This window comes from Melospiza melodia, chromosome 5 (genome assembly GCF_035770615.1).
Source record: "Melospiza melodia melodia isolate bMelMel2 chromosome 5, bMelMel2.pri, whole genome shotgun sequence".
Classification (NCBI taxonomy): domain Eukaryota; kingdom Metazoa; phylum Chordata; class Aves; order Passeriformes; family Passerellidae; genus Melospiza; species Melospiza melodia.
Genome location: NC_086198.1, coordinates 7,616,789 through 7,760,967, shown reverse-complemented (window position 1 = coordinate 7,760,967; position 144,179 = coordinate 7,616,789). Strand labels below are relative to the sequence as shown.

Sequence of the window (144,179 nt, the reverse complement as noted above, 5' to 3'; positions counted from 1 at the left end):
TGACAGTCTCGGCTCCAAGGGTCCCATCTTCTTAGCCTTTCTTCTGTTGCCCTTCTCCTCAACGCCTTTCATTGCAATGAACTTTTCCTCAAGTTATAAATATAATAAACAAACATAGAACTGGCACTAACAGATGTCTCTCTTGTGGCTTTGTGAAAAGTTGGGGTTTGAGCTGTAGGTACCAGTGACTGCAGAAGACCTGCTCTTTCCCCACCTGGCACACACCAGTAGGACAGCAGGCTGGTGCACAGCAAACGTCAGTCCTTGGCACCTCACTCAAAAAAGCTTCTCTGGAGCAATTACAAAGTTTCCATGAAAAAGTTTTTCTCCTTATTCATAAGAAAGTAATTTGATTAATTCTTTTTCCCTTTGTATGTTTAAAGAATATACAGTAACTCAATCAGACAATTAAGTTTCGTTAAAAGTATTTTAAAGCAGTAAAACAACTCTGTAACTTGTTGTTGCCCTGGCACAATTAAGAGCAGGCCCAATTATTTCAAACCTTAAACAAATGCAAAACACATTTAGAGTTGGGAAGCCTGTACTATCAATGGTGTCTGCAAAAATTATAGCTAAATGTTTTTGATTATATTAGTTTAGCATTTTAGTGAAGTCATTCAATGGGCAAGTCCACACACAGTATTTCCTTTTAGGAAGCTAACAGATTCTGTTTCCAATTCAAATGAGGTTTCCAGCCTATGCAGCACCGACTCCAGCCATCTCTGTAGAGACTGTGTGTGCTTTATCTTTGTGTGATTTGTTGTATGACACTGAGCAACAGCGGACATAGAGACCCCAACAGCACAAACCATTCCTCAGGGTCACTTCTCTATATTCACACAGAGGTTCAGAGCATAAAACTGTCCCTTCAGAAGCAAGTTTTTGTAGATGTGAGCTCAATTCAACCCAAGAGTTAGATGGAACTTTGTAATCCAGTATTAAGAGATGTTCAGGGAGCAAGAAATTTGAGAGAAATTACTAATATCCAGTATGTTTCACCTTTTCTCAAAATCTGGGCCTTTCATTTGTCCCCAGTGTGTACCCTGTCAAAGTAGCCAGGGGCCAATTTTCCCTCTAATACATATTATCCCTTTTAATCAAGAACTAATGCTCATCTATTGACTCTCTACTGAAAGACTAATAAAGTTCTGTGGCAGCAGACTTATTCCTGGTTTAAACATCTCTAAACTTCCTTTTTCAGTCAGGAACTTGTAAACTGCATCTTCCTAAGAGGAAGAAAAGATTATCATAATTCAGACTTAGAGAACCAGTGCTGATTAAACCACAATGAAGTCCCACTGGAGATAAGATTGTTGTAGGCTCAATCTTGTCATTTAGTCAAGAAAAAAGCTAGGACTTAGTCTCTAAATCTTATAATATGAAACTAAATGCAGTTTGTTAAGGTGCCTTAAATAAAGTTAGTTTTCTGAGGAAAAAAAAAGTTTGTAACTTGCTCATTAAAGAGATCTCTTGAAAAAGTCAGTAACATGTCAGATGGTTCTGCTACTTAGAATATTAAAATGCTTTTTGTTCATGATTCTGCACTGTAGAGAAGTTAATTTTGTAAGAAAATTGCATATCCTTGTTTTATTAATATAAGAACTAGGAATGCAGTTTCCAAAAGCAATGAAGACTTATTTAAATTTGGGTGATATTTAGCTTTTCTTGATTTAAATTTTATTTCCATATTCTTTTGTTTTGACAGTAGAAATCTTCCCATATACTGTAATAAACAGGAAACAGATCTCCGGAGATTTGCAAACCAGTAAAGCCAATTCTAAAATATTCTTTCAACAAGAATTTTCCTATTGATTGAAAGAGAAATATTTTGCTGCAGTATACTTGAGGTGAAGGAGTTCACATTAATCCCTGGTGACTCTTGAAAGTTACTCGATTTCCTTGCCGCTGCTCTGCCTGATTCCTGCCCTGTCCAAGGTGGGGAGGGAAGCCTGGGAGCTCAGCTGCGTGTCACTGAGCACGGCCACAGCCTGGCTCTGAGTGAGGGCTTTCCAGTGCCCTGCCCTGTGCTGGCCAGCAGACTGCTACGGCTGAAGATGCCAGATCCACCTGTACTTCATACCAGAGCAGCTGTTAGGGAAAAAAAAAAAAAAAAAAAAAAAAAAAAAAAAAAAAAAAAAAAGGGGCTTCATTTAAGTTTATAAATGCAACAAAGCAAAATGCGAGGGAGATCAGAATGTTACGGGATTAAATTTCCCCACAGAACACGACAATGAAGAGAGAGCTGTCCTGGATGGAAATCTATATTTACTTGATGCATCCAGACAATGGGAATCCTCTTTCCACTACCTGGCCAATTGGCTGACATAAGTAGTGCTTAGATTAGCTCTCAGGGAACATTAGAGAACAAGGTCTTTCTTTTATGTTATTTATTATCTATGTTGGCTGGTCTTCAATATTTTCATCATCTTCATAGTGATTGTGTTTCCTTCCACTGTCTCTCATCATCCTTGGGGACTCTTAAACATTTATGTCTGCACTCAACAGCAGAAATTGAAGATTTTGTACGTGACTTCAAGCTAAATCCTAGGGTAATGTATTATTAGGGAAACCATGACATTCTGGCGGATCTGCCAATTTTATTTGCAAAGAGAGCTATGGAAAAATTTTACTTGCTTCAGTCAAGAAGCAGATGTGCACGATAACGTAATAAAGTGTAAGACAAGTATTTAACAAATAATATAATTGTTTGTACTTCTGGCTTCTGTAGATTGTAGTTGGCATATCAGCATTTGGACTCTTGAATTAAAGGGGAGACTGGTAGTCTTATCTCAAAGATACCACAATTATTTTCCCTCTAGCATTCTAAAATTTCAAAAGAGAAATGATAAGGCCAAACCAGAATTATCAGAGAAACCTGATTTTTAGTATGTAGGTACTCAACACTTTTTTGAGACTATCAGACTGTTTTGAGGACAAGGATTTGGGTTACCCATTAGTGATGTTTCTAAAAATATTTGGCATCACCTATTATCTCACCCATGAGCAATTGAGGAGCCAGAACAGCCTTTGCTGGTGGTTTATTTTTTTCAGAAATGACTTTAAGAATAGGTGGTTAACTTGGAGCTGTTATCAGCCTATTAAGAAATATGGGATTTTTCACCAGTGAAATATGATTATTACACAACTATGATATATTTTTCACCATGCTTATTCATTTACAAAACACGCTTTATTCAGCACAGTTGAAATCCAACTTGTAATTTCTTGTGTTACATGACTGAATTTAGTGCTCCATTAAAATACTAAGTGACAAAAATATTGTCATTGTCTTCCAATAAAACTTTTTATAACTAACCCAATAATGTTACTGATTCCCTTAGATCCTCTAATGACACTAGCTACTGCAAACAAAGAGTAAAAAAAAACAGTAAAGCTCCACAGTAATCATTGAATCAATTCAAAGGGCTTAATTTTATTGCAAATTAATCACAGACAACTTAAAAAAAGTATTTGTGCATTTGTGCACTAGACCTTCTATGGTCTAGTGAGGGTTCTACCGACAGATTGGTCTGATTTCAGACAAGTCAGGGGTAGTCTGAGAGCTATGGGATCACAGCCACTCACCTTATTTTTTCTGCCATTGTGAGTCAAAAATGGCTTCAATAATTTTAACCCTGATACAGTGCATTCAGGGGGAATGATCCTATTAGATTTAGTGGAATCACAATATGTTTTGGAAGTTAAAGAAAAAAGTCCCCTGTTTCTTTTGACAAATCATAACATAAGTAAAAAAAATTAGTTAAGTTTTAGTGTTGTGTGAAAGAGGAAATACAGGAGATTGACCAAAATTTTATTTTTCTACTTTTTTTTTTATTTGTAAACATTTCTGTCACAGAAAAGATGCTGTGTTCCAGGTTCTCTGGAGTCTGAATAATATTTTAAAAGGAGCCTAAGTGTTTCAGGAGTACCAGAGTCACTAGAAGTTAAAAAACCACTTCTAAATCTGTACAAAAACTCATTAGTGCTTACACAATGTATTTAATGTAACAACAAAACAATACTATGTACAAAAAAAAAAAAAAAGTGCCCTGATGTGATCATTGTAAAGGCAAAAAATTTAGTATTGCAGGATTAGATATTTTAAAAATCTTGTAAGTCTAAATACGTGGCTGTTTATGAATGAAAGAAAATGATTCTGATTTTCAGGTAATCAAATTGTGTCTCTCACAGAAAGCACTTTCTCAGGGTCCTCTAAAATATCTTCTACTTTTATCCTTTAACACATTTGCATTATGAAGTTTATTTAAAGGCAGTCATGTAGAAGTAGAATGATCATTCAATGAATTTTTTTATTACCTCGTCTTTACTGGAAATTCTTTAAAATTAATTTTCTCAAATTTTGTACTATTTTCCTTTCTACCACTTCTTCATCTCCATTTTCAGAAGGCTACATCACTTGAATATTTTCCAAAACCTTTCAGTTCATATTTTTGACAGCTTGTGAAAAACAATGCTTTGAATACTTTACATTGGTTTGGTTATTTCATTATTTTAATTTCAAATATGGCCTGTGACTCATGGCCATAGGTTTAGAAGGATTATCATCCAAGTTCTTCTTTCTTTTCCTTGTCAGCAAAACTTAGTTAATTTGTTGTGAGGTGAGCGTCCTCCACTACCAGCTCTTGAGAATATTTCTGACGAGTAGTTTGCATTGGTAGTTTTGCAGTCTTAATTATTGTACTTACATAGCTAAACTTCGTCATTAAGTACTGTATAATATTTACTTAGAATTTTATGCCATATACAGAAGATCATTTAAAAATGGTTGTCTCAAAATAGCATTTAGAGAAGAAAAAAATCTCAAATAAGTTGCTATATCTCTTGTCTCTTCCAGCTTTGCACTGGATCCACATTGTAGAAGCAGGGTTCTAGTTTTCCACAGACTTATCTTACTACAGATACAACACTGTATCAGAACAATAAACTGTTTGTGTTTTATGATAAGATAAAGACCTTTTCCTGAGGTTTTGTTTTGGGATAAAAATATTTTGCAGAACTGATAACTCAGTGTGAGCCATTTTGTTATTTTCCTTCACCTGAACCCAGCTGTAGTGAACTATTCAGATTTATTCAATAACCTAGTTAACTCTCAGCTTCCTTGAAATAGGAAACTTGTGCTTGCGCTTGGATCAGTTTCTCCAGCCAAGTGTAGGGAAGCAGGAGTTTTCCTACTCTTAGCCTAGGAACCACATTTTTACAAGCCAATCAACATTTGGCATGGAGAGTAGGGAGAAAGTTGGTAAGATTATTTTCAGACCTGTTAATCCTGTGTGCATGTTGTGATCTATACTCGTGCTGGGCTCAGCACAGAAGATCAAGAGCGCAATGTTATTGTACTTTTTTTCTTCTGCATAAATTACATTTCTTCTCCTCTAATGTCCATTAACCTAGACTGTAAAGAGTAAACATTTTTCTGTATGGGGAAGTGCTTCCCTGGGTAGGCATGATTTGGATACTGCTATGCAATACCAATGCACGAAGTCCAGAAACACTAACTTTGTGATGGTTAGAAATAATCTACACAAAGAAATACTGCTGTAGACACTTAACTTCCAAAACAAAACCAAAACCCCAGGGAAAATTTAGTGGGTTTTTTAAAACTGAAGAACTTATATGCGTACAATCCACAATTTTCTTTTCTTTTTTTTTCATTCAGCTGTAACATTGTATGAGATTAAATATATTTCTTGAGTATGAAATATCAGAAAAAATTTATAACTTGTTATTTTCTATGCTGGCTGAAAAGCTGCTCAAACAGGATTTTCTCTGATTTCTCTCCAGTTAAAATAGAATGCAAATAGCTGAAAGATCTTAATATATGTAAACAACAACAGTAAGGGTACTATTAAAAATATCTGGGTGAAATTTTAGCTTTAAAACTCTGTTTTTAATTTTCCTTTCACGCTACTGGCAAAAATGAAAGCTTTTGTCTTTATAGGAACAAATAAACAAGAATGTATTTAAAATATGAATACATATCTCTTTACAGATTTTGACTTATATTTTTGCCTGTTTCCTACTTCAAGACAACTGCTGCCTGATAATTCACCATCTCAGTCCTTGCTTTATGCATTTCATGTAATTGCTTTCTTACTTTAAAACCTAACAAGGAATGAAGCTTATTTGAGCTGCATAACAGTGAAAATATCCTCCTGATGCTCTCCAGATCTCCTTGGAGAAGGAGGTGAACCCACTCTGCCCCTGCTGACAGCACCTAGGACAGGGAAATCTGTGCCCTGTCTTTAGGAAGCCAGTGACACCTAATGAAGTCTGCTGTGATTGTTTGCCATCTTTTCAGTTCACACCACCATGCTTACCATTGTCTAAAAAAGATTATCAAAATTTTCACTTTATAAATCTCCAATTTCACAGCTAAGCTAGTTAAGAAAGAGATTTTGTGAATGGAGTAGTAGAAGGTGAACATGCATGACTTACCATAAATAGGTTTGTTCTACCAATTCTCAAGCTTATACAAGGGGTTGTCCTGGTGTTTAGAACTTATTGTACAGTGGAAAAATTGCTTCTGAATTTTGAGCATTCAGACTCCTTTATTCTTCTGTAAAACTAAAAAGAAATATTCCCTAGTCCTAAATTATTTCAGTTTTGTTAGAAGTACTATTAACCCTCTGCAATCTCAAACCTGCAAAAATGAAAGCTGTTCAGGTCAGTTTTGAGGAAAAAGGAAAGCTAAGATTGCTAGAAGGACAAAACAATCAATTACAAACAGCTTTACTCTGACCTTTTATAGAGGTCTGCAAAAATGTTAAAAATTATGAGATAGCAATAGATTCTCATACTTTGAAAGCTTTACAGTAATTTCTGTATCTAAAGGAACAAGAAGCTTCAACAATTTTAAAATTTATTTTGCAATTAGAAATTTAGACCATAGAGACATACAGAAATAACACAGTTTATCTGTTTACTAATAACAACACTGTTGTTAATAATTTTTTATTGTGGAACTTTTATATTCTTTTCTGTCTTGAGCAATAGTGTTAGTGATGACTTAAAATTCGTGTAATAGAAAAGAATAAACTTCCCTATCATAGTTGAAAATACTGCTTCTGGCATCAATCTGTGGGCCTGAGTTCTTCTGGGAAAAGATAATATTTATTGCTGAAGCAATTTGCTAAATATAACAGTCAAATTTTTCCTGTTTATGTTTTGTGAGGATATGACAGGTAGCACAGAGACCCACGTTCTGCAAAAGAGGGAATTCAGATCTCAACTGCTAAATACTAAATACTTCAAGGCTGTGCCTTTTCAGTCACCTGCTGTGTACCAACATAGCAAAAGGAGAGATAAAACAGTTTGTGGAAAAAGTCTTTTTAGTCCTTTCTTATTACTTTTAAGTTGTGTGTGTTGTGTATCATGAAGGAAATCTTCAGAATTCAAATATATGTGAATATGGTTGACACCATTATTTTTCATTGATAGATTTTAAAACGTGACTCTGGTTACTGACATTTTGAACAATAATATGCAGTTATTTTTAAGTGTTTTTGCATAGGTATCAATGAAAAGGAAGAAGTTTTCAAGTTCAGTAATACAAAAGTAATAAAAGTTAAAAAATAAAGTGTAATATTTGTGCTCTCTCTTTTGGACACACATGATATAGTTGAACATTTTGCTATAATGCTGACAATGTTCACAGAAAGTTTTGAAATTTTTTTCTAGAGATAAGTTTAGATAGATAATCAGTTTAGGCAATCTGTGGCAAGAATAGGAAATGAATTCTTAGAAACCTTCAAAGTTAGCTTCACATCATCCAGACTGATGAGCTCACCAGTCAGTTCAGTAGTGCATGCCACTTGAGGGGCACATGATTGTAAATAAAAGCATTCAGTGTTTGAAGAGATTTTTACTGATGATTGGTAAAGTTAAAATCAAAGTTTCTTTTAGTGGTCATTCCACTGTGATCCCTTTTTTTTTGTCTTCCAGGTTATCTTGTCTTGAAAATAAGTTCCTTGCAGCAGAGCTGCAAACTTTTCATTTTGCTCCACGGAAAACTTAAAATATGGGTCAAACTACTAATGCCATGTTACACTCTTCTTTCCATGTTCTGGACTGTAATCCCACTCACTGGCCACGTGCACCAATTTTGTAAATTCAGTATTATATTTAAATCCCAGTGAGATTGCTCAAGCTATGCAAACATAAATCTTTCTAAGACTGGGGACTGAGGCTGTGTAGTCCCAGGGCAGAAAAAGTTTTTAGCTTTTCTTCTAAAGGGCCAAGCTCACTGTCAGACATAACAAATAAATAATACAGTGGAAATATCATTATCTGAATTGCAAGCCTATTTTTGCAAAAGTATCATGTTCCCTGGTGGTTGAAACATTATTCCAGGCTAGACCAATCTTGAGTTCGTATTTCAACATTACATGTCATAGCATAGACAAATACTATGTAACTCATCCAAGAATCAGGAATCCAGGAACTCTTATTTACCATTGAAACCAGCAGACCTTTTTTTATTTTTCAAGTAAATAATTATGATTATATAATTTCCTCCCCATTAACATTGTGAATATAGCATTAAAACAGGAAAGCTCTACTTAATGTCAAATACCTCCTTTCATTTTCATGATATGCTCTGACCTAAAGACATTGATAATTCCAACTTCACTGTATTCAGTTTTTCATGGTACCTGAAGCTGAATACCATGCATGTTCTTACGCTTACATGCACAGGTTCCCTCCACAGAGACATTTGAGATCAGCCCAGCAGTGACACCATTTCCAGGTAAATGAGAACTGAAAAATCCTGTAGCTCTCAGAGTCTCTTTTAAGTGTTTAAAATCCTGGACTGTAAGAAATTCTGTCAGGGGACTGAAAGAGTATCATGTGTTGTTGAAGAGGACTATTCCTCCCCTGTAAGACAGGATCTGCTGCACTGTTGTCATCAACAGGTTTTTCTGAAACTTATTATGACAAAAATAGAGGAACCCACTCCACCTCTGTGGAATATACTTCACAATCTTCACCACCAGAGAGTCTTCTTTCATATCTAACCAAACTCTTTCATTTGTTTTTAAATGTTAATAATTATATTCTATTTTCACACTCAACTTCTTCCCCTTTTCCAGTCATGCCAAGCCTCTGAATTTTTTTACGCAGAAACAAGGCTTCAGCAGCTAACAATAAAGCATGGTGAAATGCTAGGTGATTCAGCTCTCTGGAATCTTAAAACTGCATATCAAAAATGTTTTATCTCTCATTCTTTGATGCCCTTTTTGGACAGAACTGAAAATATGGGTATGAGGGTTCAATCTGCTTAATTTCCTCATCACAATAACCACTGGTATTCCTTTTTTGTACTTAATTTCTAAATACTTTATTTCCTAATCAAAATATTACTTCAAATTTTTCTTATACAAAATTATTCTGAATCACATTAACTTTTTTGTTCTGTTTTGTCTACAGGTATCAGCTGGACATTCCTCTCAAGTTCCCTGTTGATGTTCCTGCTCCCCAGCTACCTGACAATGAGCTCCTTGTTACCAGTCATTTAGTCAAGGAGAAAGGGAACATGGAAAGGAAATGGGTTTTGTGCTGTGACTCTGGAACCACAAACCCAAGTCTTCAGGGATGTGATGTCAAAACCAGAAATAAAGCCTCACCCCCACCATTCCTAATTGTGCCAACCCATTCCTCTTTCTGGGAAATGTTACCCAGAGAAGCCCCATGTGTTTTATTTTCCTGTCCTGAGAGCAGTTCTGCAGATACATCCACAGATCACCTTTCTCTGCTCTCCATCACCAAACTGAGAGATGGCAGCCCAGAATCTCTTTGTCACACACCATCTGATTTTTCAGCTGGAAGTCACCAGCCCTGTCCAGTCGAGGTGGAGGCCTGAGTTGCCACAAAAGAAAAGACTGGCTCAACATCTGGATTTCTCAGGTACATACTGTGATTCACCCTCTCTTTCATGACTGGTCTACTCCAGCTGATATTTCTGTCCTGGTTACATTTCTGATGCAAATATTCCTGTCAGTCCTTACCCACTTCCTTCCATCACAGACTTCTCCCTCTTCACTTTCCATGATATTTATTCTAGATAGAGACTACTGTTTAATTGCTCCTTCTGAGACCTGGCTGCTGTTGATTTTTACCTTGTTTCCTCATGGTTGAAACAATGAAATTAGAGATCAGATCTAAATGGTAACACAGAATGTGTTGTATTCACCACTTGGATGGAAGGGACTGCTCAGTGAGCAGAATGTTGGTGAAGTGACTCCACCAGCCCTTTCTGCTTTCAGATATGTCCTGCTTCCTTCCCGCAGAAGTTACCTTCCACTCCTTGTGAACTGGTGAAGTTAATGAATTCTGTTCTGAAATAGGCTTGTTAATGGAAACATGATTACTGTCAGAACAGTAAAACAAATATAAAATTCAACTCTGTGAAATGTACAATGAAAAACCAAGAAGGGGAGAGTACAAAACATACTGAAGTCTTCAGAGTAGTGACTTTTTGACTATTTTTGTCAAAATTTGACTATTGCTTAGTCAATAGGCAGGGGCAGCATTACCTGAGACAGTTCTGCTATTAGCAGTTTGAAATCCTCTGCACCCTTTGAACTAGCTTGGAAGGAAAAGTTATACCAAGTCGTGTTTCATTATAGTGTTTTTGTGAATATGTAATCAACAAGAAAAAATCTAGTTTAGGGATCTAGTGAGACTTAGCAAGCAGAAGGTCTCTTAGCAACAGAACCCCATAAGTAATGTGAAGCAGCTGTGGTAATTTTAGAAAATGGCTCAAACTGTTGAAAAGCCATTAGGAAGCTGATATATAGAGAATAAAAGGAAACACTCAAATTTAAAAAGATTTCCCAATATGGAGTGTTACGTTATTTTATAACCAAATCTTAGTCATCCGAAGTTTACACGCCACAAAGTTCTATTTATGACCACGTGGCTGGACTTTCTACAAGTAGCTGGAATTCCAGCACATATCTGACATTCCCCCTGAAAAAAGAAATGGCCAATGGCAAAGCACATATTCTTCAGTGGTAAAGGTGCTATCGCTATATTTTAGTGAGACTGATGCCACTTATGATTTGATTTATTATTTGTGCTTGGAATGAGATCCTAAATAATTGGAATCAATTTCTTTAATCATGTAACTTTCAGTCTCTACTGGAAATAATGAAAGCCACTTGCTCTTGGTAAGGCTTTGCACATGGCTGATTGTCAGACATTAGCTAACAAGCTTTCTAGCTTATTTGACTGCTTCTTTAATTGGAAATATCCAGTAGCTTGACGAATGACATATTTTAAAAACTGTAACTGGAGCAAAAAATTAGAGGTGTCAGGAATAACAGATTTTATTGGTTTACTCTTCAGGCTGCTGCTGATTGATGAAAAAATAATGATATTTTATTTCTTATATTTATTATTATACTGTGGTCTCATAGCAGCCTAAAACTTCAGGCAACTGCTCTCAGTCAGTAAGTCAGCTGTCTCCTACTGGATTCAAATAGGCTGAAGTACTATTTTGAATAAAGGCCAAAGGTTATAAAAGTACAGAATATTAATTAGGCAGTCTTCATGAGACAGAAAAAGCTATACAAGCTGAGTTGGATGGGCTTTCAGATATTCATCAGTCCTAGATAAAGGTGGAGGAAGCTGCATAATTAATCTGTGTGTGCAATGTGAAAAACTGCTGTGTGCAGCGTGGGGACACGAGGCTCGTAGTTTTTGAGCCAACCCTTGCCTTCAGCTCTGGCTGCACAACAGGAGAGCAGTGTTCAGTCCCACTCACTTGTGTGAGCTCCCATTTGCTTACACTGAAAATAATTGTACTTGGAGATTTGATCACAGCTCAACCTACTCACAGTATTGGGGGCAACTTCTACTTGTCAAGCCTTGTCTTCTTCCTACAGAGGGATGATTTTTGGAAAAGCTGTCTTAATGGACATCAGAGGCATGATATATACTAGTATGCTATGGTATTGAATGATAACTATTAGGAAATCATATATCTAATCAGCTTTATTACAATAAAGTTTTGAAGAAAATAATTGAAAAATATGATCAGATGATAAAAATAGCATAAACAGAGTTTCCAGCTCTGATATCTACCCAGTCAGGAGCCCAAAGATTAGCATTAGTTATAAAAAATGCAAAAGTAAACAGGTTTCACAAGTATATCAATTCTTGAAAATTCACTAAGTTGTTTTAACTATTCTCCAGCAAACAACAGGGGAAAGCTCCACTTTTTGGGTATCATATTCACGTCTGCCTTTTTAGATTTTCTCTTTTATGGCCAGTGATGTTAAGTTGAGAAAGGACAGGTGTAAACAAGTGATGAGACACAGAAGAGACCATACAAAGATTTTAAAATCTCATCGTTTAAGCCATTTCTAATTGGACAGACTCATACAGTCTCTTTTATCTGTTATACGATAATAAGTTTAGTAATGCTAAAAAAAAAAAATCAAGATTACCAGAAAAATAAACTAAATCAAGCAAAAGTTATGGGATTATAGGGAAACTTTGTATTTAGTGGCTTTGACTCAAAGTTGGAAGGAAATTGATAACACTGGCAAAGCTTCACTTTTGGTTCTAAGCCAGTTTAGAAACCAAAAGAAGTCAAGTAAACTAAAAAGAAAATATTTGTTTAGGAATGTCCATAAAACTCAAGCTATCAGGTTTCACATACCTGATGAAAGGGACATCTTCATCTCTATTTATTAATTAAGTTAATCACTAAAAAAAGAGTAGTAAACGTTTTATAACCTGCATATTGAACAATATCCAGTAAACAATTATCTAAATCACTCTTATAAAAGCTAATTTCTTATAAAATCAACACATTTTGGATGAAATTTTCTGCAAATGCAAATTGTATAATTATGTAAATGAAATACAGGGCCCATCACCTGTGGTAATGTGATGACCACAGGGAAGAGACAAAATTCATGTTCAGCTACTCTTAGTTTAAAAGTTAATTCAAATTTCCAAATTTACTGTCAAGAAGAACTTGATGATTGTTCTTGAACTCAATCAAAACTCAGTGTTGCCATTTGATGTAGTAGATAAGGCTTTCTTCAAAGTAAGATCAATTGGTTTGTTTTTAGTGGCCTGCTATACATCTGGCAGTGAATAATGTAAAAATATATTTGTTTATATTGCTACAAATACATCTGCATTTGTTTACATTGTTAATAATGTTAAATCTACTGCTCACTATCAAATAGCAGTGCAGTCACTTTACAATAAAGCCAGGTAGGCAAAAGCAATCTGTTCCACCATTTAGAAGCTTCCTGAAATATTTACCTTCTCTTATCACTGTCTTTGCTAGGCTGTATCTGTTGCCACCTAATTTCTATGTCTCTCATACAACTAATAATTTCTTTAAAAAAATTTATTCTAATTTTTTCCTGTGTTTTTCTTTAAAATTCACTTTCATTCTACCACCCTTTGCTCTTTCTCTTTCAATACCATACAGATGGAATTCCCAGACTACAAAAGCAGACTACCTTGGATTTTGCTTGTGTCTTGTGCTTGTGTCAGTTTTATTTTATATTGAGTTTAGTAATCCATCGTTTCTCTTACCAATATAAGTAATTATCATGAAGCTCCAAAAACTCCTGCATGTGTTAAGGCCAAGTGTGTTAAGCATTCATGTTTTTTGAGAAGTCAGGCTCTTTGGAACATATTCAGCAAAACACTTAGAGTTCTCAAGAAGACAATCTGCAAGTGCCTTGAAGCCCACTTCTGCGACATACAATACTAAATCTTAGCAACCATACTTAAACTGATATCCTTTCACAGACAGGAAACCATCGCAGGATGAAACTGTCATACTTGGCTGCTAATTAACTAACTTTTGGAGTAGTGTAATTTGAGAGTAATAATAGAATAAGAGGTCTCTTTCAGTACTCCTGAGTGATGTATTGACTTGAAACTGTGCCACTGGCCTAACTGCATGCTTTGGAAATGTATTCAGAACAGTCTTGTTGAGTACCAATACTGTGTTTGCAACACACTAATGAATTATTTATTAATAACAAAGCTACAAAGTGCTCAGCTGAGAAACCAGAGTCCACATTCATCCATGAATTCAAACTTCATAGGAGTTTTGTGATAATATCCTTACCATTTATAAGTGATCTTATTCTCTATTATACCATTCTTTTCTATGTAGTATTTTACATATCAGATATTCTGTCTTTAGATGTCTGATTTAAGAGTCCAGCCTCTCTTGTACTCAGTGGACAAAATTATTCTCTTTCCAAATTTAACTGTGGATCAATAAATTAGGGTTCTGATTTGAATGACTATCTGGGAAAATACTATGCCCATCTGTAAATAAAATAGAGGTTTATTAGCCATTTTTAGTTACTGGTATGAATACCAACCTTAATTTTTACTCTGGTTTTATTTGTTATGTATATTATATAAAATATTCAGAATATTTAAGTGGTATTTGCTTTCCATTAATGGGCCTGCAGGACCACGCTACAAGCCTCTAGGGACAGGAGGTTGCGTGTTTTTCCCAATACCAGCAAGGAAATGCCTGGATGAAGGATGGACTGAATCTCCTTAATGCCATCTTAACATTTAAACTGATTTCTCAGTTTTGACTGCTCAGAGTAAGACTTTCAAGATGGCTTTTCTTTAACTAAAATTGAAAATACATCATTACTAAGAATACTTTAAAGAATTTATCCAGCTGACTTTTAACTCTGTTTTATTATGCTGCTGATATGTCTTCATTTGTGAATGAGGAAAATCATGAGATCTATAAATCAAATGGGAGAGAGGATAAGCGGTCCAAACTGACAATTTGATTAATATGAATTAGTACAAGTTTAGTTTAGTACTTCATTAGTTCATGTCAGCAATGATAAAAACCATTAATGATGATACTGGAAGGCTAAACTTTTAAAGTTCTAACTCAAGTACTGTGCATGCTACAAAATAGCTTTGTTGACTCAAAACTTAGCTGTAGTGGATGTTTAGTTGGGTTGGAGATCTATAAGTCACCTAATGTTTTCAGACATCTTCATGATATTATCATTCTTAGTTTTTAATGAAAAAAAATTATCAGTTTTGTTAAGCCGGTCCCAGGTAGATGTGTTATAATCCTGTCTCTGGGTCTTTGAAAGAGAATGAATTGCCTCAGTGACTGCTGGGGGAATTATTCAGGGGAATGACAGAAAAATTTCAGCATGTGAAATTTTTCCCAGGTTTTCTTGGTCCCAGGTTCATAGTTCTTATGAAGAGAAAATTCTTATCACCAGATCCTGATAGAATCACATTTAGGGAGAAACATAAGGAGCAATCAATCAAATAATTTCATTTTATGTTATGAAGGAGTCTATGTGTCAAGACTAAAATGGATTTGTTGGCACAGTGGCAACAATTACAGAATAGTGTGTAGGAGGTAAGAAGCTTCTTTACTGCTTTCACATAATAAAATACATAGGGTGATAGTTTGAGGATCCAAGATAATTTGTAAAATAATTCAACTCTATACTGCTAGTCCAGTAGGATGATAAGAGTATAGAAGACAATGGCAAACTTTGTGCATGAGAGAAATACAGGTGAGGTTAGCATGATAGGAGTTGGATTTCCATGTTCACGATGTGAGTATCCATCATCTTTTCACTGTGACTGTGCTGGGTCTGAATGTTGGAGAGAGTTTCAAATGTAGTCACCAGTCAAAGAGACAGCTCAGGGATTAAATGAGATGAAAAATAAAAAAGTCATTAATAAAAATTGCGTTGGAAAGAAGCCACATTCTTTGGGGGAAGAGAGCTCCCCATATAATGGAATTGTTATAATTTCTTGGTTTCCATCTATTAGAAGCTTTGGGAGGACACCTTGTCAATCTCTTCACAGTCCCACCACGGCCACTGGTGGTCACTGATAAGAACAGCCAAAGTGAGACTTCATTTCCTAAGGAGATAAAACAATGATGATTTATCCTTTTTTCCCAGGACCCAGTTCCTGTAATTGGTGCTGTGTGGAGTGACCACTAGCATCTTGGCAGGGTTCTGCTTGAGCCTCCAGTTCTCTGCAGGGTCACAGGGATGATTCCTGTATGGCTGTCTGGTGAGGGCTGAAGCAGTCCTCCACAAAATACAGGAGTATGTACACACATGCCTGTACCTTTAAGTTTGTCTAATATGGAAGCTGAAATCAATGCATTTGAAGGTTTATCTCAAAGCTCTTGAGTCACTCAGTAAATTTTAAATTGTTGTGAATAAAGTGAATGTGAACAACAGTATGAATGAAGTATAAAAAAAATCTAATCTTTTTGGCATCAAAGATGGAATCTCCTGATTTCAGTGGGCTGATCTATAATTCTGATCTGGTTATAAGGTAATTATCCCATGTTTGTGGAGAAGACTTCAGCTCAAAATCTGAAGAACTAAACCTTAGAGTTTACTGCTTATTTTCCTCCTTGCAGGTTTATTTTATGAGTGAGTTGTTTGCATTTTTTTGAAAAATCCTTTTTCTCATGCGCTACTGTAGTAACTATCTAAAGTAAATCTATCTTATATATGGAGTCACAGTGTTTTGTTGTTGGTGTGGTTTATTTCTTTAATCAGTGCTATATTACATTATTTGATATACAAAAATAAACTAAAGATTTTTCTTTCAGAAACCAACTTCAGTATGCTTAGAGATAAATAAAGGGCTTGGGCTTTTATGATGTAGAAGTAAAAATTAATAGCTAAGTGGTATGTTATACTTTGTCTAAAAAGCTCATTTAATTTTATGGCACGGGGTTTGCATCTGTTTTCTTTTTCCCAATGATATTTTACAAAGTTTTGTGCCACAGCTTTCAAAGTCACTTATATAACACAAAAAGCACTTTAAAAACATGTAAAGAGCTATTGTGGCAAAAGAATAAAGAATTTCCTCATGTTCTCTAGTAAGTATCCTGTTAAGTATCCTGTATATTATTGAGAGTTCCTTCATCATGGAGGGTGGTCCACTGGTAATGTACAAAAAAAGGATAGTGTACAAAAATTAAATTATTATTTGACCCCACATCATTATATGCCACATTACTAATTAAAGCACACTTTAACAATGTACTCTTAATGTGCCGTCTGTTACTTGCATGACTCACTCATCTTTCACAAAGAATAAGTGATTTGTATTAGAGGAGAGTCGCTAAGGATGTTTTTGGGGCTAGCAATTGCTGTCATTGCTATGTTAAATCACAGGCCCTAGCCTGGGATAGAAAGAGACAGGCTTATCTCGAGCCAGGAAAACAGCACCACAGGACTGATAGCTCTGACTTAGGGCCTTGTTTAAAAAGTTATGACTCAGTGCAAGCAGCCAAGGATCCTTAGCCTTCCTCAGTTCACTCCAAAGCAGCCATTAAGAGCCCTAATGTTCAGGTTGCGTGCCTCACTCTGATTATTTTTGGGAAGTTGATCACAGCAAGCCCTTTTTTTCCTAATAAGCATTCATCTTCATTTACTGGATGAAGGGAGCTCTTAGTGAAAGCTTTATACATGGTGCAGGATAATGGTAACTTCTGCCAAGCTCTGTAACTGTGTGCGTGGACTGTGAGCTTCTCTTTTCTTTCTTTGAGTTGTAAAGCAAAAAGCACATATCATAATAGCTCCCCCAGATAAAAGTACAAGCAAATTATAGATATGGATAATAATTTGTGAGGGGATGAAGCTTTTTGGTCTAAATCGCAATTGGTGATGCTAAAAGTATATCATACAAATGCATAGAATATATAAGAGTATCTTGTGCAACAATAGCAAAATTTTAGAAAATGAATTAATTTTTTTTTTAATGGGAACTCTTTTCCTTACTGCCTCGTTCTTAGACTTGTTCTGCAGCATGCACGAGGATAATGCTGGGAAAACTTTTGATGCACTGCAAAAGTGACCTTTAATAACTTGTTTATGCTTAAGAACATAGTTATTTAAAACTCTAGGAGAGCTAGTAGTCCTTGGGAGTTATGAGAATGAGGTTTATTTTCCTCAGGAAGTCTTAATTTCCAGTACAATAGTATGGCAAGATATCTGAATTTAATGGCTTTCTAGCCTGGGACTGAATGTTGGCTACCTGAGCATTTTGAGATTAAAACTCATAGATAAGAAGATAAAATTCAAATTTTCAAGGGGGCAAAAGTTTTTCTGAAGTTATTGACTCCCTTCAATGCCAAAGTGATATTTTAACAGACAGATGGTAAATGCAGCAGAGATAGAAGATAAACAAGGTTAGTACACCACTTTGCACATATAATACAAGCTGATACCTACTTATTTACATGTGAGAATATGCAGCTATTCTAAAAGCAGATGGATTGTTTGGGTGATTATAGTGTAAAACACATAGAAATCTATGAATTCAACACTAAAATTCTTAAACTCTGCCCCTTGAAAGTATGAGCCATCAAATGGCTCCTACACTTTTAAATAACAGGATATGATATGTCAGACAAGACGGTACTGTTTAAAGGCCAGAAATCTGAGGCATTAGGCATAGTAATACATGCAAGTCTGATTGTGAAAATATTAAAACATAAAATGTTTAGGCAAAAAATGAAAATACCCAAGGCAACTGAAGCACTGCAGAAGCTACAATTGAAATTAATGTTTCTATCATATAATTTACTTGTAAAAATATTTTCTATTTCATAGAAAGTAAGCTCTCTGAGTACTGTCTTATGGGAATTAAAAATATAATAACATGCAAAAGAATGACAATATAATCTCTTCACTCTCATGACCCACCAGCAAACAAACACACTCAGTTTGAGTAGTCCAAACTGGTAAAAGTATGAAAACAGTTTTTTCAACATAAGGACAGTAGCTAAAATTTTTAAAGGGGAAAAAAAATCTTTGTTTCATTCTAAAGACATTTGTTTGGCTTACATTTTTCCCCAACTCAAAGAAGTCTGTCTTTATTTTTCTGCCTTTTATTTTCTCCTCCCTCTTTCCCATTTTCCCCAAAATAATAGGCTCACAAGAGGAAACATAAAAAGGTTCTAATGAAAGGGGAAATTACCACTGTTAAAAGTGATTTTTCACTTCCATGTCTGTTGCATAGTTTATGTATTCTCTTATAAAAATAGAAGGAGGAGATAAGACGCTTTCACAAGACAGCTAATTATTTCCTCTAAAAAAAGAACAACCAGTGAACCAAAGATCCTTGTGAATTTGGACTATCTGGAATACGTAAATTCCTAGCTCTGCAGTCAGTATAGACCTCCTTTTGCACATCTTTAATGCATTTATATATTTTGCTCTTCTCTTTTGATTTCCATCATAGGTCTTTATCTTTCACTTTTCCCTGGAGGTGTCCATACTGATGTAATAAAGTGGATTAAGGGGGCATTTCAGCATAACTTTCCAGAGGCTCTGCAAGGGGTCTCAGAACAGCACAGGCTGGGTTCCTTTCAAGTAAAAGAAATTCTGGAAGATGCCCTAGCCTCAAAGAGATAGGCAGAGAAGGACATCAGGCAGAGAAGGACATCAGCTCTGAGCCTCAGAAAGTAATAGGAAATCCTGAAATGCATATATTCATATATTACTTGCATTAAACCCTCAGTAACAACTCTTGTACTCTACAGATTTGCTCCAACAGTGCCGTGTTTCTTGCTTAAAAGGGAACAATAACACCTATCTAGGTAGTATGTACTAAATTCAGCTCTCCTCTCTCTCCTCAGCACTATGATCTAAAGTTGTCCTCTGAAGCAGAGAACAGAACTGGTGTTTAAGGCAGTCTTGGTGTTTTTACAGACTTCCCTCCCACCAGCATATTTCCTTTGACAAAAAAAAAAAATGCGGGATGTTTGGCAGGTGTGCAATTTGAAGACAACATGCTTCCTGCTATGTGATGACTATCTTAGTATCTTTTGCTGTCTATCACATAAGTCCATGTTGGCTCAGTGCAAAGCCAGAGAAAAAACCTCAACCCAATCCTGGTGCTAAGAGACGTTTCAGCCTGTACCTTGTGCTGTGGTGTGCCAACAGCTGTTGGTATTTTACCTTTTAGCCAGAGTGACTCTGCTCTAGTGCACTTCCATTTATGCAGTAATGCAGGTGATGGCAGAGGTTATGTTAACAGAAAGTAACCATAAAAAGCAAGGAATTCCAAAATGAATTTGTAGCATTTTTACTTGTATATCTATACATGTGTTTCATCTTATTTGGTACTTTTTCCACTATATCTTTCAGAAAGCTATAAGATCAAAAGACCAAACTGTTACAAGCTTGTTGGCAAAGAACATATAATTTCTGGCCACAAGCCAGAATGTCAACTTCAGCAAAAACTGAGGGGAGGGAAAGAGAAAGAAGAAAGAAAATAGGGCTAGAAGACATCTTCATTAATTTTAGAAAGTCTCCTTTAGGAGGAACCCATGATGGATAAAAGGAAAAAACATACAGCAATAACGCCCAGGGAACAATAACATCTATAGAAGCTATGTGCACTGTAGGGCAAACAGTGACAGAAATGAAACAAAAGCTTCAGGTCAGTGTTCAGTCTGAAATACGAAGGCAATCATGGTCACTTTTCAGCACGTTCTTCAGCTGGATACTAAGAAGTTTAGATGAACTGGAAGACATGACTTTGGATGATGGAGAGCTAAACTCCTCAGCCCGCTGATAACAACGTACAAGTGTCAGACATGCATGACCCATGCTTGGTACTTTTATTACGTTGGACATCGGTCAATTCTGACTCATAAATGCCAAGATGACAAAGCAGATGAAATTCAGTGAAGTAATAAATCATTACAGTGCTGAAATGCAGCTGTGGTGAGGCTGGAAGCAAAGTCTTGCATACATTTAGCAACATCAAGTGCCAACAACTCCTCCTAGACTGTGAGCAGCTGAATTGGAGGCAGTTGAAGGGGGCAAGAAGGCAGTTGTCTGAAAAAGGAAATATGTGAAATGGAATAGTTTGATTTAAAAGTCAATGTTTAGTACTGGTTACACCTGAAAAGAATGGCGTGGGCAGTATCTACTGCTGAAAACTGAGAGGGGAAAAAGCAAAAGACAAACCCATATAAGTGCAGCCAAGGTAATTTTGAAGCAAGAATCAAGAAATCATTAGATTGGGGTTTATTATACAATATCAAAGTTGGGCTTAATTGGAGGAATTGTCCTCAATGAGAATGACCATCAAAACTACACCCCAAAGACCTGACAGAAGTTTAAAAGGTATAGCTAATTTAGTAGATAAGTTGATGTGTGCTTGAAACTCTGTAAGAAGATAACCCTGACTCTTGCTGGTTTGTTACTATTTTGGGTAAACTACAAGTACAAAGCATTATAAATAAGCAGATTCTAGCATTTTTGAGCTGCAGAGACTTATTTTTTGCAACATTATTCAGTAAGACACTGACCAACAGATTCTTCCAGGCTCTTTGGTTCTCAGTTATTATGGAAAAGCATTCTAATGTGGGTGTTTTAGACTTCAGCTTGCTACCCCTCCCTCTTGTCTTGTCCTGAATTTTCTTCATGCCTACTTTCTTTGTCTGCTTTCCTGGTAGAAGTCACTGTTTACAACAACCACATTATGAACTGCTTGAACAATCTTAAAAATGTGGCAGAATGGGTGTCTTCCAGAGCACAGATCACAGAATAAGCAGGTTCTAGCATCAGATGTTGAGAGAGCTTGCTGCTGGAGTTCTCCGATATAAGGTTGTTCAGTGAAATGAGGTTGTCATTCACCCCATCAAAAAAGATACGTGTGGGTATATGCAAGTTTTGGGGAACTCCCTGTGGGGTTCTGTTTTAACCTATTCTGATAGAGATGCAGGAAAGAAATGAGCTACATAGTGTATATAACAGATGTTTAATTGCATCTGGGGAAACATTCATTATGAATATCATTCACACCCTACTTTACCTGCTCCTCTGGTGAACACCTGTGTGTTAGTAGTGCATGTGGTGGTAATGTGAGAAACTCCCACTACCAGCCTTTTAAATTTTACTATTCCCTCTTTTTAAAAATGTGCTAAATTAGATACAGAAACAAAGAAACACACCTAAATAAACAAAGGAACATAAGGAACTTGAGCAATACCACACTGCCAGAAAGAGCAGGTGGAAATGTAAGTTTAAGGGCCATTAAAACACTGTGAAATTTTTCAGTGTGTCACAATTACAGGAACACCTGGGTCAAATAAATTAGGACTAATCCATTGGGGGTGTTCTTTACAGTCTACTCTGGTCTCAGAATGGCTTGACCCTAACCTGTAATTCTCAACCAAAAAAGAAAAAAATACAAGGAAAATCTTGCCAATTCAGGTGGCTGTTGTCAAGGTAATCCAATAATTTTTAATAGAATACAAAGATGGCAGGGAGAGAGTACAGATAAGGAAAAGTCTCCATGGGTCTTAAAGAGGAAATTCAATATGCATATATGTTTGGCTAGAGTGTGAGGCTTGATAAAGGCCCTACCTCTGATTTCTATCTAATTTCAATCATAATGAATGCATCACTGATGTATATCTAACGAAAAGTTTGTATAGGATACCTACTTTATGAAAATTACTTTAAAACTAGATTAAGCTTCTTGATTTCCAAAGGAATAGAAAACATTCTGGTTCAAGAATGCATTTGGATCCTATGTTCCATAGGAACATCCATTACCTTCGCTCCTTGGAAAGGAAAAGGAATCAGTAGATATAAACTGTCCCAGAGGACAGGGAAAACTGAAGACTTTCTATACTATGTGTATACGTACTACACATACCTCGTACACCAGTCTCACCTTCAGGAACATTGCAACCTCCAATTTCCTTGCCAAGAACTAATGGACCATTTTGGGTTGCTTACCTTCATTCTATCCACCATGGCAGAACAGCAGGCTTCCCTTTACCGAAAAAAAAGAGTCGGAGAAAGGTCAGAAACTGTTTTCCACTCCTCAAAATTCTGCTGAAGATACTGTTTTCCTCTTTAGAGAAGTGATGGTTAGTTAAGAGAACAGACAATTGCCTTTGTACATTCTTTTTCCATGTCAAGAGTTCTTGCCAAGAAATCTGTTGCAGGATAATTTTTCAAGGGCACAAAGCTTGATTTAATTGAAGGCTTAACATAGTTAAAAAGCAGCCCCAAATCTCACAGTGGCTGTATATGTATTAAGTGTACTCTAATGTTCTACTGTATTAAGTAATAAGAATTTCAACAACAATAGAATAAATGCAATAACTATTATTCTAACATGCACGCACATGACCCTTACCTAAAATGATAATAAAAAAAAAGTAAAATAGTTTCAAATCTGTGAATTCTGAAAGCAGAAGCATATTAACAGCTAAGCAAGAAATGATGTTTTCTTTGTTCAATGGTACACAATAGTCTCAACAAACAAATAGATTAATGCCTGGAAATATGCTGAGCTTCATTTATAAAGTTTTAATATATATAAGGAAATTCAAAGAACATAAATTAAACCTTTTTAATAACTTTACCAGCACTTAAAACAAAGGACCTTTTAAAACAAGAGTTTCTCCTTTTTTACAAGGGTTCTCCTCCCTGTTAGATTTAGGCAGCAATATATCTGATTCTGAAAACGGATCATCTAAAATTTATTATCCTAATCTACATGGAAGGAGTCCTAATAACACAAATAAACTGAATTATAGTACTTTGAGACATTGATAAATGGTAGTTGAAATGAAAGAAAGAGAAGACTGTACCAAGCGAAACAGTATAATCATGTTCTTTACTTCAAGCTAAAAAACTGAGCTGTTCTCAGCAGGATGTGATTGTTATCTCTTTAGAAAGACCAGAAAATCAGTTGCACTAAAATGTGGGCAAGGTCGAAAGATGACCCCTCACTTGAACAGAAGCAGAACTCAAATTCAAATAATCCTCATTCCCAAACAGATTCCTTTGAAGGCTGGTGTTTATGAAGGGATGGAGAGTTGAAGATGATCTTAGGGATCACAAACTGAATCTGTAAAGGATGCAAATGGTACATCAGGAATCTAAACTCTGCACTTATCTACTGTGAAGCCTTTCAGAAGTTTATATAATTACAGGCAGAAGTCCACCAGTTTTTACTGGAAATCTAAAGAAACATCAAAGTCTCGATCTAAAAAACCACCCATGTTATTCCTCCTCCTGTAGCTGTCTTAAATGTGGTGTTGCTAAGCTTTTCTTGCCATATACTTGATTCTTCAAGTATATGTGTCTAGATGATATTTGACAAGGTTTTGCACCAGTTTAAATTTTTATACAGTGTTATAACTACAAAAATGTAGACAAATAATATATTTACCTATGCTCAGCACCTACAACAAATTAATCTGAACTAGAATACAAATACTTGTAGAGTACACAAGACTATACGTTAGCTTTATTAGCTTTACTTCAAGGTTAAAGGAAAATATTTTCATGGTGCAGAATTTTCATGTGATCTACACATAGAAGGTATTGTGACATTATAATTTGAAAAAATGTTAGAATAATGAACTACACATAAAAAGGCAATTTTACCTAAAATGAGATACTAGTGCATTGGATATGATGTAATGTTGGAATTTTCACAGAAATGTTCTATCCCCAGGGAAATGGCCAAAGTGCTAAGAAGCATTTGGACAGCACTCTCAGGCACATGGTGTGCTTTATGGGGCAATCCCCTGAAGGGCCAGGAGCTGGATTTGATGATCCTAACAAGTTCTTTGTAACTCAGGACATGCTTGGATTCTATGATTGTAAATTAGGCAGAACTTACCTCTTAACTCTGGTGCATGAATCAATTCACAGGTGCTTTTATACATCCATAATAAATAGGGTTTTTTAGACAAAACCAAAAATTAAGCCAGCCAAGAATACTTGTGAAGTGGGTACATTTAATCTGAAGGAATTTCCTCACAAAAATCTGACTTGAAATACTTGGCATGGTGTTCTGTCTCAGCATATGCTGCAGCCCAGATGGCCACGATACACAGAGTGCCACCATACAAGTTCAGAAGGCTCTAAGGATTCACCCAAACAGGGTAACACCACACCACATCACAAGGAAGGCTTCGGGCATCTGCCCGTACAGAGTAACACCATTCCACTTCAGAAGGCTGCAAGCATCTGCCCTTACTGTTTTTCAGCCCAGACTTTTATACCCTCTCATTGATGCACTGCACCTGTGTGTCCCTTTGGAGGCTGGTCAGTGCCCTGGGCCCTCCATGGCTCATTGCTGTCAGTGCTGCTCACCTGCTGCTCACAGCTGCACCCACTGGGGATGAGTTACAGCCCCATCCCAATGACCACAGACTGTGTGCCTAGTGTTCCAGAAAGAAATCCCTAAAGATAAACGAATTTGCTGTTTTTTCTAATAGCTTTCCTTGTAGAGGCTGAATCTAGAAAGAAAAGGAAATTCTGACTAACCTCACTCAGCAACAGGAACATTTTCTACAAGTGCCAGTGTTAGTAAATAGCTATCAAGGCCCTCTTGTTCAAAACATGCCTTTTGTTTTAGCTATGGACAGAGATGCTTAGCTATGTGTGAGAGCTCAGGTACATGTAAATTGTTTCCATTAATGGAAAAAGAAACTTAGGGTTCTTGGAAAGACATCAAAGTTTAAGCCACTTAGAGCTGGAATTGTAGAACAAAACATCTTGATGTTCTGTTAACAGACAGCTCTTGGCAATAGCACATCCTTTGGTCTCAGTGTTTCCAGTGGAGAGACCTCCACATTGACTGTGGTGGAATGGTCAGATGGCAGAAAAAAGATAAAGGCAAGAACAGAAAAGACACTGCAGATTTTTATTTCCAGTGCATATATTTAATCAGCAAACTATCTTGCAAACTCAGGCCCCAACTCTTTAGTTGCTACTGATATCACCTTAGTGAGGCTCTAATACCTCTGGGCAAACCGTGCTGATTTACTTTAGCTGACAGAACTCACCAGCACTTCTATTTCTGCAAATTGTGCTGATAAAGTTCATGTTTTTCTTTATGTTCACTGAGTATTTAATTCTTGTGGTGGGAGAGGGGAAATTTGAAGAGGTTCTGACAAGGGCTAAATGATGAAATGAAATTTCTTTTTCTGTGCAGAGTTCTATACTTTTTTGGGCTGGCCAGACCAGGTGAGATATCAAATGATGCAGTCCTCTGTTGGATTGCCTGCTTACAAAAAGTGCAAAGTGTGGAAATACAAGCAAAAGAAGTTCCATATGAAATGATGGTACAAGTCCCACCAAATTGAAAATCTCAAGGAATATGGATTGAAAGTTTAATATCTGAGTCTAAACAATTTGATCTTTTAATATCTTTTCAGTCATTTCAACAAAAAGCCTGCTATGAAATTGTAGGACACAAATGTCAGGAGCTGTGTGCCCCTGATACATAACTAGAGCATTTCTGGTGGATAGGATAAAGAATGAAAATGCAGAAGATGGGAGTTCGGTTTAAGGCCAAAGGGCCAACTTTATCATGAGAATAAGAGACTGAGGAGAGCATGTCAGGTAAGGTCCTATTTAGTGAGAGGGACAGGGAGAGGAACGAGGGACTGAAAAACAGTTTCTAAGAGAAGTGAGGAAAGGAAGAGTATGAGAAATTTGAAGCCAAGATAAGGAAATTCACATAGAACCTGAAGAAAACCCAGTTGAAGGAAAGAATCAATGTTAATTTAAATTAGAAAGCCATGATGAGAATATTGTTATGTTTTGTCACAATCACCAAAAACCTGATCAAATCAACATAACAGCACTGGACAGTGGTATAGGAGTTGGTATTGATTTTGCCTGCCTTGAAAAACAATTTTTCTTACCTAACCTACTGTGTTTTCAAAGAAAGCCTTTCTAGGACTATTTTACAGCAAAGCACAGAGTATTTTCTTTTACTATAATGGTAATGATAGTGCTTGAGAATGGGCCACAGTTTATTGATTATGAGTTTAAATAATTTGCATTGAAATGCAGACTTGTGCAGTTCCTTGTTGTCAAATCAGGTGGCTTCTGTTAAATACTGTGAAGACAGCTCTGAAGTCTGTCAAGTTATAACTGTTACATGATAAATGCACACATAGAATATGATTGCTTACCCAATGTTTAATGGATAATAAAAATGTTTGTATTCCCAGAAGCTATTAAAATAATGAAAATTAATGGATATTGGCAGATATTTAAAGATTGTCTACGAAAACCAAAATGCTAATTAAACCAGATTCATGTTATGTATGCATATATTTATGAATTTATTTATTATTTTGGCTGTTTAGTTTTATATTTGCAAAGGCTGTGGTTTTAGTTTAAATAAGGACTAAATGTTCCTGCAGCTTTTTTAGCCAGGTCTTTAGGTATGAAGTTATCTACGGGAATAAGTCATTGAAGTAATTGTAACTTTTAACTTCAAAGGGATAGAATGAGCAGGATGAAGAGAACTAAAGGAATGTGTTCTGTTATAAAGGAGATTTTATCTCCCCTCCTGCTCCTCTTCCATTCCACCATGGCCATTCCTAATCTACATTTTCCAAACTGTGCAGTAGCCCCTTGCAGGAACTTGCAGGCACAAAGGAGCAGGAGTGGAACCACATTTCACCAAAGGAATCCTTCTGAATGAAGAGCTGCAAAAAATTATAATAGTTTGCATCCATGCTGGCTGTGGCAAGGGTAAGCAGACCTGAAATTCAGACAGAAAGATTCATTCTCAACAACTAGCTAGTTAGTTTTGAGGAGTTAATCACAAAAAAGAGATTATGCAGGGAAATTTAGGGCATCCCAGCTCTGGAGGGTCTTTAGGTACAAGCCAAACAAACATTTTCAAAAATAGCACAGCTAGAGCTGATCATATCCTCGGGCAAGAAATAGACCAGATGACTTTTCAAGTCCCCTTCCTGGTCTATTTTTCTGTGGCTATAGCTGCTCTGACACCTCTTGTACAGGGATTATCTGTTATAGTACTGGCTGTTAAGCAGTAATACCCAATATTCCATCACTGAAGAGGCTGATCATTCCTTATTCTGGCCAATGGAACAAGACCAGAAACTATTTTTCTGTTTCACCTCTATACAAGGATGTCACTAACAGCAATAATTTCCAGCATAATGTCATGTGTCTGCCAAGGGATGGAAGTGTGAGTCTCTGCCTATTTCTTATATTGATGTATTTTCACACAGTCGTTTCCCTCCAAACCGAGATAGTAAAAACTCCCATAGCTACGAGTAATAATGTTTGTTCTGAAAGGCAGGCAATAAACCTTTAACAAACAATGTCACTGTAACCCCTAAATAGTAATTGTACTGCCTAAGGCATCTGATAAAGGATTCTAGTGTTCTTGCTATATTGTGTCAGGCAGATACATCAATCAAACTCCATAATGGTCTAAATTGGAAAATAGGGTAGTGGGAATAAACAGTTCCAAAAAGTGGTGAAACTTTGTGACAAGCAGCCTTAACAGACCAATCTTGATTCTAAACATAGAAGCAATTTTAGGGCTTCTCTGGAGGCAGAGGACAATTATTGCCTAAACAAATAAACTAGTGTCTCAGTACCTCCGGCACTCTCTAAAGTTAGTTTGAAAGAGTTTTGAGCTCTGAATAGCAAAGCTTCAGGGACATTGTAGCTTGACTCATTAACTTTCATTGAACTGTATGTGGACATCCTTTCAGATAATCCATATAGTGGAATAGAATGAGAAAACCGGAATGTGCTATGATTTTAGCACCAATTCTTCTGCCAACAAAAATAACTAGATCTGAAAGTAGATTAAATATATATGTCAGGCTCTGAATTTGACTCCAGATAAAGACTGTGCACTTAAGGTTCTTAGGTTCAATAAAAGACCTGAACTTCAGATTCTATTGGGAATGTTTATTTTAATCTTTATGGCAGAAATGCATTTATCTGAGCATTTATATTCTACTGTGCTGAGGGCCTCTTTACCTTGTAGATGAACATAGAATCCAGAGCCAACACGCTCATTCTTGCATTCACACTTGCACCATGTATTGAATGGAATCATACTCCATTCAGGAAAAAGTTCCCCAAGAGTTTTTCTTCCATGGAAGTGGTTATTCAGACTCCTAGAAAAATTTTAAATGTCACAGGGATTTAGATTTCTCTGAAATAGCTTAGCCTCTGTTACAACTTGAAGTTGAATTTTTTGCGCGAAGTACTCACACCCTCTTCCAAGACCAACTGAAGTGTTTTTCTGTAAGGATAAATCAAGATACACAGACTGTCTTCCCTGCTATGTGAACAGTATCTAATACTGTACTACCATCTTGTGAAGTATTATTACAGCAGGGCAAAAAAAGCTTCCTCTTTCTTGAAAATGATGGAGCTAAGGAATGTATCCTGAATTTAGAAGTCAGTTTTGGTGTGGATTTTGCTAAGGCTATTCCTACATGTGATGTATGCTGATTCTTCTGATCAGTCAGGTAATTGATCAGGCATGAAGGAGATTAACATTTCCACCCAGTTGTGATCACTCAAACCTTTTAAGCAGCAGCGCAGAGCAAGCAGACTGGGAAGCCCATGGCAAAACCATCCTCAGCTCCAGACTGATAAAGCATTTGGCACTTGAGAGGTACTGGGTAATAGTATGTAAGTCAAGCACAATATTTTGGCCTAAAAATACTTAATGGGATTAAGTTGCATTAACTTTTTTCTTTTTCAAAAATTATGCTATTTGAGTGATTTTGACGAAGATTAAAAGCAAAAACAAGAACTTTACCTCCAGCATTGTTATGCATATTTATGATTTATTGCAGATATATATCAGAACTATGTAAAGTACATGTTTTTCTATGGTTGAGTCCTGTAATTTCTTTTATATTCTCCTGTTCTTGAATATTTTGCAGTATCTGCTAAATGGACTGACAAATTACATATATGCACTCATTGTATTTCTCTGAATCTTCTTTGCCACCCATTTTTCTTTAAATCTCTATTGTAAATTCTGAAACAAGTCCAAACAATTCCTGTTGAGTCCTGAATAGAATCAGATTGATAATTCTGGTTTTTGCTTATTTTTAAACTAGTTTTCTGATGTTTGATCTTACACATTTGGTGTGGATCTGTCCATTGTAGGCAATTTATTGTGGATTATTCACTCAGTTGAGCAGAGAACCCCCATTTCACAAAAGAGCTGGCTCATGGTGGACAAGGAGAGCCCTGTAAGAGTTGGGAACATCTCCTTTGAGGAAGCACAGACACTTCCCTTCCTCCACTACAATGGCTTGTGCCATGTTCAAGCCCCCTGCCTTCACTTTAAGCACAAAAACCCCTTGGAACATTACTAGTGCTCCAACTGAAGAGAGCCCCCCATTCCTGTGTCCTCCCATTCATCTGTGTGCTAAGAAGTCTGAAATTTCTCTTGAACCTTGAGTCAAAAAGGGAGCAGAAAATGCTATTTTCACTCCTTAAGAGACGGCAGTTCAAGGATGGAGGTGTTAATTGAAGACAGGCAGTGTGGGAAGCAGTGCAACCACTGAAGAAAGCTCTGAAGGACTGTGCTCTGGGGTGGGAAAGTGGCTCCTTGTTCTGCCTCATCCCAGCTTTCACCATATGAACTTTTCAAGACACCTGACTTGAGTCTCTGAGATTGTCATTGCTGAAGTGGCAAGTGCCCACACATCCCTGAAGCTGATGGGAGTTTGTCCTTGAAGGTACAAGCTTCAGGGAATGTTAGTTTTCCTACATTAGGAAGAGGGAAAAATATCACCTAGGCTCATCTTATATGTAGCAGCTGTTTATATACTTCCTAAAATCAAGTACCCGAGGACCAATATATTTCAGTTTGGATAGCCCTCCACAATATCATTAAGGAACATTTTATTATTTTTCAGTTTTCCCCTCTTCGTTCCTCTTTCAATGCTTTCCCCCTTTTTTGTCCACTTCCAAGGGGTGCAGTCTCCCACAAGGCTGTGTGTTCTTCCACACTACAGCCAAGGGCTGCCTAATAAAGCAACCTCTCCTTCTCTTGTCTTGCTCAGAAAGCCTGTGCTGCAGAGGAAGAGGGCAACACTAAGATTATAGACTACAGCTGCCTGAGGTATTATGGTAGTATTTCATTACTGAAGTATTTTAATTGTGAGCCAAAATATTTCAGATTTTGTTTACTTTTGAGGTTGAAATTTTCCACTGTTTAATTTCCCTAAATAGCTTTAATGCTATGCAGTCTGAGAATGGTCCTAGATATCTCACACTGGACATCCAAAATTAATATAGGTGCTTTTCCTAGTTTGCCACTTTACTGGTCTTAACAACAGACATAATAATAGAACATCATCAAGAAAACTTAAGTAAAGTGTGGTACTAGAGTAAAAATAATTTGAATAATGTTTGTAAAAATAGAAATATGTTCCAAAAATATTGCTGAAGAATCTTAATTCTGGAACTAAAGAGGATTTTGGTTGGAATTTTGTAGGTATTCAATTCAATAAATTTTAATTTGTTGCAACAGATATTAGGATTTTGTAATGCTGCAGTAAGAGCATCACAAATAGAAAGCAACTATTGCTAGAAAGTACTTTTCTACTAAATAAAAAAGTACTACTGCTGAAAATGTTTTACAGCATCTTTATTCAGGACTTGTCTTTTTAGTAAACATAAACAAAGTTTTCTACACACTTCTTGTTCAGAATGAAATTGCTCTTCATGTATACAATGCTACAGTATTTGCTAACAACTATTGTGATCTTAGCAAGTTTATATCTGGATCTGACTGTTTCAAAGGTAGTGGTGGGGAGGAATAAGCAATCAGCCAAACCTTTCAGCCTGTTTTAGTGCTGTCAGGTCAAATGAATGAACACACTGCTCTTCCTTAGGATACTGCTCTGCCCACGCTGATGCACTCTCAGGTTTGGATTGCAGTGACAATGAGGTTTTGGGCAATGTCATACCTACTCATGTACACAAGTGACATAACCCAATCCAGATACCCCTGGTGACTCAGAAACTTTGGAGTCTGATGATGAAATAACTCTCAGTTTTGTAAACATCGTTTTCCACAGTGGCACATGCTTCTCTGTTAGCATGGCATATTAATGATACATATTCTTTGGTCAGGGCTGCTTTTAATGTGTCTGCAAGGGATTTTTACTGTATGTGTTTACAGTGCTTTCTCCTTGTCAATTAGAGGAGACACTGCAGCTTAGTAGGCACATGCACAGATTTTTATAGGATGTCAGAACAAAATGATTTTTTATTGACGAAGGGTCAAACAAGTTGTGCTTTTTGTTATGTCACACTAAATAATATGAGGAGCACGTTAAAAAAGCTCACTAGAAGGCAAAGACTAGGAGAAATGATTTAAAGCTACATTATCCTGTTTCTAATTCCTTTTCTTTCTTCCTGCGGAAATGTAATTGCAAGAGCCTGGGAGAAAGGATTGGAGCATTGGCTTCTATGTCAGCCTTGAAGAGAGTCATAAAGTCTCTTTTATGGGTTTCTCTCTAGCCTACTTCTACTTTGCCAAATTAGAGAAGACAATATGACAATCTTAGCTAGCTCTGATCTTACATCTTAATTTGAAAACTCTCAGCAACATCAATGCCCAACTTTAGGGGATGTGAGGAAATATTTTTGAATTTAAACAATTTCCCATCGACCTGCAGTAAAGGCCCTTTTTACAATTGTCGGCACATTGCTTTAAAGACTTCCTCTCCCCCAATTTTATAGGTTCTGATAATAAATATTCTGGATATTTAATGTCTGTCTCAGTTAAGCTGTCTGGTAGATCCTAGATATAGGAATCAAATATGCATCTGGAAGATTGAAACTGTAAGTTGTGCTGAAATTTTTCTGAATTGACTACAGCGAACATAAAGTGCCAGAAATGATAAATCTGTGAAGCAGTTGATGGGGTTTTTTTAAATCATAATTTGCAGAGGACTAGCTCTGGCTGTTCTGAATTATTTTCAATTAATATGTATATGTTTTATACGCCAGAAACCTTACAGTACTGTGTATCACCTATTCCCTAGCATTTCCTGGCATCACTTAATAAAATTCCTGTAGCTGCAGCATGCTGCTGGCACTGGTGTACCTTGGTCATGACCTGGAAGGACCACCCACTCCTGTAAGAGAGAGGGTAAGTCTGTCTCTATGCTAACTCGATTTTAGACCTCCTTTGAAGAAAAAGTATGTGTGTCCTTCAGCCAGCTTCAGTCTGGGCTCAGCTGCTTCTGTGGTGCAAGTTTAGGTCTTCAGGAGCCATTTATAGCTGTGTGCAGAAGGCAGAGGGTATTTTGTGTGTGCAGGTGAGAAGGAGAAGGGAAACATGTATTGGTGCTTTTGTTTCCTTTTCGAGTTGAAGAAACCCTGGATATTTTGCCACACATATTTGAAAAATATTAAAGAAAAATAAGAGCATTAATATTAGCAAAATGAATTTTTAGTTAATGAGATGTGATTGATCACTATGAAAGGGAAAAAGTAATATCCTGTTACATATAAATCTACGTGTACTTTTTAAGGATCTAAATAATTTTATTTGCCACAAAAAAAAAGGACTTGCAATTAGGAATGAAAAATGCAGTAAGTCAATGAAGAGAAAATAAATTTATTGAAGTGACTTTGCAAATCACAGTTAATTGAGCCACAAACAAAGCAGCAAATAAAGGAAATAATGTGGTAATTGGAACCCTTATCCCTTATTGGCATAGATTATGGCTTGCTATCTTTTAGCAGTATTAAATCATTGCATGTGAATGTTGCCAAAAAAACTCTTCATTTCCTTTTAGTGACTTCTTACTGCCCTCAGTTGAAGTTTAATAGAAAAGGAAGGACATGATGTAGTTTTAATGACAGGAAACTCATGGCTTCCAAATGAATAAATTCCATCACTGGCTGCCACAAAGTGTGCTAATTATTTCCTTTGATAAATTAAAAGCCGTAAAAGTCCAAAGTATATAGCATGTGGTTTACAGTTATAGTCTGCCTGTCTGCATTATTGAAAGTTCATATAAACCTCATTATTTTAATTTAATAAACATTATAATTATTTTTTACACCAGTAGGCTATATAGAAAGCACATGTTGAAGAGAAACTTGTCCGACAGAAGCATAAATAGCCCACAAACAGAATAAGCAAGGAACATGATGTGTCATGTGTCATGATAGCTTGGGTTTCTGGTGATACTTTCAAATGAGCAGATGCTTATTTTTTTAGCTTTATAAACAAGAGAGTAGAGACTAGCTCTATCCTGTGAATGAGTATCTCATTCTGCAAAGTGTGCTCTGATGAACAATACAGTCCTTTACATTTTACAACAGAGTCTGAGAAAACTTGGGAAAATTTTAGGGAAACATGGAGAGGGAAAGGGAGGTTTTAGAATAAACATTGCAGGGCAAAAAAAAAAAAAAACAACCACCAAAACCCATCAAAAAACAAAAACAACACCCCCCCCCCCCCCCATTTTATCTAAAAGAATTAAGGATGTCCAACAGTGATGTAAAATAAGCAGGGATGGTTTGGTGCTGTTTGGTTTGGGTTTTTTTTTGTCTGAAAAAAGACCATATCCGATGACAGAATGAGAGCCTGAATATTTTTAATGACTATTGTACTAATGACATTCAGGCCTGCTCAGTCCCTCATGGGATTACACTTTTACCTTAATGCAAAAAAACCCAAACCAAAACAAAGACTGAAGAAACTGAGGAATGAGTAACAAGGCAGTTTTTATAAGTTATGAAAGCTCATTTTGGCTTATTGTTCTAAAACATTTTAAATGGCAAATACTTTACTTTCAGGCTAATCAGACAACACAGTAAAAGAAATATGCTACAGTGCCAAATCTTTTGTTGTGTCCTGATCCAATACACCTGACTGCAGCTGTAAACTGACTCAAATGCACTTTTAAAATAAAAAAAATATTTAGCTGGGCTCCATGCTAATTTTGCTAAGTGTATTCATTTGGACTAGGAGTTTCTGGAGACACAAGACAGAAATGGCATGCCAGAACAGAGGGCATAGGTTCACACAGCAAATATCTGGAACCAGCAGGAGGATGAACAGAACTAGGTCTGACAGGACCAGGAAAAAGCCAAGAACAGGCAAATATCATTCTGCCCTCTCAATTTAAAATGCATGTTAAAGAAAGCAACCACAAACACTGATTAAAATGACAGGAACTGGAGCACATATTGCTTTTCCATTGTATCTGATAAAGCACATTGCAGAGGTGGGTATGCAGAGATATCTGTGTCTTGCTGAGGGACAGCTGCAGCTCCCAAATGACTGATGCCTGTCAGTCATGATGCTACAGCTCATAGCAGAGAGTTTATTTGTGCTGCTTATTGAACTGCACTGTCCATAAATGTGTAACTGGTCTGGCTTGCTTGTGATGGAAGTAGCTTTCCTGAAAATAGGTAGAGACCTCTGGCTATGCATGTCTTTGACCAATTCAGTAGTTCAGTGCAAAACTAAGAATGTGTCTCCCTGGTTTGCAGGAGTGTATGCCTAAATTTTCTGAAGCAATTCCAGACTTGCATGTGGTACAGGGAGGAGGTCAGCAGAATTGTATCAAATTGCAGTGATGCTGGCTTGGTGCTGTAGTGATTTGATATTTCAGCTAGAAATCATCATTTTAAAATGACTGACACTTCATCATGTTATGGGGAAAGATGTAAATGTCTGTGAGAAAAAGAAAAGTACCTGACTTTATGAGAAAGTGCTCAAGTCAATTTCTGAGAAATGTTATTTTGCCTTTTGGTGAACTGACATGGAAATATCTTCAATTTTTTGTTTGACGTGTTGGCACTTTTCTGTAATGTCATTGTTACATGGTAACATGAAAAACGATTGTGAGGAAATGCAGTAAGAAGTTTTCAGAATCTTTTAGCTGAAAGGGAGGTGTTTTAATATTCCTGCAGAAATAGTTGGTGTTGCAAGGAAGTGTAGGAGGGTGAGTTCTTCCACATTGCAATATAATGCAGCCTCAGAAGTACTTAATTGTGCCTTGCATTATACTTGAGGTATACTTAATTGCAAAGAGATAAAAAAAGTATATTGGAAATACCAAATTTATAGAAACGCTTGCAAGAATATCACCTTGAAGTGGGGCACTCTCCCTTTACATCTGGATGTCACTATTTCTTTGTGATAGCAAATCTGTTAAAAATAGAATAAAGAGCTATTAACAGCATAGTAAGGTCAAATCAAATGTAAAATAAAAATATCATAGTAAACTGTGACAAGATTGTAGTGTACAAATTACTGCTGACTAACAATTAAAGGAACTGTCATAGACTTGCTCTGTCTGTGGTACAAAATTTAGGAGAGACATAGCAGTACTTTTTTGATTTTGATTATAAAGACATATTAGTGCCTACTTGAAAAATGCAAACACATGTTGACCAGGTAATGGAATTCTACTCCTTTTTCTTTTTTTTTTTTTTTTTTTTTTTTTTTTTAATTAGTGGGAAGAAGATAAAATTACTGCTTTTTAGAGATTATTTTCTTCATTGATTTTTTCCTTCTGTAGTCATAATAAATCTCCTTATAACTGAAAATGACTGTCATAACAGATAAATGCATATTTTCATGGTATCTTGCTGGAAGAATAATTAGCATTTTTAGAAATGCCATTGTGAAACTATCTATAGAGACCAAAATACATTGTAAATTTTTCCTTAAAATACTGTGGATACTTAAACATCTGAATATTATTAGCAGTATGGAGCAGGAATATTTTGTTTTAAAGAGTTTAATTGTCTCTTTAGTATTTTTTCCTGTAGTTATTCTTCAGTTAATGATGTATATCATTATGTCCTACATTTTATAGGACTTTTCCCTTTGATAACATATTTTTGCATGTACAGCTATGTGAACTGTGTTTGCACCTTACAGAAAAACTGTTGTCTGTAAGCTGTGTTGAAATGTAAGAAAAAGAAAGGCTTCTGTACAGTCTTGGAATTCAAAGGCAACAGTGGTGGACATAATATTAAAGGAGTTAGATGGGGAAAGGGAAGGTTGCTGTGAAAATCCTTCTGCTTTACAATTTATCAGAGGTTAAAGGGTCTAAGAGAGCTGGACAGGACTATGACCAAATGAATATGTATCCTGTCACTTCCTGGCTTCTCAGTCAAAAGCATCCAGGAGTTACCTCTCTGTGAAAATTTACTGCATTTGACTGTGAGAAACAGGGGGAGGAGGGGCTGTGGTTTCTTTATATACCTGCAGGAGGTCAATGTAAGCCACAGTGATGAAATTCTCTCCTTGAATTTTCAGGGCTGTTTGCAGCTCGTGTGGAACAGCACCACAGCATGTGTGGCTGAGAATATGACTCAAGACCTCTCTGATGTTCTGGGTAATATAAAAGCATGTTCAAATGTTTTATTTTGCCCAGGCACTAGGAGAGGTCTTCATTTAGGACTATAAATCAAATGCTCTTCTATACTCCAAGCATGTCATTGGCATTCCCTGGAGAGTCAGTTGTGGCTTCTTGGTTTCAGGTTGGAAGAAGCAGCAATTTTTTTGAGGGCAGTGTGATTACTTCTGCCCTATCCAAAGGGCACAGAGCAGGGAGGTGGCAAGACTCTGGTGTGTTTTGTGACACAGGTTCCCTGTCAAAGGAGAGGTGATTAAAGTTGGTCTTGATACATTATTGCTGCTTGGCAGAATAGGATAGAAAACTACTTTCTCATTGCTAGGTGTCATGGCCAACATAGGCCTGTGTAAAGCTGTAGATGCAGATACCACCAGAAAAATATTAAATAGATGAATTTGTTAAATTATTGTGTTTCTTATTGTCACAATGTTTTATCTGTTTTTATCGAATTTCTATTTCTTTCAAGAGAATGAGGGAGCTAAATAATATTGTTATCCTACATAATGTTTCCGTTGCCATGAGGTGGGAAAGCACAAGGGTTAAATATCAAATGAGCTGCTTGAAGCTCTAATTTGAAATCCCATCAGGGTCACTTGTTTACTAGCACTAATAGTTAACTAGTGCACAGCCTTTAAATTACTGCTTATTACAGAGGTGCTGTTCACACCACTGTGCTTAAGGACCTGTCAGCATTTCCAGTGGAAATCTTTGTTAACAAAGGCTTATGACTTTGTCACGAATATTTGCTCTGAACCTTGCCAAATGTCATCTCAGGTTAGAAGCAGATTATTTCCTTTATTGGAGACTGCTTGTTGGGGGTGGGGAATAAATTAGTTTTCAAATTATTTTGAACTCCAGAAGAACTACCTGTAATGTTTCCCCACTACCATACTTTACTGTATTGAAAATAATGCAGGCGAGGAGGATTCTGTGACACTGGGGTAAGGAAAATGTAATACAGTGAAAAAAATGAACATAGAAGTTGTTTTGTTGTAGCTTTGCAGTGGATTCTGGTAACAAGGCATATTTTTCTAGCTTTTGCAAAATATTTTTGAATCTTTGGCTGTTATAATTTTGGTGTTTTGATGCTTCAGTTTACTTCTTTATACTGACCTTTTTAATCTCATTTATTTAACCTAGCAACTGTGGTGACTTGGGTTTGATTCTTAGATGTCCATCAATATTTCTGTAGCCTCAGACCTGAAATATAGACAAACTTGGGTCTCATTGTCCCATCAGAAATGGTTTCCCTCAGCTGCCTACCAACCCCTAGGGTCTGGTCAGATGCTGAGGATGTGAGAGCTGTTCCAAGACCTCAGCTTTAGTTGTGTAAGTGACACCCAGAATTCTCTGACTGAAGCACTGTTATTTTTGGGGAAATTCCTCTTGCTTTTCAGAAAATAGCTGATTTCTTATGCTTTTCTTTGCTACTGATCTATATTAAAGGAATACTTGATTTCTCCAGAACACAACTCAAGAGCTTTTAACAGTGGACTCTTTTATGAAGGAATGACTTTGATTTTATTGTCGATACACTGGGGGATATTTCTTTCCTTTAGTTATCCTATTCTTTTTTCATTTTCTTTGAACAATAAATGTACCTAAACTCATGAGTTTTAAACTTTGTCAAATTTTGTTGGCTTTTGCAGTTGGAGTTACCCGAATACTTCATGAATCAAATTAGTGTCTTTCCTGATGCTATATTGTACTAAAACTGGTCTGATAACAGCTTTGAACTTTCAAAGGTCTCCTTTTCTTTTTCTTTTTCTTTTTCTTTTTCTTTTTCTTTTTCTTTTTCTTTTTCTTTTTCTTTTTCTTTTTCTTTTTCTTTTTCTTTTTCTTTTTCTTTTTCTTCTGCTTCTATATTTTCAGAAGTAACTTTGTGCCCAAGCACACATAAGAAGATTACTGTTTTGGAGATTTCAATGCACATTTTTGAGAAATCTATAAATCTGCATTTTGAGAAATAGTTGAGTATGCTGCAGTTCCATATGGTTATCTTCAGCTCCATAGTTTGTGATGCAATTTTTTTTTTTTTTTTTTGCTGGAACATATTCAGGTTTTGAGATACAATATTTCCACAGCACTATTATTCATGCTTTCTTGTTCACAGCTATACTGTGTCTTATTCAGCAGCCTTATGTCTCTTGCTGTCCGCTTGTAGGTGTTAGCCAGGAAAAAAGATGCACATACTAATAGATTTTTTTTTTTCCTGGAGGAAAATATACAGGCATAAATTTCACCAATTTGTCTTTTATTTATGGAGGGGGAGCGTCTATTGCAAGTAAACATAATTTTATCTCTGTATTTTGCAAAGGACTGTAAGAAGTTAATATTTATTCATATGCATGCAAATTCACTAAAAAATCATTTAGCAATCTGAATGAAATATCAGTGTGAAAACAAGGTCTAAAGGAAAGTAAATATGACAGCTTTAAAATTAGTTTTCCATCTGATAGGAATAGATATGTAAGCTGGGGAAAGGCAAGGTCATATTCAAAACTAGGGAGTAAAAACAGTCTGAACTAACAGGCCTCTGGACTTGCATATGTTGGGGATTTTTGAGATTAGAAACATTACCAGGGCAGGAAGATAAAAAAGAAAATTTCAAGTGTTTTTTATTATTTTTTATGTAATAAGATATGCAAGAAATAGAAAGTAAGTTGGAAAAGCACAATATTCCTCCACATTATGCATCCATTAAACTGAACAGGAATGCTTGTAATAAAGCAAGTTGATTGTTGATCAGATGGAGATTATTGAAGCTGAAAAGCAGAATAAAACTGAACTGTAGGATGTTGCAATGGAGGCTTAAAAGGAGGTGGAACACCAATCTCAGGTAAAGATGCTCTGAAGCGTCAGGGTATTGATGAAGAACCTCATTGTTCATCAATATCACAATCTACTATTTGGGAAATATTATTTTAACCCCTTGCCTTCACCATGCACATCTGTGCAGAATTCTTTCACTGGGTTTCTGAACACATCATGCACATTCCTGTTGCCCCCGATGTGAGCACAAAGCTAACAATGTTGATTCATTATTGTGCTGATAATGCTCAATTCAGAAAAAAAAAAAAATTAACCTCGAAAACCAGTAAATTTATTTTCCTTCCAAATCTTAGTACCACATGCAGATGTTAATTATTTCCTATGCGATTTCTGTCATTTGGGTGAAGAATCCATGTGTGCCTTCCATGACCCCAAGTAGTTGTTAGCTGCAACAGAGAAACAGGACTTCAGAGGGAGTTGCTAACCTTCACTGACTGGCCTGTCAGCCCGAGAATGATACAGAGCACCTTCAAAAGGTCCCCTAAGTAATGAGCACTAAGGAGGGTTATAATGGGCCCATCATTAGCTCCAGCTAATATTTTGACCTAATGCCCACATATACTACAGGTGTCACGCAGGGCCACCGTAGGATTAATCTGCAGGATGCTTTGCAGCTATATGATGACAACACATTTCTTCAGCATGTTCCTTGACTTGTAAACCCTTATGTATGTATTTTATAAAATGCAAGTAAACTATGACCTCTTGAATACATTTTTTAATTCTTTCCTCAACCTCAGTTGCCTACCGTGACCAACAAAACCAAGTAAACAGCCATATGAAAGAGAAAATTAATGGTAAGATGTTAAAAGCTTACTCTCTAACAAGGATGTAACAAAATAGATAGACAGCAACTAAAAATCTCACCCTTTCTCCTACTTTGTCTTCCTCCTTTAAATCGTTTTTTTTGTTTTGAATTTTGTGTGTATGCGTTTTCATTTCCACCCTCCCCCCCCAAATTCTGTTCCTACTTAAAATTTTGAAGAAGATGAGGCTCGTGAAATTATTGTGCACTTCTTGAGACTTGTGCAATTCTGCAAGTATTTTTGAGAGTGTCTTGTACACTTATTCCCTGCCTTCCATGGAGAGTTTATTTCATGATAAATAACTTCTTTTGCTCCTTTCTCTAATGTGTTTGTCTATTATTTCACTAAACTTATTCACTTGCTCCTTCAAAGTGTTGGACATTCTTGCCTTCTCACTCGATAGTTAAAGATCCTACTCATTGTGTTTGCTAGGGAACTACCTTCTCAGAAGTTACAGCTCCTCTTCCTTTTGTTTTGGTAGTACCTTTACATCACTCCCCAAGGAATAGCAGTCACTTTGTGAGATGAACTGAGCAAAATTTATATCAATTTATTCCCAACCAGATTTTGGCACAAATTCATTTCATTGCCTGCACTCCTATCAACATGGCAAAGACAGTTAAATTTTAAGAAATTTTTGCTTTGTTAACCTGTGCAGTCAAGCTGCTAAGTGAATTTCATGTGATTATAATTTGAAAATCATATTGTAGAACACATCAAATATAAAGACAATTTGTACAGTTTTTGCCCAATACTACCAAAGAGACATTGCCACTCTATGATCAGCTCATTTAATAATTGGATATTTAATTAAAGAAAAGACAATATTTGACTGATAAGTACTTACTTTTAGATTCCTTGCACAGATGCATTCCCCCTTCTTCCCCCACCATCCACAGCTCTGTGGTTTTGTATTCTTGTATCACTTATATTGAAAACGTTTGCATCCAAAATGTTGGGTGTTGTTTAATCTTACAAAGACGAAGGAACAAAGACTTTGCATTCATGCTGAAACATCAGAAATGTCTAATAAGATGGTAAAAAACACAAGTTGTTTAAAAATGACACAAATTGAATTAAAATTTCAGCTTAGCTTGAAAAAGCTTATTCTCAGATTCACTGAAATACAGAGTGCAGGCTATATATTTGTGTGTGTGCTCACACACATTATTTTTTCTTTAAATTATGTAACTGTAGATGAACATAAGTTGCTTTTTCCTTTAGGCAGGAACTTGTTAAGAGACAGCAACGACTTCAGAAGGAAATGTTAAGATGTTGGTTTAAAATTGAAGAACTAAATATTACTGAATGACTATCTTTATAATAATTTAAGCTAACTATGCACACTTGATGCTGAAATATTGCTAGAAATGGATCTTAAATCACTATGCCAATTTAGACAACTTATTAAAGGCGCTATTATTTTGGGAAATTGGATAATGTTAAATTCTAAAAGGCCATTGCAAATAATTTCATTCATTGAGAAACAGCATTTAACAGAAAAAAGAAGAGAAAAGAAAGTATTTTGGATGACATTTAACTTGACTTCATTTGAGCAAGAGACCTTGAAATTCTCATATGGGCTTACTGAATACAAATCAATGTTTTGTTTGGGTTTTATTCATTTTTTTCTTCCTTTCTCAATGGGTTATTTTCAGGGACATTCAAGCAATCTCAGCACAGTCCTTTTTTTTTTTGAGAAAAAGAATGAAAACTTTTCTTGAGACAAAGATATTCAGTCCTTAAAATGATAAAGTCTGGTCAATCCATGTTTGTTGTTTCTTTCTCTATTGCTACTAAAAATAAATCCTTCAGGAGAACATTTCTTTAGCTCACTTTTTCATTATTTCCAGAGGCAAAAGCTGGCAAGGCAATTTATAATTCAATTTTTGTTAAATCCACAACACCTAATATATATGTCAGGCATTTCAACGGCAGGGTACTTTGGGGATAGGTGATAAATTGTGCTGATTATAAGTGCAAGCTGTTCTTCTAAAATATCATATCCAAAAGAAGGCAAGTATTATTAGGAAAACGAAATGTATCTTTAGAATGTCCAGAAACATAAGAGATAATCGCTTCACGTGAATATATTTCCCCTTGAGTTTTACAGCTCAATATTAAGGTTTTACCATGGTTTTGATAGCACTCATCTGAATGGAGGGACCATCACAAGTTGGTAGTCTTTCAGCAGCCACATAGCTCTTGGGCCTGCAATAATTCATTTCTCTGAAAAAGAGCTTTACTATGAAACCTGAAACATGGTCATAATAATTTTCTAGTTATGCTGAGGAATGTGAAAAGTCTAAACATTATTCTGTAGTATAATCTGTCCTGATCTTTTAAACAACTTTTCAATATTTCCATGTATTTTCCTGTAGGGTACACATGGCTAATTGTTTATCAATACTGCTGAGCAAAACCAAAACCACTCTTCATAATAATCTTGGTTGCTAAAATAATCTGAAAATGAGGAAAAAGATACTATGTCCTGGGAACTTTCCTGTCAGTTTCTACTCTTTTAAGGCAGAAATCTGTTAATCTACAAAGATGAGATCAAACTATCAACTACAAACAGAACCAAAAAGTAGGCAAATGTAAATGGGTGGCTGAGATTTGGGGAGTGATGAAAACCTTTTTAATTTTATGTTGTTGGTCTGAATCTAGCTTGGCTGATTTTGACTTAGCTGCTCAGCAGATGCTCCTTGTTTGTCTTGCCAACCATAATTTGTATCCTGATCAGACTCTCTGAGGAGCAGACTGATTTTGTGACTTTTTGTTTTTAATCAATTTATTACTCATCCTATACTATCATCCTGTTTTAGGCTTGTTTCCCTTGTTTTTAACTTTTCAGGAAATTGTTCTTGCGTTAAAGGCAGGCACACATTATTTTTTCTAAAACAGGAAAAATTCACTTTAAAGGAAAGAAAATAAAAGTACAAATTTCATATGTATCTAAGAATAAATAAAGTGTCAGTAATAAAACCAAAAAGGCTTAGAGCAGAAAATGACAGCTTGAAAAGCTCCCGTTCTTTCAAGTTTCTATTTGCCTGCTACTTTTATTTCTCAATTTCTTTCAAATTGTGTCCTAAATCTTCTCTAGAGGTTCTCCTTATTTTATACGGTATCAGCAACCTTTTGTGGACTCAAGTGCTTCAGTCTTCCTTGCCCTCAAACTCTCAGTTTTTGTATCATCTAAACTCATTTAATGAAGAATATGAACAAGATTGGAAAACAAATGATTACCCGTGAACCAGACCAGCTTAGTGTGCGCACTTGTCTGAAAGACTGATGAGATAATACCTGCAAAAGAATGGTCTGCTCTGACAGGAAAAGGAGAACCAATGTATCCAGAACACCCAATAGCTCATCTGGCAGTAAACGAGAGGTCAAAATGTCACTCTTCCAGTCCTGCCCCTTGTGGTGTTAGAAATCTACGAAAGAAGTCCTAATATCTGCTCAACAGTATTATAGGCATTCCTTTAGCATGGATGGGAAATTAAAAGTGGGTGGAATCATGGATAGAAAAGATATATTCTCAAAGGAAAAATGAAACAACTTTGGTGAAAGATTGAAAAATGCACTGCAAGGAAGTCAGTGAGAAACAGATACTCTTCAGCAAGAGGCAGGAAGAGATGCTTCAAGAAATTTGAAGAAATAGCAAAGAATAAAATGAGGAAGAATCATGAAAGTGTTTGCCCTCTTATTTTAGTCTTTTCCTTTGAGACTCAAAAATAATTCCTTAAAAAGGGAGATGAGAGAATTGTATTTGAGAATTGCTTGGTCATGATTGATGATACAAGGCAGGCACGGTTTCTGTTTGGCTACTTTTCTTGGGCAGAGAAGGACACTGCGTTATAATACCCTTCTAGATAAAGACATGCTGAAATTTGTAAGGCTGTTAGCTGAACCTAATCTCACACTGGTAAAAGCTGTTACTACAGCAAGTCAGATTGAATCAGCTATTAATAATGCAAAGATGTCATTACTTCCCAAAAGATTCTTAGCACAGCTTGTAGGAGAGAATAATATTTTTCATGTTATTAGAAGCAGACGTAGAAGAGGACCCTGTCTACTGTATGAGTAGCAAGGTTTTGGGTTTTTTTCTGAAGAGAGTTTTAAAGGGCAAAGAAAAGACACATACTATAGTTCATTTTTTTCTCATAATTTTCCATTAGATAAAATAAAATAAAATTTTGTCTTCCATTAATACAAAATCCCTATTGTGGATACATCCTTGGTCTTGAAGAGCATGGTAGAGAAGAAAGTAGTTTTTTCAGAGGCAATGTTTCTTTTTGAACATATTTTTCTATGCCCTGAAGACACATGAAAGGACTTGTTAGAGTCCTTATGACTTTATTGGGACAGAATTGAGGCTGGCCTGTAAATATCTCAGCCTTCTGGAATAAGTGCCGACCTTTGGTGTAGATGTAGTTCTTGGGATTTTTTTTTTTGGTGGTTTTTGTGGGTTTTATACTTTTTTTTTTTTTTTTTTTTTGGCGGAGAAGAACTTATTAACTAGTTGGTGGATTTTGCGGATTCTATCCTATCTTCTATTCTTGTGTATGAATTTCTACACAAAAATTTAGAATTTGAATCAGTGATGTAGTATTTCTAAAACCTCTCCTGCTGAAAGGGCTGAATGAGACAGGGGAAGGTTGTACGCTCTTGTGAGTCTCAGGGACCCTGAATACAGGCAAAGCATATATTTTGATATTGAAATATAGATAACTATTTTCAAAATAAATACAAATACAGGTCCTCCTGAATATTATACTTGCTAAGCAGACTGCTAAAATTGTTACTAATTGATGTTATGTGAGATTAAGAAAGACAATTTCAGATTTCACATGGGGGCCAGCCTTCAGCCAATCCCCTAATTACAAGAGTCTGTTTCTATATACTCCCTAAAATAAGAATAACTGAATAAAGATTCAGATATTCCTCTCTTTTTCACAGCAATCAAAAGAGTTTGATTTTCAAAGGATTTTACAGAAGCATCCTGTTGGGTGCATGTGCTCTTTAAGAGGTGGTAATACAGTATATTCCTATATATATAGGAAGCAATAGGTGAAGAAGACAAGACCAAGATCTGAGCAGTGTGACAGGAATGCCAAGGTGCCACTAAAGCAATCCATTGGCCTTTACATACCTTTCTGGTAGAAAAGAATGGACACAGAGTCTGGATTAACCTTGTGTTCTCTAAATCTGGGCAGATCTAAATCTCATCTCAAAAAAATGAGATGAGATGTTTAATGAAAGAAAGCTTTTCAGGTGATGTCATAGGCCTGAAAATATATGGTAGCATCAAAAAAATACAATTAAGCGTTTCTTAAATTACCTCAAAGTAAATGTGATTTGTTTTTTAATTAGTTCAAAGGCTTCTGTAAGAGATATTCCTCCTGGCTTTCCTATTATGACCAAAAGTTGAAGAAAAGACAGGAATTGTATCCATTTGAACATGGAAAATCAGGAACTTCCATAGAAGATGCTGTCCCTGTTTTGTTGCAAAAACCAGGTATTTAGCGTTGAGATTTTTTCAGGAAACATTTCAGAGTCTGCTATCATGAAGAGGGTGAAAAGAAGGAAAGACACCAGGGAAAGACCTTAATTAATTTCGCAACGCCGAGGAAATGTTAGCAAAGTTAAAAATAAATGGAGACCTTGGGCGAATGGAAATCAAAGTTTCAATTACTCTAAAATGGATTCTGGCTCATTGGATCTAGCTGGCACTTTGATGTGTTTGAGTCCTTGCAGACGCTATGTAAGAGCTGAACCCAGGCCAAGTGCAGCCCCTGCCCTTGCGAGCGCAGGAGCGGCCGGATCTCAGCGGTGGCACAAGCAGCTCGTTCAAGAAGGAAATTTGCAGATATAACATGAGCAGCAGCTGCCGTTAAAAGTCAAATGACTGCTTTTAGATCTTAGTGAAGGCTATCAGAAGGCAAATATAGCACGTTAGATTACACAACCTACTTTCAGGATTTTGCTGTGCTTTCCTGTTGAAAACAAAATCCATGCTGTGAAAGAAGTAAAAAAGCAATGAACATAGTATTTATTTTACTGTACTTCAACATTAATTTCATAGTCAGAGGTATCTTTAAAAGTATAAACATTTCCCATTCCTATAGTTGACATCCTAAAACTGCCGAACATACATACATCCATAACAGTACTCTTGCAATAAACAACAAAAAAAATTGTTTGTGTATCAAGATACCAGTAACAATAAAGTTTGTGCTCTGAAAATTTTTTTTTGCTGTGAACTGGACACAAAAAGTCAGGAAACATGACGAAACCCTAAGACAGTATAATTCTAGCACTTGGTTTTAATTAAAAACTTTTTCTAGACCTTAAGCCACATGTTACTTGTATATATTATCAGGATACAGGAAAGAAGAGAAATTTCACTGAGGCTTGTTAACCCAATATTCAAGGCAGTTCAGTTAAGAAAAGGAAACCAAACAATAAATGGGGAAGGCTGTGAAATGCCGGTGAAGTTCTTTCAGTGAAATCAGAATGATGGCACTTTGTAGCATGGAATTCTGAAAAGTGACTAGAGACTCCGTAAGGAGAAATTTATCCTTTTTTTATTTTCATGACATATTCTCAAAAGTGTCTGAAACATCTGAAACAGCCACTTATTAGATCTAAGAAGTGATCAAATTCAAATTCAATTTTTCTTGAAGAAATAAAGGCAACTCTTTCCCAAATGAAGGCCCTATGTAATGTGAGTTCTTTAGCTTTTTGTTTCTATGCAGTCAGTGAAGTTCAGTGTTGGTATCCCAGCTGAATTTTCTGATTGGAAAGAAAGTAAAAATTATTTAAAAAATCTGTGATTCATTCAGAGTATCTGAATGTTATGACACTGTGACTTATTCTATAAATATTCCAGTATACAATGCAGGACTGTAGCCAAATAAAGTACTCTCTGACAGATTTTGGAAGTACATAGGAAGGTGGATCAACTGAAAAAAATTGTTATCTGAAAAAGGATTGACTTCCAATGCTGCTTGTGAAATAGCTTTAGAAATGAAATATGTGCTAGAACAAGAAAGGAAAACCACCAGATGACAAAATGGGATGGATAAAGTGCATGACACAACAAAACAAAAAGCCTTCGTTAAAACTCCATTGTCATAACATATTCCTCCGCTGGGTCCATGAACAAAACACTTCCCAGGAAGTGCAGTGCAAGAGCAGGAGGTCGATGAAAGTTATAGATGGGGAAGCAAATGCAGCTGAGAGGTTCAGAACGGGGTATGTAGCCTGGAGCTGTGAGCCAGAGCAGCTCTGAGCACTGTGCTGAGCCCAGGACGGGAAAGTGCACAGAAACAAGCACATTCTGGGACTGAGCCGAGTGCATACAGCTGAAGTGCTCTTGCAGACAAGCTACTTTAAGAAAAAAAATGATGTCACTCTTTTTACATTGCAAAAATGTAGGCTAGCATACCCTCCTGATGGGGAGTGCAGATACAGTGATAGGGCCAGGAGAGCTATGCTTGAGGTTAACTGAATGCCTAACATGTGTGTCCAAGTGGGAGGAAACTGTGGTGAGACAAGAAATGAGAGAAATAATTCATTTAGTGTCTGGCATGATGACTGTGAATTTCTTTAAAGACAATTTCTTTATATTGTGTAGGTTTGTGGGCTTTGGTGTCTTTATTGCTGCTGGAAAGAAGTACTTCTCCTAGCTAGGACTAAATTATGATCACTTCAGTTTTGTGACTATTAATCAAGGGAAGGCATTTGCAAGCCTTTCCCAGCCACATATCCTTTGAGGGTTTTGAAAGCTATAGAATGCAGTTTGTTATCTGTCACTGCGGGGCCGTGCCAAGTTCCATGATGCAGTGAAAGCACAGTCATACGCTGCAGCTGACACTTTCCCACTGACCTCAGCTCATTGCACTGCATAAACAGAAGCTATTACAAGTCAATATGGTTCTTGGAGTGGGGCTATGCTGAAAGGAGTGCAAGAAAGCTTTCCATGTTTCTGCAAGGTTCAAAGTGAACAATGTGCTTTTCCTGTCACATCAGCAGACAAGGCTGTCATATCCTCAGTTCACCTCATAAATAATAGGCATAGAGGACAGTTGTATAAGGCTGCAGTTCAAAAGGGTTCTAATCTGACAGCAGACACTGCCTTTCCTTGACATGCTCACCTTTAGCCATGCTTAATGGTTGGTGTGTTTCAATTTAATACTGCCTGCTTGGTGAATCAACACCCAGGCTTGTAGGCAAAGCCTTGCAAGGAGAAGCCACTGGGCAAAGGACAAAAACAAAAACAAAAAAAGGGCAAAGCCTAGCAGCGCTATGGCAGCTTCTGTGAGAAGACACAAATTTGGGAGTGGGTCACCAGGCTTGGGGACCTGCCACATACCTTTCCTGGTTTGGTGGCAGATGTCAGGGAAGGAGATTGAAAGGAATCGGCTGTGGCCTCTGGGAAGCCACCGCCAATCAGGAGGTGGCGGCGGGCAGCGGGGTTGTTTTGTTTCCTGCCCCATCCCCGGAGGTAAATGTGAAGGATTGGAGAAATAAAGCAGGGATTTATTGGGAGGGAGCAGATTTACTAGGAACTGGTGGGCAGGGAGGCATTAACCTTCTGCTCCCTCTCTGAGCTGATCTACTGGTGGCGGGGCACACAGCTCCTGTCCCTGTCTGTCTTTCTCTCGGGGTCCTCAGAACAGGCCATGAGGCCATGGCACCCTGTATGGGGGCATTTCATTTCCTCCCTTTCCCCCGTGATCTGCCAACGTAAACAACTGCCTACTTTCACCTAAACTGAAAACCAGATCTGCCTCTAATCATGTTGGGTGACTGTTGACATGTGTAGAGTTTGATATTTTGATAATATTATATGTCTGTGATAATACTTCATTACAGTTATGTCCTTGGCTATAATTCTTTCAACACAGTCACTTTTGTCCTGCCCTTTGAGTTACAGGAAGGCATTGTAAGGCCACATTTTGCTCTGATGGTCACATTACAATTCATATGATTTAGACTCAATCAGCATTTGATATACCTCTGAGAAAGAGCAAGCAATGCATTTATTTCTCTTGTTTTTTTCTTCTAAAGGAAATTGTGCATGTGTTTGGGAGAAAGGGGAGAAGACTTTTTTCCCCTGCTCAGATTTGCTTGTAATTTGAAACTATTACTGGTGTGTTGTCATATAATATTATACTCCTCCATTTTACAGACTCTTTACAGTTAGTTCCTGATAGTTGCCTGCACAGAGGAGATAATTAAACCATAACTTGAAAATTAGCATGCTGATCAGCAGCTTATACAATGAATCTGTGGGGGTTTGTTCTTTTCGTATAGCAAGAAGTGTATGTTAGATTGTGCTTTTAGTTCAATCTCTACTAAGTAATATGTCTTGTGATTTGAACAGCAGAAACTTGTTCTTATGTTTTGAGTGAGTAAGGTAAACCTTCATTCACCACTTCTTTTACAGATGGTAAATTCTCTATGTATGTTTTATCAATAGTCTGAAATCCCATAAATGCTCTAGTGGAGATAATATAATATTTAAGCGTCTGCCAAAATTAAAGTTTAGGCATTGTTTCAAAATTAATTTAGTGACTTGCAAAATCTTGAAAAATATTTCTGATACTTCCTTGAAGTAAAATTTTCCTTTGGATAGATAAAGTAAAACATTTCCTTTAGATGAACATGAAATGTATTGTGTTGCTGTTAACCAGTTTTTATTAATCATATAAAGTAAGATTAAATTGGCTCTAGAAGTAGAGCAATCTGTCACTTGAAAATAGTTACGCTATTTCTGAGACTAAATAATTATATTTGCAAAGCTGCTCAATGTTTTCTAGAAATGTGTTCTGAAGATCATGGGGACAGACTGCTAAATGCCTTTGTTTTGTTTCCTAAAACCAGCAAATTAGACCAATAAAAATATATTTCTGCAAGGAAGGTAGGAATTGAATGCTTTTAAAGTAGATTCTATGCCCAGACTAAAAGGCCATTTTTTACAGTTGGATATAATTTCTATAAATTTTTCAGGAAGAAGTGCCCGACATATCTCTGGCATGCAGAATATTGAAGACATTTGTATTTTGAGTCTGCTAAAGCACACACCTGGAGCATCTTCCTGCCTGTAATCCTGAGCCCATAAGATTCTGGACAATGTGAATATGCCTCTCTTCCTGTTCCCAATAATGGAAGATAGAGATGAACAAACCTATGCAGGAGCAACTGGAAATGTGCTGACTTAATCCTTAATGAGAATTGTAAGAATGTTTTTCTTGTGCAACCCTTTTAGACTGTCATCAGTACTGAAGACAACAATACAATCCTGTTAAAGGTAGTCAAGATTATGGCCTTTCTTGGTTCATTGAGATTCACTTCACTACAGATGTTCAGCCTGAAGGCATGGTTATTTGGATGCCTCCAGATGGCACAGCGTCTGCCAACCTGCAGAACATGCAAGTTCAAGTATCTTCTTGTGCATGGAGTTCAGTTTGACTCTTCATCATGCAAAGAGAATGACTCCATACAATAGTTTTGTGATTCGCTTTTCCAGCAGAAAGGTGGGAGCTGTTCCCTGACCACATGCAAATGTGTCTCTGGTGCAGGTCTGCATCTGGGTTCCCACTGTGGTTGATATGAAGGTATTAATCTCAGATCTAAAGGTCTGAAGATGCATGCCCAAACATTACCCACAGCTCCGCAATAGTTTTACAAGATCTCTGTAAACCCTTAAATTCAGATGAGAGGTGTGACTCCTCTCGTATAACGTTTGCAATTTTCACTGTGAGAAAGTACCTGTAGGTTTGAGATAAGACTGAAGGCCTCTTATTTCTTATAGTAACCTGATCTGCTTCACCTTTTTGTGTTAATTTCTAGTTGTTTTTTGTGTAGTAGGAGAGAGTTATAAAGACAGGCACTGGATCTGCAGATGTAGGAGCAAGAATGAATGTTTTGGATGTGGAAGACATGAGGATTGAGAGTGAAACCTGAGAAAAACTACTGTTATTCTTCTTGCTGGCCTAGTTGTGTTTAACCAGAGGGGAAAATAATTGATATAAGAAACAGTCAGGAACTAGCTCCAGCTGCTGTCTGTCTTTCCCATGAATACCCAAAACTCCTTTTTGTGAAAGTCTCCCTCACATTTTTATTTCATCCAGCCTAAATTTTTTTTCCCAACAGATGTTAAAACCAACCTTTTGCTTGCAAGAAGTTTTGCTTTGATGATTCATTATAGTCTGAAAAAAAAGTTCCATATCAGCTGTTAGACAAGAAAAGAGTAAAGCAGTGTTCAGAGAATATTAGTGACAGAATAATAACCTGGCTGATTACAAGGTTAGGTGCTGGTGTCCAACCTATAGATGTATCTTTTCTTTCTCAATGAACTTTTCATCCTTTTACTGACATTAGTTCTTCTTTTTATTCAATTAGCCCAGAAAGAAAGCTTCTAGCAGGGCGAGTCAGCTGTTGTCTGCTGAAAAGAGACATACAAATCTTGTCACATAGCTTTTATTTCCATGGTCAGGAACCCTCAGGCCTGTTATTAAGGCAACTTAGTCTTGTGTGGAACTTTGCTGTCTCCTGCACACTCTGAAATAAGATTACATGATGGAGAAGATCAATTTACTGAGAACATTTAAGCTCAGAATATTAAGCTTTTTGTGCAATCACATCTCCTCTCTAGCTGTGTGGCAGAAAAGCTAGCCACAAGATCCTTGACAAATTAGATATTACCACATCTAACTGTGTATATTTAAGCTTATCAAACTGAATCGTTGCATTGTGACTGTGCTCTTACATAGACAAGGACTCCATTTAATAAATGCAGTGCCATTTAATAGTAATTAATCACCCAACTAAAATGTCACATTAAGGTCAGAGAGACCAGGAGACAAAAAAGAAGAGAACATTAAATTCAGCTGACAAACATAGGAAAAGAGAATATAGAGCCAAAGAAAGTTCTGGGATATTGGCACTGGTAAAACATTTAATCCAAACTTCTTTACTTTCCGTTCAGTTCAGAAATAATCACATTCACTTGGTTCAAAGCAAGGTCATTTTTGCAACTTTTAAATGAAATTTCCTCATAGCATGTAGAGTGACAGCCCATTGCAAGCTTGGAATTGTTGGTGCATTTTACAGATGTTGTGTTCTCAGTATTTGCTGTTTCCTCTCTCCGTGTTTCTCTCTTTTTTCCTTTGCTATTATGACATTCTTCATTTGTGTGGAATTTTCCTTAATATGTCCTGAATGCGAGCACTCTAGAAAGTCTCAAGTTTCTGGAGCTTACAATGAAGAATTTGATTTCACATTACTACTGTATAGTGTTTTAGCTTTTGTCATGGTTTAATCACTCAATAGCAATGAAAACAAAAAGTCATTCAGTTAAATAAGAGGATTATTTGTTTTCCGTGTTTCTATAAACAGAAACTCTACATAGGAAGCTGTTTCAGAGGAAGCATGTTTGCCATCGGCAGAAGCAAATATATATGGAATTCCTTATTCTGAAAAAGTTGTATATTGCAGAAAAGGAGAAACTCCATTGTTAATTCCACTTCTTCAGAATTGTGTTAATCAATTTCAATGTAAGTGTACGAACAGGTTTATACTTGTGGCTGTATGTGTATATGCTTACATTATTTCTCAGTGCCCTTTTTCTTTTCCTTTGTTTTATGGAATTTAGAAGCAAGCAATCACTATCCACCTTTAAAACACGTATTTTCAGAGGCTAAATATACTGGTTTCTGTCCATGAAGAAATGAACTTGTAAAATACAGTCAAGGATGAAAATATGTTATTGTCAGCGGACGTTACAAAATTCAGACAAATGGCTTCTAAATAGACTTGTTTTTCAAAGCATCTATCATTTCCCCTTCCTGTTCCAGAGTTCTCAGTTTTATGTCCAAGAATTTTTGTATTAGCATTGTGAAAAAGAGTAATTCTTCAAAAATTACTCTACATTTGGCAAGATCTGTCTTTATAACTTCTGCGTCAGTCCAAAGAATTTTGGCCTTTCCAAAGGTTAAATATTATCTTTCAAAATTGTGTAATTCTGGCTTTGTCGGGAAATGTCTGCATTTTCTATAATAATCTTTTCTTTCCTTACCTTTAATGTCAAAGAGTTCACATATGAATGCTCAAACTCATGATATTGAAATATTTGTCATTAATTTCTCATACTTAGATGCATGGCAAATATTAACTTGGTACTGGTCCTGGCTCTGGCACATCTGGAGAGACATTTTCCCGTGTGAAGTGAAATCATCGTTTGCAGTGCTGGTTATCATGCATTGACGCACATTTTAATTTTTAATGAAGCTTTTGATGATGCAAAATTCCAGAGTTCTGATGGTAACATCTGAATTACCTTTACAGGCTTTGTAGATGAAAAATTATCCTTCTCTATCAGTTGTCTACATTTGTGCTGATTTTTGAAAGAACAGAGTTCACTGTATTTCCACAGAGCTTCTGGGTCAATCCTATAGACATGACCCCATTTCTTACACAGCCCTGACAGTTCTTCAAGAAAAGCATGTTTGACAGTATAGGTTGAAATATTATCTCGTTTATTTCATAAGCCAGTGGTTTCCAAACTGTGGTCTGCATTCCACCCTAGTGGGCCGTCTTTAGTAGAGCTTGGCTGGTCTGTGGTCTGCAGCAGATCCTGTGGTTAGCTGGGCTTCCATTAGGAAGAAAATTTTCTGGCTAGTAGCACAGCCTCTTCCAAAATGTGTGATCCATAACTCCTGGAACACAACAGGGTCCTACATTAGACTTTTGATATCACAGGCAGATTTTTTTTTTCCAAACCTAGTTTGTGCTGTGTTGGAACAAACTAACAGTTGGCCACACAGCAATCGGTAGCTGTAGTAGTAGGTGATTTGCCTTTTTAAGGCTATTTTCAGCAGCTAGAGGAAAGCCAGTCATTTTTTGTAAGTACAATACAGCTCATGGCAGAGGTAGTTTGGAAACTTTTCACTAAAGTAGAACATTCACCAACATTTCCAACTTTCTGTTCTGGTTCTGTTGTTTCCTTTTCTTTCATTGGCATCCCTATAATGGCACTCCACCTCCACTTGTGTCTTGCATTCATCCTTTCATGCACTCTGGCTTGGGCCCTTCTCTTTTTCTTTGACTTCAACATTGGTTTCTGCTTTCAGTTCCCTTCTCACTCTCCTTCCTGCCCTCTCTCAACTTTGCAACTCCTATAAACTTGCTGCATTTTGAAATATGCCTTCTATTTTTCTGGCTGTGCAGGCCACTACTTTTACTCCGTTGCCTGTCTGCCTGGAGTGCACAGAGAGTGAAGGGTTTTGGTCTCAACTCTGTCCTTTCCAGAGACTGCTCTCTTGCTATCTGCTGCTTCAAAAAACTCCTTGTTAAGCTCCTTGTACCTCTAGATTGAAACATGCTCTTCTGACAGACTTCTTGGGGACAAACTAATTCTTGTATGTACACTCAGAGCATGAGCAGTGTGAGATTTTGAGAAGACTTTTGGCTAAATATAGGTGCAAGTATGTCACTGTTGCTTTGGTAACCTTGTCAAAGTACACTGCTAAACAAACAAGTACACAAAGAATATCTTTCTTTATATCCCAGGTATTTGAAACACAATTAGAAAATGTTTCTTTGTGAAAAAAGAATCAGTAAGCAAAGCTTTCATTATAAAATGTACATTTTATTTGCCAAAAGGTTTGGCTCCAATGTATGTAACATTGTTCAGTGTATACATTTGCATTTTTTTGCACAATGGTATAGGTCTAACACTGTTTTCGCTTCCCACCTGTGATTTGCTTGTGTTCAGCACATTATTTTCCATAGAGTTTGCTGCCAGAAGATAGGGCTTTTAAAATCCAAGGATATATGGAGTACTTTGCTTTATACATGAAATGCTGTAGCTTGACTCACTATAGCTAAAGGACAGGGGAAAATGAACACTTTTAAAGTAAATGCAATTTTAGTTACAAAAAACCCCCACAAGTCTTGTGCTAGTGTCTGTCAAACCTACCTGCATTTGACACTTTCAATAGTGACACAAACCCACCATTGCAGTTGCCTCACTTTAAACTCCTAAGAAATTATTTGCTGCAGTAGATCTCAAGGGAGAAATAAATCACTGATCTAAATGCTAATTTCATCTTCACCAACTGTTTGCATGAGGGTGATTATATCAGTGTAGTCCCTTAACCAGCAAAAACTGAGGGCTTTCCTGTCCAAACTCATAGCCCATTTTAAATGGGCTTTGTTTAACGAGATGAACTTAATGCAAATATAACTGTGACACAATGAATTGTGACAAATACTTTTAGAATCCTAACACATGCAGCAACCTATGTATAACACAAGGAAAGAAGTCTCCTGGCTTGCAAGGGGAGGGGGATGACTATGCCTTCAATACTGTCCTCTCCTGAGCCTTGGGGGATACTGGTGCCTTTGAAAGGATTGCTCCCTGGATGAGGCTCACAGGGAGTCAAAGCAAACACGGCATTATGTATGCATACATATGTAAAGGCTGTACGTTCTGGTCACAAAAAGGAGGAAGCAGGCTGTGCTGATGAAGTCTCTTTTCTTCCAAAATACTTGCCTGCTTCTTGAGCAGTGCCATGAGGAGCTCACCTTGCTGAGGATCCCTCACCCCCTCCAGGGGACAGCATTCCCCGGCCTGTGCCTGCGCTGCAACATGCTGGGTGTCTTTTATTTGTTTTCTTTCCTGGCGATACCACCCCTCTTGGGGCAGACGCTTTAGTGAGATGGATCGCACTCAGGTAACTGGCAGTTCAAGGAAGTCCTTCCCCGGGTTGTTTACACCAAGGCGTTTTAGAGCAGCCATTTAGCTTCCACCCTGTCCCACCCCGCTGACCAGCTGTAAGTGTAAAGGCCGCCAGTGGGCCTGCAGGTCGCTGATAAACTAAACCCCCATTTGGCAGGCAAGGAAGCCAGAACGATAAGGATGTTGATTTATGTTTTATCTGTCACTACATTTTCAGTAAAGTTGGGCAGCGAGCCTTAACGAAGCGAGGGCTGTTATCACCTCTCCTTAGCCCTTTAAGTGCAGCAGGCTCTTTGGTGTCTCTCGCTGAATGCCGCTTTGTTAATTGCGACGGTAAACAGGACACAGCGCTGACCATCGCACTTACCACAGAACCGCCGGGTTTGGGAAAGGAGCCCGGGTCCAGCGGGAGTCACACATGAAGGAGGGTTCGTAGAAGTACTCAGCATTTCCTGGACTTGCTTCTATCGTTTCAAATGTATTGCATACCTTGAAGTGAATGTAATGGCTGGCTTAATTGGAGATAGCTTCACTGAAGTGGCCGTGGTTACCATTTATGTCAGCGGTGAATGTGCCCTTTAACGCTGCGCCCCTCAGGTATGGCTGTTCAACGTAGGAAAAACCTGACAACGCTCATTACCGGTGAAATAAATGTTGTGAATTATATGTATGATTATCCCTCATTTTGGATATGTGAGCGTTATTTTTCTGAAAGCGTCGTAAGATTTTACACATTATATTTAATGGCAAACACATTTTTAGTTTTGTGAAGCACTACATGCTTTTTGGGGCCAGTAGAAGTGCCCACAGAGAAGAGGGTGGAAAGAGCTGGGGAAAAAATGCAAGCAATAAAATATTAAAATATTCTGACAAAACCAGAACACGGAAAATCTGAAAAAATCCACCCTAAGCAATTCTTGTTACATCCCATGCAGAATGACAAAAATACAGATTTTTATTTTCCTTTGTCCCCTTTAGATTTCTTTTCCTTTTTTTCTTCTTTCTCTCCCTCTCCCCAAAATATTTCACCTCACCTTTCAAGTCTGTCATTATATTTCTTTCTAAACAAATCTAGAAAGAGAAAAAGGAGCTAGTTCCTGCTTGAGGTCAGTGGGATCTTTGCCATTGACTTTAAATAGGTCCAGAAGTGGGCCCAACAGAGCATTTTATAGCTTCCTTTATTTATCTTAGGTTTTATTTTGAGCAATGTGTCTTTTGTATGACTGCATTATTTCCACAGTGAACACCATAATGATGGACTCATATACATTATTATATACACACGTACTGAACAAAGCATTATTGATAGTTATGCTCTTTTAAACAAGAGTAAAAGACAGCTATGAAACTACAGTGCAAGGATGCTTTTAAGGTGCAGATTCAGTACAGCATTAGTGTTCTCCAAAAGTCTGTGCAAGGTGCTACTCCACACCTATTGTCAAGAAAGCTGTTGATTACTGAGAAACAGGGGATTAAAAAGAAGTAATTAATGCTTTAGTCTAAGAAGCCAGGCCTGAAGTTCATTAGGTTTTGTAAATGATGCCATAGCTGATCAATTCTTCCTGAGAGAAATGGCAGAATGAATCACTGTTCTCCAACTGGAATACAGCAAGAACTGTACTGAAATGTTTGAGCCTAATATCTCTAGGCTAATGGGCCAAGGATAACAATAAAAGTTTGGCAGAAATCTGGCTGATAACTGGGGATATCAGCTATGGAGTGTGGTGGCCATTTGTTACACAAGATTCAGATGGAAGGGACAAATGATGGAAGGGACTATTTCTGTTTTTTGTTGATGACAGTTATGAACCTTGGGTTCTTTGCAAAGCTGTCTCCGAGGAATCCCCAAAGGGCCATCTCATGCATTGAGATAATTTATCACAATTTCAAATGCACTGTACTAAAACCGTACCAACAATGTAAATATGAGAAAAAAAAATGAAGATGTTTTGTTGTAAAAGTGGCTGCTGCCATGAATTAGAACAACCAGCCCCTCTCTTTCTTGTCAAAAATAAGGTAGACTCCCAGCTGGATAAAATCTTCAGCTTACAGAGACCTGGCAATGAGGATGGATCAAAGGCATGTTTTTCTCTCACAGTCATTATGAGAGATCCTCTGCATCAACCGTGCTTAGGACAGACTAGCCTGAAAGTGCAGCACCTCTTTCACCCAAGAGAAAAGGGCCAGCTGAACTGTGCAGGCGTGTTGCAGGAACCAGAAAATGTCATTGCTGTGTCCACTCCCTTCTGCTGGCTGAAGTCAAAAATCAATTTTCCTTCCAGCTAATGTAGTTATGTTACTTGTAGGGCAGCTTTGATGCTGCTGGGTTTGTATTCCACAATATGCTACAGCAGCTGTCTGGAGAACATATAACCTATTTACTTCTGGTTGTCACGGAAAGAGATCTACTGCTAGGCAAAACAGAAGCATTTATGGAAACCCATGGGTGAGGAGAGGCCTCAGAGCTTCCAGCTACTGAAGTCCTGCCCTCTGAACAGAGGCACACAGACAGTGCCCTGCACACAGGGTGAAATACCAGCTCATGGCAACACACACAGTGGGATTGGGGCTTGCACTCAGAAAGCATTTCTGCGGATGAAAGAAACCTGTAGTCATTAGTTACCACAAAAATATACTGTTGGCAACCAATTGTCACTCTAGCAACCTCAAGAGAAGGAACAACTGCTTGCTGAATGAGCAGCTCTGGCTGCAGCATAGCAGTCTAGTATATTTGTTGGACTGGAGCTGGGTAAGAAATTTTATAAATATAATCTATTTCTTTAATTGATAAATTTCCCACAAGCCAACATGGCTAATCTACGGTATATTTGCTTTCCCAGATATTTGCTGAAAGCTTTCTGTAAACATATCTTCAGTGCTCATAATAAATTTGCCTGCATGCATAGTTTTCCAGTGTTTTTATTATTTATTTGTGGCAGAAAAAAAAATAAATGTCTAAGGATTTGGATCATATAAAAATATATAATGTGGAAATGTAGATGTTCTTGCACCAGCTCTGGTGTCTGTTATTTCAAGCTTTCCTACAATTAAACTGAATATTCATGGAAAATAGATTGAAAAAGGGTGTCAATAACGCTGTAATAAATCCAGTATTTTATTCAACTGATTATCCAGGAACAGTTTGGGGCCACTTTCCCAATTCTTATTAAAAATAATATGAAAAAGAGAGAAAGAAGTCCTCTCATCCTTTTATGAGTTATGCCACTTTAAAAGTCTCTATATTCCATTACACAGTCCCCCACCCACTTGTTTGCCCAAAGAGACTTTGCTACTAGATGGATCCAGAGCAGCTGCCTTGCCCCAGAACAGCTGCTGGTGCTCTATATTTGCAGCTTCCTCCTGCTCTCTGATACTCCATAAAACTGTTTATATTCCCTGTAAAAGTATTTTCACTCTGTTTGCTTAGTGACCATGCACCGCAAATATTCTCCTTACCACTAACAATTATGAAATGAAAATGTTTACAAAACTTTATTTAGTGCCAGTACCTAATAAACTATAGAAATGCCCTGAAGTGAATGTGTGTATGCAATGTGTATATACATGTATGAATGAAGTATTTACCTAATTTTTCTGTGCAGCAGAGAGGTGGTGATGTACTTTTACTAGCACTACTCCAAGATTGCATGCATTTGGTGTCTACTGCCTGGTTTTATAACTCTTTGAAGCTTATTTACGGTCTGTGGAAGAACTGACATGTGAACTGACTTAACTATTTTTGCAGCTTTTTTTGGAGCCTTGGCCATATCTATTCAAGATCACGTGTTTATGCCACATCAGTGCAAACTTGCTGTTTTTCCTACCTCAGATCAGGTATTTGAGCTAGTTTGTCCTGCACTGCTTTGATATTACCCATCATAAACCATTTGCACTTTTGTTCCCGTATTGCTGTAACCTGATGTGTTCTGAAAGAGGAATAGTCCCACAGCTTTTATTAAGGCCACACATTGGAAAATATTTGATTCAATATTAGGAGGGCAATTGTTCGCCTTCTATGGAGCTCTGCTCCGTGAGAGGGAATCAGAGCATGTTTCAGTTCATTGAGTTAATTGCTGCTGCCCCAAGAGTCTGAGGCAGGCTTGTTTGCTCTTCTGTTTGCAGCTGGCTTGTCTTCCTCAGATGATACACAGGGTGGCTGAGCAACACTTGGTAGCTTTCATCCGTTCCTTTGCTACTTTCATTTGGTATCTCACACACAGCATGTATCTCCAATGCCAAATCCTCTTTATCAAGCTCACAAAAACAGGCTGTGATGTGTTGCCAGCAGGAACAAAGTGCAATGGGGTAAAGTCTTAGAAAGAAAAAGCTTTGCTTCTGCACAGAAATTATTCAAACCCAACAGCAGCAGGATTTGCGCTCTAGCTGATCTGCTTTCAATGCAGGGCAGGATTTACGCAGAGCCACCACAGTACCCATCTCTCTGAACTTCATGGACTGAGAAATTAATACTTTACCTATTGTTTTGGGTGTTTTTAAAACATGCAGTTTGGCTTAGAATATTTACTGCTTTTCTTGTGATCCTGAAATCCATGACTACTGTCAGCATAGTACCTGTGTTTATTTTATGCCTAAACTTTGTCGCCAGGGGGTGTGTCTCACAGAGATTCTTTAGTACAGTGCTTTTTACTAACATATAAGTGAATAATAATAAGATGGATTCCATATTCTTATACATTCTGATAATCTTGTAAAAGGGATTTTTTCTATTTGATTTTTTTTCTGCTTAATAATTTGTTTTACACTGCAAACCTCAGAGGTAACACAGAAGCCTTCAGTTGGGTGTAGTGTTTCACTTCCTTTGCTGCCCTCATCAAGTGCAGGGATCAGCACTTGGATTGGGACTGGGAAAATTTTATTTCAAAAATACCTCTCTGTTTCCTCCTGCATTACAAGAGTCTCACACTCAGACATTTAGAGACCTTTACCTTTCACAGCATCTAAGGGTCAGTCTACAGAGGAACCAAAAATGTTGCTTGCTACCACTAAGAGCACTGCCAGAAGCACTGGCAGACCTCGTGCTCTCTTAGCTGAATATCACAACACAGTTAATATATAAACTCAGATAACAATAAACTATATTCTGACAGATGACTTTGGGCTAAAAGAGTTTGTAACAAGAGAGCAGACAGTATACTTGTTTTCTCTGGGGTCTCTGTAGCTGACCTATTCTGAAAATTGAGTTTTGTGGTGTGGAGACTTTTGAGCCTTCAAAACAAAATGTTTCAAAATGTTCATGAAACTTGCCTCTATATGTCTTTGTCTGATGATAAATACTTTCCATGTAAAGCAGTATTTGATCTCAGTATCTTTTGACAGTGAAAAGGTTCTTTTTCTTTGGAGAATTAAAGACATGGCACTTGCTCCTTTTCCTCTTTTTATAGTGCATAAACAGATAATATGTAATACTTTTACCTGGTATTCTTCCACAACATTCATGCTACAGCAGGTACTTCTATAATTCAGTTAAGATACCACAGATTGGCTTCTGTGCACCGAGGAACAGGGTTTGTGTTTCTGTGAGTTCCTCTTTTTCTTTGGGAAAGTAGCCAGAGCTACCTCATGCACCCTAAATTTAGAGGGGCCTTTGTTTGTCCAAAGCAGTTCAGAATATCTAATACTATAAAATGTGTGGGAGAGATGGTTTTATCTCTTAAGCATCCTTATCCATAACTTCAGGAATAACTAACTTTTCCTTTAAATCTGTAGACTGCATATGTTTTAGATTAGTTTCATTTGTGTTTTTGTAGGTTTTATGAGCTTTTTTTAAAATAATTTTCCTGTTTTCTGAGTAAATTATATGAAACATCTGCCCTAAATTTAATCTATCAAGCTCATAAAGGGAAAAGGCAGACGTTTTATGAGTGATATTATAAAATTTAGATAATTATCTTGTTTGTTTTAGCAGTTTCTATTTTGGTCTCTGTACAGTATTCTTCCATTAAAAGACAATTTTTATATGGTGTACTGGTCAAGGAGAACAGCCAGTGATCCCATAAAAAGTACATGTAATAGTGGTACTGTTAATCAGCAATATTCTGTGTATTTTTAATGGAACTATATTCATTGTGTAAGCATAAACCTAATCTCATACCTGTTACATGGTTCTCAGATCAAAAAAGGAAGCAAAGTCTTTGTGTAGACAGCATACAATTCCTGCAGCCTTCACTAGCTGTGCAACTTGTGCAAGTTCAAGTAGGGTGTACAAAGTATGTCTGGAGCAATGAACGCGAGATGGACTTATGGTACCCTTTATCCTCTGCCATCTGCATCAGTTCAGTGAAGTTTTGCCATCCTGTATCCACCATATGTACAAATCATTTTAATGGAAGGTGGAAAATCATTCTGGGGGGACATCATCATGTGCGTGTTTGTTCTTATCTCCTTTACTCGGCATCTGCCACTGTCTGCTGTCAGAGACAGTATCCTGTGCTAGTGTAAACCTCTGGTATGCCCTGATGTGGTTATCCTTGCTGCTCGTGTGCTTATTCCTGCCCTTTTTTAAAGTTTTTTGGTGGTTTTTGATCTGCTTTATTCCAAGGCAGCTACTTCTACTAACTTTGCAGGACAGAAACAAACATACGATCAAAAGCGGATGACAGAAGTATTTAAGAGAAGATGCTGATGGCTTAGCTTTAAAAAAAAAAAAAGGCCAAAAAAAACCCAAAAAGGCCAAAAAAAAAAAAAAAAAAAGGCACTGCAGCTCTCTTCCTTGTAGTTCTCCATGAGAATACTCACCAAACAAACCTTATGGAGCTGTAAGTGATCTTCCTTCTCTCAGAGCTGGATCACAGCCTTTCAAAGCTCATAAGGATTTACAATAGTGCTTTGACTATGTTGGTGAGACCCCACCTCTTGTTGGCAGTTTTTGGATGACACTTGCTCCATCTCATCTTATGCTTTCTTTAAACTCTTCTAAGTGAGGTATAAATTGCTATTGCTCTTCTAGTTCATATATTTTCTTTCCTGATTTCTACAGTACTTTCCTCAGTCAATGCTCATCTTGTCTCTTGGGACTTCGGCAGCCCAGGAGGTCCAACACGTCTAGTTAGAGCAGGATCTGTGCAGGCCTAGTGGGAAAGACTGATCCTTTCTGGCTTCAAATATTTTTGCATGTTCTGTAAAAAAAAAAAAAAAAAAAAGATTGAAAATAAAATGCCCCATATAAATGTAACAATTGTTTTGGTTCCTTATTTTTTGATTAGCAATGTGAAATCAGTGTATCTTTCTGAGGGCTATTTATGTTTCAGAGGAGCTGAGAGGGGAAGGTAAGAGAAGCATGCATGTTATTTTTCAGTGCAGAGAGTCTGCATTTTTCTCCCCCCACTATATATCAGTGGATAGAGAATTCATTCATTTGGAACTTACTAAGTGGTGCCAGAAGGCAACAGAAAATAGTAGCAGTGCTAAAGGCTTAGCTGTCTGAATGATATGCAGTTTGTGCCCAGAATCTATTATAGATTGTTGGAACTTCAGGGTTTAAAAGACAGATTTTTCAGAATTTCAGAATCCAAAGTCTATGCCAGCAATGCTCTAGGGTCACTAGTTAAAATTCTAATTGTCCCCTATGGTAGAATATGCTATAGCATGCATTTGCAGTTCCTGTTCTCATAATAGGAGGTAGGAATAACTTAGTTACTCTCTGAAAATACCTGAATATTTTTTCTTGCTTTCTGTTTGAGGATTCTTGATTTCCACACAGTCATCCATTATAGGGTTTTACTGAAATGTTTTATCCATTTTTTCTGACCACTCATTACCCTAAATTCAGGGGTTTGTTAGCTTCTTTTTGTTGTCTTTGCTGTTATTCCTGCTCCCCAGCTGGTTAAACACAAAAATTTTCCTTCCTGATCAGTAGTGTAAATGGAATAAGCACTGCAGACCAAACAGAGAGATCTGTGAGCCCATGTGGATTTCAGGCTCTCACTGCAGGCCAGTACACAGCTTCGGGGGGAGTTTAAGCCAGGATGCCCATGAGAGGCACTGCAGCTCTCCCTGCTCTCCACAGAGGCAGTGGGGCCTTGGGCTGAGTAACACTGACAGGAAAATGTAGCTGCCTGCCCTAGGATGTGGCTACTTGCAATTTTAATTGCAATAATTTCTGGTAGCTGGCTTTGAGGTTTATCTTGTCTAAAAAAGTCTCTATGACCACTCATTTAAACTTTAATTTTTAACCAAGCTATACTGCTGTGCTGGTGTGGCCTGCTTCCAAGAACGTCAGAATTCCTGAGAAATCAGTGGGCTTTCCAGTTCTTCCCAATGAAAACGTTGTGCTTGCCTGTAATCCCATGTTGGGAGGAAGAGCACTAACTGAAATGCATATGAGAAATAGCAAGGGGCATTTTTACCTCAGAAGCCAGGGAGGGAAAGGGAGTTTAAGTGACAGGAGACTTTGGGGCTTCTGTTTTGTTGCAGTGTGAGTGGAGCCAGAGGGCAAATTCTTCTCTCCTGCTCAGTCTCATTATTCTGCCCTCTGTATATCCCACCAGCCACTGACATCCAGGGCAGAGAAGGGAAAAACACACTTCTGGGACCTAGCAGGAGAGCTGGCTGTGTCTCCCTCTTCTCCTGTATGTGTGAATGTGGTATACGCCAAATTGAAGTGCAGAATTAAAGTATTTTCTCCTTTATGTACTTTCCATAATACCATTTCTTTGAGGATTCAAAGTGCCAGAAGGGATTGCCAATGTTTCATCTGGTTAACTCACATGCTGATTGATGACTTTGATAATATGTGTAGTTCAATGATATTTACACTGTTTGTCCAGTTAGGTATATTAAAAGAATGTTGAGAAAACAGTAGACGTGCTAAAATCCGATGGTAACAGCTCATACATTAGCGGCGTTTTGTTGTGAACAAAGTCATTTTTCAGCCGAGTCATAAAGTAGCCTAAAAACAAGTGTGGCACTGTTTGCTTCAAATGAGGCTGTTGCCATGTGACCACCATTCATCTGACATCATTACTGACACAGCTTTCCTTGGTATGATATCTGATTAAGGCTCCCAGCCCTGGTGGAGCCAGGCTAAGTAGTCTGAGTGAGGTGGCTGAGGAAAGTTAATGTGTCAGTGTTACTACTGGGTGAGAGCCTCTGCTCAAAGTTCCCTTTGGAGAATGAGGATACAAATCGCTGACCATCTTTCTAACGGGAATCTCCCGAAAATATTTGAAGATCTGGTAGTAATTAAAGACGTGCTGAGCTCCAAAGGGAGATGTAATCAGTTCAGCAAAACATAAAGATACCCGTTCTGTGTGAGGAAATGCAAACATGGAGAAGAATTAAAAAAAAATAAAATATGCTAAGAAATGAAATTAATCACACATTTGCAGAAACCAACTAATTAAATATCTGTGTAGCATGGGAATATATTTCTGGTTTGTACATGTAAATAAACAATCAGCCTTTTTTTAGGTCTGAATTTCTCTTTTATTAAAAAAAAATAAGGCTTGAGATATCTTGTTACGTTAAGAAAAGACAGTTTTCAACAGGTACAGTGAAAAATAATTTACAATGTCCATCTGAGATGGGATAAATTCCACTATTTCTACTTTGGCTTTTGAAATCCACAGAGATTACCTCTGCATGTAGTAATTTGGAAAACATACTGACTAGCCTGCTGTTTTTTGAAAGCATATGGACTAGCCTGAAAAAATATCGTCATTTTCTTCACGATGGAATGAATGGAATGAAGAAATAATTTTTTTTGGTAATTCCATTTCTTAAGTCTGTTGTTAACCTGTGCCCCAATTTTGGTTTTGAATAAAGGACTTCTGCTAATATTCTTCAATTTTTCCTTTTAAAATTAGAATATGGTAGGTTTTTTTCCTTGCACAGATGCCTTAATTCTTGATATATTTATTATACTTTGAAAGATGCGGGACTAAGACCCATCTGAAACTGTTATGGGACTCAGATCCGTAACTAACATCTCCAGATTGCTTGAAGTATTACCTTCTCATATCTGATGCTCAAGTGATTTGGGAATATTTACATTGTCAGGGATGACAGGGAAGCATAAACCAAATAAGTTTTAGTGGGAAGTATGATTCCCAGTGCATGGGTTGTCTTGGGAAAAGGATTTAGGCCAAAAAGAGAATTAGGGGGTTGATATTGGATAGAGGCAACACTCCTCAAAGAGTAGGTTACATATAGTTTTAACAAGCACTTTTAGGTCATGGAAATCTTTAATTCCGATTCTAAATGACAGTCTGACCCAGAGTATCTGGGCACTGACTCTGTTTAGGTGACCAAAATTCAGCAGTTCAGGAGATGTACTGCATTTGCATGGCACTTTTTCTTAAAAGCACAGTTGTTGGCACCATCAGGTGATACAGGCCATTGCAAATTCAAAAAGGAAAAAAATCAAAGGATATGGCTTCCTGTGAAATTTTTCAGATGAGTCTTGTTTTTTCTTATACAAATATACTTGAAGAAAAATAGAGCCTGTTTCTAGGAAATACTGAAATATTCTTGCTATGGGTTACTCACCCACATTCAAAACCTTTAATAGTCTAAATTCTGTATCATTTGGCTTGTGGCCAGCCAATGGGAAATTCTAAGATTTCATAGGGGATTAAAGTGGTGCAATTTGAACATTAATTCTCCAATCAAACCAGTTAAATTAATGGACAGACTTGCAGTTTATTTTTGCAAGAAAAATGTAGTAGAGTCTGCCCTATCTTCATATAGTTTGCAAAAACTTAATAAAAGATATTTGTTTCTACTCAAAGGAATAATGATACAATCACTTTGAAATTGTTAGAAAAATGCTGGCTATTAATCTACGACAGCCTTTTAAATAACTGGTCACATACATTTAATCTTTTTTTCCTTCAATTAGAAAAGGTTGTAATGTGATAGATCCATTTGACATTAGACTCAGCAACACATTACTTAGATGAAATCACACTTAAGAGCACTGCAGACTGGATCTGAGTAGCTCCGCTGATAAGGCACTGGTTTGTCATCTACTAGACAACAGTTCAAGACTTCTCTGATTTCTTAAGTCAAATTAATTTAGTTATGTCAGCTATGCTGCCATAAGATGATAATCCAAGCTGCAGGGATGCCAGGCATACTATTACCTTCTTTGGCTAGATTGAAACTGTGTCACAAACACTGGGGGTAGCTAGAATTCATTGCAGGTGTGGTGAGAAAAATGGAACACATGAATTTCAATAATTCTAACATAACTGCCAATACACAATTGCTCCTTTCATTCAAATGGACTATGTTTTTTTTTATTTCCTGTAAGCTCCAGAGTGAAACATGTCAAACCCACCTGAACTTTGGTTGGACCTAGGATCTATCTATTAAGTTTACTTAAAATAAACCCTCAACAATCTCACTGGAATGCCTATGTTGCTGCCTTCTCTATGCAGGGCTCTAGCATGGATTATTATCATGACTCAGCGGAGGAATTGGTAACTCTGTGTGTTTCTATGCTCAACCAACATGCTGCAAACCATTTCTCTGAAGTCACACAGTCCCCACTGAAAACCCTCTCTTCTAGGGTGCCTATTTCCTCCATGAATTTCCACTGTGACAGTAAATCTTTACAGGAGAGATACGAGGATAACAGAGCCTAAATGCTTACAGAGAAAACACAAACATTCTTGGGCAAAAGTGACTCACTCAGTGAGAGATAAAGGGGCTGGAATTTTCCTAAGGAAATGTCTCATTAACTTATGTTCTATGTCTGTATCTCTGTCAGAAAAAAACCTGTCATTCCCCCTTACTTCTTCAATAACTTCCATTTCAGCCAAAATTTTGTAGAGGGAGAAAAGATGAAAATACCTCCCCCCACCCCCCCCCACCCCCCCCAGTTTTGTCAAAATATGTGGCTGGGTAAGGAGACAAAGTATTTTATCAGTTCCACTGACAAAAAAAAGTCAACTCAGCATGAACCTTCAGAGTATCCACTTAGGAAAGTATTGCTATGAAGATTCTGCAACATATATACCCGCTGTACTTCTAGCACTGTGAATAGATTCCCATCCCAAAGTAAATGTCTATGTTGACAGCATAAAAGAAGAATGAAATAATTCTGATACTGCAATACTGCCCAAATTTATGGAACATTGCAGAAATCTGGAAACACTGACACCATTCAGTAATCTTAAATCTGAAACTAGTGATGCCAAAATAACATCCCTCTCTATTTTAATGCCAACAGAAGGTATTTAAACTTGTTGCAAAAGATTAGGATATCAGAGACAGAAGGAGAGGTGCAAATAAAAGTTTGGAAGTAGTGTTGACTGTAGAGATTCTATCAGTTTAGTGTAATTCAACCAAGGCAACTGATAGCTCAGCTTGAAGATAACTGATCTCCTGAAAGTGTGCCACTGTCATGCTATTTCCAGGAGACCTTGTTTGCTGTGGAGGTATGTAATTGAATTTCTAATTCGCTGTTAATAAATATCCTTTACATTAGTCTTCTCGTGCAACTTCTATGTCCATATCTCAATTATAGGATTATTGAGCTGGTAGCATATCTTCAACTTTTGCAACAGCTTCAGTGATGATCAAATTTCTCAGGAATGATTGTCCACAATCCTTCAGAGCTTGTAAAACTTTTACATTTATCATAGAGCAAGTAATCTGGTAAGCAGCCAAGCCTTCATTTTCCATCAAAGAATACTAAAAAGAATCCAATTCCTGGAATCTGATGCGAATGTGTTTTCCGTGAACTGCTGTGTATCCATGCACAGTTTAGAATACTACATCAGAGAAGTTATTTAATGAGTAAAATATTGTTGTTTCTCCCCCTCCCTTCCCTAGAATTCTACATATCAAGTTTTCCAAGACACATATGCTCTTTTTAATGACTGGAAATACTTTCCTAGTGATTAAATTCTGCTTGGCTCTAGTAGACTCTTCCAGGACTTTTATAAGCCAACATAATGTATGCATCTGATGATAGGCTATAAACATTCATTTTTAGGTCACTAAAAGCAATGCTTGAAAAACTGAGTTGTCCATAACCAGCTTTGCTTAACAGCTTGTGTGATAATCATTCCTAAAATTATATCTTGTGACTCAATAAAGACATTTGGCAGTGCTGTCCAATTGTCCAAGATGTCCAGCTACTTGGAACTGTGGTGTCTAAATTTTTCAGTTGCATTTCCACAATACTTCTGAGTCATGAAGGGTATTTTTTGCCTTGAAGTTCAGTAGGTTGCTTGAACTCAAGATGCAACTTCTTGAAGATTTGAAAAGCAAAAATCAACTACGTAATGTGAAGGTAATGTTTTCATGGTGGTAGGGATTTTTGGTTTCTATACTTTTCAATAACTTCCAAACAGAAAAATTGGGTAATTTTTTAGTGTGAAGCAGAAGGCAAGTGTCTGGCACTTTGCATCTCAGAAGCTTCAGGAGATAACTGGTATCTGTACATGCAGGTGGTTGGATAAAGATCAGCTTGGCCAAAGACAAACAATGATGGGGACAAGGTACCATCTCCAGTGCAACTTCTGTGGTGAGGCATTCTGATTTATTTTCTCAATCACACAATTGTTCATTAGCGTGTGAAGTCATCAGCTCTGCTCCATGCAGGACATGGAATGTGGTGCTGTTCCTGTCAGCATCTTCTTGCTCTTTTGTCTCTCACTTCACAGTAAGTACTGAAAAGTTGGTTGCTGCTGCAAAATTGGGCATCTACCCTTCAGACACAGACTGGCAGAATAAAAGATATGTAAAATAATTTACGTATTCATCTCTGTAGGGATTAGGAGAACTTTTCAGGACTTCATGAGACAGGGATGGCACAGGAGCTGTGCATTTATTCTGCAGCCTGAGAAGCCAACCTTGCCCAGGTTTCCTGCCATTCACTAGTGTTCATATCTCTGTGCTTGGTGTGTGCCCTTCACCAGCTCTTCCTTTCAGTAACTCCTGCATGTATGCCAAGAATCCTGTGGATTAATCACAGTCCAGTTTCCATCTTTTAGAAGTAGGTTGTTCATCTCCCCCATTTTTTTTTCTGATGGCCAAGTTGCTTTCTCTTCTGGCATCTTGACTCTGGATCCCTTTACTTATAAAATTTTTCCTGTTTTCCATTGAGTCTTCCTGCTCTGCTCTCTGGGTTCTTGTATTTTTTCCATGTTTCCAAATCCAGTTTTTCATTGCTTCCTCTTTACCCCACATCCGCTGTTGCTTTGTTACCTGCTGTTTCTGTCTTCCTGTATTGAAGCTTTTGTTTCTTCCCACAGGCTGCTCTGGAAAACTCCTTTTATTTTTTTGGTAGACTCTCAGCCATTATCTACTCACACATAAGATTAATTTGCTGCCTTTGAGGTACGCAGGCAGTAGAAAGTAGCAATAGTAGAATTAAGCAGTCTGGAGAGCATGGCTGTTCCCCAAGCAAGGTTTTTCTTGTATTTTAAATTGCATGAAAATCAAAGCATCCGTGTTTATGGGTTTCTGGAGCATTTTGGCACTTATGAGCTGAGCCACTCCCTGACTGTCATCTTATAAAAAGAGCAGCTTGGGCTGGTATTGGATTTTGCTTTACCATGCCACTCAGAAGGCATGATCAGGGTGAGAGAGAAAAAATACTTTGCTGCTATGGAAGTTTTGTGGAAGTTTCTTGAATGTAGTATAATTTTCTTATATGATCAGTGGAAGGTTTTTTTTGCAGTCTTTTACTTATATGCACAGACTCCATTAAAAGATGTAGTTTCTCAAACTCCAAATCAGAATGGTTCATAGTCACTTACTGGAATTTCAAAGTTCTTTAAATTTGAAAGGAAGGAGCTATGCAAGTAAAGGTTTAAAAAAAACCCAGCAACAAAGCCCAAAGTGAAAACCTGGAGCTAACATTTGGTTTTCAACATTACTACTTGTAGTTCTTCGGAATATCTTGGCATTGTATTATGGTTTTTCCATATTTCAGATTCTGCACAGATCACCTCAAACTCTACTTCATTGTACAACAGTTTAAATCCGGCTGACACCTTGAATCTCAAAACCAAATAAAGTAGATCTGGACAATATTCAGAGAAGCTGGGACAGAATTGTACCAGAGCAAAGAAAGACCTGCTTTGAAAATAAAAAGAAAGCATTTTGGGAGAGAAATAGAATGGGGGAATCAGGGAATCAGAACATGAAAGAGACCAATAAATGAGACTAGCATGGAGAAGTTAAAAAGACATTAATTGTTTGTTATTTCTCTGAATATTGCAACTAGGGATCATCAAAGCAATCAGAGAAGAGGTTCTTAGTGCAGATGGATAGATCACTGAGAACTGATCTATCCATCTGCATGTAACAAACAAGAATGTAACAAATGCCAAAAAAGTTTGTGGTTTGTGCAGAAGTTTGACCTACTAATGAAGCAACTATTTGTTGCTACTATACATATAGAAATAATTTCTTAGCTAATCCCTAAATTAAAAAAAAATTAGCAGATTCTGAATTTATCTTCATTTTCAGAGGATTTTAAGCTGTTCCATTCTTGGGAGCCAAGTGTCCTATATGAATTATAAATAATGTATGTAGTACTATTTTCTTGCAATTGCTCACTCCACAGAATTGTCTGACAGGTGATTTTTTCTTGTTCTAACAACCATATATCTACTTTCCAATTAAAAAAAAAATTATTGCAAATATTGCAATGTGGAAGCTGAAGGCAAGAAAAAAAAGGGGAACAAGAGCACTACAGTTTGTACAGATTTATTATAATGCTTGAATTGATACTTCAAAAGATCCTGTTTTCTACTGGCTGTCCTTTCTTTGCTATCATATTTTAACAGCCTAGTTGAAATTTTCCATTTTATTGGCTCTTTTGAATGACAGATATTTAACATCCATTGCCAAAGTGATGTATTTGAGAACTTTTTGAATAGAAGCAAAAATGTGACCATGCCCCAGAAATGCAGAATACTGTTTGTGAGTAAAAGCCCAAGTTGAGAAATCTACAGATACAGATGCTGGGAGGGTATTTCCTGTTCTAGTTCTCAAGACAGATTTGGCAAGACACAACAGTGGTAAGGAAAATAGATTGCAGGCTTTTAATCTCTGCAAGCTCTCGAAGAACTCAATCACTCAGAAAAATTGGCCCTAGAACTCAGTGTGTATTATTATCTATTTTACTGCTCTGTTCCATTTTGTTTTAATGAGTCCTGTTAGATAACATGAAGTCTGGTAGCAATGTTGGATTTCTTTTGAAGCAAGTTTAATTTTCATCTTGATCTTTTACATTTTTCCTGCTCTTGGCTTTAGAATATTTAGCCAAAATCTTTTTTTCTGTGTCTACTTTCTTAACAGTTTTTTTTTTAAGACGTGGAGAAATTGAGAAGAAAGTTACTACAAAAAGAAATTAACAGAGCATAATACAGAAAGGTATACTGGGATCAAGGGAGATACCTTTCCTAGCCTATCACATTTTATACTCATATAGGTAACAAACCCAACTGTACTAATTTTTTCTTTACCAAAAGACATGTATGTACAGGCATTTAGCTGATTAGCCATTCGTAATTTGGTTTTTTAATAGCAAGCTAACATAGAACAAAAAAACCAAATGAGCTCAATACAGCTTTATTTCTTGCAATGCTTTTCCTTATACCTGGGGAAGACCAAATAAAAAATAAGCTGTGTGTCCTTTCCTCTCTTGCAACATATTTTGAATTTTTTGAATTTGGGTCGACATGGGCTTGGAATTTGGGTGCCAGCTCAAAGTTTTGTTAACTGTAGACCCTTTTACTAATCTGTCCTGTGTAATTTGTCAGAATCCTGAACTAGGTCTGTGTGTAGATTAGAAAAATGAAGCTGGCAGAGATTTAGGTCAAGGGATAGCAAGAAGCACTTGTAATTGTCTCCAGTGATCACAATTAATGCTCAGAACAGCACTGAGAAGAAAGCTGCAGTGGCAAGGCCAGCAGGCCCTCACGGGGTGAACAAAGTCTCAAAATGCCTGTAAGCTTTGGGAGGCAAAGGTCGTAGGAATAATATTGGGCCACTCCAAGCCTATGTCATAAACTGTCAATAAAGAGCTCTTGTGCAGGGCAGGCCTCATGTTTTCTCTGCCCATGTTTGTTTTTCCCCAGCACCCCATCAATTCACAGTGCAGGGTTAATAAAAATCCACACAAGTCTCAAGGTGTTTCTTTTAAACTTCTTTGGAGGTTGTGTGGATGGACAATAACACACATCTGACTTCATGTTCAGACCTCTAGTGGTCCTTGTTCTTTTTGCAGTGCTTTTTAGCACACATTGCACATATCTGGCATGATTAAACTGTAGGGCTGCATCTTTTGATTAAGTTTATCTGGACCAAAAGTTTTCATGTCACATAAATCATAGGAATCTGTCACAAGCAGAAGACCTGAATCATCTTGGCCACACTGCCAGCATATCTAATCAAATTTATCACTGCATGACACAGACTCAACCCCAGGTCTGGCAGAAGAGGAGATGGAGCTCTTCTCTCTGATCTTCCTGGACCTCAAGTCATTTTTATTCAACTTTTTAAAAAGATATCTATGACCTATAATCTCATTTTGTCTTCTTAAACATCTTCTGTCTGTCTTCAGATTCCATAACGTTTCACAAAATTATGTTTGGGTTGAAAATTCGTATTAATAGCAAGGTTGAAATAAGAAAAGACTAATACCTTGGAATCACAGCAGCTATTAATCAAGTTTAATTGCCATCAGGTCTCCCTAAAAGATAGCTGATTTACTTACACTGCATTGCACAGTGAAGGAATATCATATGGAAAACACCAGAAAGAGACAATTATATTTGCAAGTGCACACTGATTTGTGGTTGAGCTAATTTCCAACATAATGGGATAAGTTCCCATGTTTTGTTTGGTTTTTTCTCATAACAGTCTGGAAAAAGATACGCTTTTACAGGTCAGTTTTACCATGAATTTCTGTGACCATAAAAAAAAGTTGTACATAAATTACAGAAAGGCAAATTGATGCTGTTCAAATGTGGCTGGATTTTGCAACCCACTGCTTTAAGATACAGATAGAGAAACTGAAAATTATTTGATCAGCTGTCTGTCATCTCCAAAGGCTCTGTGATGTTTTATCTCCAGTTCTAGTAATTTAAAAGGTCAAATGATTATTTTAAAGAAAAAGCAGCTAAAGCGGAGTGTCAGGAAGTGAGATAAAGAAAATCCTTTTATGTTTGAAAATATAGCCTTATCTTAAAATTCACTTTTCATGTAAAAAATAAGGCCAGCTCTGAAAAGAACAAACAATATTTTATTTTGTAAAGGAAGCAAATACAATTGGTGCATTTTTTCCAGTAGAATACAAGCATGTTTTTTTCTACAACTGTCAGTCCTACACCTATCATAACAACTATGGGTTTATATCTATATATATTTTTTTTTTAATTTAATTATTTTTCCCTATCGAACACAATCCCAAACCTCGCATCCTGACTAATCAGGAATTACCACAGTAGCACAAAGATTGACTGAAATAACCAACAAAACACTTTGATACGTTCATGGTCTGGAATTTATCATAAATTTGAAATACACACCTGGTCAACCGAAAAGTTAAATACATGTTCACAAATTTTTTATCTTATACTTATTGTAATTAAGCTATCTTAAAGCCTCTCTTAAAGTATTTTAGTTTACTCTATTAAAAAAATCTTATAGAATATTTTTTATTTATTCAGGGTATTTATTTGCTGCAGAACTGTTCTTAGATGTTCTTGTGCACTAATTGCTGAAACCTCCTCTTCACCTTCTTATGCTCTTCATTTCACAGAACTTCTACAAGAGAGGAGTTGGAGTCCTGGCAGAGTGACCAGAAGTGTGACATTCAGGAAAGGAAAAGGTATTTCTGCTAACCTCGTGCAAGAGGCATTAATAGTAATCACCTTTAAAAAGCTTGAGAAGATCTACCTAGGCTGCTTCACAGAAGTCTGCTTTTAGTATAAAGAATACGTGAAAAATGTAAGCCAGTTAACTTGCAAACAGAACCCCTAAAAACACCTTGCTAGATGAGGACTGACCAATAGGACTCATCTCCGAGGTACCTCAAGCCTACATGGCACCTTACTTGCTTTTAACATATATCCTCATCTGAAAGCAAGGTGGTTCTTGGAATTTTAACATCTGTTCTAACAGCGCTTCAGTCTTTTCTTTTCCCCCCATGCAATTAGTGGCCGGATGAGAGGACATAGCCTCAAGCTGCACCAGAGGAGGTTCAGGTTGGATGCCAAGTAGAATTTCTTCATGGAAAGGGCTGTTAAACATTGGAACAAGCTTTTCAGGGAGGCGGTAGAGGCACCATCCCTGGAAAAGTTCAAGAAATGACTGAAAATTACACTGAGGGCCATGGTCTCGTTAACAGGGTGGTGATCCGTCAGAGGCTGGACACAATGATCTTGGAGGTCTTTTTCAACCTGTATAATTCTGTGATTCCATCATATTTCACACTTTTTTCAACATTTATGTACTGAATAATAAAAGATATAATTATATATATATTTTTTATATATATAAATATATATTATATATATATAATATGTATAATCTGTCTGATGAGAAGAGTCTACAAAGTTCTTGTTCATCGATCTATACACAGTCTGAAAGGTGGTAGCATTGAGAACTTTGAGAACTTGTGTAGCAAAACAAAGGTTTTCCAACAATGTGTGTTCATGTCCCACTGTAAAGGTATGAATGTAGTCAATTCTTGTTTGCACATTTATGTTGTTTACAGATGGTTTTCTTCTAATGACTTTATATCAGTAGAAATCATTGTATTTTTCCATATCCCAATCAAACCAATGATTCGATGGTTGCAGTTTAATTGCTCTATTCTACAAAAATATTCTGGAAATATTTGGTTGCATATCACAATAAGTAATTCTGTTAATTAGAATGTTTTTATGTGAAATTCTCACTTATTTTTAAGAACTATATCTTCCATCAGACAGATGTTTCTTTATTTATACAAGAAAAATATCTCACAGGAAAAATACTGGACTTCTTTTAAAAGAAGTTACTGAATGACTAATGATGAAGCAATATTATCAGACATTATCACCACAGAATTATAAATAATCAATAAATGGAGAGAATTATTTTGAGTAATTTCATTGACTTGAAAAGAATTTTCTATTAACCTTGATAGAAAATTCCATCATCAATTTTTTTCCCCACTGGAGGAATATTTTTAGATTAAGAAATAAACCATACCTCTTTAATAAATTTTCCATTACTAATTATTCCCTCAAATCCAATCATCAAGTCAAACTCTTATTATTGCCTGTCAAGAACTTTAAAATGTTTAACATGTGAAGGGGAAGAATTATGTTTATTAACATCCAACCTTCCAAACTGCCCAAGTCTATCAAATACTTTGTTTCTTCGCATTTTAGGGTAGTTAGTTTTCTACAGAAGAAAAGTGAGGAATTTTATTAAATTCCCCCAAATTACAAATATAATGCTCTCTCACAATGAAATGAAAAAGTGACTTTTGAACCACTGGTATTGGTAACAATATGCTATTTCTCCCATCAAAACATAAAAGGCAAGTTAAAGCCTTACTTCTATATAGAGTTTCTGCTTTTTGCATTGGATATACTTTGTAAGATGCATAGCTCAAAGCTTCATTTTTTTATTCAAAATAATGGGAAATTTTCCACCTGGGTTAAATGGAATGTAATCTGGTTCACAAGGTTTTAAACTAGGGACTAGGAAAACAATTTGGCTAAAATAAAACTGACCTGAAGCCTTATGCAAGACTTAAACAAAACTTTGTAGTTTGCAAAAATCTGACTTAAAATAATCTGCAAATTTAAAAAGTCATCATGGCAGGGAAATAATACAATTTTTGTCTATTCTATAAGACCTATACTCTTATTTTGGGGATCTTGATTTGGTTCAGATAATCATCAAGGTTTTTAGATGTTAATTTAATTGAACCTCTAAACTTTTTGAGTTTGCCCATCTCCAATTTAAAAATCCTCCCTGGGAAAATTATCCAGATGTAAATTCTACAAAAGCACACCTGGCAAAACAACATCTGCCTGACAATGACTTAGTGAGCCTCAGTAAAGGCTGACATATGTGCATGTGCAATTGGACCTTATACCAGCAAAGTGTTTTACATATTAGTGTACACTAGGGAGTCCTGAATCCTGACAGAAAAATATGATGGCTTTTACACTTTAAATTACAGTGAAGCTGTATCCACAGATGGTGCAGGTACAACATGTGCTCTTATACAGCTGGCAGGTAAGGGGAGGTCATTTCCCTAACAGCCTCTTCCTGATTTCTAGTGTTTGCTACGATGCAGTTGCAATTTGAGATCAGCATTCTGAGTGGAGTTAGTTCCAGCTGCTGATATAATGCTGACTGAAGGCTCCAGTACCAATGAAGAGGCTTCAGTTGATGCTTACAGATGACAAAATATCGTTCCCTCTTCTTTATTTCAGAGATCTTCCATCTCTTTCATGACGTATGTGGGGCGCAGTTTGTTGTGGTTTGGTCAGACGCAGGCCTTGAGCAAGTTAGCAGAGCTTCTTTGAGGTTAGTCAGCTGGAGAACTCACAGAGCCATTCCTATGTGCCAAATGGCCATGCTTTGAAGATAGGGAAAGTAAATCTTACACGGTCAGGTTCTTGCAAACTAACAAAGGAGCTTTAATTCTGAAGGAAAAAGGAGACTGATACATAGTCTGTTCTCTTATGCTGACCTTTGTCTTAAAACTATAACAAAAATTCCAGTAAATATTTATACTTGGCCAAATTCTGAGAACAGGACATGGCCCAGCTGACCACCAGCATCTGAGTGTGGAACAGAAGGACTCTTATGTTCACCAGACAGAGCAGCAGTGCTGCACTTCTTGCTTCAGAGCTGCAGACACCCTCTAAGGCAGGATTTATTAATTTTTTTCCAATGAAAAATGCAGGGGATTCCTCTGGATACCCAGGATGACTCATAGTCCTTCTCCTTCTCAACCTGCCCAAGACCTTTATGCTTTTGTGAGAGTTGTGCATTATAGAGTTCAGTCTCAGAAGACCAGACCAGTGCTGCTTTCAGAAGGGCAGGCCTGAACTTTTGTCAAGGTATCTTCAGAGGATAAATGGGCTGAGATAAAAGTTGTCTATGGGAGCCAGGAAAATCCTCTGCCCACTTCTAGTAGGCCTAATCTAGGTCCAGAGTGCACTCATCCATTTTTAAAGTAACCCTTTCCTGCCTCTTGTTTTGGCATCTGCAGCTCATGGAAATGTTCTTTCATTTCCAGACAGCAAGGAGTGGCTGTACCAGAGCATATGATTAACCAGGAATAGTTCCACAAGTGTAGTTGTATGACCTAGTGACTAGGAAAAAATGACCCAGAAGTGTAAGTTTGCAGAATCTACAGTAGAAGGGCACTAGGTTCTGCTGGAAAAATATTATGAAAATCACTCCCCTGGTCCAAGCTGGTTGTTTATATGTTGTCTTTAATCTCTTTTACTTGGGCATTAATCTGTTCATGTTCAAAGCCTACACGATACAGCTGCCTCTTCCAAACCATTTCCAACCATTTCCTTGTGTCTCCGCACCATGCTACCTCTCAGCTCACTTCTGTACTATAGACTTTTCCAAAAGCTTGTGTTGGTCAGGTGTAGGATAACATGTGACTCACATTTGGGCAATGGTGTCAGCAGACATAAAGGTTGTCAAGGTGTAAAGCTGTCTCCTTAACAAAGGCACTGCTCCTAATAGTGCACATCACACTCATCCCCCTCTTTGCTGTGTTCATGGATGCATTCTTTTTAGATGTTGAAAATTCTGAAATCGGATTTCTTTTCCTGGAAAGGGGTATAAGTAGTGAGTAGATGCAGGTTAGACTACATCTGCATCTGGAATCAAATAGCCTCTTGAGACCTGACATTAGAGACCAAGGCCAAAACTTTTAATGAGAATTTAGGCAGTGTCTTAAAGCAACACAATTGACTTGTTGGGAGGTTTGTGTAACACCTACCAAAGTAAATTTCCATCAAGTTGTGGCATTTATACACTTCAGCAGCATGCCTTTTATACTTTTTTTCTTTGAATGGGTAATCAATTCTTTTTTTTTCACTAATAGAACAAAAGTTCTGTAAATAATTAGATTTTATAGGTATTAGAAATAACTGAATAACTTCAGAATAATATCCCAATGTCAAAGATCAAATATAAATTTGACAGAAGCCTAGACAAAGGAGCCAGCCAAAAGTGAAGCTTCTCCATTTTAGCAGAAACCTCCAAATCTGACTGAATAGACCGAATATAGACTGAAACATTAGTCTCTTCTTTCATGAATAATGAAGATTTCAATGATTGTCAACACAGTCTCTGAGAAAATCTAATAATTGTCAAATCACCTGCTTAAGTGAGATAATGAAAAGCAGTAAATATTGAGGAGAAGGTAAGGCTAATAAAATGAGATTGATCATGTAATTCACTGGCTTTATCTTGAATTTGTTCAACCCAAAGAAAGAGAAAGTAGAGAGTGAGAATTTCAGATGTAGACTAGAAATCCTGAGTTTCTATACTGCAGCAGGGCAGGACAGTGTGGCCTAAGCTGGCTGAAAAGCACAGGGAAGTTGGATAGAGCGATTGCGGAACATAGGGGGAAAAGTTACCAGAGACCTCAGTAAAGGACATTTGCCCAGCAGTAAATACCTCAATATTTTGGGCACATGAGTTAATGATAGTAAGGACAACATGCTTACAAATATAGGTGGATAGAGCTATCAGTTCCTTTCTCACCTATGATTGTAGCAGAAGCCAGTGCTGAACAAGGCTGAAAGCTGTATCTTGTAGCATTGGTACTGCTGGGGCTGCAGAGGTTTGGTCCCACTGGTCACTGGCACAGCTGTTGGCACATGGGCTGAAATACTGCTGGCTCTGGTGGTCCCAGCACTTCTTGTTGAATGGGATCAGAAGAATTTGTGAAGGACTGAGAAGCTGCTGTGTTTTTTCCAAGCTTGGAAGAAGCCAGATGATGCATGCTGTGATTGCCCGTGAGACTGGAGAATGAGAAACCTGGATCGGCTGGACAGGATGGTGTCAATTAAGCATGTGCTCAACTATGCATTTAAATTTAAATACTTGAACATCAGTGCAACATTCTGAAGAATGGATACTAGTAAATCTAGTCTCCAGAATGTTCTAATTAAAGTTATTTTAAATAGGACTTGCAAAGTTTATATTTGAAAATGTTTCCTGTGTTGACTGCAAGATCTTTTTTCAGAGATTTCCTTATGGTAAACTTGAGGTTTAATCCTATATTTCACCTTTTGAAATACTGTAAAACAATGGATCCCCAGGTTCTGTTTCATCAAGAAATTGAAGTGAGGTGCAGAAAAAAAGAGCTGTAATAATAGTGCATAATATAATCTCATGACTCCTCCACCGTTTCTGTCATACCACAGATATTTCCGGACACTGTCACAGCATCTGAGGAACCATATTCCAGCTGTTCTCAGACTTTCCCATTTCTGGAAACCTGCCCCTCCTTCAGCTCCAACCACAAATGTCCACACAATAGAAATCCAGTCATTCTCCCAGAGGTCAGTCAAGGACTAACTCAAGATTACCCCCGAATGTCTCTGTTATTTTTTCACTCCCATCTAAGGACTGTTAGAATCACAAACTCAGGCATGAACTCATTATCTCAAAGCAACGCACCAACATTTTTGTGAATTTGCCCTGATAGAATTGTGTGTTAAAGTCTTTCCCAAAGTTACTAAGGTCTTTAGCTCAGGCATGTCCAAACTGAAAATCAGGATGTCAAAATATGCAAAAAAAAAATTTAATAAGTCACAAACCCCCCAAAATAAAGGAATTAACAGGTTTTCTATTCTCTTTAAAATTGAGGCAACTTGCTTGATGACAATCAGCAGTCTTGTCACTTTCAGATGTCACCAGCTATCTTTTGCTGTTGTTTTACTTCAGATTTGAAGTTCCATTTGCTCTTTGCTCTTTTTTGGTTGAAAACACCCTTCGCACCATGATGTCTAAATACTTGGGAAAGCATTTTCAAAAGACCCAAAAATGTATGTGGGGTGCTTCAGATTTTTGTTTAAAAAGAAAGAAAAAGGAATAAACCTTCAGAGTCCTGTTGAAAATTTGTACATATCTGTATATATTTGATTCCTCATGTCTTTAACCTCAACACTAGTATATAGAACTCCACTGGATCCTAATTTCCAATAACTTTTAGTAAGTTAATATCCTAGTTCATTTTTACAATATTACATGTTAAGCTTACATTTATGTTGATCACTAGAACACATGTGCTATGTTGCTCAATTATGTACATGTAGAATGCTTGTGTGTACCCACAAATTAAAAAAAAATTGATAAAAAATTAAACTGCTAAACCCAAACTGCATTCAGATAAATAACTTTACTTCCTAGTGCACCCTGGTCTATTTTTCTTCAGTTGATTTTTAATGGTAAGAAATCTGCTTTTACTGCAGGATTTGTAAAAATTTTGCTACAGAACTTAGCTAATTAATACAAAATATAAAAAAACCCTAATGCAACCCAAACCAAAACCCCCAAACTGGTTCCTGGAAACATTAATGTGCACTTGTTATACACAACAATTTAGACTTGTCTGCAGCAGGGAGCATTTTAGCTTTTACATCTCACATCTGGACTATGCCTTTGAAGAAACAGTCTACATTTTCTTGTTTTCTAAACTTATGGTTCAAGCAGTTTTGATTCTTATCCATGTAAATTGCTTTTCTGTTTCTGTTCAGAAGGATGACTATTATCCATCTGAAAAGAAAATATTTTATAAACTGGTAAGCTCATCATTATATGCTATTGGATAAAATAGAGGGATTGTCACAAGGGTTTAAAGCAAATTATTTTATAATTATCATTGTTACATAAGATAAAAGCTAGGTAGATTTCATTATGGAAGGCACAGCAAATCAATCCATTTCTCCATTATCATGTTACTGAGAAGCACACTAAATGCAGCTTATTAGGAAGTGTTATTCTCATCCCTAAACCAAAAAGACAAGAATAGAACCAAAAGGGGATACTGATAAGGGGAATTATTTTCCTATGCAATTAGCAGTGTTATTCCATTTTGCAAGATGACTCTGTAGCCAGGAGTTCATGAAGAGTTTTTTTCCCTAAGAGATTTTTTGGCCATAGAAAACATCCTGTGTAGTTAGGGCTAAAATAACAAGAGATTCGCAGCTCTTTGACTGCTGATCTTTAGCTCATTTCTGAAAATAAGATAGATTTAAAAATCCCTTTTCTTCTAGATGCCTTTCTCTACAGCAGGCTTTTTACATCAAATTTTTTTCCTCTTTCTTCCAAACATAAATACTGACCTTTAAAAGGAAAGTATTTCTAAACTAGCTAATCTAGGGGAGAGAGGTTCAACATGACAAGCTCCTTACAATATGATCAATAGCTTGGTGTAGAAAAAGGGAACACTACATAAGCAAAGTGTAGGATAAGGAGTAATATTACTGGGAGGATTACTTTAATTATAATGATATTTAGAGATTTCATTTTGCTGCTTTTTGGGCCAAAAATTAATCTTTGTCCAAAGAGGTTGACAAATGATACTGGGGTGATGAACAGACAAGCAGATATGTGAGTAATTATGGTTGCTTGCAGAAGGTGCTTTGAGTTTTTATTTGCTGTGGCAGTGTTTTTCTTTGTTTCCATGACAACAAAAAAGAAGACAGTATCTAAAAAATTGCTTTAAAATTGTTTCATTGTTTTTCCTTAACTTGTACTAAATAGGCAATGAAGGAGAATAATGGTTGTTTTCCACATGGATAATCCAGGGTTAGAAAAGGTGTAGGAATACTGACCTATTGTTCATTCATTTCAAATAAATTAACTTTTTTGTATAACTCCTTATTTATTTTCATGTCTCAACTGTTTGTTACATTTGACTGCTAAAATGAAATCAGTACAAGGTGTTTGTGACAAAGTGCATTTGGCAGTGTCTCAATAGTACCTGTCTAGAGAGGGATGAACACAGGTCCAGTCTGAATAAGTTCATGCCTGAGTTGCACAAAGGATGAGCTGAATCATACAGCACTAATAGGGAAAGAACTCTCTTAATAATAAGTCTGGGAAAGCAGTGCCTAATTTATATAAAAATAAACGGAAGTGGGATATTGGTGATAGTGAACTGTGTTGAAATCTCTCCTCACAAATCCTTACCACCTTGGTAGCATGTAAGCCAGCCCATTTGCTCCAGTCCACACTGAAGTCTTTGGAGTATGAGAGCTTCCTGATTTGTCTCCCAGGTTAGCCCTTATAAAATGCAGCTCCTGTGAGGTCATAAAATCCTTGGGATGTGGGGCTTTAAAACCGTTGCCAAAGTTGTGTTTGGGTGAGTCAAAATAAGGAAACTCCTCCAAGCCCACTCTTGTGGACTGGGAAAATTGCCACACTGCTGATGGTAGGTGGACTGTCTTGAAAGAAGACATAGAATGCAGAATCATGTGTTGCTTTCATCAGCAAGCAACCTTTGATGCATATTTCTCCTACATCCAGCCCTTAGGTAACAGATAATTGTAGAAGGTATTTAATTTTGGACGCATTCCATATTTACTTGCAATAACTGCCCTGTGAGACTCATTAATGCTTTAAAGCTTCCTATTAAATAGAAAACTCACAGTACTTTCTTTCTAATAAAATAAACTGAAAGGTGAAAATATTTTCTGTTTGTTTTTTAATAATGAATGTGTGTCTCAAAAAATTACTCTTAATTTGTTGGATTATTTTAGTTTTATGTCCTTTCAGAGGCACGTAGATGAATAATGAAAGAAAGTGCAATAAAAGCAAACAATAATTATTCATGCTGACCTGAGGCATTTAAAGAAATAGAAGAAAGTCTAAAGAAACAGATTTCCTATAGTGCTACTTTCTTAAGTATACCAAGGTAATTAGCTTTAAGAGGAGATAATTTCAGTTCACCGAGGGTGCTCTTTTAAGTCTTTCTGGGAAATTTGGATTTTCCATTGATAGTAGTTTTAGCATGTCACACTGGAGCCAGAGCAAATTAAAGTGAAGAGCTACACAGTCTAAACAAATAGCCCTTCCCATGATCAGAAGCCTGACAACATAACAGCATAAATTATGTCACATGCCCACAAGTAATGCAGGAACAAATAAAAAAATAATTGCAAAACCTCACTGCAATCCATAAACAATATGTGATGTCCTTTATTGAAATAACATTTTAAGCAGTCTAATTTTCCTATTTATCATGTTGCATTCTTACCGGTCTTAAGGAAATAAACAACAAACTTTGCCTGCTCTGTGATCTCTTATTTGTTCTGATTAAATGGTGACATAGCAATTCTCCATGAAAATAACTGGCTAAATCTTCAAAAACATCAATGTAAAACAGAAGTTCTTTACTCACTTTGAAGCAGAGTTAGGATAGATACAATATATTTGTTTGTAGGTAGGAATATTTTAGCAACTTATTTTACATACTGAAAATTTCTATTTCAATCTCATTTATGCCTCCTCTGCATCTCTCCTCTGCAATAATTTTTAAATTTCTTTCCATGCCACTTTCTCACTGAATAAGAAGTTAAAGTCTCTTATTTCTGCTTGCTGTAAGGATTTCTCCCTCTTTGACATGCATAGTCTCACGATTGAATGTCCTAGATATGGGCAATTTAAGAGAATTAAGGCACAAACTGGTTGAGGGCTCTGACTCTGCAAACAATCTGACAGTGTTTTGGGGGTTGCTAGCTGCCTCACTCTACACAGGTGCTTGCTGCTATCCTTCTATGAGACCTTCTATGAGACCTAACAAGAAAGGTTACATTGGACTGCTTTTAGTTCAAAGTCTTCAGAGGAACCCTGAGATAATATCTGGAAGGTGAGGCTGAGGTGCAGGCGCACCCCAGCTGACATCCCTGCGAGCAGATGCCATTCCTCCCACTGCCCTTTTGTTAGCTCACCAGCAGAGACTTCTACTCAACCTCAGCTGCAACAGGAACGGAAAAAAGACTTCACCAATGGTAAAGCTGATGGCAGTGCCTCTCATCTTCTGTCCCCTTCTTTGTACCTGCAGATAAGAGGCACTTGGTAATGACAGTACCTTGAAGGCTGCCCAGCTGCATGGTGAGATGAAGGATAGGTTTTCCCCTACCTGAGTAGAATTTAAGGATAGGTTTTCCCCTACCTGAGTAGAATTTAGGGATTACTGTTTAGCACTCATGCTTCTCAACAAGAAATCCTCCAACTGGATGATGCAGATAAGAAAGGGTATTAGATCATTTCGCATGTTACTCTGTCCTTTCCCAGCCTTAGTTTTCAGATACTGTTTTCATAGATATGAATTGTTGATCACATATCCATGGTCAATTACAGCTCTGGAAAGTACTTTGAGAATTTTGACCAAAGGCTGCAGAAGCATCATTAGAAACTACATAAAGAAAGAGAAATCACAGCATATGAATTTCTTGCTGAGGATGTAGATACTGTCCTCAAAATTGCCTGGCCTGGTACACAGCCGAAAACTTTGGTACTCAGGTTTTCCAAAGTACCAGTACTACAGTGGCAAAGTTTAGAGCCTTCTATTAATCTGGTTTTTGTCATAATTTTATTATATAAATGTTAAGGGTGTATTTCACTGTTTTTCTGACTCAAACTTTTATTTTTCTTATTACACTGCAAGAAATTATTATTAATTTCTTCTAATAAAAATTGCATTTGGAAAAGATAAGTGAGAGGTGAAGATTCTTACAATACTAAAGAAACAGTAAGCTCTTCAGTAGGTCTGTGTTGTTTTCCCTCTCTACAGAAATCATTGTCAGCAACATTAGGCAATAAGTTAGTTGTATGTATGCCTCCATACCAATCATGGAAGGCATTTTTCAAAGAGAGAACTAAAATATTAAAGTCTAAGGGAATTAGGTGCCCATCCCATTTTAGAATGACCTGAGCATTAGGAGCAAACATTTTACGTGGACTCCTAAAATCAAGACCAGATGCCTTTCTAAACACTATGCTGTAATTCAAACATATTTTTATTGGACACAGTACAGGAACTACAGGGTGAAATTCCATGGTTTCTGTTATGTAAGAAGTCTGACTACATGATGGCACGATCCCTTATGTCACTAAAATCTATGAATAACTGAAGATGAAATCACATCTGATTTGATCAAATTTCACTTCCTGGGTTCTTGCATTGTGATAATTTCACTCAATCTCCAGCCACTGAAGCAAGCTTTTGGATAAATAATGTAGGCAAGGTTTGTATTTTTAATGGAACAAACAAGGAAAACCCTCAAAACTTTGTGAAAACCTTCCTGTGAAATTTCCACCATCTTTAATCTGCTTATTCCACTTCAGGATTGATCTGAAGGGAATGCATGTCTGTGTTTTTGCATTCACACTAATGCTGTTATCTCCAGGAAATAAATCAGAGAATTTATGCTGGGTTGGTATATTAAGCATCAGCTTTATCAGCAAAATCAAAATGCTGATAAAAAGAAATAGAATCTATTTCTGAAATAGAACTTATGTGAATCTACAAATTATAATGCCTACCAAAATATAGAGGCCTTTCTCTTATTCTCAGGTTCAGTCATGATGGAATTCACAAATTTCTTTTGAGTGCGGAAAATACATTCTTATTTTCAGCACTGTAGAAGCCAAGTATTTAAAAGAATCCAAGTTTGTTGAAGCTTTTGAAAGGTCTCCAATGTCAAGAAAGCCTCTGCATGTTAAACCACACTCAACTATAAAATGAATTCTAAATGTCTTTTCTGTTAGGCAGGGTCACTTGAATGAAAGAGAACTGGAGATCAGTCCTGTCTAATGTAAGATTCAAGAACCAAAAAACTCCCACCACTTTATCAAAAACTAACCCAGAGTAATCAGCTTCGGTGGGAAATGGAAGGAAACAATAGGTATGCTTTGACCTCAGCATTGTTTTTTCCTTCGGGTCTGTGAAGTCATTAGAAAACTCTGGTACCCTCTGCTGGCCAAGCAATAAATCTGTAGCCCCGGAGCCGAGATGACATTCCCACGGATGCTGACATGCAAGCATGTGAGCAGCTCGGAAGCAGGAGCCACGTTAGCTTGAATCCTCTGAAAGAGCAAAACGAAAAACCGATGGAAGAACATATGAGAAAGTGTTAGTCAGGAAAAAGTTTCAGGCTACCAAGAGAGTACTATAAAAAAAGGACCTAACGAAGATATTTAACACTAGGTTTTTATTAAAGCATTTAAAAATATTAAGCCTCTACCTAAGGATGCTTGTTAGATTTCCAGAGTATATTGTAGCAGTGCAATGACTGCAAGCAGGCTTGTGGTGTGTTCCTCTTGTCTTTCAGATCCCGACTCACACGCCAAGGAGCACATCTAGTACTCTGCTTAAACACCTAAAATGTGCACATGCATATTTCTTTGAAACAGAGTGATACCCTCTGTTACATGAGCTCACCTCTAAGCAGATATCAGTGAAGTTAGAACTTTGTTTTATCCATTTAAAATAATGTGTATTTGGTGCCTTACAGTTCAGGAGGTTAAAAAGGTAAATGGTTTCATGTATACCGTAGGCCTCTGCTAAAAAGGGGACAATAATGATGAGCCAGACACTTTTTCAGAGGTGGAAAGTAACTAGTTAGAATAGTTAATCTTTTGAGATGCATCCCTGGCATTAAGTGGATTCTTCTCATTCAGCTGAAGGCGCAACAGCTGGATTCTGTCATCCCTGACTGGGGCGGGCTTGTTAGTGTAGGATGACCTCTGGAGCACTAACACAGATAATACTGGCACCTCTCTCCACTCTAATCAACTACCAGTCTGAGCAATTCTACAGGAGATGGGGGCATTAAGGCCATATTATTCTAAACAAAATTCATTGATGGTAGCAGAGTATTGTGACAGCAAAAGACAGATTTTACCTTTCTCACCAAAGGTTTTTAGGGGCTAAATTTGTGGAATGGTCTGTAAAAACAGCACATCTCCATATTTTCTCCCTTCTCTTAAAGTCATATTTTTGCAAAACTAGACTGTTTGTGTCAAGTATGTCTAAGCTAAGACTCTCACAATTTTACTGCCATATATAAAACTGTTCATTGCAACCACACATAGTTAATGTGCTCTCTCTTAGTCTCTTTCCAGATAGATTAGAGCTGGCAGGAAATTTTTGGGCATTTAGCTGGAATGTGAAAGGCTCAGGTTCAAATTACTATTCTGTCCTGCCCTGTTTCAGAGCAAGGCATTGAAAAAGGATCTTCTAGATCTGAGCTGACTACTCTTGTGGCTGAACCAGTGCTGTTTTGGTGACAGAGTTCTTGTATTTTGACCATTCTTAAAGAAACTTCATTAAAAACTGACCTCTTCTCATGACGTACATTAACTTTCACCAAAAATATTTCCTTCTGTAAAGTTTTCAGTCATAGGTCATAGCTAATACAGCTAGTTATGCATGAAAAAAAAAAAAAGCAACAAGACTATCAGTAGTTATGAAAAAGGAAAATGAAGCTACTTAGCTTTGCTGAAAGGGAGTCATTTGCTATGCAGGCATTTGGTAACACACTACTTGCAGACCACAGGCATGCTGTAGGTAAAAACGCACCAGTGAACCACATGCAAAGTACAATATGTTGATTTTATAGGCACCAACAATTCTGCTTGTCCTTAGCATTCATTAGAAAATTACCAATATCCACACTGTCAACTAAGTTGAGCCTTCTACTGCACTTGTACTTTTATAGTAATAACATATGCCCTCTGAATCCTTGGGATAATGGAATGCTGCTGTCTTGTGCCTGGGTAATATAGAGGAGTTGGAATTGGTTGTGTTTGAGAGTGGCTTCAGTTGTGTTTGAGAGTGTTCACCTCTGAAATTCAGATCCCACTGCCAAAAGCACAACAGAAACGAATGTCTGCATCTGAATTAAGAGTGTTTACATTTACTCTACTGTCAGTGGAGATAAATAGGGTGTCATTTACCCCCCAAAATAAATACTAATTAATTGACAAATGCTGCCTTTGATTTTTCCTGTCAAAAAAGAAGAGAACAGTTATCAGCTGTGAACAATTTGAGGTGCTTATTGCCCACAGTCCTTCACGTCAAAGATGGGAATAAGGCCCAAATCTCCAGGGTAGATTTGCTTCATTGGAGTAAACATTGTGTTGCACTCTCTGTTGACAATTTTATTACAGCAACACCAGGCTTTATCTGTCATACAGATGCAGCTCTCTGTTGGGAGGCAAATGAGTTACTCAGTGTTTGAGACAGGAGTACAAAGCATCCATGCAATTGAGGACTGTGCCATGACAAACACTGCCATGGAGGTCAAATGCAGTGGTTCTTTGGTGTGGGTGGAATGCTGTAGGAGAAGTGGTAGTATAGTTGTATAATTTCTTAAGCTTTTAAAAAATCACGGAAAATGAAAGCCAATCCTTTAGAAATTCATCAATACTACTGAACTTCTTTAACAATATACCATAGTCCTTCACCTATTGAATTAACGATAGCAGATGAAGGGGAAATGTCATCCTGTTTGTGAATCACTAAAGAAGGCCTCTTAAAGTTTTAATTTTCAGAGGTTTTCATAGAAATTAAAAGAATTTTAAAGTTCCAGTACTCATAGAGTACTTGGAGTTCACTTAGAATGAAACTTTGTTGGGAGGTGGAAGGGGAATCAAGAGATGAAGAGAACATGATTTTGACAAAACTTTCATCAGAGAATACAAATGCTACAAGAATCCGAGAGAGTTTTTTTTCAATTTAAAAATTAAAAATAAAAAGGAAGAAAATATAATCATAATGGAAATTATCACTAACTTGGTCCTTAGGACACTTATCAGGCCCTCAGTTTCAGTCCCTTATCTGCCTGATGCATACCTGGCCTGTAATCCTGATGTCCCATATCACATATGAATTTGTCTGCCATAAAGAAATTCTTGCTCTTCCTGTAAATTCTTTCAAACCCATCTCAGCTTTTGTAGCCTTCCTACTCTGCTAGAAAGATCAGGTTTTGACTGCAGATTGCTTGGAGCACGTCAGTGATTTGGTGATTTTGTATCTTCTGCCCAAAGAGGGTTTTACCCCTTTCCTTTGTGTCTGATTTTTCCTATCTCCTTCTCACTGTTATTTCCTCTATTGTTTCTATTTCTTATATTAACCCCATCCAAGGGGTTTGTTCTTCCCATTGTTCCCTGAATCCCTTGCAATGCATCTTTCTGATTGAACGCTGTCAGCAGAGGGAGCATCAACAGCACAGGAGACTTCCACCAGGGCTACTGGGTCGGCATGGAGGAATGGAGACTTGAGGAATCTTAAAGACAGAAGTTTGGCCATCATCATGTACATCAATGGAAGTTCCATGACCAGAAATGTTGACTTATAGGTAAAAGATACTGAGCTCTTTATATTGAAATGCAAAGAAAACGTGCCCGCCTACATACATGTCAGAGTTGCCTAAAAAAAACCCAAATGGGACAACATGGGAAAAATAGGATTGTGCTTGAGATCTTTCTCCATTTTTTAATTTTTTTTTTTAGATATTTACTTTTTGTTGCATTCCTTGTCCAGTATCTCTCTAGAGAATGAGTTAGTTCTTTGCTGGTGAATTTCAAGGCTAATAAATTATGTTGATACTGACCAAATGAAAAATAAACCAATTTTGATTACACTGGCACTGAAAGAAAACCACTTGGGCAATCTTTACCGTCTGGACATGCTGTACACTTGGCTGGTTCTTTGCTTTAGTGCGTCATTGTTTTCTGGTAAATGCTGATTACCACTCCATGTGCATTTGTGAAAATCTCATCAGGCTAGGCTGCTGCAATCAGGGCAAATATCAATATGCTATCAACATATGCTAAAATAATGATGCATTCTAGATTCTATATTAAGAATTGAGAGTCAATGTATATAACACAATGTATGAATATTCCTACAAAATTATCATAAAATATTTTAACGCAAAAAATTACAGTAGCTAGAGAGTTAGATAATTCAGTGTAAGGATGTTACAAGGATATATAAGTTTGAATAACTTATGTACACTGAGAGTGGAATGAAAAAGTAAGTTTTAAAACTAAGTAAACTCTGACTATTCACTAAACAGAATACAAAAATAAACTTTTAAGACTCTCTAACCACAGTGGAGTAGAGAATCCTCAAGTTTTCTGGGGTAATGTAACTTGGGTGTATAAGATTGTGGTAGGATTTGCCCCTCTGTTGTCTGAAGTGTGCAGCTGTCTTTCACTTCATGCTTATAGCTGCTTGTGAGCTATTTATGGGCAACCCAAATGTCCTTGTGACTGAATTCTCTGGGGAGCCTGATGAGGTAGGTATCTTTTGAATGTATTTAACTCATGCCAGTTATACTGCATTCAACCGCAGCAAATTTTTTTCAAGGTAGATATAGTGCTGGCATATATGATTATGGTGTTGGTGTACATTTTTTTATTATTGCCTTGTTGGTAGAGTATTCTTCTACATTTAATTTCTTTCAGTTTATCACCCCCCAGAAGAGGGCCTGTCCTGGCTAAGGAAACTCAGTGATTCCCTTGTCTCAGACCAGCAGTGAGTGTTCAGGACCAAGACCAGGGACAGATAAGAAGAGACCTGGGGTTAGGTCTTACAGCTGGTGCCAGCCCTATTGCTCCTCAGAGGAGATGACAAGATCCCTTTCTCCTCACCACAATTATGTTCTGATCCCCAAAGCTAGAACCACCCAAGGCTTCCAGAGCTTTGGCATTGGCAAAGCAGATTGTGGGACTGTGATTTTTTTGGTACCAGAAGAAGATGTAGGTAGATACCAGATGACTGATGTAAGTAGAGACCTTAGCCTGTGTTTGGGTCCCACCCCAAGTGCTTCTTGCTGCACAACGTTAGAATATGCCACAGTTTTTAAAAATAGTTATCTATTTGGTTTTTATGCCCAGAAGTACTGCTCTTTCTTACAAAAGAACAGAAGCAGATAAATGTATATTATCACATAGGAAGACTCCAGTATTGCAAAGTCTTGAATTTTTGTATTCTGAGTCCTAAGGCACACCCTAAACAAATAGATCATCTTTCTGTTCGGCATGTGCTTGATGTTTTGCTAGCAAACATTGTAAAGTTGTGATTTTCATTTCTCCTGAGCTGTTTTTCTTCAACATATGTATGTCTTTAGTTCTGCAAGTTAAGTAGGTACAGTTTTTCATGCAGTAAACCAATTGGTATATATAGTATTCCTATGTTTAAAATGCCTTTGAAGACTCATCCAAAACTCACTAAAGCCAATGACATCTTTGTTTAATTTCAATGGAATATGAATCAGGATGTGGATTGAAAGAGAAAATGTGGTCCCGCTTCTGCACTGAGAGTAAATGCAGGCATCCTTTAAAGTATAGGATGTTATTTGGCTGTAGAAATAATGAGATCACATGGGATCAAGGACTTAACAGAAATGGCTGTTTCACACTTTCTGAAGTGTGCACTATAGTCTGAAGCAGTACCTGTCTGAATAAAACTTCAGCACACATATATCTTCTCTGAGAAAAGAGATTTTTTTCACCAAATTTCCTTCTATTTTGAATTCAGCAAAACTGAAGAGAAAATATATATATCTATTTAAATAGATTTAGAAGAATATATTAAGCTACAAAAGTATTATAAATCAAAATAACAGCCTGAGTTTTGCTTAACATAGCAATATTTTCATTTGTCCAAGAGCTGTTATGCATGGAATCATAGGATAATTTGGGTTGAAAGACACATTTCAAGGTCTTCTAATCCAATCCCCCTGCAATAAGCAGAGACATTTTCAACCAGATCAGGCTGCTCAGAGCCCCATTCAACCTGACCTTAAATATTTGCAAGGATGGAGGATCCACCACCTCTCTGCACCACACGTTCCAGTGTTTAATCACTCTCACTTTCAAAAATTAGTTCAATTTTTTTTGTCTGAATCTACTCTCTTTTAATTTAAAACCATTATCCCCAGTCCCATTTCAATAGACCTTGCTAAAAGGTTTTTAATTACGGAAAATCTGTAATAAGGTATCCCTTGAACCTTTGTAATCCTCAAGTTTGTCCGGGTCCCTCCAAACGGTATCACATCAATTTTTAAGAATTGTTTTCAACTTTAACAAATCTACAGCAAACGGAAAATTCTGTTGAGCACAAACATTCAAAACCATTTGGAATTCTCCTGGACAGATTTGCAACTAGTTGTAGCAGCACTGTGCCCTCTTAATTAAACAGAATGATTCAACAATCAGAAAGTTTTCATGGGTCAATTTCTGGACTGATTTTAGGACAAAAATGGATGAAAACCCCATGTGCTTTAAAATAATATAGGCATAAAAAATCTCCACAGTTTGTCAATGCATTGTTATTATTAACAGGATTGTTTATTTTTTTTTAAATAAACCACCTTTCAAAGATGGTTAGTTCCTCATTTTTTGAAAATCTGTTAAAATGGGTTGTTTTTGAAAAGAATTTTTAAGTGAAAAGAAAAATTACAGCTTCCATTTTAATTTCATCAAAATCTTTGAGATTTAAACTTAAAATATCTGGTTTTTTTTAAATTTATTTGCTGTAAACTGTAATACAGGAAATCAAATTTGACACAAATTGTTTTGTTTTGACCTTAAACAATTTCTCTAGAGAAGAGAAGAAAATATTCACCACTCTGGAGAGTGAATACACGATGGGCTGCATTGAAGTGGACTCACTAAAACCACAAAGCTTTCAGCTGCTGGCAGCAGTTCTCTCCTGATAAATACAAGATGAGCCCATTGCACTGTGAGTGCAATAGTGCTGTGAGACTGAAGAGCCAGCTTTGAACTGAAAAACACTTGAATGTAAGGGAGACATTTGGTGGTGAGATGGGATCAGACAGAACAAAAATTGCTACAAACAAAGAAAATGTATTTCTGGTAAACTATAACCTTCTCTCAAACACTTCCTGTTGTCTTCAGAGCAAACCCAAAATTTCATCATTTTTCTTGACCATTAAGTCTTTTGAGCATTTTTCAGCTTTCTCAATTACCCATCTATCTCAGCAATCAGCCCATTGTTGCTGAGGAAATACCCTTCAAGAAGCATATTAGGGACATCATTTCAGTGACTATTTTCTATGGAATAATGACCATTTTGTTTCATTAATGTCTTTCTGGTTCTAATCAGACATTTATTTTTCACATTCCCCAAACAAGGTTGCCCGACATGTGTTAAGGGAGCTGTGTGTGTACCATATGGCTAAGAATAATAAATGCTGTATAAAATGGGGAGAGTAATGTAATATAATAGATAATTAATTCAGCTACATTATATGATTTTAGCATTGTGAGGTTGCAAAATGAAGGAGCACACATGGACTTCAAACCCCAGCAATTTTCACTTTCCATATTCTAAACTGAAATTTCTTTTGCCCCATCTTGATCAGATGTCTCTGTAGTCATGAAATGATAAAGAAGGAAAACTTAATTCTTGTATAGAAGTGTACTGTTTAACTCCAGTTTCAAGAGAGGTAAAGCACACTAAGTCCAAATATGTGGAAATAGAATCACCCTGGAGACAGGCCTGTGATGTGTGGGCATTGGGGTACATTTTCTGTATTTCAAAACAGCATTCTGGTAGTTTCTAAGTAGCAAGACCACGTACGCTGGTTTATGCTAAAAAAAAAAAGTTAATATTCCTTTTAGAAATTGGCTGGACTTCAGGAAGTGAATTTTCATATTGCTCTAATCATCTGCTATTGACATTTGAAGTCTGTAAGAATCATCAGCTCAAATCACTACAATGAAGAGTCAAAATAAAAATGGTTTGATTTCCTAACCAATACCCACTATTTTTAAAATGTGTTCTGGAAAATAAAATGCTTGTTGAATGATAGCATGAGATGTAAAAGGGACATTTCAAGCTATAATTTGACACAAATTATCTGATATTAGACCTATTATTTGGAGATTGGCCGGTTCTGTGATCAAAATCCCACATAATACTGAAGTTTTCAGACTACATATTAATAGTGAAGTGTGCATTTGGCTGGGCAGCTCTCTGACTTGCAGTCAAATAGAAATCTGAACAAATTATCTGAATGAAAGCTGGCTCTGAGCTAACTACCTTGATCCACACACAGCCTTATCCTAATAGTGCCACCTTTCATAGGTGTGTTAATGTCGAAAGTTAAACACACAGAAAGCTCACCCTTCTGCTTCTGGCACATGTATTATAGTCAGGGCTGTACATCATATACTGTCTGTAACCTTGCTTACAAGGATTATAGCTTGTGACTGTTGCAGCTGCAAGTTATTTAATACCAATACCTAAGAGCTGTGCTCATTAGGCTCCTAACCCATGTCTCTCCCTGAAAAGCATATTATCATAGTTGGCAATATCTATAATTTTACTCAAAGTAAGTAATACAGCCCTGCCCCGATTTTATGATTTAAAGGTAGTTACTGAGAACACTTGAGTTCTTAACGTATAATTTAGGATCAGCTAAATGTACACAAGACCTTACTTATTGGAGAATCAGAGGCGTATATACACATATTCATTTTTCTTTCCAACTTTTGTTTCAAGTGTACCTGGTAGATTTATTGCTTGACTGTGCTTCGGTAGTCTGACTCCCTGTGGTGATTTCCAAAGGTCTGCAGGCAGGAATATACCCTTACTGTTGCAAAAGATTATGACATCATGGATGTTAAAAAGAGAATGAATGATGTGGTTAGTCATGCATTCAACATATTACTAGAGAAGGGGTTATATAGAAACATGGCCTTTCTGTCAGGTAGAATAAATGACATGTATAATGTGTTTTGTCCTTCTCTTAAAAGAACAAGGGAAAGGAGATAATCTGTCTTAATAAGAGCGTGCTTAGAGTATCAACCAACAAGAAGGTAATATATTATTAAACATCCATATGTGATCTCCTTATTAAATTAGGACGTTGAGCTAAATTTAAAGTATCAATGTATAAATCAGTCAGTCAGTTAAATTAGCCAGTTTTATACTGATAAATGGGAGTTAATAAAGCAATTACTTTTTTCTGAACCATAAGGCTCTGGTTTCCAAATCAGTTGTATGAGTTATGGATTACTGACATAATTTACAAGTTTTCATTTACCTGACTTATACCCTTGATTTCTGAGGAATTAGTCCTTTATTGTATTAAAGGCACAAGAAAACAGCATTTGCGTAACATTACGCTTGGAGCAAAGCAGCAACACTCTCTGACTTCTCAATTTATGGTGACAGTGTCCCTTAGTCTAGCTGCTGTTGTTCATAACATATAGAGAGTTAAGGACAGAATTGTTGCCTTAATATTGAAGGTCATGACTTCTCAATGTGTGTGTCATGACCTGTGTTCTATACTTGTTGAGTTTTGCCTTTTCTTTCCCTCAATTCTGTGAGTACACACCACTAGCAGGCAGTTCTGCACCTATGCTGGCCATTTGCTATGAAAGAGGTGGCATTAAAACCTGTCAGTGTATTGCCACATAAGCTTCACGTTTTCTGTTTTTATGAGGCTCAGCTTTGTATAGGTTGACATCATTGAAGGATTGGAAATTATTACAATGTGAACAAGGTCAGGCTTATATAAGGTGTGCCTTAAATAAATTTTCATTTTAATTTTTCACAGGCTTTTCTGCTTTTAATGCTTACTGCCTAGTATTTATCTTATTATTCCATTCAGATAGAAGCAACCTGTCTCTTGGGCCACACAAGTCTTGAAGAGTTGCACAATCTAGGCAAATTTTGCTAGAATTTTGCTGGAGTCCAATCAGTTCTTTAAACAACAGTTCTAAAATTCAAGAAAGGTAATGGTTTACAGATTAAACAATTTACTATCCTCTACCATGTTACTCATTGAGAGTACAGTAACTGCAGTGGCAATAGCTGTTATGAGAGAGAGCAATAAGAAGATTTAAGGAAGACTTCATGATGCATCCTGATGGTGTCTGTGTAGCTCAGTTCATTCAGTGTTTCAAAAAAGAATCCCCAAAAACCAGCCAACCAACTGAAAAGAAATCAAATCCAAAAAATCCCAAACCAAGTCCTAAATCATAAAATATAATATCCCTAATATCATAAAATCATATTCTGATGGAAAATATAATTTTTCTCATGAAAAAAATGGTGGTGATGGAACAAACTGGGAAATCAAAAGTGGGTAGGTAGTGTCTGAGACATCCCAGATGAAAGTGAGGAATGAAGAAGAAGGTAGATAAAAAAGTCAGGTAGAAACAAAGAAACCAATAGCCCACTGTAGCAGAATTCTCAGAAGAAAAAAATCCCTGAACAATAGAAGAATTATATGGCTAAGAGTAGGATTGCCCTGGGACCTGGCCTAAATGGCAGACTCCATTTAAAAAACTAGCAGCATTAACAAGGGTCTGGTGTAAGAGTAACTCTAGTCTTCTTATTTACTTTGTTATATTTGCCTTGCAGGCAATCCAGACACTGGACTAAGTGTGGGATGAACAATTTAAGAGATTGTCTCTCATCTCCACAGTGTATCTCCATTCAAATATCAACAGTTAATAGATAGGCAAGGCTCACAGCTTCTGTCTTTCTTAATGGTATGATCAGTGCTGCTGTGTGATGTGGAGCCAATAAACTTGGTCACTTACTATAAAGGAACTATTTTAATTAATAAAAGGAATCTTCCTATGACAAGAATTTTATTTTCTCCTCACTGAAATGCATTGAAACACATAAAAATTTACTCCCATAATTATTATTGACCAGTATCTGCCCAGTGCACCATGTATTTTAAAGCACAGTCCAAGCTGCAAACACTAACGATCCAAACAATAACTCATGACAGAGGCAGTCAGGTGGTCATCTCCCTGGTATGTGTTGGAGAGTAAGTATTTTTTCAGATGTCAGACTGTATAAAAATGCTACTAAGGAGATATCATTATGGGTTTCTTTAATTTTACCAGCATTTACCCTCAAGCATTATGTAATTGGCTAATACCTGTTATGTTAAAGAGCTTCAACCAGGGCAATTTGGCCTGCGCTCCTGGCATTAATATTATTGCAAGGCATCAATAGGTCTTCCAGTTACAGGCAGATAGGTGTGACCTATCACATGCCTGGCTAACAGAGAAATAAATGGATTTACTCTCAAATAGGATACATTCATAATAAAATATCAAAACATCATAATAAACTTAATTAAAAATGCCTATTTTTGATAGACCCAACAGAAATTGGTTAGATTGACTAAACTAATCCAGTTAACTCAGGAGCAGCCAAACTGCTTCCATTTATACACCTTTCTTTTTGGCCTCAATGAAAATGAAAGTTATTAAATTATTTAAAAGAAGTGGCATTTTGGCAGAACTTCACGTTTCTCTTCAGTCATCTATAAATTTATGATATTTTAGATAACAGAACTTCCCTTAATATACCTTCCAGGATGTTAAAGAAATGCTATTTGTTTACGGTATACGGAGCGATGCCAGATCTGGCTAGTCTGGAGGCAAGATTTTTCAAGCTTTTGATCTGCAGGCTCTGGTTTCCAGAATGTTGAGATCCATGTTAAAGAGGAATCTGGTGTACAGAGTCTGTTCATTGCATTCCCACAATTATAAACCAGAACCAGATAAAAAGACTGATAAGGGTGGGTTAAAAGTATGGAACAATGACTGCAAGAACAGTGACCAAAAAGACAGTGGTCTATATAGAGGAGGTATTACAAAATCAAGAAGTACGTGGAGGAGGTGAATATAAGATCTTTATTTTCTTTTTCTTTACACAAGAACTCAGCACATGAAAACAGTGTCAAGAGAAAGCCTTTTTTCTCTCCCCAGATAAGTAAAAGGTGGTCACAGAGTACTGTGGTACAGAGTTGTTAGCCACAGGGTGTTAATGGAAAGCAAAATTAAAAGTATTTGGAATCAAACAGTACCAAACTAATTTCTGGAAGATGGATCCATCAGTGACTCTAAAACATGTAGGAAACTGCTCCATGATTCCTAAAAGTGGAGAGATAGTATTAGATTGTTCTGTTCATGTTTCTCTTTTTCCTACGTGACCACTGTTGGAGGTGGAATGCTGGACTATACAAACCATTGAGTCCATGACACTTTTGTCATGCCTTATTTCCAAGGATTTAAGGAAAGGAAAATTCTCCTTGGTTATTGTTGATTATTAACTCATCTCCCTAAGCTGTCCTCTAAACCAGCTCTCCTTTTTACTCTTCTGGGCTTCCTTTCTTTTCTCCATCTTCTTCTTGTCACATACATTCCTTTTAGCATTCTAATTAGGAGGACATTGCAGATGGAAAGAACCTAATTCATGTATTGAATATTGATATTCTGTACAGCCATGTTTGGATTCCAAAGACAGTAATTTTTCCTCCAGCATAAGGAAGGAAATTATTAAGCATGATTTGTATTGCTGTTGTATCCATTTTGTTAACCAGATAAGAACTAGATTTTTCATACCTGATTGTTCTGAGCCAGATTAATTGTTTATGTGTAACTTTTGGTTACATAAGTTATACATTTGTATGTAACTTTTGGTTCTATTTAGTATAGAGGATAATGGTTCTAAATAACCACATGACCGTGACATTTAATGTAAGCAAAAACCAAAACACTTTTGGTTTTGAAAAACAGAGAGAGGCAGATGAAATTCAGTCTGCATGTACTTAATATTCTCCAAAATGTTGCAGGTTGAACAGAAGGCTGATTTGAATAAATGATTCCGGCTCTGAAGCCATGATGCAATATTTGTAAATTCCTTTGAGATTATGAGACTGGCAGTTTAGCATCTATCAAGACAGACTAACATAATAATGATCACAAATAACTCATCCCACTTCACTGCTTTAGCTCTTTGTGCAGTATGGTTCATATTGCTATTATTCAGCTCCTACAGGTGAATTTGATGAAGTAAATCTCAGGGAATAAGTACTTAATTCTCTCTTATATGTGTTAAATAGGTTTTATTTTGGTTGGGTGTTTTTAGTTTGTACTTCTCCCTCTGCCTCTGAGGTTGTATTCTTAGACCTCATGCATGAAACTGGAGAAACTGCAGAAAAACTTCCTAGACTGCAAAGATGTGATGGAAAACAAGTTTATATGCTCATCCTTTGTTTGGATTATCACGAGACATTATGTCATGGCACAACCAATGAAATCCATTTTGGATGATTTCAGCCACCTGGACTAGTGCAAGCCACCCCTGCTGATAGCAGAAGGGATGGACCTAGATGATCTTCAAGGTCTATTCCAGCCCAAGACATTTTAATATTCTATTATTCACTTCCGTCTCCCTGGAGAAGTTTGGGTGCCTTTCTTTCTGGCTGTGCTGCATTTTTCCCTCTGTGGGGAAAGGCAGACACAGGCAGACACACTTCCCTCTGGAGGCAGCACTTCATGGCATGGCTGTACAGGCCATGCAGGTGCCAGGAAGGTGCAAGATCCCAGAGGGATTTTCCTTCTGCATGATTTTCCCTCAGGTCCCATTCTTGTCACCTTTGCTGAATCTCCACTTTCCAGGGAAGATTTATATTCTTCTGACATTGAAGAGTTAAACAAGGGGAAAAAAAAAGACTTTTATGCTGCCCTGTAAAAGTCATGTTTTGCTGGCAAACGGCAGCAAACTTGCTAGGCTTTCTTCATTAGAGCCTTGCCATTTAAGCCATCAGCGTCATTTTGTGAGGACATCAAACATGTGTACACCAGATGCCGGCAACTCAGAGCAGCTCTAAGGACCTGACTCAACTTAACAATAATCTGCGGACAGCGGGTGTGAACCTGAGCTGGGCCAACACCTCATCAGACTGCATGGCTAATTGATTTCAAAATTAGAGTTGGTATTTCTGAACAATAATCTTAAAAGGCAGCAATAAAATACATCAGAATCCTTTGAGCTAGCCAAGCTTTCATCCAAATGGCTTATTACAAAGAGCTGGCACACCTGAACTTTGGCATAGACAAATAAATCCCAAAACAGTAAATGGAAACCACATTTGGCACTGGAGGTTTGTCAAGAGAAGTTTGTAGTCATCAGGAAACAAGATTTTGGATTTTTTTCCCTTAGTGGCAGGAAGTAATTCACTGGATGATTTTATTCCAACTGCTGTGATTTATGCAATGAAAATATAGGTAGTGTTGAGGAGAATGCTCTTTTTGAATTTTTTTTCCTTAAATTTCACAGTCTTCAGGATCCCAGAAGCTCTAAAAGCACAGGAAGGGTTACAGTTATCCCAACAGTGATAACTTAATTGCATCTGTCGGCCTCCCTCTTTGAACTTTGAACTGCTGTTTTGTGGCATCATGATCCAAAAGGATTTAGATCTGACTTTTGTGTGGCTACAATAAATTATACCCAAGTATCTGAGCAATGCCTGGAATCTTATCTTCAAGGCAGGATGAGGCATCTCACTTAAGGGATGGTATAAATTTGGAATACAAATCTCTTTGGGTACTAGCATTTCAGATCGGGTAGAAAAGATTGCTTTTTCCTTTGCAATAGATTGAATTATAAGAAAATCAAGGATGTATAAAAACCATTAATTTCCCTAAACATTTTCTGGAAAAATGGCTCCTCAGAACTGCTTCAAAATGGGACTAAACCAATCTTTGCAGTCAGAGGCTGATCTGTGCAGTACCTGAAATCCATTTGCATTCAACATCTCCACTGCTGATAAACAATTATATACATTTGGATTTGATGACTAACGATGTAGAGGCATTTTCAGCTTTCATCATTAATTGGTCTGGGTGAAATGTTATCATTGCTTGATTACTAGCTTTGTTTTCAACTGCTAGTGGCTAAGTTTTGCTGTTCTGACAGTCTCAGGCTGAGTTTGTGATAACTGAGATAGTTCTCGTTGTGGTTTTGAGTAATTCTGTTCTGTATCATTAATATTAATGTTAGCATGGTCTCAAACTTCGCTCAGAATGTGAGTGTTGATGTTATGCATTACATCTTCATGAACAGTCTCAAGACAAGTGTGACTACAGAGTTGTTACACATTGCCATGCCAAGGGATGTAAGCAGTCATTTCGCTGTGCATCTGACAGATGTAGCAAGCTCAGCTTAGTCAACTCAAAAAGATTGTCTTTTCTTTTGTTTTGTGTTGAATTACAGTTTTCAGTGATGGCCTGATTCTCGTCTCACTTACAATGTGGGTTTCCAGATGTATCCCTGGATTTCCACAGGGTTATTCATAACGAAAAAATTGGTCCGTGATATGCCAACTTTCTGATTATCCAGGACCCAATTCAGTTATACATGTTTAAAACAAGCCTAATTCTATTAGCTGCCAATCTGTAGTGCTGTGAGAGGATAATCAGACCTTGTAGATTCATCTTACCCTTACGAAAAATTTTGCTATGAGCATTATTTTCAATCTTGCCAATATAAAATTGTGTCTCCCATGGGCCAGGCATGTGAGAACACCTTTTCGTCATGTACTATACTTTAGCCATGTTTAATTTTAGAAACATTTTCAGTTGCACAGGTTTGGGGTATGTGGGGCAATTCATATTTTTACCTGCAAAAGTTATTCTTCTCCATATTTCAGTCTAGTAAAGTGAGCTGAAAGTAAAGAATTTTTAAAATAGAATACCTCATTTTATATTATGGGCATCTTGGCCTTCTCACATCCATACACATATTGACTTAGCAAACAATTATTTAGCCATTAATGCTCATTAAATTGTTTGGTGTTAAAATAAAATAGAAATTAAACTAAATGTCTTACATGCAAATAAATACTAATGGGAGTGATTCAGACCTCTCTTACTGCTGCTCAAACAGCCTCACTTCATCAAGAGTTGCAGAGGTGCAAATGAGGACAGATTTACCTCTAAATTTCTGCATTGCTCGTAATGCCACTTCCCTTTGCATGTGCAGCATAAAATCAAGGACTCGTTTTTGTAAAGTTAAATAAGGGATTGGCATTTGTAACTTAACTCCAGCACATGGCTCTTCATGCTTTCCTCCTACTAGTACAAGCATTCATATGTAAAGCAAAAGAATACATCAAAGTGACACAAACAGCATAACAAGAGTCTGTCTACAAAGTCCTGGGCCAGCTGGGACTCTTACATGGTTTAGATTAGAGTCCAGAGAGCACTAAGGCTGGACCACCGCAGGAGAAAGAGCTAGGGGACACGGCAAGGGTTCCCATGCACAGCCATAGACAAACACCTGGGTCAAATTAATCTAGGTTTATCCACTGTGAAAATTCACAGGGTTTAATGGCTTTCCCTACCTGTGAAGGGGTGGTCTACTTATAGGACTTCTGTACAGGGTCTGATGCAGAGGGGCAGATTGCAGATTTTTGTGTGTTAAAGGTCAAAATCTATAGCAAGAGGCAAACAGGTGGGAGTTACCACACAACAAACAGAAAAATACATCAAATATATGAACTCCTCAGTTTTCTTTTTTTTTTTAGTTTTGAAAAGCAACTGAGATGGTATTAGATTGAGTTCCGAGAGAAAACTATATTTATTTGTTATGAGGAAAAATAGTAAATTGCATTCCTGCTGTATGCCTCAGGATTATTTTATTCTACAGAAAGATAATGGAACATGTGTGATGTTTGTATTTCTGTGGAATTTATGGAATTACTTTAAAGGCTTTTCCCCTGTTTATCTCTATGCTACTCTCTGCAGACACTTCATTACAAGAAATTTTTCTATTTTCTCAAAGTTTGCTCACTCTCTATCATCCTTTCATGTCAAAAAATAGAACAGGATTTTGTTGTACTTAAATCTTCTTAAACCAGGTGACAAGAGAACCAACAGAGAGGGGATGTGGACCCACTCATTTGCAAAAAGAAGCTTGGTTGTATCACACATTTTTAAGAATATGCTTCAAATATATCATTAGTCCCAATAGCTGTCATGCATAACAAGAGGTAATCAGTAGGTTTCCTAGCTCTAATGCTGCAGTAAAAATAGCTTTGGATTAGGGTTTGTTTGTTTGCTTTATCCATGCATTACTCTTTGATAACAATGCTGCAAACACAACTGTGCTTGTCTTCTATATGGAGATGGATGAACTGGCTTTCTCCGAAACAAGGCCAGGAATTCAACAAGATAACATGAGCGAAATCAGAAAGTAACTGGAATTTTTACAGGGCTTCTTCTACCCCTCTTAGTATCTCCTAAGTTTTTTGTACTGCTAGCTGGAGCAGCTTCCTGGCTTGGTACTTACATTGCTGAAAGACCAGGGGGTATCCCTGGCTCAGCTGGCTCTCCCAACAACAAAAAATGCTTTAATGTGGCCCACCACAACTAACAGAGAGCTGTGTTGTTGTGTAGTGTTATTGCTTTATCTGTAGTGATAAAGCCACAGTACTGTTGCTGTAAGAAGCCAGTTGCTTTATCATTATAGGTAAAGGAAAAGCCTTTCCAGAAAGTTTTAATGCCTATTAAATATTATATTTACTCTGACACTGGAAAACCTACTTCTCTGTGAATAATTATGACATAATATTTGCTACTTGTTTTTTGTTTTAAACAAGCCCATCAATCTATCAGCACAAAAAGTAGAAATGAGGCAAAGAGACAGAGCAGTTCTAAAGAACAGTAATTCCACTGTCAAGCTAGAGGACAGGCAGAAATGGCTAAACAAATGTGTTATGCTTTTGAAGAATAAATATTTGTGGATTGTAAAATATTATAACTTAATAAAAACCAAACCCCAACTTGAATATTTAAATCTTTAATTGCATATAGACACACATAATGATTTACGAATGTATTTTGGTCCAAAAACGGACTCTTAAGGAGAGCACCAAAGGACCATGGTGCCATTGCTGGTGTATAGGAAATTTGTGAGGAAGGACAGTTTCACGATTCCTAGTCGGGGAGAAGAGAACACTTAGAAAGTCCCTCAGCCTGACAAGACCTGCAGACCAATATTAACTACTTGCACCATGGCAGTCAGTTGAGGTGATGTGCTGGCCATCTGGGAGCAGAATGGAAGAGCTCTGCAGATGTATAGCTAAAAACATCAGTATGTTGGTTTTTTGCTTGATTTCTAGGCCTTGAACCTGACAAAGTTACAAATAAAAATCCCAAAATAATCGAAATGACATTAAGGAATATGATATATGGGTACGCCACATGAATAAAACATTACATTGGCCTGGAGTCCTTTCCTTTTTTTTAGCCAGATGTTGCTTTGCTAAATCATATGGGTATTTTCAGAATGCATAATACACAAGGCACAGACTGTTGATGGCAGTGATGATATAATATTAATCCTTCTGGGGCTTCTCCAGTGTGTCTGTTTGGCTCTACTCACCTTGAGTTCACGCTGATGGGAGTCTAAGAGACATTGAGGGAAGTGAAAGCTGCATCTGTCCCCGTCAAAAACTACCTGTGACACGGTGTGCCCTGACCTCTCAAAACAGTGTCAGCAAGCTGCTGCTCCAAAGGAAAGCGTCTCACAGAAAGACAGTGCATTAACAAGCGTTCAAATGACTTTTTCCTCAGATCAGAAGGGCAAAATTGTGATTTAGATATCTACAAATTAATTGTTTCTGTTCTACCAACTATTTCTAGCTACAGTAAAATGTCTGTGATAATTTAAGACATCTGAAGACCCTGATGTCAGGGATGAAACAGGACAAAGAAAGATATTATAGTTTGAAAGTGTAGTAATGTAGAAAGACAAAATAATAAGGACACCATGTTATCTGATGTGCAGTATGAGGAAAATAACATCAAGAATAAACATGCTGATTAATATGCATTATTCTAAGCATATTATTTTCGGAATTGATTTAACTTTTCTCGTAACCACTTTATCTCTCTTGCTGTGGAGATCAATCTATGCCATTTTTCTCCTTTTATAGCTTTATTTTTCCTTCTTTGTCCAGCATTATCAAACTATGACACAAATTCAATTATGATGTTGTGATGCCAAACCTGTGGTCCTGGCAAAGTGTATCATGCAGCATATCTAGGTAAGTGAATTAAAAAAGCATCTGAGCAGGTATCTGGTGTGTGTCACTGCTCATTCTTCCATAATAAACTATGTTCTTCTTCTCATTCATTTGTCAATCACAGTAACTAAAGATTATTATATGCTGTATGTACGTGACACCAGCAATTTGCAAAGTCTGTTGGCAAGAAAATCAGGTTAGAATGACAGAGTGAGAAATTAAGCAGAAGTCTGATGTAATTAGCTATAACAATCAGTGCTCTAATTTCTGATTTATTGTTTCCTGTTTTCCTGCTGCTTTCAGTCCATGCATACTGTATGTGCTTCATATAGGTCAAACAATTGTCTTATCAGTCCTGGCAAACCGAGAGGTCAGAGTTAACAATATTTATTTAAACATGCAGGATGCTTCCCACTGCAATTAGGAAATAACTATTACTAATAGATCTTTGGTGCTATTTCCTCATTTATAAGACTTTGTAAAGACATAAAAACAACAGGGAATTCAGATTCAGGCTTCTTCATAAATATTTCTTGCAGATAGATCTACTTGACTAGTATTGTTTTGGTTTGTTAAACTGACCACCCTAAATACCACCAAATGACAATCTGATAACAAAATATCAATATGAAACATTTGCACATACACATATCTATTCAATAACAATGGGCATGTGGCATTATGCAATGCCAGATCTTAAAAGAAAAAAGCTATCCAAGTCTCGGTCCCTCTGAAACCAATGAGAGCTTTGCTGCTGACTGTGATGGGATTATGGCTTGGCCCCATAAATTTGTTCTGGCTGCCTTTTTCACATTGTACAGAATTCAAGGTCTTTGGAGGAGCAATCCCTTTTCATAATCCAGGACAGAGCATAATTTACTCTTACACAGTTCCTGCAATTCCAGTGGGAATTCACATGACTGCTTGTTTTGATTGCAAATATGCATAGTAAATTGTGCATCTCACATATTTACTACATATGTTGAACTCTTTAGTTAATAGACGCATTTTCATAAATAGTGAGTGACAGAAAGATGTTTAAAGGTCATGTAGTCTGGTCTCCAAAGTATTTATAAAAATAAACTAGAACTAGAACATTTATGACAGAAGCTGACCTAGTCTATTCTTTAAAAATTTTAGAAACAGAGATCCCACTACCTTCTCATGCAATCTATTCCACTATCCACTCCAATACTCTTTCAGAGATATAATAGCAGGGAAGTTCTAAACTAAATACTCTTGCTGATGCAAATTAATACAATTATTTTTCTCTCTATAGTAGACATGGGGAATAATTTATTCTTCTATGCAATTATGTCATATTTCTTCTTAGTGTCTTTTTTCCTCTGAAATTATTATTTTTTAGCTCTTGTTACATGTAAATATGTTACATCATATTTACTTGATGTCTAGTCATCTGTTTTGTTCTGTGCTGAGCCTTGTCCAGTTTTGACAGCACAATTGCAAAACTTGGTGCTGTATGTACAGCTCTTGTGTTTCTACTTCCCATTGTGGTGCTTTCTTTATTGAAGTGTTAAGACACCTGTGAGTCATGTGATGCACTATAACATCCAGATCCTTTTCTGTAGGACTGCTATCTGGGCAAGACATTTCTCAGAGAGTATTTGTGAAGCTGATTGTTCTTACTTAAATATTTTATTTGCCTTGATTGAATTGCTTTCTATTTATTATAGCTTCTTTCTGCCATTTGTCTTCCTTATTTTGAATTCTAACCTTGTCCTCAAAAATGCTTGCATTCCTCCCAGCTGGTTATCATATAAGAATTTAATAAACTTATTGCCTGTTGTACTGCCCAGAGCATTAATGAAATGACTGCACACTACCAGACTCCAGACAGATTTCAGTAGAACTCTTGTTGATACAGCCTTTCAACATACTGTTTTCCAGTCTCTTCTGCATCCTTGTTACAGAGGTGTAAGGAAAGAAGATATTTTCCTGTTTGGTTGGGGTTTTTTCCAATTAAGTTAATATTTATGCAAAGCAGCATAGACTGTTTAATAAGTGAAGATGCGGTACATTATTTTTGGCTGTGGTTAATTTTTTTTTCAGTGGTTAATTTTTAAGTACTTAGAAATAGATGCTTTGTCAGTTTTTCAACTGTCTGAAGTCATGACATGGTTTCTTGGCTGTACTTTTCCCCACTTTTAGAAATAAGAAGTATATTTCTATCTTTTTTTTTTTTTTTTTTGGTGCTCCAGAGCCTTGACCTCTGCAGATTCTCTAATTTCTAATTATTCTAATGATTTCTAATTATTCTAAGTTTGATTCCCTTTTAGATATCTGTGTGAAGTCCTATGTAACTCACTGAAGACTGAAGTTTAACCTTATTGCTTTCAATGCCAATCATACAATTTGTAATGATCTCAGATCGTTATTTTTTTTGTGAGCCATGAATCAAAAGAGTACTAAACATTTTGCCCATCTTGGCATTATCTAGCACTGTTAACGGTACTGTGGGCTTTTCATCCCTGGATAATTTACTGCTTAGAAAATTTATCTGTGAGGAGAGGATCCACCTGCTCAGAACCTCTGGGCAACATCCATCAGTGAGATCCAGTTCTGAAGTCAGCTGTCCAAGGCCCAGGGCAGTGTTGGAAAAGACTCATGGCTGCAGCATATAAGAGCAGCAAATTTAGGGTAGGGGTAACATCAAGGAACTAGATTCTATGAGGCTCTGTAGGTTTTGGTGAAACCTTCTGCCTAGAGCTGTGTGACATTACCGAAGGGTGCATGAGAACGGAGAGGAAGGGAGGGATGAAGGTGAACAACATAAATATGAAAAACAGCAGCTATTTAGATCACTTATATTATTTTCAGGGAAATGTTGCAAAATTCCTTTCCCATTTCCCATCCTGCTGAAAATTAAGAGAAGTGTGGAGATTTTCTCAGGAAACCTTTGCTTTCAGGATGGATACCTGTCCATGGATGAGTTGTGTTTGGTAGATTGCAGCCCATGTTCATGAGATTTCAATAGATACCTTGAATGATGGGGTCTGGAAGTCCATGCCCACCCCTGGGCTGAGATGTGAGCACTGGCAATGGCCTGAACCTCAGACTGTTCAGAACACCCCACCAGGAAAGAGGGAAGTGTTGTGCCTTCCAGTCTGTACAGTGAAGGGAGCAAGGGTCCAAAGCACAAGAGACTCACACTTTAGTCAGACATATAATGACAAACCAAAGCAGAGCTTTAGCTTCAGATTCTTTTTTTGCCTTTTCTAATGGACACTGTCTTCAAGTATTTTTGTTTGCTTCTGAAGTTTCCACTTGTTTCTGATTTACTGTTACTACTTAGAATGATTATGATTTTGGAAACTTTACTTGTTATTATTGCTTACTTTTCTTGCATATCAAGGCACTTCATAAACAGGAAGAGCCTAATTCATTGCTATTCACATGTCAAAGTTTGGATAGAAAGCAACAGCACAACTGGAATTTAGTTCGCAAATGTGTGTGTCTGTGTGAAGGTGTGTGTAGGACAATATCACTTTGCTGGCTATCATTTAAAGCTACAGGAAAATATCTTCAAAGTTCTTGGGATCACAAAAAAAAAAAACCACTGTAAGAGCCAATTTACTGCTGAAGAATTTGTATTTCTTGTATTTGCAAATTAACATCCTCGCCAAATATTCAGTTAGCATCAAGTATTATAGTTTCCCACAAGCCAATTTATACCACCTTACAGTAGATGAAGGTAGCTTTAGGATATAATAAAAACAAAAGCCCCACTGATTAAAAGTTTGTGCCTGATAATCATTGCCCAAATTACTAATGCTAAACATTAGTTTAATTTTTTCCAATTTCAGGAAAATGTGAACCCAACGGCATTATAGTCTGCAACCATCCTAGTATTTATATCCACCAAATTTCCGTGGACTAGTTTTTCTAATTTTTTCCCCTCAAAGTAATTAATCTTACTTATTTGCTTCCAGATATTGATGCTAATCTTCTTTGTCAGTTAATTTGAGGGCAGAAAATACAACTTGGGCTCAGCCTCCCTTGTTTGATAATTTAATACCAATATTATTTAGGTTATTAGTTTTACTGGTAAATCAAGAAGCAAGTTGCCGGAATACAGCTGTGACCCCAGGGCAGGAACTTTCTGCCGGCTGTCACCTTGTGACAGTTTGGGCTGTTAATTACCTCCAACAGTCGGAGCACAAGCACCTCTGTGTCTGCCAGCTGGCAGCCTCTGCCTCACACTGGCGGCCTGAGATTTAAAACCTGCAACAAAAAGCTGTTATGTAAACAGTTTATTGTATAATACACAATGGCAGCAGGAGACCCACTCTGGGAATCAAAGGTTCTCTCTGCATTCACAAGGAGCTAGGGCTGGGAAGGGTGCAAGGTCCTGCCTGCCTCTCTCCACCAGTCAGCAGACAAAACATATAGTCCAGAGTTTCCACAGTCCAAAGTGAAACAGCCTGAGCTGAGGCTTCTCAGACTCTGCATACTAGAATCTAAGTGTCTGAATTGTTGTGGTACTGTTGAACTATACAAATTACTTTAACATGTGGGAATAAAAGACTTTAATTGCCTGGTGACACACCAGTCACCAGCCCAGAGAAACTGCAAAAATCATCTCTGAGGTTTCCTTCTCAGAAAACAAATGCAGACTTCAAAAGTGCATTCTCAGGTCCTCTCATTTAAGGACTCATTCCCTGAAGTGGCACAGATGTCCTCTGCAGCTTTAGCTGGTCTGTATCTGGGAAAGAGCTCATGATTACACTTCTGAAGGAGCAGTGTCACTATGCTGTATATAAAACTGCTCAGAAATGTGAGAAGCAGGTTCTTTATTCCAAATTCATGAAAGGATCTCTTTATAGTCATAATGGCTCAAAGTGTGCAGCTAAAGCAGTTCTGGAGCCACCCAATGGGACATCCCCAAAATGTGGCTTGCAATTATGCTTCTGGAAGTTATTTCATATCTTTACTTGTCAGTTGTTTAAGTTTAGAACAGAACCATCCTGAGCAAGAGGAAGGTACCCAAACCCCCTTGTTAGCTTCAGCTGAGAGGTTAGAGCACTTACAGAGGGGCAGAACTGGGTTGTCATCTAGCCCAGACCTGGGATAGATGATAACCCCCATCTCATTTGTCTGCAGAGCAGCCTGATAATTTCCAGGTTAGCTATGGCCACCAGAGATCTAGAATTGCAGAACTGATGAAATCAAAAAAGACCAAGAAGGAGCCCAGCTAGGGACAAGGATGAGGTGGTCGGGGTCATATACTTATTCTCTGAACTGTTCAAGTATTTTATTTGCTGGCTGCTTGGTGCAATAAGCACAGTGTTTCTGTAACAGAAATTTGTGGAATTTTAAGGACCTGGGATGACAAAACAATCATGACTTGTCTCTCAATTTCCAATTGGGTGCATATAAATTTGAATTTAGTAAATGGAAGGAATGTAAGGAATATTCCCTACTATTAGGTTTGCATATCCAGTATAAGGGTGTTCAGATATCTGCTATCACTCTATCATGCTTAAGTAAAGGCCATTAATGCTGTTGGTTAGCAAAATCTTCTTGGGGCTTTTAAATGGTATCACCAGAACAGAAAAAAACCAAATATTTAAGGATCAAGTGAAACAGTAAGCTTGGCTTTCAGGATTTGAAAAAAGTGAAAAAGAGACTTGTAACAAAATTATTTCAGTGAAGATTTTTTTAGGTGATCATTATCTTCATTTTTTTAGGTGATCATTATCTATCATTATTTTTCTCTCTCTCTTACTAGGTTTTACACAGAGTCAAAATTAATCAATCACATCTTGATTTAAGTGTTATTTCTTACATGGAAATGAAATTTCACATCAGTGGCACACTTTCCGTAGATGTCACAATGTTGTTTATTAAATTTATTCCAAGAAATACTGTACTTTATGTCCTTTGAAATAACTCCTAGAGAGAAGGAACAACTCTTAGAGAAAAAAGCTAATGTAAACCAGCAATTTGTACAATAGAAGCAAGCCTGGGTTCCCTTTTGTAGATACAATTCTCAGAAGTTTCAAGTATTTCACCTACCTCATCTTTTAGATAGACTCGAGCAGAGAATTTGCTGTTCAATATATTTCAGATCAGGCATGGAAGCACTCCACCTCCTTCAGTCCCTTGCAGACGAAGGGAAGCTGCAACCAGCACAAAGCTGTTTAGTAAAAGAGGAGGATAATGATCAGTTTATCAAAAATTAACAATAGCAGCCCAAGTACCACCCATCTGGTCTGCTGATATCCAGGTAAATCCAAGCCTCCAGGACGGAGGTGCCCACATAATTTTCAGAAAGGAAACACCTGGGAATGGCTTTTATATCACTATGGAACATGCAGTTTCATTCATATATTTGCAATTTACGTCTTCCTGATAGTTATTTCAAAGCTACAAGCTTAATGAGGTTTAATCTCACAATATCTCTTTAGAGCAAATGGCTGAGGGAGAATGTTCCAAACTGTAGTTTTGACTATGATGGAACTTCCCAGTATTCACAATACTATGAAGAGAAGCAGAGTTTGACCCAAAGACTTCACACCGGCATAACAAATAATTTTAGGAGGATCCCATAACATAATTTTAGGAGGATTCCTAAAATATGTATGTATTCTGAAATTTGAAATTTAATGTAAAAGAAAAAGTAATTTAAAATCAGTTTTTGCATTATTTATACAGATGAAATATTGCTTATAAATTCTCTTTACAGTGCTATTGAAGGGTGCTTCAAAAACAATGCACAAAAACGAAACCAATTGCCAGCGTAAAGAAAGCCTGCCTTCAACACTGGCAGAGCTAAAGAAACCTCCATTTCTTTGCATTCTCCTCTGTGAAGTAGTGGGAAACCTTTGAACAGTTCCCATTCCTGCAGGCAATTCCCCTCTCACAGTTAACTGCTTCACTGCCGGCCCAGCAGTCACGTCTGCCCCGTGTTGCCATTATCACATTGCTGCTCCCTTGAAGCTGGGGAATTGCCAGTGAGAGATACCTGGTATCTATCACCAGCAGTCAAGCTATCAGACTGACTGGACCAAAGCCATTTTAAAGTTTTATTACAAAAATTTTCTGTGATTTTCACAGATCTGAGGCGCTCTGAGAGTATTGAATCATTTTTTTTACATTTAAATAGACTTTCATTTTATTTAGCAGTAAGAATAGAAAATATAAAAAAATGTCAGCATGACATTTCTTTTTATAGTTGAAAATATTATTTAAAATGTTTCCTAGAAAATGTATTTTTCAGCAAGTCTATCATCTTCTATTGCTTATATTTGTAATAATCATTTAAATATAACTTCTTTTGCCTAAAGATTTTTGTACTCCCCTATCCTTTCCAAGATATATCTGACTTAATTTTTGCTAGAAGGTTTACATGAGAAAGCCTTTACTGTAACTTAGGCTGTTTCATTGGGAAAAATCAGAGTATTTTATAATCCTTTTTTTTTTTCCTGAAATAACCAGATATCACGATCTATTTCATAGATACAGAGACGAGTTTTAAAGTTGTTCTGATATATGAGCTCTTCCAATTGCTTAAAATGTCACATTTCCCATTTTCATTTACATAACGTATTTTGCTTTGTGGTTGTTTGTCTTACTGCTGGCACACACCATCTTTTTACCCAGTGTTCCCGTCAGGTGGATCTTTGAACAGACATTACACATTTGCTATATTCCTGTTTCACAGTGACCGCTGCATGTAGCCAGTTTTCTGCCTGTGGGTGATCCTGCCTGACCCAAAGGCTTTGCCCAGCTGATGATGCAGCATTGTGAGTGCAGGAGGCTCCTGTGCTCTCTGGCACTCAGCGTCCAAAGCCCAGCATAACCTGATCAGTGCCAGCCCTGCAGTGGGAATGAGCCCAGTGGTCTGATCATCCTGCTTGATAAGCACATAAAATTCTATCCTTGAGGCTGGAGGAGATGTGGCCTGCAGGAGAGGGATACTTTACATTGCCCCCCCCCCCCTTTTTATTTTTGTTTAATGTGATTTCCAGTACCATAGAGCAGAGGGAAATGAAGGAGGGAGAAGTTCAGGAGGAAGAGGCATTGCTCAGGCTTTCTTTGATCTGCTCCAGTCGAAGCTTTTCTGACCCAGGCAGACAGATCAAAGAAAGAAGCCAGAATACAGAGCACTTGAGACATTTCATGACTGTAGAAAATACTGCCCCAAAAGTGCTTCTTTTTTAGTTTGAAAATATGCTTGCCTTACATATAAACTGTCGTGGCACTTATTACTAAAACCAGATGATCACAAACTATCGATTATTTTATATACCTCTGTCAGGAAGGCATTAGCTATATAGTGCCTCAGATAAAAAACCTGTGACTGGTACATGAAGACTGCAATAAAACTAACAGAAACGAATGATAACAAATTAAACATCTATTTTGTTTCTTAATATATCTTTGCTTAAAGAGATTCTAACTTCGAATGTTCAGTAATCCAGTGATTGGTAGAAGACTTTATTTGAACAATGGTAAATCTTAGTCTCAATAATTTAGTGATAGTAGCAAACAACTGCTGTATTGCCATCTGCAATCTGTGAGTAGCCTTTACAGAGTAGAGAGGTATCACTGAATAAGGACTAAATCCTGGTTTCAGTATAAGCTTTGTGCTGCATGCTTTATAGTCATAATTAGACCCCATTTTGCCCCAGAGATGCCTCTAACAAGGGCTGATCCTTGTGATTAACTTCTCGTGCCGTGAGCAGTCACGCTGGTTGATCTCCACTGACTCTTCACGGCCCTTGTTGGGATTTCTCACTGGGCTTGCACATCAAGTGCAGGGCATGCCTTCAGCACCAGCCCCAGCAACAACCCCTTCTGATAAAAAGCCAGAATAGCCTTGTTTATGTGGCTTTCTGGGTTTTTTCCTTGTGGGAGCTGATGGGCAGCAGCAGCAGAGAGGCTGAGTGCAGGTTCCTTCTCTGAGACAGAGAGAAGGGTGCCATCTACTGAGGCACTCACATCCCCTCCTGCATCCCACAGGCTGTTCACGGAAGCCTCTCTGCCGTGTGCCAAACTGGAAAGCTCATAAGACCAAAGTAAATCCATGCATTTGATGAAACTCATTAAAAGACATTTCAGGAAGAGCTGCATTTGTTCAAATTGCTATGTGATTCCATTTGCTGTGTCCTAAGTGAGAGTGAGCAGCTTTGTGATGAGCAGCGACATGATGCAAAATGTCATTTTGGCACAGGCATTTCAGAATAACAAAATTCATAATGAAAACTGGCTGTTTACACTCTTAGAAGATGGGATGAAATGAATAGTTATTGTGTAGTCATTTTGGTTGTTAACTCTGAATTTAAACTGTGTATTTTTATGGAATTGGAGTTTCTATTTCGCCTTTGTTAAAATCTGCTTCATGCCGATAGTTATACAGCTATTACCATTTTATGGCATGCATGGGACTTCAAGACCATTATCTGAAAATAGATTACAGAATTATTTCTGCTAATACTTTTATCTGATAGTACAAAATCCATCACTGTGATATTTCATGTAGCAATGGTCACAAATAAACAGCATATTTTTCTCTCGCAGGATCGTCCTTGAAAATTGTCTTCTAGCGTGGTATGCTTGTTTCAAAAGCCAGATCTGTATTTTGCAGAACAGACTCGTTTCATTATCTGTTGGTATCTGTCTTCTTTAATGAGAAAAGGGCACTAAAGACATGGGAGAGACAGAGCAAATACCTTCATATGTGACTGTGAGTAAATCACCGTCTGTGTGTAAGCCCAACACATGCTTTCTGTTCATAATCCACAGGGGAGTGTACTAATCATGCATTTTTACTGCAGCTCTATGTATCCAAACATTTGACCAGGTAAAATTATTGGAGATGTCAGGGAAAAAGATATATTTGGTGTTCCTACTTTCACCTCATCTTAGAACATAAGCCCCTGTAAATAAAAGCTAATCTTGGCAAATCATGTAGAAAAAGTCAAAATCAAGTTGTCAAAGCAATAAACAGTCCAATACAGCTGACAGGTCTCTTTGTTACAAAATAATACACACGTCAGCCATAAAAAAGATAGGCTGAGACCTGAATGTACTGGTTTTGAAACAAGTATGAAAAGTTCTTGGTTTTGGGAACCTATACCACTGAACCATGATAAAGTACGAAAAGAATTTATTTGGTTCCCCCCCCCCCAACATTTTTCATCAGTCTACCTTGATCTAAGAATTTATTGCAGTCTGATAGCAAAAGGAGAGAGGAGCACTGGCAATTATTTGTACTGGCTTTGGGGGATTTTTAAAATTTTATCAGTGAATGAAAATTGTGATTGAAAATGTTTCATGCTGGTGCTCTTTGCACCTTTTTCATTCTTACCGCCAGATTATGAAATAAATGTAAATTTTCAAGTGCAGATGTTAATGCCAGGAGTGTTTGGCATCAAGAATTTATGGCATATCAAATTGTTCTCCTATGTTTTTGGATAGGTTTTACAATCAACAGGTTAAGTCAACAAGAACTGTGAACTATTTTTGAAAGGAATTTATAAACAACAGTCAAATTTATGCAAGCAGGAAGACACTGAAAAGTTTGAATAACACTGTCACTGTGCCTACAGTCTTCCTCCTCCCACTTACTACTTACTGGTAGGATTCTATTTTCAAGAGAGATAAATCTCTAACCAGGTAAATGAGCAATTTTGATTTAAGCTTCCAAATAAAACAGAGCATTACATCTTTTATCCAAAGGCCACACACTTGTAAAAGTATGTTTCTTTTTAAGTTTCTGACTTTCCTTGAGTACTGTAATTTCTTTAATGCAGTTAAACAAAGTTCAAAATACTTAAAGCCAAGTTCATGTTTCTGAATTTAATTTAGAAGCAGTATAGCTTAAGTGTTTCTTGGTGTTTGGTATCATTACCTGTGATTTTGCCATAGGTGATGGAATACTGTATTCAGAAAAAGCACTGAAGAAATAGGATTTGAGCATATCCATTAAAAATGTAGGTGGGTGCTTTTTTCATGCTTACATTTCATGCTTATTTTTCATGCTTACTTTTTATTATTGTAATTCACAGAGTTTCTGAGCTCACAGGAGTGCTGTTACAGTCACTGGAGAGATACACAACAAAAGGCAATACCAATTCAATGCACCTTTTAATGATTTGTTGCCTTTCTTTTTTTTTTTTATTTTTTTAATGCTCTCTGCACCAAAACTGTGAAGAATCATCACAGATTTAATTGAGTCCATCTAGGTTACTTTGAAAAAAAGATGCCAAAATGCAACAGTCTGACCACTACCAAATGATATTTTTAATAAGTTGCTATAAATCTGTTGATAAGCAGAAAATAATCAAGAAAATATTGCCTTAAAATTTCCTAGATAAATGTGAGCAATATGCATGTGAACTTTGAAACCTATTGCATGCATGAGTGCTATGAATCATGAGCTCCAGTATTTTAACTGCAGATTTTATATTCAGTCATTGTTTGGCTTGAACGCAGAGTTGAGGCACTCCATACTTTAGTTTTTGTATATTTAAGAAAAGGGAGAGATGGCAAGAGTATATTTACCCACCTCCCCTTTTAAGGGATGATCAGTTAATGCTGCTATAACACTTTAAAGATAGGCTTTCCAGAACTTAAATATGATTAGACATTTATACAGATAATAAAACATTCATACTTACCTAGGATAAGATAGAAGGGATTTAAAATATTCAAGCCTCCTGGCATAACAAGCTGCTTGAGATTAAAAGGGAAACTTTTTTTCCTACAGGCTGGCTATTACTTTTGGTGGTTGTGGAGTGGTTTGCATGTTACTTTGAAGTATCACACACTGTGTTGGCTGGAACAAGATACTAGTTTAAACAAAGTGCTGGCCTCAATGAGGATGGCAGATCTTACTCTTGTGTGTTGCTAGATCTCCAGTACCTGGTGGAGATGAACCCTTTAGCTTCTGCATACGTCTTACTGGTGCACAACACATCTGTCTGGGGCTACATCGCATGGCTAAGGCGTGTCCCACCTTGCCAAGCCCTTAGGTACTTCAGTTTTTCATATTTTTGGATGAAATTTAAAAGCTTGTGGTTCTGATTTGGTTCAGTGGACATAATTCCAATAAGAAAAACCTTACTAGCTAAAAACTCCCCAAGCCAGCCAAGTTGCTTTGACAGAATCAGAAAGTAATTAAATAAACAATTCTGGTGACAGACTTGGAGTGGGGTCATCCCCACTGATGGAACAAGAGTAGCACACCTGAGTATCATACTGGTACAGCTCAACTCTCCTCTAACCATTGCTCTATCCATTTTAGTAAGCCAAATATATATGGGCTTACTAAGAAATAAGAGCATTCCTGTTTGAGAAAATGCTATTTATAGCACTATAACTTTTTTTTTTTTTTTTTAATTTTACATCTTTTTGGCAGCAAAATTACATTTTAAATACGCACGAAGTTACATTTTAAAATACACACAACTACAATGCAGTGCATGCGTGGTATGTGTCCATGTGTTTTGGCAATAACTCGCTTAAATTCACACATGATTAATTTTTTAAAACTTGCTTATCAGACAGCATGTCACATTTAATTTTTATTCAGTTCATAGTTTCTGTTTTACTGCCTCATTATATTCTTCACGTTTACTGGATATTTCTCTCTCAACCCTTTTCTTTCCTTTTGTTGTATATTTTTTATATATAAATACACACATACATGCACAGAGAGAGAAAAATAATTGCTCTGGGGAAATCTTGAACCCCTTTTCCTTTCCTAAACAGCAACTAGGGATTTACTTTTATAAATAGGGAGCCAGGAGCCAGCAGGCAGAACGCTAACACACAACATCAGTGAAGTCACACAGATAAATTTTTCAGTTCTTTTATCTAGTAAACATCCTAATGATCAACATCAAAGGCTGAAGTAAGAAGCCGTTCTCTTTTGTGCCAGATTGAGAAAAAGTGGGCTCTTTTACATCTCATCTGGGAGATATGAGGAGCCTTTGAATGGATCATTGCTTTTTATGGGTAGTAATGAGGTGAGAAGTATTCTAGTGTGTGGCACAGGCCTTCATTAAAAGCGTGAAACAGAATGGCTTACGGTTAAAAGGAGTAATTTGTTCTAACATACTTGCTAAATTGTGCTGTAACCATGCCAGGTCACTGGACTACATTTTCCATAGGATTTCCGAATGCGTTTGTGTGTAATTATTCTGCCTATATAGAGTTGAGGGATTTTTCCAATGACTTGTGCTAACTAGCTGACAACACTCATTCCTTTGCTGGAAAGTTCTCTAAATGCTATATTTTAAGAGGTGTGGAAGAGCCAGATTCTTTTGCTCAAGCCTATATTTCCTGAAAAAATTAAGAACCAGCACGACAACATAAAATAAGTGTAACCGATCCAAAGGCCTTATGAACAAGACAAAAAAAACAGGGAACCATCCCCACGGTCTTCACCTCAGTCTGACAAGATTTTATCAGAGAGCTCCATGCAAAGCGAAGGCAGCCAAGCTGCTGTATGTCATTGTCTCTCAAGCAGCACATTGGAGCAGCCTGGCTTCCCCAAGAGCTGTTCAGCCGCTTCTCTCATTGCAGGGGACAAGGGGCGATGGTTTCCACTTTGGGAAGTCAGCCAGCTGCGCTGAGCTGCTGCCCAGAGACATGCTGGTGATTGTGCAGGAGCACAGATACCACAACGTGCTTTTCCACGTTCTCCTTCCTGTCATGCTTGAAAACACAGGATACTTCTACCTGGAGCACAAATTACTGCCCAGGTAATTTTTTTCAGGGCATAGAAAGGTGTAACCCCTGGGAACTACGCTCCTGAGCTGTGAAGGACTGTAATGCATCACTCTGGCAAAGGACAACAGGAATCCTTTTTCAGCTAAACACTGGTAGCATCCAGAGCTGTCCTTGAGGCATGAAACCCACACAATCTGCTGAGGATTGTGCATCCAGTTGGCAGCAGGACATGGAGGAGAATGCAGACTACAGCCTTGCCCGGTCACCACACAGCACCACTTCCCTGCTGTCTCCATCGTCCCAGCACCCATGGAGAAACAGCTCTAATCCTTGCCACGCAAAAAATGACAGCTCTGAGTTTTGATATAACATAGGAGTAACAGCTGACCAGAGGATTTTCTACTAAGCTCATTTAGAAGGAAGCGCTAAGGTATTAAAATAAAATCCACAGAAATTATTTGGTTCAGTTTGTGTTTTTTATGACAAAGAAAGAAGCAAAACCTCTGAGAAAATTCAATATGTCATCTCTCTCTCAGTCTTCTTTTTCTTTCTGTCCCACTTTAGGACAAATATCAGTATCTAGAAATAATAAAAATCCTACGAACTTAGTATTTTCATTAACTCAAGCCAAGCTTTTGTTTTAAATGCACATTGAAGAAAAAAATTTGACATTTCAAGTTTTTGTTCTGAGTCAGACAAGGAAAGTGTTTGAAATCTCAAAACAGTCTCCTTCCTAGCTTTGAACTAAAGGGAAGGGACAGGACTGTGCCTGTATGTGCGTGTGCATGTGTGTTTGGCAGCAATTAAAATGTGAGAGCTGTGCTTAGAGCCATATGCTTCCTCAGAAACTGATAAAAGTTGCATGTGCATATAACTGATGGAGAATTTGCCCCATAATGTTAAGACAGCTAAGTACAGTGGCTTCTTAAATCAGCTTACTATTTCTTCCTGTGCAAGTCAAGAAAGGCTAGTCCACTTTAACCTATTCACATGAATAAAAAAACAGAGGAGTTTTGTGAAGAATACATGAAATCAAGTCCTATAACAATTTGTCTTCTGAGCATCAGACACTTAGAAAACTGAGAAATCCATAAATTATTTTCTTGGCATATTTTCTAACCATATTGTAATACATACAAGACATCAATATTTAATGTTCATCAGCAAGTGCAGGGGTCATTCCTCATAATCGTATTCACAACATTTTGTTTAAATTTGTCAGTGACAATGATTCAAATTGCTTATTTTAATGATGGGGAAAAAAACTAGAATAAAGCAGAGAAGTGCAGTCTGCTTTAGTTAAACAGCCACTCCCATGAAAGTGATGTATATATATATGATTGTGTGTATGTATATATGCAATTATAATGTATATATCTATTATTATATATGTGTATACATTATTATATAATGTATATACATCGCATTGTTTGAACAAACATCAAAATACAGTCTTAGATTTTGCTATATGTTACATTGTTTTTCCCAGCTTTTTCAGGCACAGAGATTAAATGTCAAGAAAAAAATTGTGTAGTATGTCAATAGACATCTGGAAATTGTAAGAGTTCAGGCAGTGACTATATTTTCTTCTGGACTGCAAGTGAGGAAACTCATCTGTTTTCTCACAACAATGAGATGAGCTCAGGTTGTTGTGAAAGTTTTTAAAGGATGCCTGAGACAAATGTCAGCTATTTGGTTATTGGGAAGGTCTGAATGTCCCAGCATTGAAAGACCTTTATGCCAGATTGATCTTAATGTGATATTTACAGATGCTAAAGTCGAGGTATCAACAGAGATTGTCAATCGTCTTGTGTTGTGAATCACACGTTTTAACATATATTTTGGCACTGATGGCTTCTCTATGGTTTTAAATAGTGTATAAAATTAGATCTCTGTTTTGTACTGACATCTTGGAATTTAGGTCTACAAAGCCAGCATTGGCCACTTTGCAAACACCACAGAGTTTGCGCTGCAACTACAAATTAAATGCACTTAAAACCAAAACTGACCAATGTTACTTGGCTGCCAGCATTGTCTGATCTTCCCCTTTATCCAGCTTCATCTCCAGACTGGCTTTGCCACCACTTGTTCCAAGGACTTTGCTCTGTGCGTAATTGCTGAATTGATAACTGCTTAAAAGGAGAAGAGAATAAAGATGAACAAAATGAAATCACTTGAGACTATCTGGAAAACAGAAAAATTAAAAACTCCATTGATACAACTACCAGAAGAATCCAGATGGTAGAACCACAGTTTGAAGCCCTGGAGTCAGGTTTACCCACGGAAGATATGAAGATCTAGAAAATGTTGGTCTCAATCCTGCCTGGATCTTCCAGATAATATTAGGAGTTTTTTTTGCTACACAGAAACAAAGGTTTTTAAGTTTGTAAAGGACTCACAGATTCTGATAACAGGACCGTATATGGTGCTATTAATGCCTTCTTTATTAGCAATAATTTAAAAAGCAGGATTAAAAGCACTGTAACAAGAGTAAGCCCTGCCCTAGGCCTCAGTTTCTCTTTGCAGCATGTATATCAGCAGATATCTACGTCCGAGCTTCGCAGAGTTCAAATGGCTTGGTGCTATTCAAACCCTTTATTAAGAGACAGACTCTGAAAGGGATATGGTTGTGCCTATAGACAGTTGTTTTGTGCAATTATGTCACAAATTACTCCAAACCTCTCTTAATTAATCTTGAGTCAAATTATTTTCAATCATTTGCCGAGCTATTTCTTTCTTCATGAAACCTAGCAGCAATGATAAAAAAAAAACCCCAAACACATTATCAGAAGGGAAAAAGTTTTACATTGAGACTTTGTGCTGTTTTTAGGAATTGGTGTCAAGGTCCCATTATTCATAAAGCATTACACAGAGGAGGAACATATATGTGTACCCTGTTTTTCTCAGACAGTTCCATCACAACCAAAATCCTGCTGCTTTCCTCCTGTTGCAGCACTCCTGCTCACAATCCAGAATCAGCCTATCATTCAGAAAGAAACTATAGAAGGGAGGGATGCATCTCCTCCTCATTGTTCTAATTTTATACAAGACTGAATTTCTAAATTGCGCTACTTTTTTTGCCCAGTAGAAGCTCCTCTAGAAGACAATTACATTTTTTTTAAAGTGACTGATCATATACTTTGGTTGAAAGTTTTATTTGCCTTCTTCTCATGTCTCCTGCCTTCAGACACAGGGCAAATCTTCAGCTGGCAGACTAGGCTTCATTCAGACTGTTCAGGGCTCCTTTTTTGGTTTTGGACCCCAGTGCTGTGACGTGACTCCTTCATGCCTTGAGTGAACTCCTATAGGCTACCACAATCTTTGATTTCCTCACTCACCTCTGAAAGGCCTGAGTATGTGCTGAAAAGCTCATTTTGCCAGTATAACTATTCACAAATACAGCCAATTTATTGAGTTTTGGATGAGAAGTTGTGTTTCTTTCCCTCATCCACCATGCTGTTGTGTGGGGCAGATCATCCCCAAGCTAAGAGCTGTGCAGGTGTGGAGTTGCATTCACTCCATCTGTCCCCTGTTGCCACATGATGTGCATTTGTGATCCTTGATGACCTGCTGAGATGGTAGGGAAAAAGAATAAGGGAATCACAGTCAGAATTAACACATCAGTGGCTTTAACCATTAAAAAGTTTTCCCTATCCTAGTACTAAACTTTTCTTTTTGGAAACTATAAAGTCTTGTCAGGCATAAATAAATTCCATTCATCCCTTCTGAAAAAGATGAAAGTCTGTCCTGTAAATAGGATGTTTCTCTATTAAGTTTAGGTTTAAATATAAGGCTGTTGCTGAGCACTCAGAGGTGCCAGAGGCTGGAGCTGGGCAGACAAATGACCTGACCACAACAAATATCCTGCCTCAGGGTGAGATCTCAGCTGTTCGAATGGAAGCTGTGGGTCAGGAAGTCTCTCTCAATTGTCTGTGCCTAAAAATACATCTAAAGCAAACAAACCTTGGTGACTTTGCACATAGATAGTGCTGAAATTTCACCAGTGTGTTATTCCTCTCATTAGAATCCCCAAATAGTGGAGTGCAACGAGAAAAATAAGGCATAGCACTAACTAAAAATGTGAAATGGAAACGTTGCAACAAGAAAAGGAAATAATTTGGAAATTATTCCAAAATGCTTTTCAGTTACCAAATACCAAAAAAAAAAAAAAAAAAAAAAAAAGTGGAAGTCAGATAAAGGGGAAATTATTATTGCTTTTTTGCCCTTTTTTTTTTGGTCTTTCATATCATTTTATACCAGTTCACTGATATGACATAGAGCAGAGCCATATAAACAGTTACATTGGCACAGCTGGGCAGGCAATAAATTGGAACTGGGGTCGAGAGAGTAAGCAGAGGAAACCAGGAAGAGCATGAACATCTTTTTCACATTTTGCTGTTGAATTAATTAATTGAGTCCAAATCTGCACTTTACAGGGGCTTAATTTCCTGTTCTAGATTTATGCAGATTTCACAGCACCAATGCTAGGGAAGATATCCTGGTAATGGCACCTGGACTGACTGCACCCTATAGCAGTGAGGGACAGTGGGGGATAGTGCAGAGTACTGAAGAAAATATGAAGAAAATCTGTGAAGTGCCATAAAATATTTAGATCTAATGAAACACATGGGCTGCTGGTTAAATTGCTATTTCACATAAAGGGAGCACAATTCTAATGTGTTTGCTACTATTCTTTCTTTTAAAATGCCTAAAGGAAGTTAATTTTTATGAAAATGACAGCAAAGCCTGACCCTCCATCTTTAAGCTCCTACTTGAGCCTTAGAGATCCAGCACATATGGTGCAGTATGTTACAACCAGCTGCTAATTGGACTCCCTGCAAACATGACTATTGAGGCCAACTGAATCAAATAATGACAGCTCAAGCTTTAAATCCAAGGGATATATGCCCTTCTGCTGATTGCACACTCTCTTTGTAGCTCTCTTTGCTACTGGTGAGAATAAAATGGATTTATCCAGAAACAATGGGCTCCTAGCCAGCTTTGATATTATTTATAATATTTCTAATATTGTTATCCACTTATAAGTGCATTTGGAGTTATACATTAGAAAGTGCAAGATCCACTCAGACATTTCAAAACAAAATTGTATGTTCTTGGATTGTATATCATATAATGCATACTGAATTTGTTCTTTAATTTCTGTCCCACTTCCTTTTAGTTTGTGTAGATAAAAATTGAGAGTAAAATTAGAAATTGTAACATTTTAAAATGTAATAGAATATCAGAAATCCTAGCCCTTCTGTATTGTGAGAGCATATTTCAAGCAGTACTGCAGTACTGTGTTGATCTTGCTGGCTGTATCACAAAGTGAGAGAATACTACTTTTAGCAAGATTAGTGGAGGCAAGAAAAAGCTTAGGAGAGTCCTACAGCACTGTCTAATAACAAAAGTCTTCTAATGTATGTGAAATCTTGACAGTGGCCAAATAGTGTGTTTGTGTTTCAGCCTGTGACTTTGTGAACATCCTGCCAACAAAGCGTGAACCTCGCGTATATCTCAAGCTGGACTATCAAAGTCAACAGAGAACCTCCAGTTGCTCCCAAATATCTGCATTAATAAACTGTGTAAACAAAACTTTAGTGGATACCTCACTGGGTCTGAAGTCTTAGGGACCTGTTGCTGATTAAGGAGTCTCTTTACTTAACATTTGTCTTTCACATTTATTTTTCAAAGTATTTCCGTAACAGGCCAATGTGACTGAAGTTTCCTGACCCTCTGCCAATCACAATATAACCTTCAAAGGAAAGAGATAACCTCCCACTGAAGAAAGATAGGAAGAAATGTTCTTCAGAAGAAAGTCCAGTAAAATTCAAATAGAGAGTGCAAAACTGGAACTGGCTTAGAGAATTATAATACTGAGATTGATTTAACTCTTTAACTAGTTAGTCCTGCAGCAAAGGGTCTGATTTAAATCAGAGTTCCACCTCCCAGCCATGTTTTAGGGGGAAAAAGCAGGGAGAGATAAGCCCTTCTGTGGCAGACACTTTGGAAGGCAGTGAGAAGCAAGGACCTTTCAGCTAGGATTGCTTGATGTTTGTCAAAAGGGAAGAACTGAGATAAGCAGGACCCGAGTCCTTGTTTGCATTGTAACTGAGTGAGCAGTGAAGCTTTGGTCCCTTGAAGTGTTCTGATACACTGATATTTATTTCCATCCCAGATCATAAAGAAATTTGGAACTTCATGTTTTGTGGTTCGTTGGGAGTTTTTGTCTTTTTGTTTTTGAAGGAACAATTCCTAACAAACATGACTTTAAGAGTGGATTATTTTGACTCCATTTGCTTATCAGGCTACATTGCCTCTTGAGCAGTGACCCATATGCCTTGTGCCCAAATTATTCTCATGTCCAGATTTTCCAGTGGGATGACTTTTCTTTTCAAACCCTGATATAATGTATTTAGATAAAGAGGTAAGAGAATATTAGAAGGTGTAGCAAGAAGTGCTACTCCTGTGAGAGCATCTATGACAATGACACATCTCCATTTATAACCTCCAGAGAAAGATGGTAACCTCCCCTGATTCAAGTGACCAAATCAGAGTTCTTTAGAAGGAAATTCATTTAGCAGACAATAAAAATATTTTTTTTATTCTTTATTCAATTTTCACTGAAAGGCTGATTTCCACTAAGTACATTTTCTTTTATCTATGTTTCCCCTCCCTAGACAAATAGCAAACTTGATGCAGTTAAAATGATGAGGGACTCAGCTGGCTTCCAGGGTTATAGTCCTGTTACCAAAACATGGTTAGGAGCTTTATCTATTTTCAGCATTCATTTTACCTCTTTGTTTGTTTGCTTGTTTTTGTGAATGACACAAAACTCCCTAGAAACCTGACCTTTTGGACTGAAAGTTGATATTCTGGTGGTCAATGTTTTTTAGGTTTTTTTCTTTGTTCTGAAGGGAAACAGCTCAGAATCAGACTGTGGATGGTCCTTGCACAAAACATTGACAATGACATATTTTCTGGTTCTCAGTAACCTCCAGGAGCATGTGTGCTCATTTACAATACGTGTCTGCAAATATGGCTCCCGACCTCACTATCTTCTATGAGTAGAGGAAGATTAATTAGTCATTCCTGTTAAATGCCACAATAGCCCATCACTGTTTTAACCAGCATCAGCCTTGATTTACAGATGTGAAACCAAAGAAGAAACTGCTGCCTTTCTTGCCTAATATTTGGTCTAAGTGTCTAAACATAATGCCGTGTTCCTTTTCACAAATCAAAGACACTTTATTTATATGAGTCCAGTGCTTGCTGAAGTCTGGAGGAGGAAAAATGGAGAGAGACTGCACAATAAATGATAGTTCAGAAGTTAGCTGATTATGATCACAGAATAATTATCATATGAATAGTTTTTCTTTTTCACTGGTAATCACATTTTTCTTTCCACATTCCTCAATGATTGAATTCACTTAAATTTACCAACTTTGTAGTAAGAAGCTCATTTTATGCTCTAACAGAAGATAACACAGATCTAAGTGAGGCAACAAATACACTGTTATGACAAATGTTTAAAATTAATTGTTGTCCTTGAATTTTTATTCCTTGCCCAGCTTTCAAGAATGCCACTTAATATTCTGTTTTGATAAACGCAAGGGTATATGCAGGGAGAAAAGAGGAAGAAATTCCAGCTTGTATATTTAAAGCACTGGAATGGTGTAAATTATTACAGTGGTTTCACATTTTCATGGGATCAAGGCAACAACAGTAAGCTCGTAAAACAGATACCACTAATTATGCAGAGGAGAAGTCATAAAGTCACTGATGGAAGTATGTTTTATATTCATGAACACATCATTAAAATTTTAAGACACACTATCAAATTCTACATTTTAATACTACACCCAACAGCATTAAACCCTCCCAACAAGAAAATTGGATTGTTTAATGATTGTGTTTGTCACACAGGTTTCATATGTCTGCTGTTGAAGCAGATGTAGTCTTTTCTGTTACTGGATGGCTTTTTCACAGGACAATTAAAAATATTTTTTAATGCAGTTTGTAGAAAAACTAGTTACATAAAAAGGAAACAAAATCACCAATAGTTAGGAATGTTTAATTGCAGAAATATTTAAATTTAGACAATCACATAAAATTTTTTATAGCATTGCCAATTTGTTTTTACTTCTGTATTTTCTTTTAATGAGAAAGATGTTTTCAAATAATAGGATAGTGATTCAGGCAGGTGGCAGCTCAGCACACAAACGTTAGGTATTTCAAAGGAATTTTTAAAGTAAACTTGTCTTTACTGTAGCCATTTAAGTCAAGGGCAAATTATAATAGGAAACATTTCAGGATTGCCTATTTGGCTGAAACTCTTGGAAGATTAAGGAGCGTCCTGTATGACTTTCATTACTGTCATGAAGAGGCTGAGGCCACTGTGAAAATGCACATAAGAATAAGGCCCCACATTCTCTGATGCTGGAAGAGGTGCAACAGACAGCACAGAGATGGATCCTTGCCAAGACATTGATGGCACGAGTGACGCTGTCAAGGATGGTTCTTGTGATCTACCAGAAAGGGTCCTGGTTTTGGCTTTGGACTAGGAGATGCAAACAGCTGTGCAGCTGCACATCCACACGTGGTGTCCCTGCCCTAGCCCTGGTGGGGACACACTGTCTCACTGCTCTGTTCCCCTTCACTTCACAGTGACCTGTGCTGCTCCTTACATCTGGGACCTGCAGAAATAGCTGCCTCTCTAGAAAGGCTGGGCACAGTCAAGGAAATTAACAGGCAGTCTTATTTGCCAGCATTAGTGACTAAAAACTCAAATACCTAATGTTGCATTTAAAGGACTTTTTTTTTAAAGGTCTAACAACGTTTAAACGTTAGATTAAACTAGACCCTAAACTGGTCTAGCTCTAGTTAATTACCAGATGAAATTAAAATTCCAGCTAATACTGTAGTTAAATATTTATCTGAAAAAAAATGCAAGAGAGAGCTTCAGTTATTAACAGAAATTTCTTGAAGTGAGTTTTCATAGGACTCAGTGAAGACTTCTGCCTAAAAAAACCCATGGCTAAATGTGGTCTAATATTAGGTCTCCTCTAAACCTTTTTTCCTCCGAAGCCAATATTTGGCCTACACTATCTGCCAGCATCTTTTTAATGAGAAGCACACATCTAAAAGCTCTCACAGCTCTCAAAATTTAGGAGTAAATATTTTAAAATTAAAACCTTATGCTAAGCAGTGCAGATTTGCTGGTGCAGATGTTATTTTTGGCTCATTTTTTTTAACTGGTTCGTAACCAACATACTTCAGCCTATTTTTCCAGATTTATCAGCAGTATTCTGAATACCACAGATATAGTGAAATAAGTTAATAGAATAATATCTCAAGATATTTTATGTGGTTTTCTACTTAGTAGCAAAGTCATCACTGAAATTCTGTTAATAAGATGTATTGTCGGGACAATATAAATAGCAAAAGGGAGAAAAAGAGAAAATGGAGATAAAAATCACTTAGAGAATGGGACAAGGACCATCCTGCATGAAATTCTACACTCCACCTTTCTCAGGAGACTCACACAATTATCTAGCATTTAATTTGTAATTGCATTATGCAGTTTCTGCAAGTCAGATTACAGTTGTGTACTCTGTACAATCATGTATGCTTTTGGGTTTTTTGTTGATGGTGGTCCCACATTCATTCTAATTAATTAGGATTCATAACAATTTCTATTTGTGCTGTTTACATTCATGCCTGGTCTCCTCACTGTCATTCTCCCCTGAAAGAAACTGAAATCTCTGGTGAAGGTCATAGAGTTTTCCACACTCTACTAATTCTGAATTAATTCAGGATTAGTTGATTCTCTGGTCACGAGGGACTCTGTTGTCAGCCTTATTATGTTGGCCAATAATTTACTAAAGGATGGATCACATATTTTTTCCATAAGTAGATCTAATTAATTTTACTCCTTCAAATATTGGTTACTGAGATCTTAGAACCATACTATTTAGAAAAGCAAGCTTCTCTTTCAGTTGTCCATGGAAAAACATCATATTTTTTGGATTGCAAAAATTAGATCAACTCAGTTTAACATCAGATGAAAAAGTGCAGCACAGAAGGCTTAAAGCACAGAGCTGTTGTTCATGCCATTTATGATGATCTGTTCAGGTATTTTTCTTAGAGACCAAAGTTACCAATTCTTCTTCTATTCAAGCATGAATAAATCTTCTTTTTAAGCTGTATTTAAATAAGATAAATGGGTTTTTACTCTGTGTGATTATGCTGTTCTCACTGTTGTGAGAGTCTACTCTGTAAATAAATATTTTTAATTTGCATACCATATAGGTTTAATATGGGACCAATTTTTAGCCCAAAATTTACTTAGACAATTAAAATACTAAACGACTGTGACACATAAAAAAAAGAATTTTTTTTAAACAAGCTGAGCAATGTAAAATTTGAGGATGAGAAGCTCCTCAGCCACAGACATGAAAAGAAAATAATAGACTTGAATCAATTAATTATACATAAGAGTTACAAAGGGAGTCTGAACGTAGGTTTAGAAAAATGTCTGGACACTAAGGTCACTGAACATCTAAGAATTTTGTATGCTACTATGATAAGTAGTCCCACCACTGCTGGAGAACTGATCAAGGCGGTAAATGGCAAAAGCAGTTTTTGCAGAGTCAGGGCTTTTGGCAGAACTGCACAGGGTTTGAAGATTTCCCATTTTTATGTCTTGAAACATTTTTGTTTGAGGTCTTTCTGTTAAGTTTTGCCAGTTATACCTTAGACCTACATAAGATACTTTACTATGATGGTGAAACAATAACTTCACAGATTTTCAAATGTCTTTAATTACTAGAAACCTGTCAAGTAGAAAAGCTAAGTTTTTATGGGGGTCTTACATATTTTAAAATTATTTTTTCCAAAATTGTGGATGTTTTGCAGAGTGTCACTTTTTTTTGAAAAGAAACAAACCTCAAAGCTGCAGGTCATTCATTTTTATTGCCCTCTGGAACAAAACAGAAACATGCAAGCAATGGAAAATGTCAAAACCAACATTCTCACTGAATTGTTAAAGAAGTCCTGATATTTTGGTGAGAAAAGATTCAGGAAAAAACCCCACTTTTGACTGGCATGTTTACAGACTGTCATTTCATAACCAGAAGGATCTGTATTTAAACCAGATAATTCCCTTAACTAAATCTAATAATGGCACCTTGCTAGAGACACTGGCTAATCAGTCAGCAACTAAATCTAGGCCTAATTTATCAGACAAACTTCATTAAATAAATTTTATATTGTACACTGCACAAAACCGAACTCAGTAATTGGGATTAATTGCCACCTTCATCAGTCTTAGCAAGGTCAAGGATTAAGCAGGCCTGCAGAATGATCTGACCTTTCATTGCAATTCTGCTTCCACCAAAGTTTTTAGCTGTCAAATTCACAATTGTAGGTTTTACAGGAGATTGTCACAAAAGAGATTTTGATGTGGTATTATCCATGTCTCACTTTACCCAGCCATGGAATAGCCAGACATTAACAAAATTGTTGCTGTGAATGGCAATGTGAAAATAATATTAAAGCGCAAGTTTTTCCATGTTTTGATGTTTTTTTTGCTACAGATTAGGAACTAAAGATGAAAAATCAATCACATTAAAAAGAGAAGATATAAAACACGCTTAAATTTTGTTTCTATAGATTTTGCAGAAAAGTTTTGAATAAAATACGGATAGCTGAAAATTTTCTATAAAATATTTTTCTGTGGTTTATCTTTTTAACTTTTCATGAAAATGCCACTAAACAAAATATTTTCAGCCAAAAACTTGTCTGGTTTTGGTTATTTGGGAGGGAGGAGGTTGAGGAAGAATTAAGATTTTACAATATGGGTCTAGAAGTGCTCTTCTGCACTTGGTTATGTATATTTAAGACATATCTCCCTCCTGGCATGATTTGCAACACAATAATGGAGCAATGTTGAGAAACCCATGCTATTGCCCTCAACTTAAATTCCCAGAATTGTCAATCTGGCAGCTGTCACAGTAAAGCATTTACATAATTTTTAAATTACAGACAATTATACAAAACTTTTCTCCATCAAAGGATTGGTTTCCTTCCCCACCCTTCCCCTGAAGTCAATAGCAGAATGTCCTTTCTAGGCAGTGGGAAAAAAGTGCCTTGGTTGTACTTACAGAAGAGTGCTCTATGCTTGAAATCATATTTTTGCTTTTACCTAGTACCATGATATTTGAGAAAGTATGTTAGTAATGGGGATGCTATAAATAGTGGCTATGAAGTCTTTGATGGTAAACACAGTTCAGGCAAAGCATACATGATGAATATTTATGGAATGCTAAGAAATAAACAGGCAAGGATGGCTTTCTGGTTTTGTAAAACTGTAGACTCCCATGATTTGGAGTTAATTAGTCCTTTTTCCCCTTGTTGTTTTTTTTTTTTAATGAAAAAAAAATCAGCATTTTTCTAAATGATTGAAAATTGTAATTGCCAGTCAAGAAAACATTTTCTCTCTTGTCTCTTTTTTCTCGCCGTCATCCCTTCAGCTATATGAGAATTACATTTTTTACAGCTGTTAGAATGAAACAACACAGGATTGCTCTTATCTGTCCCTGGTGCTGTGAAATTTTTAGCCAAATCACAGCCAGATGGATAGACGAATACGATGCAAGCATGAATGACCTGCCAGTGGTTTCATTTCAGATGGCGAGGTAAGCGTGAGTGTGTATGTGTATATAATGTACAATGTTTGTGTGTAGGCCCTGTACTCACACGTGCTGTGGCTGGTGTTTGGCCAGCAGTGTGAGACAAAGAAGTGAGAGAGACAGAACCCGAGTGCTTTTTGTATGTTTTTTACAATTATTCACAAAAAGCGTTTAGCTGTTAAAAGCTAAATCCAAATGTTTTTTCTTTTGTTAAAGCAGCTGTTCACGTGGGGAAAAAAAAAAAACTAAAAAAAAGGAAAACAGAGAAACCCAGCAAGTTTTCTTTGATTTTACTGCAGGATCCATGCTCGGCTGCTCCTCTGGTGATGCCCACAGTGCTGTGGAGCAGTGGACCTTGCCCCTTTTTGTAGTTAACTGGTGAAAAAGACTGCATCTGCTTATTCTCAGGCATTAATACAGCTAAAGGAATAAGACATCAGAGGCCTGCAAATGAGAAGGTCTTTTTAAATTTACAAAGCATTTGCTCCTGAATCCACCTCAGTCAGTTTGGGGAAAGCGCTTTTGGCACCAAGTCACCCTTCAGGGAAAGACTGATAATGATCACTAGAGACATACTACGGGCTCCTGCCCCACTCACTTCAAAGGCCTTCTCTCTTAATCAACATTAAATCATCATTTTGCCTTGGATATAGGGACAGCTGTACACAATCTATTTGTTTTAAAACAGATTAGGAATGGGTTCTCTGCCAGAGTATAAGCTGCATGATAAATGTACTTTAAAGCCATAACTAGGAAAAAACATTGCTCCCTTCGTTAGTTGGATTCCAGTACTAGCTGAGAACTCACATTGCCCCAGGACTGGACCCTTTGGTTGTTTGGCTGTCCCCAAGAGCACTCAATGTGACAATTTAGAAATATGACGATTTAGAAAAAATCCAGTGTCTGTTGATCTTAGTTGTGTCTTCTGTAAATTTTCCATGAAAAGCAATAGTCACAGGAGTAGTATAAGGTTGTCTAGGTCTGCTTTCTTCTTCCTTTTTTTAATCTCAGAGTTAAAAACCCTATTTCATCCACTGACAGTCTCACAAGGTGACAACAAAGGCCTTTTATTACCCAATTAAAAGTTGATGGCCAGATAGTTGTTAGATAATTAAGTAAAGGCCCTAAATTACAGGGGAAAACAAATCCCTTTTCTTGATCCATGCCGGAGATATTTTTGTATGGCTGCTAAACAACTCTCTGTAAGCTGTTTTTCTTGCACAATACAAACGCACTGGAATGTGCAAAATTTAAAAGAAAAGTCTAGCAACTAGCCATATTTGTAGAATAGGACATTATGTACTGAAAAGTAGCAGTTCCCAAAAAGGATTGGGAGTCAAAATGAGTCCATAAAAGAATATGCTGAGAACATGGTGATGAAATGAACTACTCAATTTTTTCATGAGTAGAGACAATATTGATCATGGAAAACTGAAATGAATCCTAATTTCCAATTTGAAAAAAAAGATATTGAAAATTAAAATATAAAAGTATTACAAAGAATATGTCTCACAATGAGAAACTTGTAATGTCGAATCTATATTATTTAAAAAAAAAACCTAACAAAAAGATTGTCATGCAAAGTGATTGTATGACACTAGCTCCTTCATAGTGAGAAAGCAGTGGTTTTAATACTTCACATATTAGAGAAATGCAAAAAATTTAAGAAAGTTTAAGTAAAAGTGAGACAAACTCAAATTAAAAATGAGGCCCATCTGCTAAGAGAGACTAGTAGAAAAATCTATCAAATGAACTGGTACCTTCTGCACTTCTTTATTTTCTTGCTGTTCTTAAGCCAAAAGCAGTCAATTTTTGGGAGGCTGTATCCCAATTAAAAGCATTAGCTGATTTAATTCAGATTGCACTCCACCCAGAAGTAGCTGAGTGAAGTGCAGCGCCTTCCAAAATAAGAGTGATACAGCTGGACAGGATGGACTAACATCTCATCTTGAGCTCTAACTTTTCTTACATGTCCTTGGTTCAAGCACACTTGGTGACACTGCATGGCATTTTCAAGCATCCACCTTAACCAAACATGAATCATAGGCCTGTGCATGTGAATTTCTGTGCCAGTGGATGTCACCCAGTTACACAAAGAGAACACATGCAAGGGATTAGGACTGTTGTGTCTATTCAGAATGACAATAATTCCTATCTATTTGTTTGGACACTTTTCTCAAGGCAAGAAAATAAATTACGAAAAGCAAAAGTTCTGATTATTTACATTTTTGTGATAAATCACAATTTTGCCTTAAGTGTCATTCTCTCTTTAAATACTCAAGACACAGAATGAATGTTTGTTCTTGATACTCTTACGACCAAATTCAGAATATTCTACTCTAAAGAAGTCTGATTGCTATTTCTGTCTTATATATATATATAAATATATATATATATGTATATATATATGTATGTATGTATATGTATGTATATGTATGTATATAAATGTTCTATTTTATGATAAAGATAATTGAAGATGAGGAAATTTGCCAGAAAATTGGAACCCAGTTTAGCAAGGCAGATATTATCACTGACATGTTTCCACACTGCATTTATCACATGGTAAACAGGGAGTAAATGAGAAATACACCCTAGCTTCTTTATGTAGGTGCTGTCATAAAGAATATTAGGCTTCCAAGAAGCTACAGCCAGGCACGGGAATAAAGGGAGGAGGAAAGTCAACCAGATTAAATTTTAGCTAGCAAGCAGTAGAGGGAATCAGCTAAGCAAAGGGAGATGGGGATATTAATTCAGTAAAAACTGGGTAAATCTGACAAAAAAAATTAAAGATTAAGAGAGGGAAATTCTAGTAACATGGAGCAGAAGAAAACACACCATCTGTGGAAAAACTGCCTCCTATTTAGAGAAGGGCTTCACTCAGTAGAGCAGAGCAGGAGTATTATATTGAATAAAGAGGGGCCTGTTGCTGTCCTGCCAGAGAACCTATTTTTCAGTGGATGAGAATGCACCAAATCATCAAGCTAGCAAGCAGGACGCAAGGAAGGAAAAGCCATATAAAATGAATCTTATGCATTTGAAAAACAACAGAATGCAAATCAAGGCAACATAAATTACAGAGAGGGAGTGAAAGTTACTCCAGGGGTTTTATCCCCTGCCCCCACAGGATACAAGCTATTTCCTTTGAGTTTGCAATAGTAATTTCAAAATGCTACTCCTGGCACTGTCTGAGCCACATGTATTTTCAGCACTTGGCAAGAAGACATTTAGAAGATAGAGGTTGTTCCTTTACTTGGGAAAGGGGATTGAACTTCTTGCACTGTGACAGTAAATAATGTGCTTCTCCACCGAGGTCACCACTGCACAGAAAACAGTAAATTTGGCGTTTCCTAATTTTTTGCTCCTTGACTTTACTACCTGAATAGCTTTTTCTCTTCACTGAGTAGTTGTCCACATGGAGTCCATTTTTATTGTGTGTGTGCTCATGGCTAGCTCAGGCACAGGGAGCACGTACAGTCCAAGAATGGACTACATGTGCATAACACATTTCAAAGTACAGTTCCTGAGAGGTAAATAACTCCTTACCAGTGGAAATATTGACTAAATTAAGAGGGGATTGTCTGACATCTGCCTATGCAAATTACTAATCTTTCATAATGTATACTAGATAGACAGGGTTCTGATTTCTCAACAAATGTTCACAACTGAGTAATTTTACAAAGTAGTTTGAGACAATTAGTAATTTGACAGGACTGAAGAGTTACGTCCCTTTGTAAAGCACATCGGACTGACTAAATATTCCAAAATTAATTTCCAACAATTTCCACTAGTATGTTACAGTTCTCAGATAACTTTATCCTATGTTATATAAAAATACTAAATGGTGCTCATAATTAACCGTAATGACGAGGGAAAGGCTATGGCTTTCATTTATGAAGGCAGCAATAGGACAGAGGAATAGCCACTCTGGATTAGATCTAAGCCTGTGCCTGTAACAATGACCAGTAGCAGATGTTACAGGAGTAAAAGAAAGACATGGCAACCCCTCCTTTCCTGTGCAATCAGACACTGTAAGTCTATACCACCAGGCTTTCCTGTGAAAGGGCACATGCGCAAGAAGGTAGCAACTGGCCCATATTTACCTGCTTATTTACAGAATTCTGTTTTCCAGAATTCTCTTTGATGCTGTGAAAGACTGCAGCCTCTTGCCAGAAAACAAAAGGAGTTTTTATACATCACTGATATTTTCTGAGCAAATAATATCACCTTCTTCAGAGAAGCTATGGCATGCTGGATGACAAGATCAAGTAAAATACCCAAATCTGTAAATCTGAATTTATTCCTATTATATCTAGTAAAACTGCTGAGATTGCTGTGCTCAGTGTCAGGGTATAAAACTCACTGACCCACCTTGATAGCTGATTCTAATTGAACAGGCAAATTGCAACTTTGATTTTTAGTTTAATCTAGTATTAAAGGTAAAATTAAAACTCAATTTGAGAAGGACAAACCACTTCAATTTTGTGTATTTTTAATCACTGAGTAAATTAATTTCTTTCTAGTGGGAAAAGACACTTATGTTAGCTATAGTTGGACATAAGAAATATGGTTTTAGTAGTTTATGTATTTCCGGTCTTGCTTTGTCAGTAGCTATAATTTTGAAAAATTGGAAAACTTAAAAGAATTCAGATTAATAGTTTCACTTTCAAGTAGTGACCAACATACGCCAACTTGCAGCATCACATAGTTTGGAAACTCAAATATATACCTGACAGATACAAATAAGAAAAAGGGAGGAATCTAAATCATGGTTAAACTGTATCTGGTTTGGATCTTGTTGCTCTTTTTAAGATCTGATTAGGAGACTCTGAGCAGGCAGGTTTACTTATAAGAAGCTATTCTGCAAATTATAACGGGGAGGTCAAAGTCTCAAACTTTCATGAAGTTGCTTGAATTCATTGGTATCTGGGCACCAGCTTAGAGACAATGTCAGGACTTGTGTGGAAGCAAAGTGAATTGATGTTGCTGTCTTTCAGCTTATGTGCCTCCCTAGATGAGAAAGGGTTAAGCATGAGTTCTGGGATGGATGTGAAAATATATGGGTGAAGTAGGAAAAAAAATTCTCTTCTGGCTTGAGGCACTCCATCTGTTCCCTTAATTCAGTGGCAGACCTTGATGGGACCCTGGGATCCGCTAGTCCCACACTTCATACAGCTTCTCTCTGTAAATTAAGTTGTTGGCCTATGTTACTGAGGGTTTAGGAAGGTGAGTGATGACCTTGGTTTGAGTATGTTTGTATAGAAACATGTCACTGTAGGGTGATGTCTTTCCTCCAGGGACCTAGGGCCCAATACTAACCATTTGTTAAGAAAATACCAAAGCTAAACATATCCAGTGTATGAAAGGATCCAACACCCTTGCCAAGTGTAACTTACACTCATCTTTGAAACATCAATGTACACAGTATTTTAAAGGTTATTTTTAGCACTTGTCTTTTAAACTGCTTCCCATCTGATGTTAACATCTTGCAACTTTCAAACTAATATGAGTTATTTTTATTATTAAATTGGGAAATGTCTTTAATATAGTGTATTATGACAATATGTTTAAGATATATTTTTAAAAGGAGATATAAAATAGTATTTATTCTCAAGAATCAGGACACATAATTCCAGAGAAGTACCACAATGCTTTCAAGTTTTGTGTTTCTTTATATAGCTAAGATTAAAAGTAAAACTTTAATGACAATATTGTTCTCCTTTATTCCCGCTTCCCTGCAGTATTTTCCCAGCAGTGATCTATGTTCCTAAGTCTGGTGCATGCCTGTTGTTGTTTGGAGAATCAGTTGTGGTTATTCAATTTTCTGAGAAAGTCCTGTTAAATCATGTGAGTTCCCTTACAGCGTTTATTTTGAAATAGCAATGTAAGGAGTTCAGTCAAATCAGTAATTTTCTTAAGCTTGTGAAGTACACCGGAAAACGTGAAGACAGAAATTCAGATTAGAACCACAGTTTTCAAGCCAGGTAGTTTTAAACCCAAATTCCTAAATGTTGTTTTAGACTTGAACTTTAGACATCTGAGCCTGAAAGTGTTGGCCTTGTTTCATATTCCTATTGAGGATTGATTAATGTACACTCAGGATGCTTTTCCATACAGCCTGCCTATAAACATTACCTTTCTAAAGTTCAGCCCATACTTACTTGGTATAGCTTTAAATAATTCACCTTCCATCCCCACACTTTTTAAATATTTTATACGATTTCAATTTGTGAAACTGTTGTGAAACTGATGATCTGGTGCTAAAGCTTCTCCAGGGCATGAGGGGTAGCTGGAGCAGGGGACAGCCTTTGTTTAAACAGAAAAGAATGAAATTTTAGCCCCGTCAGAGTCAGTGGAAGTTTTGCTGCTGGCTTCCACATGGCCTGGATTTTACCCAGGTATCCACCTTTGGTCTCAAGTGATGTAAATCAGGCCTGACTGCACCAAAGACTGTGAGGATGCAAAATGCAAGACTCGTATGTGCAGGGATATCAGGCCAAAACCACTCAGAAGAACTATGAAAAGCTGGACAAAGGAAAGTGTCTGTATTAGACAATCAACTTTTTCTCCCCTGCAAAAATTTTCTCCAAAAGTATTTTTCAGGAAATTCAGTCTACCACCATGTGAAACCATTCTTAATGGATATATTATCAAAAGTAAATTATATGAGTGCTGTATATGTGGGATTTTATCTTTTCCACAATAGCTGAAGTAGTTACCTAAAACTGATGATGAACTATTTCTAAATGTCTCCTTTCCTCCACAGGTAAACAACTTTTTTTGTCATATCTGAACTTCCATAAATTCCCAAGTCTTGCTCACTCCAAAATGAACAGAAAGTCAAAAACATGTTTTAGTTGTTCTTCTATTGCAACTGTGCCATTCTATTTAAAGAACTGTATTAGATAGGAATGACAATGTAAAGAATGAACTCAAGCTCTTTAGCTGAAAATAATCTTTATTTACAATAGGTTTTGGATAATTTTTTTGGAAGCTGTCATTCCATTACTTTTCACATAAATCAAAGCAGAAAAGAAATGTGCTTGAAAAGAAGAGGGAACTAAAGGTCATATCATTCAAGAAAAGGCATATGCTTTATTTGGGCCAGCCCTGAAGAACAAAATGAAAGATTGAACTGGAGAAATGTTCTGAATGTTTTCTGGGCGAGAAATAAATAGATAAATTAATAAACTTTAAAATAGAATAAAATGTTAAGTGCATTGTGTTTTATGCCGAGTGCAAGGAAGAAAATAACAAACCCTTCTATGAGCAGCCAGGATATTATTCCAAGAATGACTTCAAGAGATGCAAAAGCAGGGTTGGAGGGCATGAAGCAAAATGGTCTGCAGAAGCTGGTTGAAAACCACCTGTAGCCCCTCCTTCCAGAACACATCTCCCTTTTATGACAACTTTCAGACTCCAATGGAAAGAAACCCAAACCTTTAAAACCCTCTTAGAAGCAAAGAAGTCTCTAAATTGAATTTTTTCTATCAGAGAGAGAAAGGCACACCAGGGGGTCCTATGAAATCCACAGCGCTGTAGCCAAACTCCAGAGGTGTGTGCTGGAGCTGGCTAACAGCCTGATCTTAGTTTTAATTGACACAGTGGGCTGTGAGTTGCAGCAGTGGAGAAGTTGGGCTCTGCTGAGGAGGGTTTGCTTCCAAGGAAGCAGAGAAGCAGGTGGGCAGGTGAGGCAGTCACCTCTGAAACTCCCTCAGCTTGTGGTATCACAGCCTACAGACTGGGGATCTTGCTCTACTGAGCTGGTCAGAGCTCAGATTTCAGTATCCTTCTCTATCCTATCTCCTGTGAGCTAGTTCACTTTAGCAAAAGGTTTTGTTAGCTTTTCTTTATTAGCAAGAAAACATATACAGAACTCTCCCACGAATTAGAAAGCTCTTCACCGTTTAAGTGAACAGAAAATGCCATAACCTGGCTAAAAATTGAAAACATTGAATGCTGGAAGATGTGCTGGATCTGCAAACACTATGACAAAACCTTCTGCTCACGAGGGACCACTCAAGTACCCACTCACCATCCCTACCTAAAGAAGGAAGGTGCTTCCTCACCTGAGATCACTCCACTTGTCACAGAGACGGAGCATCTTTGCATGATGGTTGGAGAACAGCTGCTCCTTCTGCTTCTCTCTTTCTTGCTCTGTTTCCTGCCATTGCTTTTTGCCTGCCAGGTCCGAGGAAGAATGAATTCCTACTGGGACAGTGATTAAATATAAGACAGTGAAGAACTATAATTTATTTCCCCCTACCCCAATTTCTCCAAGAGCTCTGGTAGAGAACAAAGTGAATGTAGCAAATGAGATTATAGGCTCTACATTTTGAAGCATTTTGAAAAGAGATGCTACTATAAAAGGTCAGCAGTACTCCGCTCCTCTTTTTTCTTTCTTTGAGTTGTGGATTGGGCATAATTATAAGAAATTTTTAACAATATGTTAGCTGATCTCAGCTTAAGAACCAGAAGCTTCCTCTCCTTAGGATCAGTTTCTTTGTGCTCCCAGAGAAAGGAGAAGATCATGGGCTGAGCAAAGGCTGTTTATAGGTGACACTTCAAGTGAATTTACAAGCTTGTTTGAAGACTTCAATGAGTTCTTGCCTACAAGATCTCCTTGTGTGGCTTGTCGTCCACTTGTCAGATATGTGTATTTTTAAGCTGATTGATGCAAATCTAAGAAAATATTGGTTTCATGGGGTTTTGCTACTCTTTGTCTGGATAACCTATGCAACATTTCCAGTATTTAATTTATTATTATATTCATCACTTGTACAGTAACTTTGATGAATAATTTTTTGCCTTGGTTAGAACCAGCATTCCTAGATGTTGTATATTTCCATAACAACAAGACCTGAGCAACTAGGGGGACTAAACAAAAATAGAAGTGGCAGGAAGGATATGTAAAAGATCTTCTTGCATTGTGTTTACGTAGAGAGGCACAAGAAAAAGTAGTTACACCCCGAACACTTTAGACTTTATTTAAATATTTGGAAACAAAATGATATACCTATGTTTACTGCATCCTTTTACCTATTTTTGTTAGGTAGGTAAAGTATGACTCAGTTATGTCACCTTCAGGTCCTCCCTAAAATTAACTGTTCTGGTAAAGAATAAAAAGTGTATGTCTGTACCATCTGAAGGCAGGAAAATAATGGTTTCAAATTTTAAACCAGATTTTCTTAAAATGCATTTTTAGTCATATTTTTAGGGGAAAGTCTGCAGATGTCAGGCAGTGTTCATGTGCAGATCTGTGAATCTATTTCTATTTTGCTAAGAGTTTAATTTTGCTTCTTAATATTCCAAAGCTGTAGGCAAAAATATTAATAAAAAAAATATATATTTCTATGTAAAATAAATGGCATTGTAAACAGAACACAGGCTGAGCTTTCAAAATCCAGATTTGGACTCAATTTTTGCAATAGTTGATAATTTATTTTCCTTTATCCCCTTTAGAGATTAATTTAGTGCGTGAAATTTTGGCACAATTGACACCTGGGCTTGTCACATCATTTTCCCTGACTGGGGTGTTTGGATTTGTGCTCTGATGAACTTGTTCTGTAAGAAATTATAAGAATGTTTCCTGGCAGGCTGAGTTTTTCCACAGCGCATTTATTTTCTTGGAGATAATTTGCTGTGTCTGTTAGGACTCATTTAAGAAAATCCTCCAGCAGCAGAGTACCTAAAGAGCAGTTACTTTTCAGCTCTTTTCCTTTAGAATTTAATTCAAGCTGGATTTTAGTTTTATTACCCTTTCCCTCCCTGTATGGCAATCCCCTGGGGAAATGCTGGCACCCAGGGATGTTAACAAACAGCACAACCCCAAGGTCCCACTGCTGCAAAGCGAAGGGAGAAGCAGCAGAGGGGAGAGAGTGAGAGCTGGGGAGCAGAGGGGCTTGGAGAGACAGAAATCTCTAAATTTCTTTCCATGTCTTGTGGCACTACACATACAGACTGCCCCCCTCCTCCGTGGGACAGGGAGGAGGAAAAAGGAGATAAATCAAGAGCACTGGTGGCCATCACCGAGCAGAAAGCAGCGCTGGTCCTGCAGCCCTGGCACTTTGGGGTATCAGTTTCAGTGCTCAGTTGAACCACTGTGATAATGGCAAGGAGGAGTTCACTGCAGGTTTTGTTGTCCATACAGAAACAAATCTTACAAATTATATACAAGAGCAACATTGAAGACATGCTACAATTGAAAAATCTACGCTTCTAACACCAAAAATCTAATGCCAAATTCATAGACTTTTATTTTTTTGCAGTCTGGACTCTACAATCCTAATCCTGTTATAGTGTGCATGAGCATTAAGATGTGACTTTTAGTTTTGCTAACTCACAAGTTTGAAAATTACTAGCGTGACATTTTTAGTATAGTAGTGACGTCCACGTATACAAACAAGGAACTTGCCAGCACAGACACACTTGTGCTGAATTTGAAACAATGATGTCTTTTTAAGATGCTTTTTGAAATGTAACTTCAGAACTAATTTGAAGGTTAATTTTCTTCTTAATTCCCCTGTAAGGATCACCAAGATTTCAGAACTTGAGAAAAAAAAGTATGTGATACAATCCGAAGATAAGCCAATAGTAGTTTAAGCCTGTTAATGCTATTCAAATTGAGAAAATAATAATTTCAGCCCTCTGACTTCTATAGTGACGGCAGAGTGAAAAATTTATTAAGCACAACTGAAAGGATCACAAGATTTTCAATAATGCTGAAATCATAATTGAAAACATTTCTTTTACCGTATGACATGTTCAATAATGATCTTGGGAGAAAATATGAAAATAAGTAGGAGAAATTAACATAATACAGGGACAGATCACTTATTTCCTACTAATCCCACAGAAAACTTTACTGAAATCGTAGGGGGTTCAATGATCAGTATGAAATTTTGTTTGCTTCTTTTCGAATCAACGCTTTCTTGTCTGCAGTTATCAGCTCTTGGGTAGCACAAAAACTGCGGGGAGGAGTAATTTAAGTAATTTATTTGAGGGGTTTCTATTGCCACCTAGCGGCTCCCGCGCCCGTCCCCTGCCCCCTGCGCTGTCCCGGCTCCCAAAAAGCTTCTCAGCTGTCAGGAGCAAATGCTTTCGTTAGCTGACAGGAGAGAGAGATGCAGTTCTTTAAGCTTCTTGGACATAACCAAAAAGAAAGCTCGAATTTAAATTTCCTCATTATATGGACAAAAAAAAAAAAAAAGAAGAAGAAGAAGAAAAAAATTCTTTGAGTAACTAAGATATCCCCCAGCTGACATAAATTATGAACCGTACAGTAACTCA

The 144,179-nt window shown here is 37.1% G+C and overlaps 2 long non-coding RNA genes across 5 annotated transcripts; one reads left to right on the top strand and one right to left on the bottom strand.

The window, feature by feature from the left end:
• Positions 1 to 54,407: 54,407 nt before the first annotated feature.
• Positions 54,408 to 56,709, bottom strand: LOC134418205 (uncharacterized). Its single transcript, XR_010027733.1, has 2 exons — positions 56,479 to 56,709; positions 54,408 to 54,608 (listed from the first exon to the last, which is right to left on the bottom strand). It is a non-coding gene; the product is annotated as an uncharacterized LOC134418205 (long non-coding RNA).
• A 92-nt stretch (positions 56,710 to 56,801) lies between these two features.
• LOC134418206 (uncharacterized) lies at positions 56,802 to 90,969 on the top strand. Of its 4 annotated transcripts, none has more exons than XR_010027737.1 (3): positions 56,802 to 57,229; positions 75,381 to 75,449; positions 90,830 to 90,969. It is a non-coding gene; the product is annotated as an uncharacterized LOC134418206 (long non-coding RNA). The 4 variants fall into 4 exon arrangements; XR_010027734.1 differs by lacking the exon at positions 90,830 to 90,969 and adding an exon at positions 81,028 to 81,582; XR_010027735.1 differs by lacking the exon at positions 90,830 to 90,969 and adding an exon at positions 75,751 to 76,073.
• The last annotated feature ends 53,210 nt before the right edge of the window (positions 90,970 to 144,179 follow it).